The 109,607-nt window shown below is 34.1% G+C and overlaps 1 protein-coding gene across 1 annotated transcript; it reads left to right on the forward strand.

Moving 5' to 3' along the window:
- Positions 1-26,663: 26,663 nt before the first annotated feature.
- Positions 26,664-91,113, forward strand: LOC118190592 (uncharacterized). The gene is made up of 7 exons (XM_035361345.2): positions 26,664-27,048; positions 47,465-47,606; positions 66,701-66,867; positions 74,795-74,832; positions 82,771-82,907; positions 87,298-87,454; positions 90,737-91,113. Exons 2-6 carry the CDS (start codon positions 47,490-47,492, stop codon positions 87,397-87,399), a joined length of 561 nt encoding a protein of 186 aa, XP_035217236.1. The 5' UTR covers positions 26,664-27,048; positions 47,465-47,489; the 3' UTR covers positions 87,400-87,454; positions 90,737-91,113.
- The last annotated feature ends 18,494 nt before the right edge of the window (positions 91,114-109,607 follow it).

Genomic DNA, 109,607 nt, shown 5'->3' on the forward strand with positions numbered 1-109,607 from the left:
TAGGTACAGGAGAACTTTCGTTTTTGAGAACGAGACAATGTAGAGGATATTCGCGAAAATTTTTCTTAAATAAATGAACGTTTTCTGAAAAAAAAAAAAAAAAAAAAAAAAAAAAAACCTTTGAAAATTTAGGAGCTCGTCTAAGATCCTGCCTCCATCGTACGTGATCACAGCGCCTTCAATTCAACACATAATCAACCGTATCACTAAAAACTGCTAGAGCTGAAGCAAACCGCATGTATTCGTTATCGAGTAACGGGCACATGGATTGATTCGAAGTACCGGATCGGTACTCATAATTTCATTTCGTTATTCGCATTTCTCGTGCGAATCTGTTTTTTTAATACGAATGACGCGGTTGCTAACAATACCTGTGCGTTACAATGCGCGCATATTTTTTTATTGATAATTTCGATTTTTTGGGGGTTAATTCATCGGACAACTAAGTAAGAACATATAAGAATTTCAGAAAGCAGCGCCTCCTTTTGCTCTGTATCTGGTGAAGACCATTGGTAAAACAAAATGAGTAGCATGGACAAAATGAGTAGCATGACAAGAAAAGTATAAGTGGCCGTCATCAGTCGATGAATAAGGTGAGTTTCTGGTGGAAGTTTCAAATCATTGAACTGAAGAGTCTAGTATGAGTAAAAAATGTTAATACACAGATCGTATTTTATTCTTGAGTGTCAAGATGTACAAACATCTTTTTACGTCAGACTGATATTTCTGCTTTCTCTGGGAATGGAGAACATCTAAGAGAGTTGATGCAGTTGTTAGGATTAGTGAGAACTGAATAGAAGAAATTTCTGGCAAGCTTTTGAATATAATCTTGAATTGTGTCTACTTTGAGATCACGGTGGATATACGAATTTGGAATGAATCATAACGCGTTGATAATCTAAGTGCTTTGTTTTGAAGAACTTTGATCTGTTGAAGGTGAGTTTTGGCAGCGTGGCCCCAAACATGACTAGCACAGAGTAATGCTGGTCGAAGTATAGATTTATATAAGAGGAGTTTAATTGAAGCTGAAATATGACATTTTCTACCAAGAAGTGAGCGCATAGTTGCGAGCGTGATATTAATTTTTTTCACAGTTTCCCTGAGATGTTTCTGAAAAGTCAGTTTTTTTTTAATCTAGAATGACTCCTAGATATTTTACTTTGTCAACCCAGTCAATTTCTTCATCAAACAGAAGAGGTCTAGGTGATGTGAAATTTATTCGTTCTTTACGAAAAATTATTGCTTTTGATTTTTCAGTATTAACTGCAATCCTCCAAAGAGTGAGCCAGTTTTCTAGATGATTGAGGTAATGTTGAAGAAGGAGCTGGAAAACTGTAACTGTAGAAGCTTGTGTCATAATTGCAGTATCATCAGCGAAAAGAACAATGGTAATTTGTGGGTCATTAGGAATATCGTAAGTGTAAATATTACAGAAATTTGGGGTAGATGGTTGTTACATAAGTACTGATCCTTGGGGCACTCCAGCGAAAATGTTTCTCGTGGTAGAAACAGAACTGACAATTTTCATAGCAAAGATTTTGTCTTGGAGTTAGGAAGCAATAAGTCTAATACAATAATCAGGGAAGTTCAACTTAATAAGTTTGTATATAAGTTCCCGGTGGCTTACCCTATCAAAAGGTTTCGCATTATCAAGGAAAATGGCTCCAGTACGCAGTGGGGTAACTAGAACTCTTGGGCCCCTACGCAAAAAATTTTGCCTCCCCCCAAAAAATACAGCATTAAAAAAAAGGAAAGGAAACAGAAAACTAGAAAAAAAATCTGAAAGATTTTAGATTTTAACGGTCAACCAAAAGGGTTTGTTGAAGTTTTTTTACCCTGAGCACGCAGTCTACCAGTCTGCTGATGTGCTCATTCCTGCTAACCGTAGCTTTCCGCCTTTTTCCCTTTGTGTGTGTGTCTTTTTAGCTTTATTATTATGCATAATTTTCTTTGCACTTACGCCACATATAGTTCAACATCAAAATCACAAAATTTTTAAAAAGCGGAATAGCAGAATATATTTAAAACTCTAGATGCAGTGTTAGCATACATTTTTATAGTCTTTTCAGGTTTTTCCCAGTTCTTTATACCAGTATCCAATTTTCTTAGTAAGATGGCTCACAATTTTCTTTTCTTTTCTTTTCTTTTTTTTTTTTGATAATTAAGTTTTTATAAACTAAATTTATTTATTAAGTATCACGTTCGTCTAACTTACGCACTAACTTGCGCCATATAAAACTCAGTTCAACAGCAAAATCACAATATAGTTTAAAACAGCCTGTTTATGTTCGCTAATTATTTTTTTAAAAAAAACTAGCCGCTCGTTTATTAATTATACGTTTTGAAAATTGAAAACTACAAATAGTATACCATAATTTCTTTTTTATTTTTGCAAACTTCATTCCAAATTAAGTATCAGAATCATGCCTAGTTACTTCTTTGATTTATACTTGAAAAATATATCTATTGATTATTTAATTATAATAACGAAATATATAGAAACAAAATAATACACAAAATAATTACATAAATATAAAATAATACCAGTTTAATAAACATTACTGTACCTTTTTTCAGGCATCTGGGAATTTAATTCTTGTAATTTTATACCTTGTTACATATTTTGTTCCATTCATATATGCCTATATACATATAGATATACTGGAAAGCCCGGAGGTCATACGAAATGACCGCTGTTCTAGATATTATAAATTGTAATTAAAATGTCTGTGCTAATTTAAACTGAATGCAAAGGTGTCTGCTAATTTAAACTGAATTACCCAGGGCAGGCGACGAGGACGCCCCTTTGGTTACTGCCCCACGGGGTTTCCCCCTTCTACTTGCTTAATTGCTTAAAGTAGAGTGCAATGAAGGAAATGTACCACTGGCGGTACATTTCTTAAGAGCCACCGCTAGCTCAATCAATAAAGATGATTTACATAATGAAATGTTAATTCACATGTCAAAGATCTCTTTTTACACAACATTTCTTGTGTAGATCTTGCCATCATTTTTAAGCTCGCCTTGCAGAGGACCATCCATTATTTTTAATTTTACGTCCGTTCTTTCACGAACTCTTGAACCGGCAACGTAAAGTTGACCGTGTTCAAATGCAGGCTCAGCTAAAAAAATGCAAACACGCTTAAGCGTGTGGCCCTGAGACTTATGGATGATCATAGCAATGGTCTTATGGATGATCATAGTTTTACAGGAAATTGTCTACGACTCAATTTAAACGGCAACCCGTGCCGTGGCAACTTCACCCCATTGGCTAGTACAGTTACGCAAGCAACCAATAAACTATTGGCGACAAACAGACACTTAAGCCGCATATATATATATGGGGTGAAGTAACATCATCTTTTCCGAAACGGCTGGCTCCAGGGCTTAGCGAAGTACGCCGTTGGACTCCGTAGGTCCGTGGCACGCCATTTTGACCATTCGCGTCTTTTTGGGACTTTAATTAGCCGAGATATTAATTAAAAACTAATTTTCCCCCTACGTTTTCCCTACATTTTCCACTTTCTTTCTTAGGTTTTTCATATTAGAGGGATTTGGCTACGTGCCAAATTCTTTTTTCTCGAATATCTACGGAAAGGCGCCGAGTTGAAATTCGAGACGCGTATCCTCGGATTCCAAAAAAATCTCCGAATCCATCGATACCGTTCTCATCTTCGTACGACTTTAATCGGCCGAGACATGAATTAAAAACTGCGGAAACGTTAATTTCCGCGCTCATTTTTCCGAGTGGCAACTATAAACTATCGGCGACACAGACTTTAGCCGCTTATATATATAAAGAAGATATAATTTAATGATTCCATGTTAACTAATAAGTATATAACCAAAAATTGCATCAATAATGTATTTCTCTGTATGATTAACTTCATTCTTAAGAATTTTCTACAATCTAGTTTGCGTTATTTTATAAGTCCCGAATCAAAAACAATTAAACATGGCGTTAGAAAAATAACCAAACAGTAGCCACCTTCAACGTATTTGTAATTTGGTGAACAGTATTTAAGCGTGAAAAAAATTGTGACTTTTTCAGTGACGTTTGTATGTATGGACACAATGAAGGACTATTTTTTTGGTACTTTTCCGTTTCGCCGGCGCAAATCTCGCCAAGCAGACTTTATTGGCGACAACATACAGTATACACATAAAAAATATTAAAAAAATGTTAGTTTTAAGAATTCTTTTTTTGAAGGCATAAACATTTTAATATCGCTTAAAATTTTATAAAAAGCCAATAAATAAAGACAATAAATTTGTAAAAAAAACATTAATTTAAGAATTTACTATGCTTTCATGGTTCACCATCCTGATTCGCCGGTTCATATCACGTGATCCCAAGCGATCTCATCTCACGTAAACTACTCTACAAAATTCTAATGCTCTCAGTAATTATCTACATTAATTTCAAGTTAAATCTTAATTTGGAACACAAGTTTATATGCAAGAAATATTTCAATTCGTACGAATAGCTTACTCAGAAATTATGTAAAACTGCAGTGCTTTACTTCGCTAATGCATTCTCATTAGAATTGAATTTAACCCTTGACTTTACCTTTTCTATATTTTCGGCTTCAGGTAAGCACTGTGATTGCATTCTAATTGACTTAATTACCGAAAATGGCCTTAGACATAAAGCTGAACTATCTGATAAAAATTCTATGCAATTATATGCCAGTATTGAAAAAAACAATCAATCTGATAAGAAAAAGCTGCGACTTGTTTTGAAAATGAGGCGTAAAAGGTTACCAGCGAGAATATTCCGTTTGGCATCGGTTGTACCATTATTGGCAACTTTATCGCTTGCGCCGGCAAAACGGAAAAGTAACCTTTTTTTTTTTTTTTTTTCAAAAACGGATTTTTAAATAGACTTATTTGGGATGTCTTCGTGACGTTTACGTACGCATGTATGCATTTGACATAACTCAAAAAACAGTAGTTGTAGAACAAAACGTTATTGAAATCGGCAATGCTAACAAACGCATATATGTATGTATACATGTTATGTACCAGCTTTAGTCGTAGCTTAAATTATCAGACGATAAGTTTAAAAAAAAACAGGATCCATTTATTATTATTCAGGAGAAATAGCAGTTACGAAATCAGATATCCGGAGTAAATAAAAAAGAATTACTAATAACTTTTTGTATGAAGTTTACTGCATCGTGACATTTAAGAAAAAGCTCCCGATATTCCTTTTGCGAGTCCTTTTATAGCCTATGGAAAGGCAGAGCTTCCAATAAATGACGTCAGCCAATCCAGTTCGCTTTAAATATTTCCAGAACATTCTATAACTGTACGTGTAGAAAAGGCGGGAAAACAACTTGACTACGGGGCTGTGAATTTAATTCCACGTACTTTCAAATAAGAGAACGTCTCCATTAAAAATGAAAAGAACATACAGTTAGAATTTTAAGTGTATTCTTGACTATGGAATTTTATTATTACACACATATATATATATATTGTTGCGTGCGTATGGGTTCGTTACGAAATGAATGCACAAGTCCGATGAAAAATAAACAAAAATTTATTATTATCACAAAATGCTTAAATTTCCTTAGATATTCGTACAGTATTACACTATCTCACAGTAGTTATCTCTTAACTACTCAAACGTTCAACAGAACTTAATTCAAAATAGCTAGAGAAAGCTAATCCGCAAATTCGCTACAGTCAACAAGAGCAGTTTTCTAAACAAACTCTTAAACAACAACAAACAAACTAACTAACTGACTACTAAAAAAATTCCAAGTTCCAAGTTACACTTATGCGGAGATTATCAAGCATTCTGCTTGATGTGTTCCGGCTGTCATCAGATGTTTGCTCTTTGGGCGCTAAAAAAATTGAGAGGTTTACCTCCTTTTATAAGATTTTAAATCGCGCGCGAGAATTTTCTGGAACTTTCTCGAAATCAAAAAGAGATATTTATTTATTAAATGTTAAATGCACGTGTTCTTGTATTTTTAATTTTCCGGCTTAGCTTTCCTTTAATATTCGTCACGCGCTGCACTGCACGGGGAATAAAAAAAATTTAATTTATAATTCTCCTAACATTAACTATTTAAATGCCAAATCCGTAACACTATATTTTAAATAAATTATAATTAAATGTAAAGTGTACATCTTTTATATATATAAGCGGCTAAAGTGTGTTTCGCCGATAGTTCATTGGTTGCTTGCGTAAATGTATTAGCCAACGGTTTCTCAAACATTTGATTTTCAAATTCATATATTTCTTTTATTGTTTGCAAAACTAGATATGAAATACAATACAATGTTTCCAATAAATGCATTTCCTTTAAAATTATTAAATCTGTTTTTGTATTCTAAACTGAATTTTCAGCTGATCGCAGATTGAGCGTGTCGGGGTAAACGAACATTTGTTTGCATTGGCAATCATCTGTTTTACATGAAAACTGCGTCTTAACGTAATTTATTTTAAGAATGCCTCCTAGAAAATACAGCACTGAAGAGGAGAGAAAAGGAGCTAAAGCTGCACAAAAACGGCATTTTCGACAAAGAGGAACCACTGAGCAAAGAAAAACAAAGCTTGCTTCAGTCACAGAGCAAATGCGCCTTTCTCGACAAAATGAGTCCCTTGAACAAAGGGAGGAGAGAAATAAATAAAAAAAAAAAAAAAAAAAAAAAAAAAAAAAAAAAAAACGACAGAGTAATGCTGACCGAAACGCAAAAAGGACATATGAATTATTATTATAACAAAGTATGAAATGAAAGTTGAGAAAAGATTTCGAAAAGAGAATTTTAATTTTTTGATTTTTTTTTTTTTTTAAAAACAGACGTCACATTCATTTCCAAAATAATTTAAATCTGCTGTACTGAAATAAAAGTATAATAGAGAATATTCTACGTATGTTTTATTGCATATCAATGATTTACTGTTATTACATGTGTGTGTGCCTGTCTCAAAATAAATATTTCAGTTATGTACAATAAAAAGTATAAGAAAAGAATTAAGATTACATAACAGCTAATTTCGAAAGAAAAATTAGAGTCATAAATCTCTCTTAAGAGCCATTTTTTAAATTGAGATTAAATTACATTAATTCCATTATCTATTAGGAAATAAGGTGTTCGAATCCCGCGAACGGGCTGGCTGCATGGGTGTTTTCGTGGTTTTCCCCATGTGTAACGTGTATACGAGCCAGTTTCCCTTAGAAAGTCCTCCACGAAAGGCATCCCTTCCCTTAGGCAGATAGCCCTAGTGTGCTTTGCCGTAATTAAAATACATACATACATACATACACACCGTTTTGCCGGCGCAAGCGATAAAGTCGCCAATAATGGTACAACCGATGCCAAACGGAATATTCTTGCTGGTAACCTTTACGCCTCATTTTCAAAACAAGTCGCAGCTTTTTCTTATCAGATTGATTGTTTCTTTCAATATTGGCATATCATTACATACAATTTTTATCAGATAGTTCAGTTTTATGTCCAAGGCAATTTTCGGTAATTAAGTCAATTAGGATGCAATCACAGCGCTTACCCGAAGCCGAAAATATAGAAAAGGTAAAGCCAAGAGTTCAATTCATCAATTCTAATGAGAATGCATTAGCGAAGTAAAGCACTGCAGTTTTACGTAATTTCTGAGTAAGCTATTCGTACGAATTGAAATATTACTTGCATTTAAACTTGTGTTCCAAATTAAGATTTAACTTGAAATTAATATAGATAATTACTGAAAGCATTAGATTTTTGTAGAGTAGTTTACGTGAGATGAGATCGCTTGTGGTCACGTGATATGAACCGGCGAATCAGGATGTTGAACCATGAAAGCATAGTAAATTCTTAAATTAATGTCTTTTTACACATTTGTTGTCTTTATTTATTGGCTTTTTATAAAATTTTAAGCGATATTAAAATGTTTATGCCTTCTTTTTTAAAAAGAATTCTTAGAACTAACATTTTTTTAATATTTTTTATGTGTATACTGTATGTGTTCGCCAATAAAGTCTGCTTGGCGAGATTTGCGCCGGCGAAACGGAAAAGTACCATGAACGGCTAAATCCTGCCGTAAACTGAAGAAATGCAACCAGTTCATTACTATATTAAAGGGCCGTTCCACTAGAGGCTTTGGGCATCCTTTTCTATTCGCCAAACGCAATTTTGTGCAAAACTGGTATATGAAAAAGTGTTTGCTAATGTTTCGGTAATTCTTCGTACTTCTTGGGTAGAAGTACTTCATTTTGTTTTGGCTATTATTTTGTGGGACACTGACATGATTAATATTTAATCTACTGCAGGGGCAATAAGTCAAGAATGTACAATATTTATTGTGACTAATTTTAAAAGGACTTAATGGAGCATTTGTTAAATATGCAGATGGTTTATTTCACTAGCAAGTATCTTATTTTATTTTATTACTTTTATTATATTTATTTACTTATTTTGTGTGTGCCTCGATGTGGCACACACAAAATAAGTAAAAATTGTAGGATAATTATGTAATAAAAGGAAGTATAAAACAGGAAAAATCATTAGATTTAAAAAGTACATACCCTATTAGTGGCAGAATGGATAAGATCCCTCAACAGTGCTAATTCGACACAGGTTAGAATCTCAGCGAATGGGCTGACTCTACATACATACTTTTACAGTTTTCTTTATGTGTAAGGTAAATACAATACAATTTCCCTTATAAAGTCCTCCATAAAGCATCCCTTCCCATAGATAGATAATTTTCGTGTACTTTGGCATACTCAGTTAAGCAAACATTTGAAGACATATCCGGAATGCTAATTATAAAGAATATAAAGTTTAACGTATTTGTAAAATCATATACGACAAAACCACGAATCAACAAAATCACTTTTTGGATAGATATAATGTTATTGGTATGGGCTTGATTATCCAAGAAATCGATGTTCTACTGTAGTTCTTACTGGAGGGTGGCGATTGGCCTCCCAAGGACAAATGTCCAGAACCGACTGCTTAGCGGGAGGAGACCTGGCGTTTGATTCGAGGACCGATCTGCCGGTCCTTGACCCGGGGATCGGATGTCCGGAACCGGCAGAAAACCACTGTAGGCGGCGTGAACCGTGCGCGAGAGATCGTCGTAGGCAGTGGCGAAAAGCTGGAGACCCGGCGTTTGATCGATGGGCAGGGACTGTGGGAATGGCTTCAGGTTCGCCTGCTTGCATTTCCCACAGCTCAGCGTCAGCCTCCTTGTGGCCCCGCTGGAAACTATACGGTGCATTGGTCCATGCCTTGGCTCGTATAGGCTAATGACGCTGAGCAACCAATCCCAGGGGATCGACTGGTGGGAATTTCCGCAACCGACCATTTATGGGAGGAGACCCGGGATTCTCCCAGACCACTGGCTGGACTTGTGTCCTGTCAGCTTCGATTTGTTGGGTATATAATCAGACTTCACAGGACTAGAACCATAGGTCCATCCTATGGTAGGTGTGGGCTTGGCAGGGACCGTACTGGTACTGTCGTGTCCGTTGCCTTTGCTGTGGGGACGCTCTCATGTAGATATTAAGTGCTGTGCCGGAGGGGGCGACACCCCGGGCAGCCGTCAGTGTGATGGATTGTGGCGATGAACATCAGAAGTCCCTGCGGTGGGTTGGCGCCCCGCCGGCACAGTCGTCCGAGGGAGGCTGTATAAACATGTAAGGTGCTCAAGAAGCTGCCAGGGAATGTAGCCCGACTTGGTGTTAATCTTAATGTTAATAGTTAATGTAGTTCTTACTAGTTTTAATATGTTAATCAAAAACAAATGCATTTACATTTTTATCACAATACAGAAAAAAATGCAATATTAATTTAAAAATTTATCACCAATACCTTAAGACGGGCATACGAAAATATTCTTCATTTTTTGCTGGAATTATTTACATCATGTAATAGTTTAGATTCATATTTAAAAATTTAAAAGTGAGAGTTATTTCTTTTTGAATTTTAAATTGTATTTATTCTTAAAATCTTTTCTTTTTCCAGGTTTAAAGCTTCAATTAATTTTGAAGCTTCTATTCATTTAGCAAGTGTTAAAAGAACACGAAAACGTAGACGTATAATCTTTGCACTCTTTTTTCCTGTTTAAAAGCAAAGACGAATACAACCTAGGGAACTTAATTAAATTGCAGAAATCACCATAAGTCACGCAAACAGCCCTTAGAGATAAACTACAAGCGGCCGGCCAACTTGACTATGAGGAAGGAAAAAGTAATGGAACAGATAATAACATTTTCGAAACTTACTTATGCTTTCTTTAAAAAATTGTTGTGCGTTACTAGAAATAATGCTTTAATTCGTGTCAGTTAATCTAAACCACATAATATGCGGAAAATCTAAATCATTCAATATGTCCAGGGAAAAAAAAAGAACATAAATTAGAAAAAAAATTAAAAAATTGTAAAGAGCTTGACAATTTCTTTTCTCCCAAAGCATTTTGCTTTTTCAAACAAAGGGAATTCTACCGTGAGCATTTTTATTTTATCACCATTGAATCACCATTTCTTGAACCTCTTCTGGAACCATGCACTTGCTCACTCTCTTCCATTTTTCTATAACACGGAAGTCTCTATCACTTGGCATGTAGGAATGGCCAGAAACAAAAAAATTAAGGTCGATTATTTCGTAATAGCCTTTCAGGACAAGAAATACAATCATTATTAGCACCATGCGATTCTTATTCTGTCCGGCGCAGTTGTCGCACCATATTTCTAAATGTTTTCTAGGAGTGAATCCTGACGTCAGAACTTTGAAAAGACACGGACTTACTTCATTTCCTCCATGTCCGGCCAAAATGGCCTCATGCCACATACACAAGTAACTTGTTGAACTGCTTCCTACATGTATGCAAATGTTGTAATTTGATAACTGCTTTGAATAAAACATGTTACTGTGGGTGAGGGTCGGCGTAAACAGCACTTGCTGCATGTCAATAGCAACTGTAGCAACTGCGCTAGAAGGATACTGACTGTTAAGAAACGAAACAGAGAGCAAACGCAATACTCTGTCAGCTTTAATTTAATGAAGTTCCCTCTGCCCTATTAGCCACAGTTTTGCAGCTCCGGGAGCTGCTTTTATTTGTGCATTGAATTTGTCACATATACGGCAAGTATCGGTTCGTGGCCTCTTGAAACTAAGCTTCGGGAAGTCCTTCTTGAAAACCCTTCGGTAATATCTTTCATCTATTTGAATTACAGAGTATTTTTTTAAATGTTACGTGCATTCGGTGTATACTCAAATCTGAGCTTAAAAATTCCTTTGAAGATTTGTTGTGGCCATAATGGCTTTCCTCACGAGAGAATAAAACGATGTGTTCCTTTATCAAGCCCCTATCATCATCTATATATTCCAGACGACGAGATTTTACATTTTTCCTGCGACCAACCCTGAATACAAGATTTCCTTTTTTTTTAGGACTTCATTTCTCTTCTTGGAAATATCAAAGATGGATCTAAAAGTATTCTTTATCTTTTAGATCCATCTTTCATCTATATATCTTTCATCTATTTGAACTACAGAGTATTTTTTTAAATGTTACGTGCATTCGGTGTATACTCAAATCTGAGCTTAAAAATTCCTTTGAAGATTTGTTGTGGCCATAATGGCTTTCCTCACGAGAGAATAAAACGATGTGTTCCTTTATCAAGCCCCTATCATCATCTATATATTCCAGACGACGAGATTTTACATTTTTCCTGCGACCAACCCTGAATACAAGATTTCCTTTTTTTTTAGGACTTCATTTCTCTTCTTGGAAATATCAAAGATGGATCTAAAAGTATTATTGGAAACCTGAATAGAGCCATTGGCTGATGGAACAGTATATGCCGCCGACGTCTGGTGTCTGCTGTTACTTGCATCAATGTAAGTTCCGTGTCGTCTTCTCCCGATTGCTGTCAAATGCACTCGACTCATCAAATAAGTATTTTGAGCTTCGTGTGTAAGCGAGTGGAACTCGGTGTGCAGCTTGAGGATGTCATTGGACGAGAATCTAATTGATTGACACAAATATTTACACTTGCAGGTCACATGAGACAAGACGAAATTTGAGTAAAAAGGTAGTTTTATTGGATACAAAGTCAAGGTTACTCAGCTTCAATATTATTTCTACAACAATAGATGAACTAACACTTACCTTTTCAGGTAGGACAAAGTCAATTTTCCGTTTTGGCATTTTTCAGTCAATGCAGATTGGAGGAGGGTTGGGGAAGGTTAAAGTTACTTCGCGCGGGTTTGTCAGTTACCTCTTTTTCAATGCGAGACGTTCGGGAGTTACCCCCAACCCCATCTTCCGGCAACGACTGAAGCTAAACGAAGCTCGTTATTCACTTGCCTCTTTTTCGATGCTATTGGCGTTGGAACATAGATTATTTTCAGTGAAAAAATGCAGTTTCGCAAATTTTGGCACGTACCTCATTTTCAATGTCAACGCCTCTATTTTGCTTCGGCGAAGTTCAGTTTAGTTTCTTATATTCTTATCTTGATTTAATGCCTAAGTGGGTTTTTTTTTTTTTCTGAAAGCCCGAGAAAGGGGTCATGTGTGGTCTTAGTTTGAGATAATAAAGGGTGAGTTATATCCTTCTCTGGACTTTTCATTTACATACTTGGGCTCAGCGATGAGTCGCTATTGAGTTCAACAAGGTTTCTACTAAGCTAAGCATAGGCAAAGTAGCTAGAATCATTACATCTCTTATTATGCCTACAAAAATTGTTCGAATAAAGTTTAAAGCTATGAAGGTAAAAAACAGAAATACTGAAATACGCATTTAATATTCTTGTAAGGTAATGATTATAAATACGTTAATTAAATGCAACGTATCCATAATTATGTTACATAATTTTATTATTATTATTATTATTAAAGCATATAATATAATTATTATTTATATTAACATTATTGACTTTGACCTAATATATTCGTCACGTAATTATTACTTGTACATATGGAGGTGCTGTAATAGGCAGAAGAACAGTATAACCATAAAAGTCATAACAAGCCTTCCTTCCTCCACGTATTCTAAGCTGGCTACATCCAATGATGGGTACACTCCAACTGTGCGAAACAAAATTTCTTCCTCCTGTTGCCTACAGGATTATAATTTGACTTTTCGAAGCCAGTTGTAGCCAAGAGGAAAATTATAAAGAAATAGAATTACATATCACAAGAACAAGTAAAGGATATCCAACAAGCAGGCTAATTACTTGAATAACAGTAATAAATGCGAGAGGTAAAAAAGAAAATAAAAGGTATTAGTAAATATATGTATTAGCATTACAAACATCTTTCATTGATTAAAATATTGAAACAAATAGTATTATAATAATATTCTAACTTAAATAATTATAAAGTTATAATTATGTTAGCCAATTATATTTTTTATAAATTTCATCAATAATACTCATGATATCTGAACTAGACTGGAAAATTTAATGTAGTTCATTGGCGTTCAAAACATTATTCCGTAACAAAATGTGTTAAAGTGTGCTAGAAATATGTTTTCTTAATTAAAGTAATCATGTAAATATTTGCAGAACTTAGTAGTTAAATTTAAAAAAAAAAACTTGGCATGAAATCTATAATCTATTATAACAACATTACTATGTATTTGGAACACTGACGTCTAAATTTTAAGTAAATTTAAATTATTATGCTAAGGAGATTTTTCTAAAATTTATCTAGAAGAAAAGAATTAGAAAAACAGTACTGCAAATTAATATAATTAGTCAGGCCTCTCAATAAATAAAAGCTTATTTTTTTAACCAAAAACTAAAAATTGGAATGCAAAAGTTTGTGTAATATACTTGGAAATATCTGAATACATAATTAATTAGAAACGTATAATTAATAACAAGCTAATCAACAGCAACATTAAGCTTAATTACCATTCAATCTAAAACAAACAATCGATCAGGAGCTCCACATAACTGACGTTTTATTGGTATTTTACGTAGATTTGAGTACAAAATAAAAGTTGCAATTGTGAAACAAGTAAATAATGTACTGATAGTCAACAGGAATTAAAATACAATGGTTAAAAATACGACTACTTGTCAAAAGGTGTGCAAATTTGCTATAGCTAGAGAAACTGATATACTCATTGCTAGAGATTATACTGATATACTCATTGATATATTCATAGCTAGAGAAACCAATATACCCATGATACCCATTGCTTCAGCCATTAAATCTGACCTTTAAATTTAGCAATAAACTATTAAACGTAACGACGATTTCGGAAGCTATTTAAGTAAAATAACAGCTGCCTTGAAGTAAAATGACCAACGTCTTTGGATTTAAGGGACAGCTTAAAAAAAAAAAAAGTATTTTGTAGAAATTTTCAGAAAATTCTGTGGAGCAGGCCAATAATCAAAGCTCAGGGATTACACCTAATTTATTACAATATAATTGATTGCAATAAAAATTTGCATTGAAAGAATATTGCCATCTTAGTAACCTGTGCCTTTTCTTTGATTGACGGAACAGATTAGTGTCCCAAACTGCCTTTAACTGTAGCGTGTTTAAACGACAGCTTACATTGGGCGGGGGGGGGGACACAATTTGAGATCCCAAGGATTTATATCTTTTATAATTTAAAATCTTTATGAATTTTATTTGAAAACTTTTTTTTATACTGTCGATATTGTATTTGTTCTAATAACGCAGTGTGCAGTTTTGAATAACAGTTATACTTAATATTTCATGAATAAATTAGACCTTTACACGTTACATACAAAAAAAGAAAAAAAATTGCTGACATTGCCACGAAGTGTACTCTTTACGGTAACTCATGGTTACCCTCTCTACTTCGTCACCACTCCTACTCTCTCACGATCTCCACCTTCACAGATATGTCAAAATCATGTTCTGTTTTGTAGCAGTATTTTCAACTGAGCTAGTAACATAGCGTTTGGCACGATAATTCAGCAATAATTCAATAATGGTATTGGTACATTCAAAATTTTTCTAATTTTATTTATGTATTTTCCACACCTATTCATTAAATTAAGATACTACTGTAAATACTTTATACATTAAAATGAAGACTGGTTTTAACAATTTTCTCTATTTATTTTAATATCACAGATATAAAGTTGTTAGACAACCATATTCGCACTAAATTTTAGTTTGGTAAATTTGGTGCGTCGTGGTCCTCTACGTCTAATGTTATGTTTATTATTCCATCAAATTTAAATTATCATGAGTTTCAATTTGTAAGGATGATTTTTCTTTCCCATCACCATTCATTCTTATCTTTCTCTTCCTTCTATTCAATTTCTTATTCATATTCATCATATACTTAATAGATCTACGGTTTTGGAAGGTGGCTAATGAAATCCGATTAGAGCTCAGTGTGCAAAGCACTGTTAGATAGCACACGACTTAGATAGGACATCACGATAATCATTTAAAAACCCCGAAGATTTGGACATTAAACTCATTAAAAGTTTCATGGTAAAACTAGCCCAAAAATTCTATAAAGGATAATTATTATTGAGAATAATTCAATTTCAGTGTTGAATTATTCAAATCATGTCATAAACGGGCACAGGACTGGAGCAGTTTTAAGAACATAAACCAATTTATTTATCTCACATTTTTATTTATTATAGTCTCTTAATATCTATATTTTATGCAGCAAATTTGTTGCTATCTAGTGTTTGGACTTATAAATTTTTCTTCTTTCGTTGATACTTATAAGTTGCCAGTTTCAGCGCAAACCAGCAACGCGCTATAGCAGGCACCTTAATGAAGTTCCAGTTGGGATATCATCTGCGAGTTACCTTGGGGGTGATTCAGGATGAATTATGTGACATGCAATGTTCATTTTTAGCTGAATTCTTTTTTCTCCGGGGCATTCGTGTGTCGTTAAAGCCTTACTTCTTTTCCCATTCAAATTCTTTGGTCTCATATTACCCAGCTCTGAAGAGCCCGATTGGCCCTGCAATGCCAGCGAAGCAAAATATGGAGGACGATAATTCTTCACCACCTGGATTTGGGTGAGTGGTTCGAGCATCTCCCCGTTACCCCTTTAATGGGGTAGACAAGGCAATTATCGCATTCCTGGTGTAAGTGGTTAGCACATCCAACTAGCAAATGAAAGATTCACTGACTTCCAAAATATCTTTATAGACTCTATGTCGTAAAGCAGGAAATGTTTGGTGATGAAAAGGTATCAGTCTCTGGTTTTCATTGAAGTTAATTCTGGTGTTCAAGCGTTTGCAAACAGGAAGAAAACGAAGAAATGTGCATGGAGAAAAAAATAAGATTGAAATGTTTGGCTGTTATCAGACTAAAACATTTCTGGAGCAGTGACTCAAGAGCAGCTAACAAAGGAGCCAATATAAGATAATAAAGATGAACTAGAATGGATGGCGAGCCTATATAGTATAATAAACTGTCAGGATGGAGGAATGAAACTCTGTTCAAATTAAATTATACTATAGATTTGTGCTAAGTTGTCTTAAAAAATGTCAAAATTGATCTGCCTCCAAAAAGGGGATAAATAACAAATTTTTTACAGAAGAGAAAACGATATCTATGCGATTTTATGATTTTTAATTAAATTATATTTTACGATGCGAATATTTTAAAACTTTGAAGAGTTCACTTCTCACTTTCCTTAACTGTCGGTATCCGTGCATTAATTACAGGTTTATAATGCCAACTCTGGATTATCCATGCATTAGTAAACTCGGTTAATCGGTAGTTCACTAATCTCGCAAAACTGAGATAAATATTGAAGAGGCCTTGTTAGAATTTCCCGCAGATAATTATACTTAGAAGACTTTGTACTGGCTTTGTTTTTAGGTAAGAAAAAGCAATACAAATTTGTTTGCAAAACTACAGAGATTTGCGAAGATAATGAAAATGCAGTCGTGGCCTATAATCGTTGCAACACCGTAAGATATATTTTTCTAAGAGGTAAAAATATCAATAACATGTCTTAAAAACTCTTTAAATATCTTAAGTGCTCAATATATCATTCGTATGATAACAGTCATTATCGGTTTCCATGTCTGGTGGAAGCTAGTTTATGACATCTAGTTAATATTTTCTTGATGACAGTTTTATTTTGCTCATGTTATCTGACAGTATGAGATAGTTATATAGTAGTTTTGATGTTATAGCTATTTGGAAATTTTAATGTGTGGCGGTATTAATAAAATTTCGAATCATTTACTTTTACTAACTATTCTGCTGTTCACAATAAGTAAAGCGTTCAAAAAATAAATGTTTCCCATCAAAATTAAATGTTTATTGTTCCTTCATTGAAAGGCCCACTACTTTTCAGTTTATGAGAACTCAGCATTCAGAGTTCCGCAGGGCTATCAGCGGCAGAGCGGTAAAATCGCAAAACTTGGTAGTTCGACTCGAGTTCACATATTGGCGAACGGGCTGCTGCATGTGATTTTTCGTTGTTTACCCAATGTGTAACGTGAATACAAGGAAATTTCATTTAGCTAATCCTCCATGAAGGCCTTCTCCATAGGCAGAAATACCTCACGGGCTTTGCCGTAACCCAAATAACCCATTCGATTTAATGATTAGTTTTGTGCAGACGTTAGAATCTTCGTAGCATAAAACACTAAAAACATCAGCTACACCCTTGCTTAGATTCGGTCTACGGATCTTCCAGTGCTCGCTGCATATGCTTCCGCTTACACCATGTAAGCATGAATAGGAAAAAGCAACAACTCCTTATATTTTTCCGCACTTAAAGAGCTATTGGAGATGAGATCCAGTCAACCAAATCCAAACAGTTACGAGTTATAATTCCCCACATTTTAATTAGGGATCGAAAGTATAGATTTATAGAGTTTTGGCAGCCGAAAGATGTGAGAAATTAACTATGTTCTCTCCAGGATTCTCACTAAAGATCTTTTAGCTGGTAGTTGGCCATACTATAGGGGGCACCATCTATGAATTACGAGAGAACGCATACAGGAACACGATAATTCCTTACAGTTAAGAAAATGCCATATTATTAATCTTCGTTTGATAATTTCTAGATAATATGCATTTAAAATAATAGTTTATGCGAAAGGAAATGAATTTATTGCAAGATATAACGTTAATTTGAGGCAAGATGTAACACTCACATCTGTCAGGACCCTAAAGAAAGTGAAAGTCTTCTTTATAGCGACCGCAGAACAAAACTCTCCTAAAATAAATTTAAAAAAATTTAGTTGCATTAAAAAAAGGCATTGTCTGATATTATTTTTGGTGGAGCCCCAAATTATGAAATATATTTCTTGAAAACTGTGTTTGCTACAACATTACCCGAAGCACAAAGTAATGGTATTAGTTCACACCACTTAGGGAAAAAAAAAATCACTAACAAATAACTAGTTTTATTTACTTAGCGGACTACTACTAATAAATCTACTCTAAAAATATCATTTGAAAAACTAGATCTTATACTGTTTAAGTAATCTCCTGGACCTAAATTACATTCTGGAACTAAATTAATTCTAAATTACCTAAATTAATTCTAAATTACTCCTGGACTTAAATAACAATTACAGTTCTGGCATATCACACAGCTCTGAACAAACCGGCACGTAATTTGTGGAACTTATGGAAGAATGCAGCTCTCCTGTATTGTTTTCCGGACTACATACACTGAAACTGGACTTCTTGTACAACTCTAGTATCAAAACATTTGGGATGACTGGTCTTAATTCTAAGATTGCTTTCAATGTTTCTCTGTAAAATAAAAATGTCGTCAAATATTTCATAATGCTCGACCCTACCTTTAATTCCTATTTCGTTCACTGCTTAAAGCTCTTCCGGGTCTTCTTTAAAATACCTACGAGTTTGTCCGAATTATGAATCGCCCTTCTATTCCTTAATCAGAGTTTCCATAAAGCCTAAAACTAGATGTTGCATTTTGCTTTACCGCACTTTTCGTCTAACTTTATTGTTGATAAAGTATCTGTTACTTCTGTTTCATAAAGTATCTGCTAGTACATTTTCGACAGAAAAAGTTTAGGTAACTTCATTCGGTAAAGATTCTAAAAGGTCATGAATGTTAGAAGTCCATGCCATCTGAGTTAATTCTTTTTCCATCTTTTACTATCATGTCTACCGATGCAGATGGAGTAATATAAAATTACCATGCTACTCAATTTTTACTTTTACTCTGCAAGGGACAACTGCTGACCCTTAAACTTTTGCAAAGCTTTACAGCATGAAGTTATCTATCCTTGCACTTACCATCTGTCCTTGCACACCCCACCGGGCCCGCAGATCAGAAGGCATTTACTTGACAAAGTTAACGGTATTATATGTAGTCGCGATAATTTTAAAGTTTAAATTTTAGTTTATTTATTTTAATACTTAATTTTTTTAGTTAATTTATTTTAAGTTTTTTTTTTTTTTTTTTTTTTTTTTTTTTTTTTAGTTTAAAAACTTGCAACTTAACTATTACACATATACTCAGGGAGCTTGTATGTAACGTATACCACGGAACGTAAAGATCTTCAGATATTATGTGCTGAAGTAACACACTGAATAACGATTATTGAAAATTCTACAGGAGAAAGAATTAGGGTACTCAAAAGTTGAGGATAAAGACGAATTGTAATTAAGATTACCTAGAACTGAAAGATTTTTTTATGAATACGAAAAGCCTCTAGAAACTCCATTTGGCCAACGGAAGATGTTTTTGAGTAATTTTGCACTCGGAAGATGTATTTGAATAATTTTGGGTACAGAAAAATGGAAAATGTAAGTTTTCTGACCAAAAGTGTTAGTGAGTAGAGGAGTTTTGTGTTTCGTTTTCCCTAACATATGCCTCATCTTGCTTAGAGCGAAATTTTAAGACTCTCTTAATATAAATTAAACAACCAATGTAAATTAAATATTGTACCTATGTAAAACCAATGTAAATCAAACAGTGTGTCAATGTAAATTAAACATTATACCAATGTAAAACCAATGTAAATTAAACAGTGTGTCAATGTAAAAACAATGTAAATTAAATAACATTGGCTGGGAATCCTGTATATATATCTACTAGGATATTATACCTATACCGTATAATATCCTAGTAGATATTATACGGTATAGGTTCTTTAAATATGGAACTGCGAATATTATTGATAGAAGATAGAACGATCCGAAAGTTGAATCTCTGTCAAACGCGTGCAATTTTATAGCTAATCGAGGGAAAGAAACGAATGACGACAGAATTCTTATAACTTTCTAAAAGCGAAGATTGTTCCTTGATGTACTTAGATGAGGGTTTTAATCGCTTGTTCAATATTAGGTTTTCTATAGATGTTTGCCATTCATAAAAATCTTCAGTTTTAGTTTACGATCCCAGTTCCAATCCATCTTTACGCTCAGCTTTTTTAAGAAACTGCAGCTGAAGAGGAAGCATTTCAGCGGCTGAAAAAAAAGGTTTTACATTTTATAAGGTATTTTCTTCATCCTTCCAGCATGTTTCGTGGTGTAAAGATAGCACACTCGGCGCTTATTCGAGAGGTCCATGTTTGAATCCCGGACAGGGTACTGGTCATTTTTCATGTGTTCTGCTTCAAAATAATAACCTAATGACTCTAAATTGGCGCCCGAGCTAAAAAGGGGGGACAATAGTTCTCCACTACCAGGATTTGGCGACTGAGTGCCCTAATACCTAATCACCCTTTAAAAAGGGGGGGGATATATAATATATTTTCTCTCTTCTTCCAGCATATCTTAGCGCTGTAACGATAGCACACTAGGCCAGTATTTGAGAAGTCCAGGTTCGAGTCCCGGTGGCATATTTCACAAGTGTACATTAGCCACTGAGGGAGGGGTTTCGAAAATGGACCAATGAGCTGCTATTGCACTTGTGACGCTAAATCTTCGTGCATGTGAGCGTATATTGTTTACGTTATAATTTGCATTTGTTTCGCAGTTATAAATATATGGCGTAATAGTAGAAAATCTCGTAGTGCTTTCGTTTTCTGAGTTTAATGAATCGCTGACATTTCACTTTCGCGATTGCTATCACGCATTAATATTAGGATTGATGTTCACGGCATATTATGTGGATTAAGAGAATTCAAGTGTATATTTTTTTGAGCTGAGAATGACAGAAAGTGTTACAATGAATGTAGTGTTTTCTTATTTCAGTGCTTGCATTCTTTTGATTTTTAAATTGTAAGATTCAGAACACATATAATCTGATTACATCCATTGTTAACATTAAAAATTATATGTGAATAAATTGAATATACTTGTTGTGAATACGATAAATTCACTCTGTTTGATGAGTATTTCTTGTGTAGACAGTACATTTAAGAGTGAGCATTTATTAAATGTGAAATTTAACGCTCTAAATGTATACGAATGCAAACTAGTAAAGTTAACTTCTGAATAAATTTCGGCATTGGTTATTATTATAGAATTTTTTTCATATAGACTGCAATAAAAAGTGCTGACTTCTATTTACATATATAATTGTTGTAAATACTTTTCTCATACGCATAGTTTTATGTAAAGGTTGCATTTGGGCTCAGATGTTTATCACATATTTCTTTTTTCATCTTATTTATCACTTAAGAAATATTTCATACCGATATTTTTGCGAAGTATCCATCATGTGTTTGTATTTATTTCAACCAGGTAGTGAAATCTTCATAATATCCTATATTTGATATAACTTCACAATGAAAAGTTTCAGGAACAATCGACGATGCTTTAATTATTTTGTACAGAAAATTGCGTGGCAGAATATTTTCAACCATCTTGCTTAAATCTTAAAGCACGCGAAAGGTCATGTGACATGGCAAAAATATTACTGGATGCTCATTGGTCCATTTTAGAAGCCACTCCCTCGGTGGCTGCACAGATGTGCACTTGTGAAATATGCGTCCCGGTGAGAGCATATCTCATTTTTCATGTCTTCTGCCTCAAATAATAATCTAATGACTCTACAATTTAAATCTTCGAAAGAAGTCTTGCAAATTTATAAATATTGCGCAGATTCTTGCTGTCTTAACACCCCCAACGGAAACGTCCGTGGTTCGAATTCCGGCTAAAACACAGCTGTTTTGTGTTTCACAGTTCACAAAACGTAACGGTCTCTATAGTCGAATTCGAACTAAAATTTGGTGAATCCTAAAATCGTTGCAGTTGGATCTGGCAAACTAAACATTTTGCTTCTCCATAATCATCTTTTAAGTATAGCAGAATGTAAACAATTGTAGAGAATGTAAAATATTATCACATTCTGTATGCATATTCTCGTGAATTGGTAAAGTGGTTAGTATATCCAATTAACCAGTGGAAGATCAATGATTCGAATGATTTTTCGCGTTTCCTGATTTAAAAAATCTGATGTGTACACCACATGACTTCCTTGTACAGAATATTAAATTATACGCATTTTTCTTGCATTTCATTTAAACTTATTGGATTGAATTAAATCTACTTCGCCGACAGCGCATAAACCACAATAGAATAAATGCATTCTTTAAAATTCACTCTATTTGTTTACCATAGCGACACTCTGACGCTAGATTGACTTAACAGTATTATATTTCGTTAATATTATAACTCAGAATGCACAAAATTTATATGATTTAAAGAATTATCTAATCGATGCCACATGCTCTATTCACATACTATAATAAAGCTAGAACGATGTATAAAAGAAACTAAGCAAATAAAACAAAAAAGAAACAGTTTTTCACAGACGATTGAGTATTTCTCATTCAATTAATTCAGTTCTCACTTCGCGACAAGGCATAAATACTCAAAATATCTGTATTAAAAATTACGAAGTAAATCTCAAACGCTTATTTCCTCGAAAAAATTCCAGAAAGTATTAAGCATGATTTAATTCGCAATAATAAATGAAGGCGTTATCTTTGTTGTTGCGAAGCTATGTTTCTCTAAATTCGCAACAAATCCAATATCCTGCTGTTTCAAATGTAAACAATCAATGGCCGCCATCAAAAAAAATATTAGGCTTAGCGGCACTTAAACAACTTTAAAACTGTTGATAATTTTAAAAATATATCATACAGATTTACTAAAGGCATAAAAACCTTAACCGGAAGATAAGAACAACATAATTCATTCATTTTTAAAGCAAAAAATGTACAGTTTACAAACATATAAGAGTAAAGAAACTGAGATCACTGAGCCGGGTAACAGATTGGATATATATATATAAATATAGTTACATACGTTTGGTGCGGCCGATTGCAACCAAAATACGAGGTGCACATCTGCATGGTATAGCAGTCTTGTATACAAAATTTCAACGTTCTGAGGCTACTCGTTTTTGAGTTATGCGAGATACGTACGTACTTACGTACGTACATACGTTCGTACAGACGCTACGAAAAATTATCTTCAGAATTCACTTTAAAATAGTTTTATAATTTTTTTGGAGGAAAAGAGTCTTTCATTCTGTCCTTACGTATAGATTTCACGTAAAAACGTCGTTAAATTGCATTCGATAGCGGTCAAAATGGATATTTTCGTTGAAATATGCTGCTTGAAACTTTTCGCGATTACAATACTTTCTTTTTACTTCGTACAAGGAAGTAAAAAATCTAAAAATCTTCAAAATATACTTAAGCTTTAAAAGAGAATCTGGAGGGATAACGAAGGAGAGATGGAAGCCTTTGGCTCTAAAAAGCTGAGCCCAGCATCAGAAACTTTATCAGACATGGAGCATATGAACTCAAAAACTGAGCTGTCGAATATTTACAACTGAACTTGTTTGGAATTACTTCAAATTGTTTCCGACCTTCTTGTTGATCTAGATCAAAGATGGCTATTGCGCGGCTCTCGCAGGAGAGAGTAGCAGGGCTCTTATGCAAATTGAGTATATGGTAATCCGAAACTAAATATATGGTAATGTAAAAATATTGTAATCTGAAACTACTCAATATCCAAAAGAAAGCAATTAATTTATTTCATTTCTCTTTGCAATGTTTTAAGTAGACTTAAACTCATCAATGTTCAAACGTAATTATTTTATTCCATTTCTCGCTATTTAAGAAATTTAATAACATTATTAAAAACTAATAAAAATAAAAATATTGGAATAATCTTTGGAATATGGTAATAGGTAGTTTGGCGACATTTTGGTAAGGTGATAAAGGTTACTATAGGACTTTAGCAGTGTACATGGATAAAGTCAAGAGTGTGCGCAATGCCGTTTTTGTGCAATTCTGGGATGTTTTTTTAAGGGAAAATAGGTCGACGTGTGCATGGATGATACCGCGTATGTGCAATTCTTAAAAACGCGACAAGCAGTAGGCGATTCTACACTTTCTCCCAATTTCGCACCTATCTTCGTCATGATTAAGCACTTTTGTTCCATAAAAGTTCTAGCATAAGCGTAATTCAGCTAGCAAATTGTTGGAAAAAAAATGTTGAGTTAAAAAAAAAAATAAAAAAATAAAAATAAAAAAATAAAAAAATAAAAATAAAAAACATGCTTTTACTTCGTGAAAACAAAATGGCGTCCAAAAAAAAAAAAAAAAAAACTAGCAGGTTGCTGTAGCAGGGTTGGTCGCCAAATGTTCGCCAAGTTACCATAATCCGAAGATTAACCAAATATTGTACTGATTCTATTAAACACTTCTGAAAAGAAAGTTCTTAAATGCTAGATTTGTTTACAGATGTTTTAAAAATATTGTCCATCTTAGCAGTTAGTTGCCACATTGAGGCTTTCCAACTTATCTGAATTCAACATGCGGTTCTTACTGACATAAAGTTTGGCCACCACTGATCTAGATCAGCGGTCGTCAACCCTTAGAACTTCGGACCACTACATATATAATTTTATATTTGGCGAACCACTAATATGATTTAGAAAAAAAAAGGTAATTGCCTTTATGCAATAATAATCAGCTAAACTACACATGTTTCGTTCACATTGAAAAATTACATGAAAAGTACAAAAATCTTACCTTCTTGTACAAAAAGCTCCACATTTCCATATTACTGAAAAGGAACTTCACGAAAAGCAAGAACAAACCAGCAAAGCAATATAAATAAACTGACAGCGTTATGCAACCAATTTTTAATTATTGTAAACACCATAATCATCGCTTACTCAGCAATGGCGGCATCATTGATAAACAGTTAGACAAAACAAAAACGGAAACTTTCAGTGATGCAATTATAAACAAGAATGCAGATGGCTCTCATAAAGATCTATCAAGATGTCTATTGACACGGATAAAACCTTTGTTATTAACGACCACGTAGCATATATTTGTAATTCAAAAGGAAAAAGAATTCCAGTTCGCGCTATTATTAATAACAACAGCATATTCATGGATGCCAACTCTCACTTTTAAATGTCGCTAGTTACACCTGCAAAAGTAGCTAAAAAGTGGCTAAATTCAGAAGGAATTTCGCTAAAAGTAGTAGCTAAAATTTAAAAAAAGTATAATCCATATTCCATAATGGGTTTTGCTACTCGTCATTTTTTAAACTGAACCTTCATAAAAATATAAATAAGGTCCCAATTTTTCTAAGGACCATTAAAAAGTTTTCATGGACCACCGGTTGGCGACCGCTGATCTAGATCATACTTTTACAACGTAGGCGGTATCACCATCGGTGGAAGCTGAGGACATTTCAGAGGAGGTCATTTACTGATCCGAAGGGTAGTAAGGGGACATTGGGTAGGAAGTTTGCAACAAGAACGTACACCGAAAATTTGGCTACTTCAAAACTTCTTAACAGACATTTAAACCTTCATGAATTAGACAGATATTAGTTACGCATGTTTATAAGAAGCATACTAAATTATGCTACTTCATACAAATTGAGCCAAGCTGCAGGTAGCTTCATCTTTCTGTTCCATAAGAACGGAACTTTCAATGGAAATTCTACAAGCATGACCATAAATCCATATTAACCCATTATACCCGACTAAACACGCCTTTTTCAATACACATCAATGCACGTATTCTGATAGGAATCTATGCATGCTTTTTCAGATTCTTGATTATAAGGTAGCGTAATCACTTATCTTTTAATTTAAGGCTTATGTGAAAGATTTAACATCTTAATTTCTTTCTCAAATTTATCTTAAATATAAAAAGCTATTTATTTATTAGAAAGACCACAGACCTCTGCTATAAATGCTTTAAGAAGTCTTTGATTGTTTCTATTTTATTTTCGTATTGCCGGATGAGCTTTAATTGATAATTTATTGCAACGCAAGTGCAATAAATGCCTAAAATCTTTTTCCAGTCAGTGCTTACAGATTATGTTTATAGGATACCTAATATATCATTATTGCAAGAGTAGAAAAGCTGCAGAACAAACTCGAAAGAGGCAGTGAACAAAGAAGTCCCCGAAAAGGGATATTGAGGGGGGGGGAAAAGAGGAATAGTATGAGTTTAGGTTAAGCTTTGATTTCTCGCGACTCAAAAATGAAATTTACAAGTGAAATTTAGCACACGAATTTAGAATTTATATTTCATGCTTTCGAAAACGAATGTGCCATTGACTTTCGATTTAGGCTACAAAGAGAATGGTCAAACATTATTATGTACAAGGACTTTCTTCTACTATTGGAATGTGAACCATGTACCCTCTGAAGAGTCAGTATATCTCTATTGTTTTATCTCGCATAATTGCATTTGTAAATCTAATCGCTCAGAGGAATGGTGCGAACTGATACCAATCGAGGAAATTTGTATCTTCGGGCGAGCTGATAAAACACTTTAGCAGCAGTGAGAGTACGGAGTGGTTGCTCGAAGTAGAAAATACGTGCTAATCAGTGTCACGTTCCTTCAGAGCGTTGTTTTATTTGATTGAAAACATATTTAAGCTTGTGAAATAAAATAGGAGAAATGAACGATTCCAGCCGGTAAATTTTTGATGATGTAGATGCCTTCAGATATATTGTTCTTCAAATTTTATTCTAAAAACAATATTAAGCCAAATCTTGTTTCCATGATGTGTTAAATGAACTTCAAACATAGTTAGCCTCCTCGTAGTTAGTTAAGAAATCTTTTCAGAAAGTTATGTATATTTCTGCTCGACCAAAATGATACGTATTACTTGCAAATATTTTAAAGGTAAGCATTTTTTTTTTCTTGCTTTTGAATTTAACTTACAAACTGCTGTAATCATCTACTTCATACTTTATTAGAAAAACAAATGTGTTCTTGATTATGTACAGTAAGACCCCGCTTAACGCGGGGGATACGTTCCATCGAAGTAGAGCGTAATGCGAAACAGCGCTAAGCGAGGCTATCTTAACATGTAAATAATGGGGTTAGAGGAAGACGGATAAAAAATGGTTAGGCATTAAATTTAATAATGTTTTTTTTTTCATAAAAATAAAATCAAACATTTATTTCTTACAAAAATAAAAACAATATAAACGCATATACTTTTAAAAACAAATAAAATTTTCAGTCAGATCATTCAGTCTATTCTGGGTTTCCAATTTTCTGCCTTTTTGTCAAGAAGGCATTATGATAGATTGGCTTAATGGCATATTGCGTTCAATTTCGTCGTCAATCCATATAGAAAGTCGTTTTCCCATTTCCTCTATAATGTTATTTCTAGAACGGGTAATTCTAGTTGCAGAGCTTGACGTAGTTGCAGTTGCCGATGACAGTATTTTTTCTTTATTCTTAAGAATTGTCCTTATTGTTGAAGTTGCCAAAATCAATGCAGCACTAATTTGAGATTGACGTTCACCAGAATCTAATCTTCTAATCACTTGCATTTGAGTTTCCGCAGTGAAATGCTTTTTCTGGTTGCTTTCTTTTCTTGTGTTTTACTCGTATTATCACCCATGATAAAAACTAAAGATCATAATATTTGTCACTGTATTATTAATCGTTATAGTATTATATATCAAATTTACAATAATGTCAACAAATGTTGTTTCAAATGATAAAAAGCAAGAAACACAACTACACTGTTTCGGATATGTTATTTGGAAACCTAGCGCTGCGCACAATTTCGGAGAATCCCCGGGTTGAAATAAAAGAGCGCTAAACCGAAACAGCGCTAAACGAAACAGCGTTAAGCGGGGTCTTACTGTAGGCGGAAGTAAATAATTGAATTTTAAGTTTCGAGAGATTTATGCATTTTGGATGTACTCAACAGATCTCTTCAGACCACTTCTAAAGATTAAGGGAAATATATTGCACAGGTTATAAGATTTTTGGATATACCTTGAAAGGCTTTTCGACGAGAAGAGTTGTGGCTTGGGAAAAGTATACAAGGCACACGTACATTTGCATGTCTTACACACATTTCGGAAGCTCATAACTACATTCGATTGCCATGAGTGGAACAGGCTGCCTTGCGTGATATCTTTTGCAATTTTCTCTGCAATGTAAATACAAGCTTCTGCAAGTGCTCCACAAAAGTCTTTATAACTGATAAGTTCTCTAGTTTTTCCCAGCAATAAATTACTTTGAGATTATTCCTTTGAGAATTTTCTTCTTTTTCCCCCTTAAGTATTTCTATTCTGGATGTTATCTGAGTGTTTTCCATGATTAGACTGACAATCACTGCAAGCAAAGAATAAATCAAATCACTTTGCATTCGAAAGATTGGAGAAAGATTGTTTGATCTAAAAGGTAACATTTTTTTATATTTCTGTTCTACATTCGAATTATCCATCACTAAAATTTCTATTCAGAAATGGCAATAAATACGGATGCACTGCTTAGAAACGAGATAGAAATACGAATATAAACTGATCAATTTTTTCCCTTCACGCAGTTTGTTCACATTTCTAGCTCGCATTGTCATTTGATAATTATTAAATATATTTGTCTCGTCCATTTCCTGTTTATAAATATGTCAAGAGGCACAAAAGTAGTTACTTACATCATATTTAAAGGTACATGACTTAAAAAGTGGTGAAGGATAAAATTTAGAATAAAGGAAACAAAGATTTCAAAAATACATGACAAAAGTAGGTAAATTTTCCGAATTTTATTCTCAGTTCAGATTATTGAGTTCTCTTTATTTTATTACTTTTTAAGCCCAAAAGGGACTCGAATGGGATATTAGTCTCGAAACGGAATTCCAGGAAATTAACAGTGGTTTTTACGCGCGGTTGCTTTCTTTATCTTGATGCAGTTTCACTGTTTGTTGACACTGTGGGTAAACAGAATGTATTTCATATTTGGAAACTGGACATAAAATATGTTCCTGATAATATATGGAGTTTAACTTAACAATTTTCGCCACTATCTTTAATTTTTATTTGTCATTGTATCAAAAACTAGCAACAATCATAAATTCCATTCAAAAACTTTCTTTATATTTTTTGAACCATGTTCTCAGTTTTTTTTTTTTTTTTACTTCTCTTTGGTGATAATGAATAGATCTCTTTTATTCCGGTCATTTAAATACCTAGGATTCATCTAAACTAAACTAAACTCAGTGGCGCAATAGCCCTAGTGGGCAAGCATCCCTAGTGGGCCAAGGCCAGCAGTGCCCCGAAATCTGCTTTCTTGACCGGGGGCCCCGGGGTGCGTAAGCATATGCTCTGAACAAGTGGTCAGCTTGGGTCGCAAGACGCCCAGTGTTTAGTTCCCAAGCGAACTTGGTACTCATTTTATTCACCCGAAGGATGGAAATCAAGGGATGAAAGCCTGAGTCGACCTTGCCCAGCCCGGGGATCGAACCCCGGACCTGTGGTGCGATGCACTAGCCACTGCGCCACCGGGCCTCAGGATTCATCTATTGTAACATTATTCCCCCCTTTTTATGCGAATAGTTGTTTCTAATAGAGAATTCTGCAGCGCATTCTGCTTTCGGCGATATGTTGTGGAGAAAGACTGCACATTACGTTTTTTCGCCTTTTTAAGATTCAAGTTAGAATTAATCACTTTGTTTACTGTTGACACTGATCATTTTAATGATTATGCAACTGTCCTTTGACGGCTAAAGAGGTTATCACATCGCAACGATTCCTTCTAGATGGGACTTTCTGAGAAACGAGGTTCTGGTAACACTGGTTTAAACGGGAGGATTCCCAGGAAAAAAAAGCTCCGCTGGAAGCGAAGTCCAGCCTAGTTACGGAAACAATGTACCACCTACGCGGGATTTTTTGAAACCTCGACGAAAATGTTTCAGCTGAAGCTGTGTCCCGAATATAGATCATCAACTAATCAGACGAAAGTTCTGCTTCTGAAAGATCACGTGATCCAATCTGAGCGAAAACCGATTGCTGTTTGGCGCTCAAGTCTTTGTAGTAAGTAAAAATGGTAACCCAGCTGTGTGGGTTTCGTGGAAATGTGCGGGTTCTGAGAATTGTCTCTTTGGAAGAAGTAGAAGTTAAAAGGAAGAATTAATATGAAAATGATGTGCTAATTAAACCAAACCTCGCAAGTCTTAGTCAAAGATCTTGGAAGATAGGATGAATTTGTCTAAATTGTATCTTACTTGTGTTACTATATTTGTATTAGCCTTGTGTACTCTTTCCAAGCTACAACTGTTCGAGTAAACTTTCAGTTCAATTAAATTTCTTCATTTTACAAGGACACTATACAAACACAAACTTTATTATCTTACACAAGATTTGAATCTGGGTTCATTAGCATGCTACGCAGATTTCTTTTAACTACCATATCGTCCGAAGTGGTATTTGCTTACTTTGTTTTACTTGTAGTAACATAAAACATTTCTCTGTTGTTCTGGAGTACTTTAACATCTTTCATAATTTTTTTTGAATTCACTGAATTTTGTAATGCTTTGTTGTTATGTTGTAAAATTCTTCGCCGTTTTACAGTTCACGTGGTTTCTTCCACAGATTTGTTTTCTTTCTCTGTTAAATTACATTTCTAGCATCTATCTCTTACTATATCTGTTTATCTAAATATGCTTCTAAAATTTCATTGCACTTTCTGTATTATTATACAGGATCATTTATTGTTTTTTTTTTATATTTTTCGACGAAAGTTAAATTTCATTTTTATATGTTTAGTTGATTATTATCTCGTGAGTCTTTCACCAGATTTAGAGGGGTTCTAAGTAAACGTTAAGCAAACATTGCTAACGTTTTATTCTGAATCATCAAGTTAACTAAAGTTATTCTAACCAAAATAATACGTTTGAAACAATAGGAAGCAAGAATGGCCTATTTTTATATTCGGCCTTTCAGATTTCGGAAGACTGATTCGTATAAAATGTAGGAAAGTATTCGAAACTGTTTTTAAAGTTTTGCTTCCTATCTTAATTAAAAATAATATTTAGTGCTGTCAAAATAATAAAACTAAAGTTTTACTGTTATCAAAATTCAATTATAAAAAAGAATGTCAGTTTTAAAAGTTCTGGGGCTTGTATCTGCATTTCTATTTTGATAAAAAGTTAGAACAAGAAAACTAAATAAATGAATAAATTTAAATTTAAAAAAATCTGAAAAGTTTCAGATTTTACACTACGTCCAAAAGGACCTTTTTTTTTAACGTTTTATGTGTTACCTTTATTTATTAAATATCATATTCTTCGCACTTAAACCACATAAAATTCAATTCAACAGCAATATCACAAAAAACAGTAAAACAGCATCTTTAGAATTTCCGATACAGAGTCTCGCGCGCTGAGATAAGAATGATTTTCTCCGTACCGTGTTGCTATTGCTCGCTTTGAAATCGTTGAGTTTGTTATAAAACATTTACAAAATTTGAAACAGATAATAAAACAAAATCAAAATTCGGGCTTCCGAGTGCTCATCTTCGGTTGGAGGACTACGTTATTCAAAACTTGATGTCTCTAGTACCGTTGTTCTTCCACAATGTAAGAAACATTCATGCAAATTCTTCATTATTTAGTTTCTTTAAATATAATTCAGAGTGATAATATTTGCTGGCAACAGTTTGAAAAGTGAACCAACGTAGAAAGTGAGATGACGCAAAATACCGTTTGGAGACTAATATCCCTTTGGGTCTAACACCTCTTTGGGCTAAAAAGGTTAGAATTAAGAAAGTAATAATTTAAAGAGACTTGAAATATATAAGTTTTCACGAAACTTTGTCAAAACTCTAACATTTCATTTTTTACACAATTGATATGTTCAAAAGAAGCAGAATTAGAAATTTTACAATTCACCAAGTATAATGTGTTAAAAACATGTTTTGATTCATGATACTCCTGGTAGGAGGAGGCATTTATCGTAAAATTTTGCTATAAAATTGGCTTTTTAAAGAATTTAAAGCTGCATTCAGCAGTTTAATTTTATATTATGAATCAAATTCTTATTCATCATTGCTTGATAATAATTTATATTTATATCGCACATAATTTCATCAAAAAAAATTTAAAAATCTTCAATAGATAAAAATCTGTTTTTACAGTTACATTTAAGAGTAGCTACTAATAGCATTCCAAGCCTATAAAAATATAATTTTAAAATCTAAATTAAACTTAAAATAGAAGATATTTAATGTAATAACACTTTTGGATCTAACTAATTATGAATAATTAATTAAACCCAGTTTTAATTATGAATTAGAGGTACCCCGACCTTCATCTATAAATTGCTATTTGATTAAATTTCTGTACATTTATCTGATGAAAGAAATGTGATAACCTAATATCGAGTTGACAGGCCTATTGACATCTTTTCAGTAATACTTACATCTTTATTGATAATAAATGGGTTCACTGACATGGAAACAGGCATGTTTGTTTTGGAAACAGGAAACGTATTTGATATAAAAACAAATTTTCAAAACTTTATTTCAAATAGTCCTATTTCTTGCATTAACTTATATTAAATTACCCAAATTTAAATTAAAATTTCTTGTTATAAATTATTCTTCCATCTTCAAACACGATAAATATAAGTTTATCAGAAAAAATACTAGGTGAAAGAAAAAAAAAAAAAAATTCGACTTTGGGGAAAGAAACGACTTAAAAAATTAGAAAAAAATTCTGAAAGCTTTCAGATTGTACATTACGGCCAAAGGAAAATTTTTTAACGTTTTGTGTGCTACCTTTATTTATTAAATATCATGTACTTCGCACTTAAACTACAAAATTCAATTCAACAGCAATATCGCAAAATAATTTTAAAATGAGCATACCTTAAGAATTTCCGATACACAGTCTGGCGGCGCAGGATATAACTTTTTCCCCGTACAGTGTTGCCATTGCTCGCTTTGAAATCGTTTAATTTGTTAATAAAAAATTCGTTAATGTTACAAAATATGAAATCGATAATAAAACAAATTCCAAATTTGGGCTTCCAGATGCCCATATTCGGTGGAGGATTACGTTATTCAAAATTTGGTGGCTCTAGGTAGAGACAAGCATACATACATTTATGCAGATTCTTCATTATTTAATTTCTTTAAATATAACACAGGGCGATAATATCTGGTGGCAGCAATTTGAGTGAAACCGACATTTAAAGTTTTAGACGCAAAATGCGACAACGAAATAAATAGCCCTTCTGGGCTAACGCCCTTTGGGCTAAAAGTTTTTATCTTTTCGTTTTATTTTAATTTATTTGCAATATTTCATCCTCAATAAAATATATATTGGGACTTCTGTTTCTTACTCTATGTTTTCCAACCTCCAAGAAACCTTTTGAAAAGAATATATAAATAAGAAAAAATTAAGTCACTGTAATTAATTAATTAATTAATTTTTTAAAACATCGTTATATACGATCGTTTAATGCACTAATGTTTCTGTTGTTTCAGCGTTAGATCTGAGTGCCACTCTGCTGGCTGTCTTGCCAAATAGATTTGAGATAAGGTGTGAGTCCAGGAAAAGTTTTAAGTGTATCGTATCTTTGCAGCATGGGGCCATTTAAAACATAGTGTAGAACCGAAAGTCCTTTTGAAAAACTGGAAGCAGGGATAAGGGGTAGAAGATACTCGGATCCATCTCTTGAGGTATTCCTTATTAAAACTGAGATGGAAATTCCTCTTTCTCGAAGATGTAATGCGATCGCTCTCTAAGTTGTACCCTAGGGAAATGCTCTCACTTATGAGACAGCTAGATAACCAATAATATTAGAAGTTCCAAATGTTAAGCCATTTGGAAAAATGATAGTTCGAAGTAAGCTCTGTGGGATCTCTGAGTTTGAGTAAACTTACCGAACGCTTATTCAGTTAGTCCACTTTTCGCAATTCGAACACGTATCAAACAACCTCTGTTCAACCTTTTATCCACTCTCCACTTGTGGGTTCAATTTTCAAATAAGGTTATTCTAAAGTTGGGACGGCATGTTTAATAAATTTTATTTTTATGTAGATTTTGTTTATATTCGATTTCTAGTGACAATTCATTATCGCAGAGCCATTTAATATTTATTTATAATTAGATGGTATGCAACCATTTAAAGCTTCATAAAATTGTATCTTGAATGAAGACTTTGTAGATGCATTAGGTATTTTTTTAGAAGCACGCAAGATGAAAAATTAGCAACGCCTTCGCCGGGAATCGAACCACGGACCTCTCAATTACGCGTGCAGACCACCACACTACGAAGGCATGCGAAGAAGGCGGGAGAAGTACCTTATAACTTAATTTCATTTTTAATTACAAAGAGAAGAAACTACTTAATTTTTTTTTCTTTTTCGAATATTAAAAAATAATGAAAAGGAAAAGATAAAGAAAAAATAAATTAGCATTGAGTAAGCCTTACTAAAAGTTTAACATTGAATGCAATAATTTATTCTAGAAAATTATAAATAAATTCAATAATAAAACGAGTATGGATTTGCAGGGTTATTATTTAAAGTAAGCAGTTATTATGATTTAGATCTTTACCGTAACTTCTCCTTTCCGCTTTCCTCAACAGAATGCAAACGAATTTAGCTAGTAATTAAACTATTGGTTTTAAATGATTTTAAGACAGAGCGTGTTTCTGGACTGCGCATGCGTGCTACGTTTGGTTTATGCCAGCTTTGGTGATTGTGATTATTTGGCTTGAGTTACATCGTTGTCGACACCTTTATTTTGACGTTCTGGTTAAAATTACTGAGCGAGCTTCGATTATATTTAAATTGTATAGTCTTTGACTACTAGTTCACGTCGGAACTTGAAGTTGACTGTTCTTTTTAGCCGCATCACTAAGACCTGTGGTTGATTTTGTTAGCATAAAAAAGTGCACGTATGTTGTAAATTCTGTTTAAGTAAAAAAATTGTTTAAAACTTTCCACTACTTTGTAGTTATTTCAGGCGTACAGGTAGTTTCCTTCACATCTGTTAGGGGTTTCTGAACTCATTATCATTTCCAGTTCAAGTAAAACTTTACAAATTGTTGTAAATATTGCACGGAATTTTTACTTACATATAAAACAAATTATGAAGTTTAACGTAATTAATAGCACAAATATGAAAAAAATTTAAACTTTCCTATAGATTCGTTGGAATTCAGTATAGCCTTATCAAAACGTTATAGTACTTGATCATTGCTAGACAAGGTCAGCACCTATTGTTAAAATGTTTTATGTTTTTAAAGCAGACTAATACGTTTTTCTGACACTGTGGGAAAAACCTCAAGAACTGATTTCTTCTCGTTAGGAAAGAAACTGAATGTTCAGTTTTATTCATAAACATTTATTTTAAACTTGATTATAAATTCGATAAACATTTTAATGACATTAATTTGATTTTACCCCTTGAATTCAATAGCAGAAGTTTATAATCTATAAAATGTTTTAGGTTCCTTTTTATAATTTCATCCAGAAAAAAAGTCTGATTCAAAATGTAAAAGCTTATGTTTTACGCAGCATATAATAAACTAAAACCATAAAAATAAAGTATGAAATCAGATGAAATATAATAATGTTAAATGAAGAAATATTAATTTGTGCATCAGTAATCCTATTGCATTTAAAAAAAAATTAAGGTGAATGTGTCCTTTAAAGTTTTGCATCAGAGCCTCCACTTTTGCAAATCAGACACTACTTATTTATTCTGTTAAACTTCATTTATTTACTTTTAAATTTCACAAGTTCTAGGAATAACGTTTTAGTTACTATGTCATAAAAGAAAACTGTATGTTTTACTTGAATTTTAGATTGTTAAGCTTAGCTTCATTTTTATGCTTGAATTCGCCAATTTTGATAAAAATAGCTTGACTATATTTATATTTGGAAAGTCTGAGAATAATTATTCTCTCAATATTTCATTTGGGATAGATCTTAAATAATTCCTAATCTGGATACGCGCTCTGATATTAGTATTGAACCAAGTTTGACTCATGTTGAGCTTCGAACTGTTAACGAAAATGGCACTAGATATTAGTCATTGTACGGAATGATAACTGTTAGAAATTTACATTTCCAGCTTCCCAAGACATTGGAAAATTAGGCCAGGAAGCTTTATTATTTAAGAAGGAACGAGGGTAAATAAAGTGCTTCCTGTTATTTGTACATTTGACGTTATTCTGCCTTTCTTGTTAATTCTAGGTTTCTTTCAATTCTTTTTCAGTGGTTTCGTGCCCTCGATTTTAGCACTGTGTTCAGTATTTATCAATCAACATTAGTAGATTGTTCTGATGCTAAAGACGTACTCATACCAAATGTTTTTTTTAAAGATGAACCGGTGTCAGCGATGTCATCGATGTTGCCTCAAATCTTTTGTCTGCAAACAAGAAATATGACAGAATTAAGAACTGACGATTGTTTTATATGTTGAAGACAATAAGCAACTTCTCCTTACTGAGATTAGGTGAAGATACTAAGAATTTGGTTATCTAAAATTATAGCTGCTCTATTTTTATTTCTCTTATCTTCTAATAACTTACAAACAGTTTGGAGCAGTTTTTATCGCGAAAATTTTGATATTGCTTTTGGAATATCGATAGATTCAATCTTCTTGTTCCCAGAGATCGATTACTGGAATTTGTTTCTGCTTCCTTTAGTTTCCACTTATTGAAGATCGACTGTATATATATGGTTATTACGAAAGTTTTCCGCCGAAAAGAGTTCTTTAAAAAAAAAAAAAAAAAAAAAAAAAAAAAAAAAAAAAAAAACATGAACGAAGTAACTTTAGTGCGGGGGTAGTAATCACCACTCAAATCTATGATTTTCTGACAACGTTTTGGTAGTTTTTCAAAGCCTTCGTCCCAGAAACTTGGTGGCTGTGAGTCCAAAAACAAATCAATCTTATTTCGGACTTCCTGTGCAGAATGGAAGTAATGCAGAATGGAAGTGCAGAATGGAAGTCCTGTGCAGTAAGATGTAGCTACAAGTGTGATAAAAGGTAGAAGTCCGAAGGAGCGATGTCGGGGCTATATGGTGGGTTAGGCAAAAGATCTCATTCTGGTTCGTACAGAGCCTAGGCCAGTGAATGTAGACACATGTGTTCTTGCATTATCTTGAAGGAAAATTACCTTTATGCTCTGGAACTCATTTCGACGTTTTTTTTTTTTTTTTAAATTTGATAGCAGCGTCAACACAGACTAGCATCTCGCTGTACATCTTACTATCGAGGATTTTACCTTTTTACAGATACTTTTTGTGGATAATACCACGGCAATCCCACCAGATACAAAGCATGATCATTTTGTTAGTAAAATTGCGTTTTGCAATGCTGCCGGCAGCAGACCAACCATCTTTTCGGCCTGTATTGTTAAAGCAAATCCACTTTTCTTCACAAATGGCGATCCGTCCAGAATTACTTGCGTTGATAGTCGAGAAGATTAGTGCAGGCCGGAACACATCTGTCCTTATCTGTTTAATCAGCTAATGCATAACCCTGCGATTGAACTTGTACGTTAAGTTTATGCGATGCTTAGCGCGACTAATGGACATGGCACTGACGTCTAACTCCTTAGCAAGCTCTCGAGTGGTCACATACTGATCTGCTTCCACAAGTTCTTGCAGGCGGGCCTCATCATCATAAGTAGGACGGTCAGAGCGCTCTGCTTCTCTACAGTCATAGTCCTTGTTTTTGGACTTTTGGTACCAAACCTTCACAGTGTCATATGATACAATATTAGTGCTCAAAGCAATACACATGATTTGGTGACATTCTGTAGCTGAAGTTTTGCAGCAGAACTGGAAGTAAATGATAGTTCTAATCTGGTAGTGTGATTGTTCAATTTCATACATCCTGTACTTAACGATAACGATATTTTTTACAAATTTCACAACACAGTGTTCTAAAACAAATATCTTTTTATCAAATGCTAAAAATCATTTGACAAAATATAATTAAACACTCCAACGCGAACTGTTTGCCCACCCAATATTTGTGCTGGCGAGAAACTTCCATTAAAACCCAGTACCTCGTTGATTTGAAGAATTTGATGATTCAACAGTTTGATTAATTTGATTTTGTTATGTGCTTGTAAAAGTCCTCACTGTCTATGCATTAAAATTATCATTTTTAGAACCTTCGATAGGAAATGAATTATCTTTGGTAATAATTGAACCAACAATCAATGTTCTCATTACTACCTGTTGATGGTCTTAATCTGTAATGATTATCCGAACGAATACAATAACTGAATAATAATAATAAGGTTTTTTTTCCTTCTCATACGACAAAATGCGGTAATTTAATCCTTAAAGATTTTTTTTTCTCTTTCATTAACTTGTAAAGTTTGTTTTACTTTAGTACTAAACATTCGATCACTTTTTATTTTTCCTTGCATTTTTTTGTTTCTTCAAGGTTTTGTAGTTTATATATTAATGACGTGGAAAATTTAGACAACAGCAGAACAGACTTAAGATATTATTCCTTGAAAGTTGAATCAGTGATATTTTTTATTTACTACTTCATTTCGATTTAAGCGTTGAGCTTCTGTTGCGATATTTGATTCAACCCAAGTCAACATTGCTCTTGTATAAAATCTTCAGTAGGTAACTAAGATTTGTATCTAATTATGCAACTATGGAGGCCCTAATTGAGAGTCAAATTACTCCGCATGAGGCGGGAGACACGGTTCATCCAAAGGATGCCCCATGTCTGTAATATTCAAACCCTAGTCTGATGCACTTGCCAAACTGTTATCTAACTGGGGAGGCAAATTTATCGACAGACCTCTCAGAACTTGAAGGTATTCGAACCGATGTAAACTGGTGACTGGGCCGTTACACTGTCCACTTGGACAGGTGTTAAGCAAGAACTCAGCTCGTGTGTATTATAGTCCCAAATCCGAGAATTTTCGAGTAGAGATCTCAGCCACTTTACTGGGTAAGTTCTGAATTTTTCTTCATTTAGCAGGCAAATGACAACTAATTCGTTTGCTTATCGCCGTAAGTTCTGTTCTGCTAGACTTCGTGGCAAGTAATGTGTTTTTCACATTTTATTTTGTTTTGAGATTGTGTATAATTTTTGCAGTTGCTTTAGCTTTCCAAAAGTTTCTTCAGTCTATAACACAAAATTATTGTTCAGACGTAATAAAAGATTACTGAGTTATATTTTGTTTTCAAATGAGACGTTAAATTCTTTACACCCTGGACAAAGATGCATTATTTAGGCTATTTATATAGCTATCATCAGTGTCATTTAAATTATATTATCATGTATCTCAACTCCATAATTGGATTGAGGTACTTGGCATAAAAACTGGTTTATTGCATTTATTATCTATATGTGAGGTGTAATGATTATTATTGATTAATATGATAATTATTCGCTTTGGGAAAGGAGAGCACCTCAGTGTAAACAACTTCGATACTTTAGTAATGAATAAATATTAAAGAACTGAAGCACTCAAAGAAAAATTTGTCTGAAAAGACTTAAGAATCGTTTCGTAAATATACTAACAGAAAACATAGGAAAAACTGTAAAAGTGTGCTTTACGTTAATTTTATTAAGTCACGTTTAATAGTCGATTTTTAGCTCAAGGTCAACGTTATCATGCAGCACAATGGAATTTAGCTTCTTCTACAGGAAAATGTGCAAATTTTTGTTCTCTTCTTTTATTTTTCTCTTCTTTCAGAGCAGAAAGAAGTTAATTGAGTTCATTAAAAACATAATTATTTTGCATATAAGTACACTAACTCAGCTTTCGTTCTCTTCTTTAATTTTTCTTCTTTCTGAGTAGAGAGGAGTTTAAGGGTAAGACTGAATTCTAATTTCAAGGATTAGACGGATAGCTGGGTGAAACTTTCGCGTGTGAAAGGGAAAATGGAACGTGTCTTTGAGAAGGTATTTTAGGTATTGTCAGAAATGGCGTGCTACAGCCTGTAAAGACCCGAAAGTAGCCAAAAATGTCATGTCAAGAACCTGGAAATGGTTTAAAGACATTGGTAATCTTTCAATGACTGACACTCGTGATGGGGATTGACTTGGTTCAAGCTGAGGTCAAATATTTGTTACAAGAAGCTTTCAGGACCGTTATGCTGCAACGACTGCTAAACAAAATAAACAACTGATGCCAGTCCAGATTTCAAGAAAGTTTGTACTACTACTTCAAACACAAACACTAAAACTACAGGAACTAAACTACAGGAAGTCCGCTATCCAAATATACCATGAGTGACAGGCTGCATAAAAGAGGGTTGTATGCAATGAAACCTATGATTTGTGCCTCACTAACTCGGGCTACAAAATGTGCCAGAGTAGTAATTCTATAACTGGTGAACAGATGTTGAGATTTTCTTTTATTTTTCATCAATACGTTTGGCAACTTGAGCTCACGCGTCGATGAAAGAAGCAATTTTCTAAACATTATGAATATCAAACAGTAAGTAATGTTTAATTGGTTTCTATTTAACTGAAGAAACTCTTTTTTCAAGGTTTTCATGTTACTCTTGAATCTTATTCTTGAGTCTTACATTCTTCTAACATTTTCTTGTGCTTCAGTTCAACTAAATACAATTTAAAGGGCATGAGAAATTTCCGCTGCTATTGGACTTTAGACATTTTCCATATCACCACCTGTTTCATATTAATTTATTTTTTAGTTTCTCTACAAATTTGATTTGAACAGCTACAGGCATTTTATAGGAAATAAATAATAACAAAAAGACCATTAAACACTTGTAATTTGGCTTAGATTCATTCTCCGTGCAGTCTGTACTGGAGTTTTCATCATTTTCTTCGTATGTAAAGTGAGGAATCAGCTTTCCCTGGAAAGCTCTTCACGAAGATGCATCGCCCATCAGAATACAGTGTAATGTACTTTTCGCGAAAACCAAACAATCCACACCACTTGTTAAGATCGGCTTTATCCCAATGAGAGAATTTTATAATTTCTTGAATTAATTCTACCAGGCCACGGGCCTGTTTATGAACTTATATCATAGTCACTTGAGTCTTTTTTTGGTGCCGATGATTTATTAGATAAATCTTTTTTCGATTTCATTGTTACATTAACCGGTTCCTTTCATTCTTTTGTAAGGATAATTAAGGTTATTCTTTCTTTCACTGGATAGCGGATCATATGGAAAATGGAGGTTCTTCTGCATCTTCGATCTTCTGATAACAGATCTTTGAGATAAAATACATTCTTCTATACTTTAAATCTTCCTCTGGGATAGCTGATCACTCAAATAAACGAGGTGTTATTATATTACTTTTGCTTGGAAAACAGACTATTCGAATAATCGAGATTCTGCTATATTTACATTCGTTTATTCTCGAAGGCTTTTCTTTCTTATTCAACGAATGGGCAAATCTGCTTGGGATAATTTCAAGATCATCTGCCTGTAGAACTGCATACAATATATGCATTACGTGGAAGATTTTTTTCTTATTCTCCCATGCACATAGATTTTGCATGTACTTCTACTGGTATGTGATTTTATAAGCTATAATAATTTCTAGCGCGTAAGTTTGGAACACATTTGTATTCTGAATTTTTGTATTCGAATTTGGTCAACATTTTACAGTCGAGAATCTGATTTTCGATGAAATCTTTTCTTAACAGATATGTCTTATAAAGTACGTTTCTCTGAAAATTTCGAATTTAAAATTTCTGAAGTTTTTCCACTTTGAAAAGCTACAAAAACTTTTAAAGAATCTTAGTCCTTTAAAGGGTCGTTCAATATTTTACTAAATTTATAAAATTATACTGTAAAATATTTTGTTAAAATTAAACACTCTCTGGGGCATATTAATGAGAACTGTGTTAATTAACTAATTCTCACTTGATATTCAAACAGAAACATTTCGCAAGTATTAATTATTTTATGTATTTCTTTCTTAAAATCTTTTAATCCACTCTTCAAGTTTTCTTCAAGTTCTTCAAGTTGAATGTAAATGATGAGAAATATTAAAACTTCATTTTGAACATTAAATACATGTAATTAATGGGAAAAGCCAAAAACGATAATTTTATTTTCATGAAGCATACATAAGTTTTCTGTATTATCTTTCCACCATAAAAGTATAAACTAGTCTTTCGAATGCTTGAACTTACACAGAAACTTCGATTCACGAATGTAATTCATTCCAGAAGACATTCATTAACCGAAATGTCGATAAACAGAAAACATTATCCGAAATGATAATGAACAGTCGGAATTAATGTAAGATGGAATAATCCGTTCTCAGACCACAGATGATTGTTTATTTACTGATTACTAGGTTAATTATTTCTTCTGGTTTTGTGATATGAACTTAAAATTCATAATTTAAACCACTATGGAAAAAATTAAATCTAAAATAAAAATCGTAAACACACTACTAAACACATAAAATATACAAAAACTTAATCTAATTTTACTGTACCCGTACGAAAGAAAGTTAACAGCAGAAGTGGAGTTTCACAAAAAGAGAAAAATACACAATAGCTCCGTAAACGTTTGTATGATTTGTATTTGTTCAATGTAATTTGCATGTTTTAAAATACTTTTAAAATGAAACGTGTGCCTGTCATTGAAAAATTGTTTATGATGTGGTTTATAATTGCATTAACAGGGAGATATCATTCCATGAACTTTGCACTATTCTTAAATAAGTTTTTCAATCATATTTTCTTTCCCTTCCTCTTCTTTTGAAGATATTTCCTATACAGTCACATTTTGGTACTGCTTCTGAACTATGGAGTTATTTCATGTAGAGCTCACTTGTGACTTCTAATAACTCCTTTATGGCTTCGTTGTTAACTTAAGGTACTGTCTAGAGACAAGTTATCATACGTAGCAAAGCTTCAGTTTCAAAACACAAAATATCCACCTGCACCACACTCCTTCAAGATGGCTTTGTAAATAACTTGCTGAGAGTGTTTCCACCATTGAGGATCAAATAGTGGAGAATATTCAAATCATGTTTTCTGTCTATTTTTCACTCTTAGGGAATCTGTGCCAGAGTTTAACTCAGGAAACCTTTGAAAATCATTTCTTGCGACTTGCGTTTTCATACTAGAGATACCTTCGTCATCCAAGACACGTGTTGCTCAGAAACTTTGAGAGCAAACCAATTTGTTCGTAATCAAAGGTATTCGTGAGTCAAGATTCCACTGTGTTTGCAAGCAACAGGCTTTTAAAATATTTTAATAATCTAATTATTGAAGTAGGTTGCTACAGACAAACATAAAATATTTTAATTACAGAAGAGTTTAGCGTGTTTGTTTATTTTTATTTTAAAATAGTGAAGACGGAAGCGAGAAACTAATTGTCATTCTTTAGACAGTTTCAATCACAGCATGAAAGACACTGTAGTTTCAGAGTGAAGTGATAAGAATAGATACCGATCAACAAACAACAAAAATAATAACTGATAAGACAGAAAGACTTATGACAACGTTTTCATTGTTTCTTGGCTAAATTCTATTTTAGCATAGTATCACTTCACTTGTGTACGAGACTTTTTTAACGACAGTGCTTACTGATTTCATCTCAAACACCATGAACAAAAAAGTAGCTTTGGCCTTTTAACTGAAAGATTATAAAGCACAGCTTTAACAATTTTTAAATGGAATTTGTTTGAAAGAAAAATTTTGTTTTAGGTATACATTTTAACAACACTTATTGAATTTAACGTCAATAAGACGATTTCAACAGCGAAAAGCATGGAAATTTTCCTTTTGAATAATTTGACTATTTTCCAAGGAGATTCATTACATAGCTAAAATATATTTTATTTATAGAACTGCACATTATTTTGGATACATTAAAGTAAAAATTTAAATTCTATTCTCGATAATATTTTTTCTGAAAGAAATCTTGAAACAATAGATTTTAAATACATCATCACACATAGATACGCATTAAAATTTTCTTTGTTTAAGCACTATACATTTCCATTGACATTTACATATACATTCATAAATTCTAATAAATCTATTTATATTCTAATATGTACAACATACAAATTTGAAAAAAACTTTTCAATGTAAAATAATTCGAAAGATTAAAAAATATAGCATATTTTAAAGCAACATAAATGATTCAATAATTAAACTCTTCTTGAAGATGAATTTAAATAAATTCAAAGAAGTTCGAAGAATAACGTCAGAAAATAAAAAAAAATTCTGGTTTGTTTTGGTGATTAAAATTTTGCAGTTGCTCTCATTAATTTTTGAACAGTTTTTTTCTGTTTTATTTGCAAATATAATTTATTAAATTTTAACAAAATGACTTCTTTCATATATACTATATTTCTACAATATTTCTTTCATATATACTATGGATTATCTTTTTTTAAAACCTGACTGTTTTGGAAAAAAATTCAGAAAATTTTTGGTAAAAATATAATTTACTCAAAAACTTCTGAAAATGAACTCACATAAGTATTCGGAAATTTTGATTAAACGATTTATATTTACTTAAAAAATGAAAATAACAGGACATTCGGTATTTCGCTAATTTAACTCAAATTAACTTTTCCTTAGATTTGGCATGAATTCAACTAATTTTTTCGTGTAAAAATTTTTCTATTTGCTCTATTGCTACGTAAGAATTACTTTAGTTTTAGAATAGTTTTCAAAGAAGTACTATTTTTCTGTATTTTTTATCCAACTCGCTTTATTCATGTTCTGTACGATGAACATTCTTGACTACATAACAATTCTAACTTTCAAAACTTGGTTAGATTAATTAATTTATTTACATAGCTCTCATAGTAGGGATTTAATACCGAATAAAATTTTTTTCAAAAATTTAAAATAAGAATAAAAAATTTCAATTCCCCTTTTCCTTTTCTTTTTTTTATTTAAAATTCTTTATTTTTCTCTTCATAAATTTCTGCTTTAAGGGACATTTTCAGTTGTCAAAAGAGATGATTGGTTTACAGCTTTTCTGATCCACATTAATTTCAGTATTTGTTTTCATACATACAATTTCAAACAAAGATAAGGTAACTTAAATATTAATTAATATTAAATTCTACTGCTGCAATCTATTGAAATGTTATAATGCAAGATGCATGAGCAAAATCAGAATAATATTAATTAATCAGCTGAGATATGTTTGTATTTATAACATGATATACGCTGTACTTTAAAAATCAAGTAATATATATGGAAATATTATGGTTTGAAGAAAATAAAAGCCCAGCTGATCCACATAGAAACTAAAGACAACCAAAAACAAAAACAATAATAGTAAACTCGCAATGTGAAAACTTCAGATTACAATTTAACATTTTAAAAAGTCTCTCTAAAATACCATAAAATGGCAAAAATACTTCGTAGTTTTATGTTGCAGCCGCTCAGAAAAATGGGAAAGGGGTTAATGACTCTGACTGCAAAATTGAAGGGCCGGGTTTCGAATCCTGGAGAAGGCATGGATGTGATTTGGTCGTCCGTTCATAGAAGGAAACTGTGGCCCACCTATTAGGTGCCTTCATAATAAAAAGACTAACGCTTCTAGCCTTATTAGTGTGGCTAACGCCTGTAAAGGGCTAGAGCCTATAAATGGTTATAAATGGCTATAACGCCTATGAACGGCTAGGGAAAAAACGTTCGACGAAGCATTTCTGATATTTTCTTACTTTTCTTTAACAAACCTTTTATTAAGCTTTAAACTTAACAATTTGCACAGTTGGAGCTTACAAAGCAATCTCCGCTACTTGCTGGACTTTAACAAACATAAAATGTAAAGTTTAAGGTAATTAGCATCGGAAATTCACAAAGCTAAATCCCGCCAAACTTTGGGTTTATGTGGCCTAAGAAAGGGGCCTTAAAGAGCTACTTTGAAAAATTAAGACTCTGAAAGCACATGATTTTGAAGAGTTATTAGGTGAAATTTTCGAGAATTGTTAAGAAAAGGAGGTAAAGAAGGAAAGATAACATCCTTAACTTTCAATTTCTGTTCTTTATACATATTGTTTGCTAATTAGCATCATATTGGGAGCTGAAAAAATCAGAACTAACGTTATAGATAAAATAATAAGATATTTTGTTAACTATCATAAACCCTGCAGTCATCATCGCTAGAGTTTAACTATTCGAAAACAAAAGTCTTAATGTCCTTGGTAGAGAATTTCTCAATTCTTAAAAAAATTGAGCCTAGGCTTTCACATTAAATTAAAGTAGATATCGCAGTTTACAATATGGGACAGGAATTATGGTTTACAAGCATTTTCTACCTCTAAATTTAATCTTTACTCTCAGTTCCTCTTCCTGGAAACATGCAGTGGCACGTTTGATCATTGCTACGTAAACATAAGTCTTAAAAAATTTACATCAATCATTGTTTCAATTATTTGCTTGAGTGCCATTTAAATCTGTTCTGCTCTACAGCATTAGATGAGCAAGCAAGTGTCTATCTTATATCAAAACAACTTCTACCTCCTATCACAACTCCTACACGGTTAGTTTACTAGACCCACCAGACGCAAACGACACCCATTTTTCTATATAACCATCCCAAACATATTAATAATAAATAATATGTTTTCATTGTTCGACAGAAATATTTAAATTTCTATGGTCACTCATTTCAAAGTTTATTAAATGAGCTTTAACTATTTTATCAGGGCTTCAAATGTCTAGTAATTTCAATTTCTTTGTCGAGTATGAGCTTAAAATGGGATTCAAACCCAAGAAGAATGTCCATGCTTAAATATTTTAGTATTTTAAGTATTTGTTGATTTTCTGTAACCCAACAAAACACTGCATGCGGCTCATTTTATGATTAAACCCGGTTTTCTGATATTCAGAGGGTATTACTTGGCAACTTCATTCAAAACGATACAAAACAAGTTGTTATTCCTTACAGCTTGTCTCTGCCTCGATATAAGTTTTTATTATAAAAAAATAGTGACTAAAAGCTGTGACATTCTGCCACTTACAGTATTCCATTTTGCAGATTCCAAAATATGCTCTATACTCTGCGTGTGGTCGCCATTCTCGGGATCGAAGTCGATATCAAAATTAAAATAAAGTCATCCCACACTCTCAGTTACTCTCAAAAAAGTGAGAAAATATTAACAACAAAAGAAAAAGAAAAAAAATCTCATTCCTATAGAAGAATTAGGTAATCTTTCAGAATTTTCAGAATTAGGTAAACCTTGTCAATCGCCTGAGATAATTGGAGTTACTGATGGCATTTTTTGGCAATGTATTGGCTGGTACCATGTAACCAATAAGCACCTAATTTGAAAATACAAATTTTTGCTGTTTCGTATTTTCGAAAAATTTAATTTGTGTTGCAGGTGGGACATCCTAAGCCGCAACAGCATGGCGGAACGGCATGTGACAATTCCACTAATGATGAAGAATGATGAAGATATACAGTTTGTTGAAGATGATAATGACACTATTTCCGAAAATGAGCCATCCTCGGGAGCCGTACGCGTAAGAGATATTGTTTTACTACACAAATTTAATAAATGGTATGCATATAGTGTTATGTATTAAGGATTCGTCCATCCATATCTCTGTAAATAACATGACTAAAAGAGAAAAATTAAACATATTAGTATTTCAGTTTAGCTCATAACAATATTTACATGCAATGAAATTAGCAGAAAGGAGCTACAGAACAGATAAAATTGACTTATAGATAATTATCCTTATCGCCAGTTACATAATCATTCAGAGAGCGAAGCCTATACAAATACTGCTCAATAATCTCAGTAACATAACAGTCAAGGGATAATAACTCAGATTCTTAATTATCAATTGACTAATGGCTTTGTACAGTCCCCTGTTTACAAAACTACCCAAAGGCAGGGAGATCTACCGTATTTACGCGAATCTAATGCGCATCGTTTTTGGCCAAATGTAGTATTCAAAATTGGGGTGCGCATTAGATTCGATGGCGCATTAGATTCGAGTGCAAAATTCGCCGATGACCGTGAATTGACCCCGACAGGAAGAATTAAGCGTGCTGCATCGCACATTGTTGCACTGAGTTTCTGCTGCCTGGAAAAGCATCGAAGCACCAAAGATTGTGAAATCTTTCAAGAAATGCTGCATTTCAAATTCATTGAATGGCAGTGAAGATGACGAGCTCTAGAACGCCGAGGATGACGATGATGATGATGAGGAAAGAAGAAATGAATCTGCGTCTGACGAAAAGAGCTGCGAGGATTCCAGTGATGAAAACAGTGAATAAAGACGTTTACTATTAATCACTAATTGTAGAAACTGTTAGCTAGATAGAAATGTTACGATTTATTTCATGTTCATATTTTACGATAGGTACCGTATATACGGTAGTGGTAATTAACAGTGATTGTTTCACATAACAATTGCCCACTAATAGGTTAATTCTATGTTCTACTACTTTATGTATAAATCCATTGTTGTATAAAATATGGTATCTAAATTTAAATAAAATTATCATACCATTAATTGATAGTTTATATACAAATCCATTGTTGTATAAAATAAGATTCAATAAATTCCTCATATCATTGATGCGCATTACATTCGCCGACAAACAATGTTTTTATTATTTAAAGTTTTAAAATGGGGATGCGCATTAGATTCGCATAAATACGGTACTTAAAATTCTAAAAACCTTTTTTACGAGTAAGTTCTCAGAAAACATGTATTCTAGAAACTTTCTATACATCACAAATTAGGAAAAAAATTGTCAGTTATCTCCAGATTGGTCAGAACATTTATTGTTCAGGTCCTATAGGGATCTTTAAGTATATCTCCCATAATTCTTAAGATATTTTTTCAATTCCAGTGCCGATCGTATCAGAATTAAAATCTATACAATGTGCTACACGAATTAACTTGTACAAATACGAGTTACTGTTAATAAAAAATATTATAAAATACATAATAATTATTAAATAAATAAATAAATAAATAAATAAAAATGCATAAAAAAGTGCGATCGCGAGAAGAGTACATATTTATATAAATTAAAATAAGCATTGTCACATTTTCTCATATCTTTTAGACATCTCACAGAAAATAAAGCAAATCATAAATAAATAACAAATAAAATGATACTAAAAATAAGAATTGTATGTTAAACACGCAATCCACAAATAAGTACAAATAATATATATAATATAGTTTTCACTTAATGACGTTGGTTCGTGAAACGGAATGGACAAAAGTTTACTTAAACGCAAGTTACAGTAAGATTACTCTACAGTAAGATTTCTCAAACGAAATGTATTCGTTTTTAGATTTGAGGTGTTTTTTAAGAAATGTGAATTTTTAAAAATCTTCGCTTACAACAAAACACATTTGCAGCATAGGTAAGGAAATTCTGCATTTATATTAGAATATTCGCATCTGCTTTCTAGAAACTATAATTTAAAACAAAATGCAAAGATTCAAAGCAACCGTCTTTCCACTTTTCTATTTCGTCTTAGTTACGTTGTATGCCGGAATATCATGATCCGGCATAACAATCATAAGATGATCCGGCTCTTTGAGGTGGTGTCAAAGTAACGCCTGGCTATAGCAGTTCTGTAGGCATCTGGTTGGTCCACTTTAATCTTAAACTTCTTTCCTGCATCACGTGAGGTGATCTTATCATCTGATTGCCTCTAGGAAAACATTTTGCAGCTTTTACATTTACATTTCATGATAATCAAATTAAATTAAAACTACATACAGTGTTTAAAAATTTTCAAAGTCCTACTTAGCAATTGGGCATTTTACTTTCCACAAATTATGTGGGAATGTTATATGGGCAGCGAAAGGTTTGAGAAAGCGATCTTCGTGCAGTAACTCATACACTGTTAACCAGAGAACAGGGACTCCATTACCTAGCTGACATGATGTCTGCCTTACACGGATTAAAGCCCCTGCCTCCAGAAACTATTTATTACGACTAAGCAGAATAAGTTTACAGTGGCATACAAGGCCTTCAAGAACACAAGAACATAAGTAACATAGTCATAATAGACCCTAAAGAAAGCATGTTACAAGTAGTACCTATAAGCATTCAAACAATTTCAAAACTGAGTCCAACTAATTTAAATAAAAACTATGGTACAAACAAAATATAATACATTCATCACTGTATTATACACAATTAATATCAATTAGATTCACAATTTCAAGAAGAACCAGTCAATTTAGGTAAAAAAAAAAATGCATAAAGATAAACTAAGACAATAATAAACTGTCAAATAAAATTTTTTCATATGAATTCAGAATTAAGAACCAATAACTTTGATAACTGAACAATATTATCATAAAATACACTGAACCTGAGATATTATTACAATACAAAACATAAATTTGGTTTAAAAACAAAACCACTGCAAGTAATATAAAAACTCTACATCAGGTTTGCTGGCAACGCGATAGAAATACAGTACAAGAATAATGCCAACATAAAGATATGAAAAATTTCCAATTCCAAAAACCACATTCATTCAAAAATAAGTCAAAGAAAATTATTATAAAATACTGCCTTAAATGCACATTTTACAATAGAGAACTCAAGTAAAACCAATCAAATTCACAAAAACAGGTCAACTATTCAATTCAGAAAAGTGCAAAAAGGTATACAAATAATTATTCTAGATTAGGTTTGCTGGCATCGCTAAGACAAATGCAATACTAGAAAAATGCCGACATAAAATTTTACAGAATTTCAAAATCAAATACAAAATGCATTCAAGATTAAAGTAAAGAATAATATAAAATAACTATCATGAATGCAAATTTTTATAATAGAATGCACAATTAATGCCTATCAAGTTCACCAAAGTGAATCAATTCAATTACAAAAGAACGCATTAAAATATGCAAAATAATAAAATTGTCACAAAAATTTTCTGTTAAATTTAATTAACAATTACAAAACTGAACAAAATAATCATGATATAAGGAAAGTCCCAAAGAAATTTACATCTCACAGTCTAGGTCGATCATTTGCTTTCTTTAGGTAATCATCAATGTAGTTCAGTTTGAGGTGGCTGTGCAGTTGATCATCACGCACATAATAATTTGCGTTCGTTATAGTTCTAGAAACTTTGACTGAACAATTTGCAGTTTCGGAATATCACTGTCCGTTACTGCAATCCAGGCAGGGGATGCGTAGGTCAAAATTGGCCTTTTTAATGGTAGAAGTATATATATTAGTCTTTTCTTCCGTAGCTGTAACCTGGAGTGCTTGCCTATGATGGGGAGCATTAAATTCATCACACAAAGCGCCTTATTTCTTATATAGTTTATATGCTCTTTCCACGTAAGTTTGTCATTGAGTATGACGCCGAGATATTTCACTTGGCTCACAATTGGAACAGATTCGCCGAAAGCTGCAGATTTCTCTTGGTTGCAGAAAAAAAGTTTTTCCTGCGAATTAGGAGATGGGATTTTTGCACGTTAATTGCTACTTGCAACACCAGTTTTCAGTTTTCTGGGTCTGTTCTTGTAGTTTTTTAATTGCATGGTTTATGTTTGCTGACTTAACAGCCAAGGCTGTATCGTCAGCGTAATATGCGAGCATTAATTATTGGCAGTAGGTCTTGGGAAAGTCAGCAACATAGAGAAGTAGAGGATAGGGCTGACCGCGCTTCCCTGTGGAACACCAGCGATGATAAGGGTTATATACGAAATGGCATTGCCATCGGAGACTTAGAACGTATGATCTGTCAAGAACGAGCAAAAGTGCAGCGGCAAACAAGCGGCAAACAGCTGCGACAGCAACGGCAAAAGTGCAGGGCTTTACGACGTCGCCTTCGCACCAACATTAACGAAACCACCAAGAATGCAATACTAGCAACCTTTAGGGAAGAAAGAGCGCATTATAAAAATAATATCCTTTAAGCCAAAATAACCAGCTGGCGTAAGTTCTGCACAGAAAATAACAACCCATATGGAATTCTACACAAGCTTGCCACCAACAAGGTCTTTAAGCCGGATCAACTCTATGCCCAAATTGCCAACCAACCCATTACCACCAACATAGCAGAATCCACGGCAACCACAACCTTAAACACAGTCTTCCCAGCAGACGATCCGGACGATGACACGCCAGAGCAAAGGCACACAAGGGGAAACACCACTATCCCAGAGACTTCAGACGACGAACCATTTGAAATGGAAGAGATCAAGCAAATCTTTCGACAGCTTCCAGTCAAGTCTGTTATCTGCATTGGTTAAGATCTACGAAAAACTGCTAGTCAACAGGCTGAAGCACCATCTATACCGACAAAACTTTCTTAGCCCACATCAATATGGATTCAGGACAGGCACATCTACCATCCATGCTCTAGAACACATTCGAAAACATATAAATGACAACAGAATCAACAATCTACATACTGCATTTATCTCTTTAGATCTTCAAAGTGCCCTTGATACTCTCTGGTGGCCTGCAATAAAGCAGGCCCTCAGGGAGGCAAAGTGTCCAAGGAACCTTTTTAATATCTTCACTGACTATCTCCACTCTAGAAGTCTAATTATAGTCAATAATAACGGTGTCGTCACTAAACAGCAGGAAAGAGGGTGCCCACAGGGCTCATGTGCCGGGTCTCTACTGTGGATAATCACGTTTAATTCCTTATTACAAATCAAATGGCCTACCCATACCAGAGTGATAGCATATGCAGATAATGCGGCATTGCTAGTCTCTGGCCGCACAAGAGAAGAACTCGAACGAAATGGTACGAAACCTGTTCCATATTTTCAGATAAATGCAGTAGACTTAAATTGATCATTTCCGCACAGAAGTCAACGGCAGTAGTCATCCCACGACCGAGAACTAATCCAACGCGACGGCCGTGTATAAAATTGATGGGACGAAATCTAAAGATCTCAAAAACCATAAAGTATCTCGGACTTACATGGGATCAGGGTCTCACATGGCTGCCCCACCTTCAAGACATCAGAGTCAAGACAGCAAATATAGCTAAGAAAGCCAGACAATTCCAGGGAAGCAACTGGGGGCAAAACCCTCACATCCAGAAAATGCTATATCTAACGGTAGCGGAGAGAATTGTTCTTTACGCATCGGCTATATGGGCGCAACCAATAAGCAGTCGCAAGATCAAACTCTTGACAACAATACAACGGCCAATTGCTCTAAACATAAGTAGGGCATATAGGACAACGGCATCAAGTGCAATAACGGTCCTTGCGGGACTAACACCCCTGCACATAAAGGCCAGCATAGAAGCTGCATATGAGCGCCTAATTAGGCTAAAACAAGATGCCAACTTTGCTGGCACCGCCTTCCATGCAACATAGTATGAATTACCAGGGAGTGTGCAGTATATGCACCCGGCACACAAAAGTAAAGGCATCCATGTCGTGACAGCACAACACCCAACGCCTCTCAGAGAAACTCCACATGTGAACTCACGATTCTACACCGATGGATCAAAGCATGACAATGGAGTGGGATGCGCCTTCGTTCACTTCAAAAATGACCGAGTGGAAAGCAAATGGAAAGGCCATCTCGCTACCCACAACAGCATTTTCCAGGCAGAAGCTGTGGCAATAGCAGCTGCAAATCAGTATGCTCAGGATATCAATCTAGCAGCAACCGAAATTCACACAGACAGCATGTCAGTGCTACAGGCAATCATGAATCACCACTATACCTCACCCACAATTATAGCAATCCAACAGCTCCTGCGTAACAATATGCAAACACACATCAAACTAATCTGGGTGAAAGGACATGATGGCATAGAGGGTAACGAGATGGCAGACCAGTTAGCAAACGAGGCGGCACTCAACAACGACGCGCAAGAGGTGACAACTCCAATCCCGACTTCGTATTTAAAGCGAACGCTAAGAGAACTAAGCAAAGAACATTGGCAACAGGAGTGGGATAACTGTGATACAGGAAGAAGGACACATGGATTCTACCCAATAGTAGACAACGAACGTCTCCAGGCCATTGCACCTTTGACATACTATATCACGGGGCACGGCCCATTTCCATCCTATTTTCAAAGACATGCAATTTCGATGACAGATATATGCGTCTGCGGGGCAACTGGCTCCCCCGACCACTACATATTTGAATGCAGCCTGACATCCAACTTACACCTACCACTCCCAGCCACAAATATAGAATCATATAAACGATTCATCATTAAGCACCCACCAGCGGTCAAAAAGATCTGCCAAATAATTAGGCAGGTCAACGACCTAGGGCAAGATATCTGCCAACCAAACTAGCGTCAATTAAGGCGTCTCATAAAGCAACCACAGTCAGCTTTCACTACCAAATCATCAACAGAATTCTGACAGTCTCTTATACTGACAATCAGCTGAATGCAACTTACAATATGTTTAAATTATGTGCTGCGCTTATAACATAACTGCACTGTAACATAACTGCAGACATAGCTGCTTACTGCGTACAGTACTCACTTACGGCGTATAGAGCAAACTATTGACTATGAACAGACTGCTACCTGCATTGTGTCTCTGTAGTAGTTACAACGACTGAAATATCTATAGAAGTATTTCCTGGAATAACCACAGTTATTACAACAACTGCAAGTTATATATCAGTGTATAAGGTACTGTGCGCAGAGTAATTGGAACGCTCTGACAAATCGTGTACAGAACTTATCAACAGTGTACAGAGCTCAACACTGACTAATCACAGGTTACTACTTGCATGTCCATGCTAGTCCATGCTTAACTGAACAGTGTAAAACAAATGTGTATCCGACTTTGCATTGTGTAACCATTCTGTAAGCATTGTGTATACAACAAGCATCATGTATCTATTACAATACTAATATGCACTGTGTATTCTACAACATAGTGTTTCTCCTACAGTCATTGCCAGTACTATTATATGCCAGTATTACACAAACGCGTTATACAAACTATCTGCAATAAATATGCACCTCATTCTGCACTGAATTTGTCAAATTCTGCACAGTATCTGCTGTATATAAAGCATATAATTACTATGCAACTATCTACATTGCGTGTGCATTACCTGCAATAACTTACAACCTGTTGTGTATCTGACTTTGCACTGTGCATTTGTTCTGTGAGCAATGTGTATATAAAAAGTACTGTGTACCTACTTTAATCCAATAAACACTGTGCATCTAATATAATATAAAATAAGCTCAGCGCATTCTATAACATAGTGTCTCCACTACAGTTATTGCCTGCACATCATATCTGTATTATATCTGCACTGTATCTGACATATGCATAATGTATAATTCATCTATATCTATCAATATTGTATCTGCATTACCTGTATAATCTCATAGCTTCGCATAGGAATATATAGCTTGGCAACATAGCATGCATGGTGCTGCGTACTATAATTGTGTGTATACAATAGTATAGATTTTTTTTAATGTGTAAGTATAATTGTGTTTATATAATTGTGCACAATTGTGTTATATACCGTAGTATAGTGTTTTATTCTGCGTTTTAATACGTTAGTATAATTGTGTTTGCATAATTGTACACCATAACTGTGTTGTATATAGTAGTATAGTGTCTTATTTCGTTTGTACAATTGTGCGCAGTATAAATTCTAATATCTAATGCTTTACAAGCATAGTGTATCTGTTTTTACATTGTGTATCAATTCTGTAAGCATTATGTATATAAAAAGCGCTGCATATCTATTCAAATTAAATAAGTATTGTGTACCTGATATAATGTATTGCATAATGTATTCTCCAGAGTAAAGTTTCATCTGTAATTACTATATCATCTAATAACAAAATTTAATATTCTACAGTGTGCCTGCATGCTTTATGTATGTTTATTTGCGCATTTTGCATGTGATATGTGATCTAAATGTGTCTAAATGGTCTAAATGTGTCTTTAGTGTAAGTGTATACTATATATTAGCTTAAATATGTTTCATTATAACTATGTGTTTTACTTGTATAAGTGTGTGCAATCTAGTATCTAATTTCTATTTTTATATAATGTGCTTACATGTTTTATATGTGTTATATATGTGCTTTTATATGTGTTTTACAAGTGTTTTGTATGTATCTTTATATGTGCAATTGTATGTACTTGTATGTGTATGTATATGCTGTAATTAGTGTCTAACAGTGTCTAAAAACCAAGATGTAACAAATCATCAGCTTATCGATCAAAACTAATGTATTCCTAAGACGCCTCTGTATGGCCATGTACAATTACGTAAAATTCTTCAATAAACTCCCAAGGTGGCCTCATGAGGCTCCTGGGAGTTGCTGCCACTAGATAGGGGAGGGCGCGGGACATATGCCTGTTTACCTCTGTTAAACATCAGGCGTCCCCGTCCTCCGTCACCTGTCACCTGTCAAGAACGAGTGAAGTATGATAATTAATTCTCTGTCGAAATGAAAATCAATTAACTTGCACATGAGTCTCTCATGTCAGACGTGGTCCAAGGCTTACACTTCATCTGGCATGGAAAATGTTGTTTGTCTGGCTTGGGAGATGTTGTTCGTGTGGCCTGGGAGATGTGACCATGTCTGGCATGGGAGACGGGGTCACATCTAACATGAGGAGTGCAATTTGAAGTTTAGAGTGCAGGGTGGCCCTGCGAACTCAGTGATTCTGATTAACAGCTTAGCTGTGGAGAGATGAGGTCCAAATCCGAAATGCTCATGGGGAAGCAGGTGAAAGTAGGATTTCATTCTGCGTAGAATCACCCTTTCAAAGATTTCCCCAAAACTTATATCCCTCGGGGTTGCAATGATCTTTTCCAGGCTTGGGGATCATGATAATTTTGGCTCTTTTCCAGTTTTGGGGGGAAATAGGAATTGAAAAGGCACGCATTTAGGATTGAAGGGAATCTTGGGATCATGTTAGTAGGAAGGTTCCGTATGACAGTATTTGATGTTCAATCTATTACAGGGGCTTTTCGTAATTTGAGACCTTTTACTAAGTACTTGATTTCCGACAGGGAAGCTATATTTCGTTTTCCCAAGCAATAATAGAAATAAAACTCTGAAATATTTCTTTTATGCTGAGGAATTCTTCGTTATTAATATCATTGTCATAATACTTTAATAGTTAACATTCAAATTTTTATTTAAAAATTTCAGTGGACTAAGGAAGGCATAGCAAAAATATGAAGCTGCTGACATCTTGTTATAATTTCTTTGAATACTTTGTGTGGTAGAATGCCTTTTCTCTCCTAATTCAATTTCCTGCGACAATTCAACATCTTATGATGCTTTACTTCACCACTTACCGGAGGGATAAGAAAGACTGTTGAATACTGATAGTTTGACTTGGGATCCTATGGGTAATGTGAATATGAGTCAGTGGTACTTTCGTAATGTAAATGTGACCCAGTTCCCAGTTTCATTCCTTCATAAAGAACTTTAATTTTCCGCGAAAGCATCCCTTTCTTCAGGCAGATAACTGTAGGGAACTTTGCTCTAATAAATCATAATCCTTCTTTTTTCTTTGAGATTCATATGACTAACTCCTGTAAAATCATGTGTCACATAAAAAAGGCCAATCCCAGAAACGTACCAGCAGGAGCAGTCTGCGCTCTCCGCCTCCCTCTCGCTGCGCTCCTACACAAAGACATCCCTTACCTTAGAAGATAATCCTGGAGTGCTTTTCTGTAATACATTAAACAACAAGCCGAAGACACAGTAAACCCACCCTAAATCTTCGATCCCTTTCGCAAATAAAATAATACTTTTTTTTTCATACTTTCCATAACAAAACTCTGAATTTTATCGCTGCATACGGTCTGTTTACATAAAAGCGCAAGACACAGACTTATTACAGCTATTATTATCAGGGTAAAAATGTGTCTACATCAAATTTTTTACCCTGATAATAATAGCTGTAACCTATTATATGTAGCACATAATTCTAAGCTGTCCGATGTCTTAGGATTGTGCTTCTGTTCTAAATTAATATCTACAGTGAACTCCCTGTTATCAGAGGTAAGACAAGGGCGGATGTGTACGGTTATCTTATAATCACATTTAAACACAAAGCATTTAAAAATACACAGAAAAGAGGAATTACCCATATTTTGATTAATAGAAAAATACTATTAACAGTTTATCTGTATTTTGAGCAGTTTAGTATGGAGAATAATTTCATCTGCTTAAGTAAATTAAATCAATAACCAAAACAAAAGACACACACTGTAAATAAGGCAAAAATATTATTAGATATGAAGTAATTAAGTTATAAAAGATTATGTTATCATCTGCTGCTATTATGGTTATTACTACAGCTACCTCATGCATTTTTTTGCTGTCTTTTTAAATTTTACTTAGAGCAATGATTTTCAATTTGTTTTGCCCATGTACCCCTTTCACCATTGCTAGAAGATCATCCCCCTCTCTCTGCCAAAATTTAAAAAATACATAGATACATTTATTTAGATTTCTTTAATGTGTTTTATTAATTAAACGTACGTTTTATGAAAGTACAGAAAATGTTAATAAATTCCAAAACTTGAATAAAAGCAGCTTTTTATATTCATAAACTAAACACTAAAAATATCAATAAAATGCTGAATGCATCTTTCCTAAAATTATGAAATCTCCCTGGTTGAGAATCCCTGGCTTAGAGTGTGTTGTTTTCTACACCGACAGTTTGTGAATGGTAACTTTTCTACCATTCCATAACAGACAAACTTGACGTTTCCTTCTTGACAGGGCATATCTAATCTGCGTTCAGATTCATCCGCCTCTTGTTAGTCGATAGTTGATAGATATTGCAAAGCCAGATACTATGATGTTTATTTATGACCAATCTTGGCAATATAAATATCCAGTTGGAACCTGTTGATACAATACGCACGCATTTAGTAGAAGATGAAAGATTAGATATAATGAATCAATTTCAAAATCTTTCCAATGGCAGTCGATTTGGATCTACAGTTAAAATAATAATGCAGTAATAGGCAACAGAACAATACAAGCTCAAAATACATTAGTTTATATTTCGAACTGCAATTATATAATATTAAAACACAATTTTATATAATTTATTTAACATTTGTTTCAGTGAAGATGTAGAGACATTAGGTATTTTTTGAAAGCAGGAGAATTGAAAAATTAGCAACCGCCTTCGCCGGGAATCAAACCACGGACCTCTGGAATACCGGCCCAGTGTGCATAGCCACTACACCACGAAGGCACGTTAGGAAAGTTATTTATATACTCCCCTTTTTAAAGGGCGACTGGGGTTTTCAGGGGACCTAATCGCCAAATCCTAGGTGTGGAGAAACCTGATCCAATCGGGCGCCACTGTGGAGACATTAGGTATTTTTGGAAAAACCGGAGAGATGGAAAATTAGCAACGCCTTCGCCGAGAATCGAACCACGGACCTCTGGAATACCGGCCCAATGTGCAGAACCACTACACCACGAATGCACGATAGAAAAGTGGGAGAAATACCTTATAAAGATTGCCCATAAAACAAAGAGTGAATTTTCTTTCTGGGTTTCCTTACTTGAAAACACAAAAAATCTGTCTATTGTGATGTTGCAATTTTGGATTGTTGTTTTAATTTATGCATATGAATAAAATATGGCCACTGACTAAGTGATGACCGATTTACTGAACTTTGTTTCATGTAGGTATAATTACAACTGCTTTATAGCATGGCACTAGGTAATATTGTTTCAATGTTATCACTCTTTAATAAATTTATCATTCAATAAAATTATGTAGAAAAGTTTTCTGACATTTGTCTGTTCTTTTCAAATAAATTCCTCAACTCTTTCGTATGGAGAGTGTTTGAGTGGCTCTTGTGGACCTAAATCACTGAAAGATATGAAATTCATGTGCTCGGTCCCATCACAGGTCGCAGCCTGCAAGCTATCACTAGGTGTGTAGCTTGTTCAGTAATGTCTCCACTTGACATTGCAAGAGTCAACTGCCAGTGTCACAGTATTTTAGAGACATGCGCTATGTTTGTCATCATGGCTTCTCGAATTCAGGGGGCCGAAGAACCAACCACCTTTCAGCTCGTCTAGTAATATCATCTTTGACTATAACAAATCAGACGAAGTAAAACACATCGAAAAATATAAAGAGTGTGACTAATTTAGTTTACGAACTCTTCCCGAGAGAGCAAGATCACACAGCGTTCTAAAATTATCGACTAGAGAGACACTTGTTGCTAGCAAAATGGCTCCCTTAACGATGGCAATAGTTTTATTTATAAATATTTTGTTCCTATGCATTCCGTATTAATTTAACGGCCGCTATTGTATTAATAGATTTCCTCAGAGATTTATAATAAGCGTGTTTAAGTTCCATATGCAGAAGTAATATGCAACCAATACAACCAGCACCAGTTACCACACGGAGTCACTCCATACCAGACATAACACTATATGCGCATATTACAGCGACAATAGAGTAAAAGTAAATGTGAAGGAAAGGAAGAAACACTCATTGGTAAGCTGTGTGTATACGCTTATTCTTCATCCAGATGCGTAATGTATGGAGTTAGAAACGCTTTTTATTAATTGCAATAATGATTCTATTTATAAAAGTCACCATTTCGGCAAAATATATTATGGGAATTGGATGCTTTATAAATTATATCTATTACAGCTATTATTAAAAAATAAAATAGAAGTACAGTTAATTAATAACAAGCAAGTATATTGCATTTAAATTACTTATTTGGCTAAGAAGTGAGTTTGAAAGTATTGGCTAAATAGTGAATTTGAAAGATAAATTAAATATTTTTTTAAAAATGTCGAATGGTAAAACTATGAGAACTGTTAATTTAATTGTACCAGGAACAAGCAGTGTAAAATTTAAAATTAGGCAAAAGAGCAACCTTAAGTTTCTGAATATTTTGAATAAAACTTAATTTTGTGGACGATTTGACGTATGTTCCATTTCTCCACGAAAAAATTATTTTTACAAATGTGGTTGCTTCATGCATTTTATACACAAGTTTATTTGGCTCAAAGTTAGGTTTACTATAGTAAAGAAGGGAACTGCATTTATCGCATATCATTTCAAAAAAGAAAACATGAAATTCCCAGAGGTGAACAGGAGAAGGCAAATACGGGTTTTTGGAGTTTGCTGGTACAATAACATTTTGACGTATTTAAAAGTGAAGTGCAAATCTCCACGGGCATAGAGTTTGAGTGGAAAGCTAAACTCTGAGTGAGTATAAATGGTCACTGAAGGAAACTTAAAAACAAGATCCTAAATAAAGAAAACAAAATTCTATCTTTGCAAATGAAAAATAATAAATAAAGTGTGAGTCTGGAAAAAAGGTCAAGTGTCATTACGAGGTCAATACAGTCATTTGACAAAGTGATGTACAGAGGTTGTTCACACATTTTTTAGACGATGTATATTGTATTCGCAAAACTAAATTACATAAAATTCTTGTGTTTTAGATGTTCTATTTGACATCCCTTATTCTGAACTATCTTTCGACACCGCAATTTCCAGGATAATAATGCCTTTCGAAGTGGCAGAAGAGGTATTCTATCCCATTCCTCACGAACAGCTTTCCAGAGTCCTGTTAGGGTTTTGGGACAACGTTTGGATAATGCAGGTTTTAAAAGTCTGAAAGCACAAAAATCCATAGGTGACACATAGGGAGATTTAGTAGGGATATCAGTGAAGGGTTATGGCCTTGATACCAGTTTTTTGTTCTATTTCTTTTAGGAAATTTACAGTGGATTTTGATGTGTGACTGCTAGCTTTGTCCTGATGGAGTCTCACAGATTGATGGCACTGTGGATAAAGCGATGGTATTTTATTCAGAAAAATTGGCGATAAAATATATTCCTGATAGTATTTGGAGTTAATCTTGACATTTTTTTGCACTCTCTTTATTTTTAACTTGCCGTTCTAATAAAAACCAGCAACAATCATGAATATTTTAGAAAAACTTTCTTTCGATTCTTTGAACCATGTACTTAAATTTTTTTCTCCCCTTTTATGATAATAAATGGCTCTTTTTTTTTACAATCATTTAAATACACCCATGCTTCATCTATTGTGACAATTGTTTTCCATTTTTCTTTGGATAAGTGTTTCTCATATTGTAGAATTCTGTAGCGTGTCCTGCGTTGAGAGATATGCTTTGGAAGGAGACGATGCAAATTGCGTTTTTTCGCTTTCTTAAGATTTAAATCAACGTTTATCATTTTGTTTACAGTGAACACCGACCATTTTAATGATTTTGCAACTGTCCTTTGACTAGGGGGATTTTCTTTTAACATTAAGCAACATACCTTTGCGATAGTTGAAGATGTCCGTTTTTTCCTTGGATACTTGTTTGGAATTTTTGTCCCCCTTGAGGCTCCAATTTGACGTTTTTTTCCTTTCTTGTTGATGATATTACCTATCGACGCTTTAGATATCACAAAACTACGACTCTCACATCGTTTTTGGATAACGGAGTATGCATATTTCTCTTCGGAAAGAGCGTAAATGTAGTCTTCGAACCACTGCTTTGTTAAATTCGCCATTTTGAATAAAAACAAAACTTTCGAGCCGCAGACGATAATTTTGACTTTTAAAAACATAGTACAATTGCAATTACATCTTTTGCAGCAAACGATTTTTTATTACCGCTTACCAAAATCGTCTAAAAAATGTGCGAACAGCCTCTGTATAACTGGTATCTGAATAACTTGTATCTTTACAATACAGTCAGTTGTAAAATCATAATTAGTAATTGCTACGATTTCGGGTCAGAAGGTGTGGTGTGGTGTATTTAATTATGGCAAAGCACACTAGGGCTATCTGCCTAAGGGGAGGGATGCCTTTCGTGGAGGACTTTCTAAGGGAAACTGGCTCGTATACACGTTACACATGGGGAAAACCACGAAAACGCCCATGCAGCCAGCCCGTTCGCGGGATTCGAACCTCGGACCGAACTACCAGTGTTCAGCGTGTTTACCGCTCGGCCGCTGGTGGGCTTCAGCTCAGAAGGAGATGGCTATACTGCCAAAGACGTGAGGCGAATACATCAAAATATAATTATGCATGCGTGATATGCCGATGTCCCGGTGAATAACAGAATTTCTTGGAAACCAAGCACCGTTTTCTATGGCAGAGCTTCTTAAACGTTTTCAGTTGCAACCCCTTTTCATCACTGATATTTTTTTCGTGGCCACAGGACCTCATAATATTTACAAAAATTTTGTGGGACCCAATAAGCATTGCACAAATTCGACACACGCGTGAGTGAAACTGTCAAACACATAGTGCAATGTGAAAATTTTAAATAACTAACAGATGAAATGACAGAGTCATGTGAAAAGCAAGTAAAATGAACGTTTATACTATAAAAAGAATGCGTCGAAACGTTTTCAATTTTTCTTTGTCTGTATTGTCTTTATCTATTTTCAGATACATTGTGTAAAAATATTTGGTAATTGTAAAATTATTATAATAAGTTAAAGGAATATCAAAATTTTTGGCGAATCCCTGCTGCAGGTCCGCGACCCGCGACTCTGGTCTATGGTGTGTAAGAATTTTTTGCAAAAGTTTTGGGGGCAAGCTCCTAAGCCAGAATGGCGTAAATGAGAATAGGCCGGATGAGAGTTACATAAAGATTCCGCTAGACACGTAGGCGCAGTTTGAATTTTTCTTCCGAAATGACAGTAAATAACCGTAAAAGCTGCACTGGGTGTATTGACGGTATAAATTACTTAGTCCTTAAACGTAAGCTATTCTTCAGATATAACACACGCATAATGACTGAACTGCTGTAAGAGCTATTCTATGAATGGCAATTTTGGCTCAATCAATCGATTTTTATAATATTTTCTGAATATAAGACCATTACATTTGTTTTGCATTTAACTTGATTTTCCCGACCGAACACCAGAGACAAATAATGTTAGCTAAACGTTATAAATTTAGCATGACATTCTGAAGATTCAGAATTTGGAAGGTGTCCACCGATAACATCGTGGCAAAAACATCGCGGACGAAAACGTCGCGGAGAAAACAACGCAAGGCGAAAACGTCGTGCTACAAAACATCGTCGGAGAAAACATCGCAAAGAGAAAACATCGCAGTTCTAAAACATCGTGGTACAAAACATCGTCGTCGAAAATAAAGCGGTTCAAAAACTTCGCAGTTTAAAAACATCGTCGTCGAAAATAAAGCGGTTCAAAAACTTCGCAGTTTAAAAACATCGTCGTCGAAAATATCGTGGTAAAAAATAAAGTATCTACAAATCATCGCATGACGATAACATGGCAGTTATGCTTTTTTTTCAGGTTTTAATAATTGTAAATGGATATTCCCATAATGATTTATGAGCGCAAGATGTAAAGAAGGATAATTTTTACTTTCACATTTTTTTATTAACTAATAAATTTTTGATGAAAAAGTAAGAAGGAAACTTAAGCATAGAAAACTAAATGCTACTTATAGATTATACTTTTCATGAAAAATTACCAGTAAAAACTTTATAAAAAATGATTTATTAATGGCCTTTGTTAGTTAGCTATGTCGGTTTAAAATTCTATTAAGTGCTATAAGTTGCATTAATTTTCTATGCTTAAGTTTCCTTTTTATTTTCTCAGCAAAAATGTATTTATTAATAAAAAATATGAAAGTACAAATTATCCTTCTTTCCATCTTGTGCTCACAAATCATTACGGAATATCCATGTATAGTTATCAAAGCCCGAAAAAAGCATGTTTGCGATGTTATCGTCATGCGATAATTTGTAGATACTTTATTTTTTACCACGATATTTTCGACGACGATGTTTTTAAACTGCGAAGTTTTTGAACCGCTTTATTTTCGACGACGATGTTTTGTACCACGATGTTTTAGAACTGCGATGTTTTCTCTTTGCGATGTTTTGTAGCACGACGTTTTCGCCTTGCGTTGTTTTCTCCACGACGTTTTCGTCTGCGATGTTTTTGCCGCGATGTTTTCGGCTGTAACCATTTGGAAAGCACTACAGTGGAACCTGCTAAGAACTTTACACCTAAATGGCTCCGGAAATTTTGTTAGTATATATATGCCGAGGATTTAATACGAAGCCTTGGCGCAACTACAGCCTTAATGGCATCTTTAGTTGAAAGAGCATTGCCGGTACGAACTTGAAATGTCCGATATTTTAAATTACTGTAGATCGTCTTTGTAAAGTTTGGAGGTAAATGAACTTTTGTGTGCTTGTAAATGAGAACTTGATGTCAAACGCGGCCAAATGACTTCTCAATCAGAAAAGCATGCTGCAGCTGACCCGTTTTTGTAAAATTAGGCTGTGATAAAAACAGAAAGATTTAAAATTTAATTACATATACCGTACTCTTTGCAAAAACCAAAAAGATTTTTAATAATAACCCGACGTGTTCCATTAGTCTGTAGCATATATGTATAAAAAGAAACACCTTTATCGAGAAAGAAGCTTTGGATTTTACGATAGTCGTTTATGTCAAACGCTGGTAGTTTTAATTCACCACCTGTGATTTTTGGCTTAATCAATCGATTTTTATAACATCTTTTAAAGCTTTTCAGTCATAAGGCTTAAAGCATAAAAATCACGAAGTCTGTTCCCACTGTATTGCCGGGTTTAAGCTGTAGCCTTTCAGGAGAGATAAAATTGCGCATGTAAATGATCAGCTGAACGAAACCGTCGACAGAATTTTAGTTTGGGCTTGCTTCGCTGTGATTGGTCGGTTTTTATGCCAAGTTGGCATAAAGCCAAAACGTTAGAATATTTAGGAAAAAAAAAATGAGTTTTTGTGACGTAACAAGGCCTGGCTGAATAGTAAAGAAGCTCATCTTATACCTCTCCTTACCGAAACTGAACTGAGTCCATGATTCAACTTATTGCTACCTAATAGAAATTGGCCGGTACCACAGTTCCGTACTTCAGTCAATTTCTATTGCTTCTAATGCCTCTCTTCTATTACAGCAACCACATCAGCATCCCAAACCTCACAACACAACCACGGCCAATACATGTACTCCGCCTTCCATTTAAAAATTAAATACAGTTTCACTTTCCTTTTCAACACAGCGCAAATGCAGAGGGAATACAGTTTCGCAGAAATTCAAAATCTACGTTAATCTAAGGTTGCTTTTATGCCTAATTTTAACTGATAAGCCAGGCTGCGTAGCTGATAAATGAATGCTGTTATGCCTTGTAAAATGACAAATTTAATCTCGATACTTTGGCGAACCTCATTCAGATGATAAATATTACATAGCATAATGTAACTTAATTGTATTGAAAAAGCCCACCAACGGCCGAGCTGTAAAAGCCGCTGAACACTGGCAGTTCGGTCCGGGGTTCGAGTCCCGGTGAACGGGCTGGCTGCATGGGCGTTTTCGTGGTTTTTGCCATCTGCAAAGTGCATACGAGCCAATTTCCCTTAAAAAGACGTCCAAGGGGCATCCCTCCCAGTACCTAAGGGCGGAGCATATAATAACTAAAAAATTGTATCGAAAAAGTGGAAAACGTTTTGTCTCTAACGTCAAAATATATCACATGTATTCTAGAAAAAATACAGAAAAATTAGAGAATTCCAGAAATTAAAAAATAGTACTATTTGTTCAAATGCATTTCTAATTTATTGTAGGTTACGTCTGAGAATTACAAACCTGCTTCTGAAAATTTGTATACTGAAATACCGCCACAGGAGACACGAGTCAGTTTCCTGCAGATACCGAAAAGAAAACCAGTATCTAGATCTCCATCAACAGAATCTTCAGATGTGACTTTACCTGTGCTGGAAAGAAGTTCCAGGTATTAATGAAGTTTATATTATTTTATTTTATTATTCATTTTCTTTCTTAAGTCGAATCAAGACTAAGGAATGTCGAAGCAGCATTGTAAAAGCGACAATAGAGTTGTCAACTATTCACACTCCTATTATCGTTCTTAAACAGAAGTGAAAAACTTGAACCTAATTTACTATTATTCACAGAAAGAGATAATGAAAGATGGAATCAAATTCTATTTTATTGTGGCAATATTAAACACGATGTTCGGAACAGTTAATTCAGTGGCAATAAAAAAAAGAGAAAGGAAAAACTGATATTATAATTGGTGTCCGCCTATAACATCGCGGCAAAAACATCGCAGACGAAAACGTCGCGGAGAAAACAACGCAAGGCGAAAACGTCGTGCTACAAAACATCGTGGGCGAAAACATCGCAAAGAGACAACATCGCAGTTCTAAAACATCGCGGTACAAAATATCGCCGTCGAAAATAAAGCGGTTCAAAAACTTCGCAGTTTAAAAACATCGTCGTCGAAAATATCGTGGTAAAAAATAAAGTATCTACAAATCATCGCATGACGATAACATCGCAGACATACTTTTTTCAGGTTTTAATAATTGTAAATGGATATTCCCATAATGATTTGTTAGCGCAAGATGTAAAGAAGGATAATTTTTACTTTCACATTTTTTTATTAACTAATAAATTTTTGATGAAAAAGTAAGAAGGAAACTTAAGCATAGAAAATTAAATGCAACTTATAGATTATAGTTTTCATGAAAAATTACCAGTAAAAACTTTATAAAACACGATTTATTAATGGCCTTTGTTAGTTAACTATGTCGGTTTAAAATTCTATTAAGTGCTATAAGTTGCATTAATTTTCTATGCTTAAATTTCCTTTTTCTCAGCAAAACATTTATTGATTAATAAAAAATATGAAAGTAAAAATTATCCTTCTTTCCATCTTACGCTCACAAATCATTAGGGGAATATCCATTTACAATTATTAAAACCTGAAAAAAGTATGTCTGCGATGTTATCGTCATGCGATGATTTGTAGATACTTTATTTTTTACCACGATATTTTCGACGACGATGTTTTTAAACTGCGAAGTTTTTGAACCGCTTTATTTTCGACGTCGATGTTTTGTACCACGATGTTTTAGAACTGCGATGTTTTCTCTTTGCGATGTTTTCTCCCACGATGTTTTGTAGCACGACGTTTTCTCCTTGCGTTGTTTTCTCCGCGACGTTTTCGTCTGCGATGTTTTTGCCGCGATGTTTTCGGCTGTAACCATTATAATTATAGTGCTAATACTGCATCATATGTACTAATATAATAATCAAATTATAATTACATTACGTAACTCATATATTATTGAACTATTATTAACAATTTATCCACATTTTTCAGTAGTTTAATCTATAGAATAAGTATATTTGGTTAAGTAAATTAAATCAGTATTTAAAGTCTTTTATCTCTCTCTCAGTTTAGTTCTGTTATTATTTACATTTCTTTTCCACTTCACAATGTACCTGCAATTTCGTTTGTGAATGCTACTCTTGTACTCCGCCAAGAAGCATTGTAAAACAGAATATTTATTGCTTTACACTGATTTATTTTTAAGACTAAGAAATTTAGTTTTCAATGATCATTTAACAATACATATATATTTCCGATTATGTAAATTTATTTTATAGGCAAAACCAGTTTTCAAATATTCGAACATCATATGCTACCACTGCATAAAAACAGTTCTCAAATACTGTGATATCATCTGCTGGTATCTATCTTTTTTACTTTTTCTCGTAGACAATTTTATATTACGCTGATGGTCTGCTACAGCAATTTTTCTTTCGTACTGGAAAAAAAAAATTTTTTTTAGCCATGGCTCGGTTAAACTAACTCATTTAATTCACCCTCCCGGTTAATCCAGAGTTGACGGTATGCAAATTTTCGCAGTTTCATTTCAAGGACATTATGTCAGATAGTGATTAAAAATTAAACGTTAATAATATGTTAAGCTAAACTTTGAAATGCACTAAAAGCTTGGCTCACGAACTTACTCCATTCCTAAAAATAGCTTGTCACCCGAAATATTCGTAAGCTAAAACAATGTTTTCCTTAGGAATTGTTGTAAAATTGATCAATTCCTTCCCGTAGTCCGAATGATTGCTTAGAAAAGAGTACTTTGCACTTAAAAGTTCGCAATACAAAACCAATGTAATTTATTAAATCTAATACTTATATATTGTATTTGACTATAAAAGGAATTCATTTTCACTAGGCGGGCGGGGCTTCGCTAAGTTTCTGACATATATCACATTAACATATACACAATATTAAAACACATGAAAAATCTGAAAACATATAAAGATATAAAAAAAAGCAAAAAAAAAAATCTGAAATTTTTCAGATTTTAAATTACGTCCAAAGGGGCGTTTTTTTAACGTTTTGAGTGTTACCTTTATTTATTAAATATCATGTTCTTTGCACTTAAACCATAAAATTCAGTTCAAGAGCAATATCGCAAAATAATGTTAAATTAAGCATATCTTTAGAATTTAAATTAAGCATATCTTTAGAATTTCCGATATACACAGTCTCGCGAGCTGGAGATAAAAGTATTTTTTTTTCTATATAACGTTGCCATTTCTCGCTTTTAAAGCATTGAGTTTGTAAATCAAAAATTCGTTAAAGTTTTACAAAATATAAAATCTATAATAAAACAAATTCCAAATTTGGGATTTCAGATGCCCATATTCGCAGTAGGATTTCTTCATTCAAAATTCGATGGCTCTATGTACCATTGTTTTATCACAATGCGAGAAATAGAAAATCATTTATGCAGATTTTTCATTATTTAATTTCTTCAAATATAATGCAGGACTCTAACATTTTGTGGCAACAGTTTGAAAAGTGAACCGACGTTTATGAGTCCGACGCAAAATGCCAAAACGAAAGCAATAGTCCTTCGGGACTGAAATCCCTTTGGACTAAAAATTTGCTTTAATTCGTATTAGAAAAAGGAAAACTTTATCGTATCTGTACGAAATAAATTTGATGGCAAAGGATGCAAAATGATGCTGTTGTAAAGGAATTCTTTTCCGAAAACTTATAAGGTAGGTGCTACCCATGGCAGATATTTTTAGTCTTTTTCTTGATACCGTTATCCTCGAAAATTTCTTGTTTTATTCTCATTCAAAATTTGTCCAGTGTTATTTATTTCTGCCTCCGTGTTAAAATGTTCCTGAAATAAGACATAGCATTTTCGTCGGAAATATTTATACCATGGCTCAATACTGGTTTGTCGGATTCTTACTATCGATAAAGTTCTATAAAAATTTGCACTTCAACCTATTTTGCACACATTTAAAGGTTCAAATAACTAAAAACATTTTCCTTTTATACCTCTTCTCAAGATATTTTCTCCTCAATGAGATTTTTCTCTGTGTCAGAACACTCAAACTCTCTTCCTATAACACAACCTGGTCACCATTTCTTGCAAACCTAATTCATGCTCCTTTAACTGCCAGGTACTTTTTATGTGATTTAAACAGTAGAGAATATTAAAAGTCTGCTTTTAGAAACCTCTGAATGTTAATTCTGTGTCATAAATTATTCGCAAACATTTTTGAAAGGTACTTTGTTGTAGAGATCCATGAGTTGTATTAGGGAAGTCGTTTTAGGTTTAGGCAGGGACTTCACTTATGAAATCTAACTCACCTGCAGAGCTGGGAAGGTGATTAGGTGCATTATCTGTCACAAGAAGTCATTTCAATTGCAATTTCTTCATAGCTTCTGTAAAACCTTCATGAATCCAAACTGCTTAGTTACCTAGGCCTTACACTTAGCCCACCACATAACGCTCAATGTAGTTTTAATCATATTATTTTTGAAACACCCTTGGGTTCTCTGAATGGTACAGAAGTAACGGTTTTGCCTAACGGCTGCTTTTGCTTTTTCATACAGAAAAAAAAATTCGGACTATCCTTCATTGAGTTGTATCTAGGTAAGGCTACCTCCTCTTAAATGATGCACGTTCTCTTTGCCATTTTTCCAGAATAAAGCGGTTTCGTCATGGTTGAATACTTACTCAATCCCTCAACTTTTACACAGACACTAAAATCCTATATAAATACTTCATCAGCTTTTTGCTTCACTCTTGCAACTCTTTTTTGCCTAAGTAAGCCATTTCTTCTCTTAAACTTCTCAAACTACCCTCTGCTAGTTTTGAAAGCATGAGTATTAGCAACAGTATCCGTTGTACATTTTACCAGGTCATCATGCTATCGCCTTGCTGATCATAGCAGATGCTTTTCTTCACCCGATTTTTGGCATCAGTACAAACATACAGGAAAAACGAAGACATTGAGACACAAAAATTGTTCGTCGAGCTAATGCCCTTTCTGCCGATTTAGTAATGAGGGAAGTTTTCTAATCTTTAAATTATGCTGGGCAAAATTTCTACGTGATGCAACAACTGTGGATCAAATTTAGAGACGAAGTTAGTTATAAAACTAGAAAATGACTCAGCAGATTTAGAAAGGAACACCTAGATCAGGGATTTCTAACATTTTTCTGACATCGACTCCCTCACATTTTTCTCTGTGATATACTCGTACAATATGCAACATAATTAATATATGAATAATTGCCCATAAACAACTTAAAGACAGCAATTACTTAAAACTTAAGAAGCAACTTACTTAAACTTAACAGCAACTTAAAGAATATGAGCAGAAGATTTGAAGAAAATCTTTCATTAGATTTGTTTAATTATTTTTAATTTTACAGATACAAAGAGGTTTTCCAAAAAATGTACAGATTCTAAAGGCCCAAAATTTCGATTTTAATTAATGTGATGAATGAGCTTGACGATTTGATATATTTTGTTTAAATAATTGGCATAAAACTGCTTAATTTAATTTTTGAGCCACCTCTTTCAAAAATATTCAATATTTTACTTGTTACCCATTCCAGTTTTGCGTTCTTCCTTTTTATTTACTGTGTTTTGTTGAGCTTTACATTTTATATTGCACTTATTGCATAAAAACTTATATGTTTAAAAAATATTACTGATTTTTAAAATATGTTAAATAATTTTAGCGTATTTTCCCATTATTTATTGATTCCATTTATTTATTTTATACGATTTCTGCCTTACTATAAGATGCGACTTTAACTCAATAACAATAAATTATCATATTTTGCCCATCAGTTGTCAGTATATATTTAGCTATAGACTCCCAGTTGATCCTTTGGCCAATTTTGGCCCCTTTTCAAATTTCATCCACACCGTTAAAGCCCACTGATCTAAGTAAACATCGCAAGGTGTATTTAATTATGGCAAAGCACACTAGGGCTATCTGTCTAAGGGGAGGGATGCCTTCGTGGATGACTTTAAGGGAAACTGGCTCGTATACACGTTACACATAGGGAAAACCACGAAAACACCCAAAACATCGCAAGGAATAGATAGACACATCTGACTGCATTTAGAACGACCGGACTGCTACGTTGCCTTCAAACGCTCACTCGGTGGTCTTCATTGTTAAGACACTGAAGCGAGCACTGAAAAACATAACTGAATCATTCGTCATCTCACACACAATCCATATGTGGCAGCGTACTACCTGTGTACTGAAAGAACTAGATGCAAATAATTAATTTCTTGTCATTTGCTGTGACTGGCTTAATATCCGAGCAATCCTTTATAAAGACCGCAGATAAATGCTAAACCATGTCACGAGTGTTTCAGTAGTGAGACGTCAGAGCTAGCTAAGCGTCAGAGATCTTGTCTTTTGAAGTCATTCATTCGAAGATTTTTTTTCCAGACCTCCGAACAATTGTGAATTGATGACAAACGATAAAGGGAACAACATGTGTGTGGGGGCGAGCAAATGCTTGAGGGAATAAATAATTCTACAAAGAAGGGTGAGTTGTTCAAAGCAGGCGTGCACAAGAAGTTCATCTAGTGTTTCGAGGAAAGGGAGACATAATTTGAGGTAAAAATGCACTTCCTACTCGAATGCATTTGAAGAATTAGGAGTCGGGTGTTTTCTCAGGCGCACACCCGTAAATTTCGGTCTTATTTTTTGTATTAAAAGTGCGCGTTATATGCCTGAATAAATGGTAAATGAAATCGGTACTTATACGATCAGACAATTCTTTTCCACTGTCGTATGGCCCAATCACTATGTGAACTCCTATATTCAACAGAGTTCTATTACATGTCTATTCAGATGCATCTACCCTGTGATCTGAATATATGTGGATTGGGTTATAACGATATACATGGTCTTTGATAAATTAGCTTAAATTAGAGTACCATTTCCAAATATACACAAATACAGTCGAAAAACATGAGGCATCTGGATCCTCCGCAGCTGTCAAATAAAAATCCAGTCTTGTTATGTGTCTTCTATATTATTCGGAAGAGGCACCCTTGTAGTATAGCGGTAGTCATAATGTTCTCTTCTGTTAGTGTAAATCAATTTATTATTTTTGTCGGATTAAAGATATTCGAATTTTCTTAAACGCTCTTCGCTATAAATTAAAGGCCAAACACATTACCATGAAGTCGTTTCAGGCACATTCATGTTGGTGAGACAGCTATTGCAATGTCTATTTTCATCAAACTTCATTCACCTTGTAGAGTTCTCCACTTTGTAAATGCTAAGTTATTGTTGAACGTGAAGAATCTGAAGAACTGCTAAGCGAATAATCGCTTGAGTTCGTGTGACAAGAAACAATAAGATTTAACAGAACTCCGTCTTGAAGTGTACAATATAAGCCGACACTTGGGCTTGAGCTTAAGAGGCTAAGGAGTAAACTAAAACTAATCTAAACTAAGAGATATAGCCGAAACTATCAAGGTTCTAACCGAATTGGCCCCTTAACGCTAATTGATTGCGAGGTTATCAAGGGCCTGAGTACGGCCCGAGAGTAATAACAGCTTTGAGAGAGAGTAGCACAAAGTAGTTGCCCAGAGTGTTATCTCCAGGCTTTGGCAACGATTCCAAGATGATGGTAATGTGAGTAGACGTTACAGTACAGGTCGCCCCAGAGTTACAACGCCGAATGAGGACCGGTATTTGGCAGTTACTGCCAAAAGAAACAGACGGAGCACAGACTCAGACCTGTCTCGTCAGCTCTCTTCAGCCACTGGTCCACAATTTCAAAGGCGAACGCGCGGCTAATCAGAAACTCTGATTCTCTCTAACTCAGCAAGTAGAACTTCGCGGTTAAATACCGCTCTTCCTCATTATGTATTCAGACGAGATTCCAAAACTACGTTCTGGCCGGAAGTAGTAGGTTGAAGTTAAGAACTGACAGGAAAGGAACTTTAACTCAAAATTTAACTGTTAATAAAATTAACATAATCCTTACAAACCTAAAATGGAAATTTAAGTATGGAATGGAAATTTAAGTAACATCAGGGAAGTGGTTAGAGAACTGCAGTAGAAATCAGTGGAATTATCCTGCAGTACGTTTCTGCTTTCAGCAACAGTTGGATGACATGGAACACTATAGTAAAGCGTCTAGAATGATTACCTCTTTTACAAATTTGTGGTAAGTTATTTAGTCACTCATATATATATATAGAGAGAGAGAGAGAGAGAGATTTTATTTAATGGACAAAAACAAGTATGTAGTTTGTTTATTAGAAGAGGAAATGGAACGCTATTTATTCTTCTGATTTAAAAAAAAAATTCGTTTAGAAGAATTTGGAAAGAAGTTTGTAATGCAATGTTCATTACTTTCTGTGTTATCTAATTCCTTTTTGTGTAATTTGTCATCATGTACTGTGTAGAAGAGAAGGTAAAATCGGCGCTGAAGTCCTGTATGCATATATAATTTACCATATTATGTAATGCAATATTATCATATGTTTTCGCAAATATTTTGATTGAAGTATTTTTATTTATTTATTTATTTTCAGTACACGCAGAAAGTATCATGATTATGAAAAGTTGTCGGGTAAGTACGAACGTTTATGGAAGTTTCTTCTTAATCAACCATCTGCAAATACTTTTTTCTCTTGAATATATTTAAATTTTCTTCATACTTACATCGTCGATCAGACTTTAAATTACGTCCAAAGAAGCACTTTTTTAACATTTTGCATGTTACCTTTATTTATTAAATATAATTTTCTTCGCACTTAAACCATAAAATTCAGTTCAACAGCAATATCGCAAAATAATTTTAAAATGAGCCTATCTTTAGAATTTCCGATACACAGTCTCGCGTCCTGGAGATGGAAAAAAAAAAAATCTGTAAAACGTTGCCATTGCTCGCTTTGAAATCTTTGAGTTTGTTAATCAAAAATTCGTTAAAGTTTTACAAAATATGAAATCGATAATAAAACAAATTCCAAATTTCAAATTTGGGCTTCCAGATGCCCATATCAGCAGGAGGATTACGTTATTCAAAATTGGGTGGCTCTAGGCACCGTTGTTTTATCAGAATGCGAGAAACATACATACATTTATACAGATTCTTGATTATATGATTTCTTTAAATATAATATAGGGCGATAATATTTGGTGGCAAAAACTTAAAAATTGAAACAACGCTTGTAGTGAATCAACGCAAAGTCCCAAAACGAAATGAATATACCTTCTGGGCAAATTGCACCTTTGAACTAAACAAAGAAAAAAATATTCATTATCAGAAATGCTAGAACTTTAAATATCCGTGAGAATTTAACAAAATGCATAAATTGTTATTATTAGTTATATACATATATATAAATGATCTATGAACAAAATGGAATTATACTAAGAACAACTGATAAAATAATTTTCATAGTTAAATCTACTTAACAATTAAACTACACCCTACTTTCTTATACTTCAAATGAATTCCCATCCGTGACTCCTAGGCCCAAGAACTAATAAATTAAAAAATACTCACCAAACCAGATTGGCACACCAATGGACGATTCAGAACACAAACAAGTTTCTGGTAAGTTGCCACAGGCATCTTTCTAAACTACAAATGCACTCAGAATTTAAACTCGACCTAATTTCTAATCAAGTGGCGCCTGATGGAAGAAGAGATAGAAGTTATAAGAAGGAATTTATGTAAAAAGAACCGGTTAACTAAAACAAAAGCTAATCGACTAAAAATAACTCATAATTTCACATTTAACATTACTCAAATCTTAAAGCACAGGGTACGTACTCGTAATTAAAGATGTCAATTTCTTTATCCACTGTCAAAATTTCTGTATCATATTGCTCCTATAAAGGGTGGTAATTGTGTATTTATCCTGCCATTTTTTATTTGGTCATTGTAACCATTAAAATGAGGTGATTAACCTGATTTTAAAATTTCTCGCAGTAATGCGCTATTGAATAAAACATTTTAATTAGTTTAGCTTCATCAATGATAAACTAAAATATGTATGCTTTGCAAAATCTATGTTTTAATTAATGTTTCATAAAAATGTCCATATTCCAGTAGTCCATAGTTCAGTAAAACTGCTTGAAGTAAATACTTTTAATTGTATTAGTAATAAATCAGCATATTTAGAATTTATTAAACATAACTTTTTGTTAATAATTTGGAATTATCTGCCAACAAATATTTTGTTATTGCGCTTAAAACTGGTGATCTGTTTTTCTTTCATCACTGTAAACATTCTATTCGTAATAATAATAATAGGTAAAAGTAGAGTCTAGGCCAGCACCTTTGTAGTACCATAGTGTATTTAGACATAAATATGGGGTATGTTTAGAGCCATAATTTCAGAATTTTGTTTCAGGAAAAATGCTCTAACGCATTATACACGAGGAATGATCTATCTTAGCAGGTCAACATGCCCATGGCTCTAAACAGGAACATTTTCCCTTCTTCAAATCAAATCAATTAAATGGCTTAGGCGGCATTTAGAAGCCTGCTGCTGCTTTGACCATCACTTTTGAAAAAATGCCTTAAGGCGTTGGCGGGTAATTAATGAGAGAAGGTGATTTACACCGCGCCGACAAAAGCGAAGCTAGTCCTGTACATAAAGTACAAAGTTGCAGATTGAAGAATATTGGGAAAGCATCTGGAGTATCCTCATTGGCCACTCGAGCTGTGAAATTTCTTCGCGAATTAGAAGAGTCTTGGTTCGTAGGAGCCAGTCACGTGGGTGGTCACACACCTAAGCATTGAGCCCGAGGGATACCGCTTGAAAATGGAGTCCAGAAAAATCCTAAATTTGAAGTCGCTGGCATTACATGACAAGAACGAGCTTAATCTTTACTGTCTGCGAATTGCATCAATGATAGGATAGCTTGAAAACCGGCCATAAACTTCTCCGCGGTACTTCTAGCTGCTTTTATCTTCTCTATGTTCTTAATCACTGTGTCTATGAATTTCTTTATCTTTTCGTCTTGTAGCCAGTTAATGGCTGCTGATATCTCGTCAGGTGGAGGTTGTAGTTTCTTCTGAGCTCTGCTTCTATATGAGGGCTTTCGCTCTGTCGGGTGGGTTCTATCTTCGCTTATGGTTAGCTGAGAGAATTCATGTATGGTAGGAATCTTCTGCATTTGGAGAGTTTTCGGCTTTTGATGTGGGGATTTTCGCTCGAATCTTTTCTTTTACTCCGAACATCGACGGTAGAAACCGACATGTGGTTCTTGGTAAAAGATACAAGTCGGTTTCTCTTCTTTCTTTAGAGTACATAGTTTACTTCGACGGTGTTGCCCACACTTGCAACATCTCTCAGGATTGGTGGAAAGTTGTTGGGAGTACCCAAACTCTTGGCACCTGTAACATTGGAGTGGACGCTTCCTCGGCTTGAACTTTTCAGCTTTTACTTTGACGATGAACATATTATTCAAATGATGGATACAATATCCAGAAGTATTTCTCCAGATCTATAATGAAAATCGGTAACTTCTCAAAGTTGTGCTGTCTACCTCTCTTGATTTGCTTCATTTTAATGACCAGGTATTGCCTTTTCTCAAGATCATTCTTAATTGCTTCTTTTGAAACTGTATCAGGCAAATTTTTTATAACCACTCTGAGGGGTTTTTTGCTCAATAGTTGAAAAGAGTGGTAGGGTATGTGTTTCTCATTGAGTAACTTCGTTGCATTCCTGTAGTCATCTATACTCTTGACATTGATGTAAATTGAATTAAATTTCAGTTCCAATTTAAATTATTTCCCGCAGGCCTTTAGTAGCAGTTCGTGAACTGCCAACCAATCAATCATCTTCTGTTGTAACACAATGGATGGAGGCGTTTCTTCTTCAGCCGTGACTCCTCCTTCGTTTTCCGTTTTCCGTTTTCCGCCGTTTCCAGAACCTTAAATCTGTTTTCTTTAGAAATCCCCATGGGTTCTTTTGCTTTGTCTTAGCAGTTTTCTTAGGGGGAATCCATTTTTCTCCTTCAGAATTCACTTCGCTTTTTTGTTCTTTCTCGCTTTTACTCCATTTGGTAATCAATTCGTCTGCTTCATATGCAGGTAGTCCATTATCTTTCAGGTGTTGTAATCTGTCTAATTCTTTGATCATTACGTGAACTCCATGCTTTCGAGCAATATTTAAGATGTGCGAGTTAATATTTTCAATAATTCTTGGCTCTTTATGGGTGATAGACTTTCTTCACGGGTTCTTTGTCGTTTCCGAGTCAGAGGCAATCCTAGCTTTCTTAGACTTCTTTTTCTTCTTTTCAGTCTCCTTAAACAAGAAATCCCTATTTCTTAACAGATAAGTACTGTTCGTTTGTAGAGAGCTTGCCGATTCTCGTTCACTGTACTCGTCGTCTTCATCAGAGGAATAGCGTGGTATCCTAAACAAGGACATTTTACCCGAAGGTAACTAATCAATTAACACGAAAAATCACTGTCCGCCTACGGGGCTGGGACAGTTAGGTCACAATGTGAGAGTAAACTGCAATACGTCATACACGTTCGTCGTCACCGCTCAGAATCGTGAGGATGTTTTCCCTCTTCTCAGAAAACCACCTTATATATCTCCTTGTGTTTACTTGTGCTGAACTCCCGGGGGGAGATTCTTTCACTCATACATAACAAAGTGTCCATCTTCTGACCCTGATGAAATGACTTCTTTTATCCCTTTGTCCACTGGAGTGATCTTCGAGGCTGCAACCGGAATCATTAACAAAAGCACAGGATTTCACCGCTGCTAGGAAAACTATTGCACTCTGAAATCACTCATCCTAGCCAAAGAACCTTTATGCCACCTTATCACAGCACATTAACCTCAGTCGAATCTGGAAAAAGACAGCAAATTTTAAGAAAAATCTTGAACTGGAAAGTGTTGATTAAAACCTCTAACAGCAGTTTTACGAAATTGAGAATGCAACTAAAAAACTGTTGTTGAAAAAATAAAATGAACAGAAATAGAATAGTTTCTGTAAGACATGAAACTTCATCGAGAACGTAGCATAAAAATATTGTACAAAAATTTAAAATGAATTTTAGAATTATGTAACTAATTTAATTTAGCATTAATTTTTAATTATTGTTTTAGGATTAATTTTTGAATTAGTTTTCAGCTATTATTTTACTTGAAACGTTTGAAACTGATATCACGATTTGCAATATACAAATTGACGTGTATTAAACTCAGCCTCTTAGTAAACTAAAATATATTTGGAACAAAAGCGAATTTGTTTGTAATAAGCAGCAGGTATGTTACATATCAAATTATGCCTGTAAAAGTCATTTTTATGTTATAATTTAATGTATTATAATGACCAAAGTAAATTTCATTATTTTGATGGGAAAAAGTGAAAAATATAAAAATTATTTAAATTGTGCAATGGCTATCATTAAAAACAGTTATTTTATGAGCTATTATGAATGTATGAATTTCATTTAAAAAACAGCATTGATATACTAATAAGGGGTGAAATAATAAAGCTAACAAATAATAAAATGCAGAAAATGTACCCTAGATCAGTGCTTTCTAAACGTCAAACAATCTCGTCCCAGTTTTTTGAACAATAAATTCATTGTGACTACCCCAGCGGCTCGGTAACGAGTCAGTATTCGCAATACGAAATAGAACCAAATATCAAGTGGTAAACTGTTGGGGGCTGCTCGAGCCCATTGTTAAATTTCTATCTAATTTGAAAACTCCTTGTTTTTTATTTAAAAAAACTCATGTCTTTCGTGCTATAATCTTATTTCGACAAGTATTAGTTTTTATAATAAAGCATAAAACAAAAATAAATTATTTTGTGTATTTTGTTAAGATGGCTTTTAGAGGAGACCTGAGTCACAAACTTCAGTGTAAAGAAAGCTAAAATGAGTAAGAAGACTATCATTATTAGTAAAGTTCAACCCGAACAGACTTATTATAGAACCTCGTGTAAAAACGTTTTTGAAAAAACTGAGCATATCCTTAAAATTTTCTAAAACAACAGCTGAGTTGCAGGAAATGATGTATGGCAGTTTCTATCGTAAGTTCTGTCGCATAACTAAGTTTACTCGTTATTTTTAAATAAAAGAAAATTCTTTGATATTTTGTTGTTATATTTTTCGTGCTTTTTTTTTCCAATTTATTATTTGCATTTTCTGTTTCTGCAAGAGCAAATCCTTTAACTAGAATCTATTTTGTTATATATACAGGGTTCCATAGTTAAACTTGGAATTTGCGAGCAGTCTGTAGCAAAACCTACACAGCGGAATTGCATGAAAATTGGGTAATGGCAGAACGAAATGATAGGAATTCTATCGAGGAAATAAAAAACAATGAGTTTCAAAAACCACCCCTAGGTGGCATATCATAGCTTTATTGAGAACATACAAATGATCTACAAAAGTTTACAAAAACATGCTCGATATGATGTCCACCATTGTTTGTTATCATCTGGAAGTGTAAAATAACATGTTCGACTGTTGAAAACAGCATGAACTGGCGAATGTTACGCTCATGGCGTTCTATGCTTTCTCTAAAGTCGGATAGAGAAGTCATGGGATCACGGTAGACCATGGCTTTGAAGTATCCCCACAGGCAAAAGTCGCAGGACCATAGGAGGCCGAGCTATAGGAAATTGCCGGCTGAAGATTCTGTGGCCAAGGACATCTCAGCAGAGCACTTGTTTTACACAACGGGCGATGTGTGGAGGAGCACCAGCCTGCATAAACACTGTGGTTATATCACATTGCCTTGCCTGGAGAGCCGGAATAACGGATTGCTCTAATAATGAAGCGTACCGTTGACTGGTGGCGGTGCATGTCACAGGCGCTGCAATGCTGTGCTGTTCGAAAAAAAAACGCACCCACAGTGAAGGTTGCAGTAAGGCCGCACCAAACCGTTATATGCGAAGAGTGTGATGGAATTTGTAGGAATTGATGTGGGCTTGTAGTAGCCCAAATAGACCATTGTGCGTGTATGGGCCTCGTCGGTCCACAAAATGTTCCATGGCCATTCATCCTGGAGCTCAACTCACGCAAGAAACCGCAACGCAAAAGTTTGTCGACTATCCAAATCAACTTGTAAGAGCTGCTGCACTAGTGACAGTTTATAGGGATATTAGCGTAAGACCTTTTGAAGAATCTTATGAACCGTGGAACGACGTTGGTCAAAAGATGCTGCAATACGTCAAACACTAGTACTACCGATGGTTTGCGATCTGTTTTCCTCCACTTGCGTCGCTACAGCATCCACTACCTATGCTGCAACACACTTTCGCCCCCTTCCTGGCTGAATCCCCAATGTTGCCGTTGCTTCAAATTTCCTAATCATGTTTGTTAGTCTTTGACTAGTGAGTGGACTTTTTCGTAACCGCTTCCCAAAGACAGAAATTTACGCAATGCTTCGGTAGCAGAGTCTCCATTTTGGTAAACAATTTCATCAGTAAAGCACATTCCTGGAATGTCAACGTCATCTTTCTTACTTGGAAACGAGTATGACTGCGGTTCTCCTCTCACATCTTCATAGAATTGCTGTGCGCGCACAGGACTACTATGGTTACGACATTTGCATATGCCAATAGTTTCATTGCACAATGCCATCTAGAGGTGGTTTTTGAAACACATTGTTTTTTCCCTCGACAAAATTCCCATCATTTCATTCTGCCATTACGCAATTTTCATGCAATTCTGCTGCATAGTTTTTGCTACAGACTGCTCGCAAATTTCAAGTTTAATTATGGACACCTTGTATATATATAAAAGAGCGAAGCCTTTTAAAATTTTCATAGCTCATCACTGCAAATATATAGGCAGCGTAGACCGAAGGCACTTTCCTATTATTTGTCCATGCGACACTTGCTTTCCATGCCTCATCTGGCTAGTCTTCAAAGTCATTTACCACCTGGAACAACGATGTAGCAATGGCGCAGCAAGTGCCAATCTTTCTAAGAGATGTTATCATCTCTTAGAAACAATAGCAGCAAAGATATCTAATTTAAAATATTTTATCAATAATTATAAATTAATGTGTGTAATTTTATAACAAAACAACAACCAAAAAAAAAAAAAAAAAACTTTCATGACTCATTCGAAAATTGTCTTCTGCTGAAATAATACTTTACTAATCTACGCTGAAATATTTTATATATAGGGTGACTGAATCTGTCTTTAAAAATTTATATCGCCCATAAGCGGCTGAGCGATCAGTCGCTGAACACTGGCAATTCGGTCTGAGGCTCGAATCCCGCGATCGAGCTGGCTGCATGGGCGTTTTTGTGGCTTTCCCCATGTGTAAACTGTATACATGCCAATTTCCCTTAGAATGCCCTCCACGAAGACATCCCTTTCCCTAGGCAGATAGCCCTCGAGGCTTTTCGGAATTACACAAACCGAATTAGAAATTTATATCTGAAAGCAGAACTGTATTATAAATATTGTCTATATAGCTTCAGAAATTAAGATATACATTTTAATAATTTCAAAAACCGTTTATATAGTTTCATAAATATAGTTTTCCATAATTTTGTTCTTTTCTAGTCACTTCAAGTGAATCGAAAAGAAGTGCCGTAGAGCGAATCACAGAAGGATCTTTCTTCAGACGAAGAAATGATGCGACTTACGACTCTCGAAGATCTGAAAGCAAAGTAGATGACGAAGAACACATTTTAGAAACAGTAAGCTGAATTTAAATGTAGAATTAGACATATACATTTAAACAAATTTGTGATACTCCTACAGAAAGGTTTGACTAACTTGCATTTACTTCACTTTGTTCTATCTCATAAAGCTTATTTAAAATACTAAAATACTTAAATACTAAGCTACTAAAATACGTTTTCTATTATTGCAAATTTACATTGACAGAGGCCATAGAGAAATCTATACTTACCCCATTTATTTCGGAATGAATAGTTTTAGACTGCACATATTAAATACTATATTTAAAGCAGAATACGCTCAATCGAATAAAATGGATTGAAACATCCACCTACCGAAAACATAGCAAGGTTTATCAACTCTTCCAAATTTATTACACATGCTTAAGCGTGAACTCAACTCACATGCTTGGCTCATAGCCTATGGTATGTAGACTTGGATGCGATCTTCGCAATGAGACTTTAAAAAAGTCATGACTTGAAGTGACGAAGGTATATCTCGAAATAAGACTTTTGCAATCGCTCAGATATTCCTATGTCTAAGCCTGCTCACTAGACAGCTTCATAAATGTGCTTTATCTGAGCGATTAAGCACAGAACTTGCAGTATGGAATTTGCAAATCATTTCAAAGCTTCTGATTGCATGTTACGCATTCGAGCAGTACTGTAAGGTATTAACAATTAAAGAAGAGTGCAATGGCAATAATCAGTCGTTAACCTTTTAAATGAATTCACATAATCTGTATAGAACCTCGCCAACTAACGTTCAAATTGGCAACATTACAAAGACTCTCTTTTGCTCCCTCTTAAATCAGCTTCAACGGTCAGTTATTTGTAGATTCTCTACTATTTTTTTCGTGTATTCCGAGACTCACCAATGGCCTAGCGGTAAAATCGCTGAACACTGGTAGTTCCGACCTGGATTCGAATCCAAGCGAACGGGCGCTTGCATGGGCGTTTTCGTGTATTTACCCATGTTTAATGTGTATACGGGCCAGTTTCCCTTAGAAAGTCCTTTACGAAGGCATCTCTCCTATGAGGCAGAAGCCGTAGCATGCTTTGCCATAATGAACGAAACGAAACCATGTATTATGGTATGTTCTGTTATGTATTAATTTCACTCACATATATCACATGCATGCATATAAATTTTCTTTAAAAAAATTTAAGTTTAATGTGGATAAGTTTCTCATTAGGAGGAGAAAAGTGTGGGAGAGGATAAGTAAATTAATTATGCAAGGGATAAAAGTGATAATTTTAAACAATAAACTTAATAAGTTTCAAAATAGCCGTAGACTATTGAAATAAAATGTAGGAAATCTTCAGAACTTTTCTCTATCTTTCTATGTATATCCACACTAAAACACGATATCCTAACTAATTTTAAGTGACTTCCTATCATTGGGATGACAGACAATTTATGGAACAATATTTTATCTTTATCACTGTCTATAAGTATAATTGAGTGTGCAGTGCTTACGTTCTATGCCCAGAGCCCACTCTCCACCAATCATTCCATGGAGAAGTAAGAGTAACATAAACAAAATATTAAGAGTAACGTAATATAAATAAGAGAAATAAGAATAACATAAATAAGACTTTCATGAAGTCATCCATGGAGAAATAAGAGTAAATAAGAAAAACGTGAGTCAGGCGGAGTGTTTTGAACTTGAAGAATGATTAAGTACCGCATCTTAAATTTAAGATGTTGCAGGAGAAAAACAAAACACAGAAATATTGGAAGTAGCTAATATTCTACTTCACTTTCAAACACATTCCTATGTAAGTTTAGTTTTCGGTATAATCATGTATAAAAGACAAAAGACATGAGAGATTTTTTAAGTTTAGAGGGAATTAAGTTTATGCTTGTTTTCATTTCTATAAAGAAATGGATTTTTATAGAAGAATCATAATAATTAAAAAGTCCAGATTTCTCATTAATAATTTTAATCTTTTATTTTAAGCCGGCACATCCTGCATAAAATAAACACTTGAAAATTTTTTTTGTTACTTTTACAAGATTGATACTGACTGAAATCATTTTAATTATTTTTTCAGTGGTTATTACGATAATGTACCGTATGGTGTAGTACGATATTGTTCACGTTTATTTTTAACAATATTGCCACCAATTTATTACAGTTTTCAGCAACACAGCTACCGAATCTCGCAACACGCCTGTTGAAAACCACTGCCACAGGGGCTTTTAAGCAAAACATGTACAGTATTTTCGTTCTTTTCACTTCCAGCTGACAATATCATCTTCGCCTCCAGCAGACGAACGAAACAGCTTTGTACTCTAAATTGGTAGGTTTTGTTCGTTCAGATATTCAAGTGACTGTGAAGGTTCTGTCTTTGGAAATGCTTCTGCCATTCCAAAACTGGAACAGGAAGATGATGAACAAGACAAATGTAACCTGGCATTTCGGCAAATGTGGTAAATTGAACAAACGTGGTTTTCAGCACTCATAACAGACATATCCTCAAATATGGCAGAAATCGTCTGGTGCAGGAATTTTCAACCGGTGGTACGCAAGAGAAAAATAAGTCGTACGCAAAAAAGAAGCAAAGTATTTTTAACTATTAAATTCAAAAATTAAAACCCCACCATCCTGATTGAGTTTTTTCTCTAACATTGGTAAATTTATACGATGAGCTTTGTTCAAGAGTGGTGGTGGTAGTAGTACTTTGTAGTGATGGTACTAAAAGGTGTTTAATTTTTGTTTAGATGATACGCGTTAATCAAAAGGTTGAGAACCGCTGGTCTAGTGACATGTTTGTACCAAAATAACGCATTCTAAAATCGTTTTCGATCTGATGAGATGTAACCGTTAATTTCCGCATTTTAGTACATTTCTGAATATCTTTGAGTAGTAATTAGATGATTATGGTATGAACTTGTAGCTGCTCATTTTCTTCTGTCTCTCTTATATGCAGATTTAGATGCTACGTTTTTAAGGATTTTTATGTTTATTAACCCACTATCTTATTATTTTATCGTTACAGTCACTTCTACTTTCATCGGCTACCACCGGATGCAAATTAGTTAAGGGATATGAGAACAGGGTTTTTCAAGTTAAGGAAGAACTTTAACAGCTATTTCTGATCTTTTTCCTTACTATTTACGCCTAGCTCCTACCAGTATCAACTTTAGCCTTTGACGTATTTATTCGGTCCTAGCTATATCGACTTCGGCTAGACATGTTCTCTCACATGATTAGAGGGTCTAAGCCAAAACTTACAGTAGAGGTTTTCGCTTGAATTGCCTACTTTAAATTAGTTAGTTGTATGTTAGCTTAAATTCCGCAAATAGTAGTGACTTATTTTGTATTGCACATGCTATGTAGTTTCTTAAATTATATTTACGCCCAGCTCCTACCAGTATTAACTTCAGCCTTTGACGTGTTTATTCGGTCCTAGCTCTATCGACTTCGGCTAGACATGTTCTCTCACATGATTAGAGGGTCTAAGCCAAAACTTACAGTAGAGGTTTTCGCGTGAATTGCCTACAATTCCGCAAATAGTAGTGACTTATTTTGTATTACACAAGGCTATGTAGTTTCTTAAATTTTAATGAAAGTCTTTACTGTAAACCTTCTTCCGAGTTCACAATTACTTTCAAATGACGTTTAAGCCATGCACTGGACATGAAGTATACACCGGTTCGGGATACACTCTTCGTTTTTCTGTACAACATTTGATATAATAATTTTTATTCTGCTGAGTAAAACTAGTTCCCTTGATGTAGAGCTAAGTACATAGTTTAAGACTTTTCTGAAATAAAAGAGAATCATACACACTTTTCTTTGGACCATTTGTATAAAACCACAGTATTTTGTTCTCAATTTGTATAATTATCGAATTAACAGGTTATAGTCATTTGACTGCGTGGAGATTATAATTTCTTAAATAAAGGTGCACTTCAAAGAATACATTTACATATGAATTCAGATACTATTAATAGCAAACGCCCTGAAAGAGAAGTTCTTAACAGTCGTAGACAGAAATTTAGAAGTTAAATATAATTCAATAAAATATAAATATAACGTTCAGTAAGGTCAATTTTCATTGAAAGCAATATATTTTTCTCAGACTGAATTGAAGAATGAGAAAAGCAGGCCTCCTGGTCTAAGTTTCCAGTTCTCTTTCACTTAACTTAGGACTCTCACTCGAAACGTACTTAACTTAAACTCACTAAAATTTCTCACTTAATTTCTCATAAATAAATGGTGGTCTGGAGAGAAGGAATATTGCAATCTAAGTATATAATAATTAGTATTATTTCTAGTATTATAGATGCTGTTACTTCTATATTTTAAAATTTAGCTTTAAAACAAGTTCAGCAAATGCTTTTATTTCCATTTATGTTGTTATCTTTCATCTTGAAACTATGTTTACTTCTTTGTAGTTACGTCAAGTCGTCAGAAAATGCACAAATGTGGATCCTGTAAAAAGGCCAGTCTCAGGTGATGTCTTAGATATGTTGTCTTCAACACTTGAAAAACCATGATCTCAAAGCTATCTTTAGTGGAATTTTATAAATAAAGAAACCACGTTAGTACGAGGTAAGCTTTTCAATCAAAGTCTTGAAACTTTTCAAATGTTAAAAGTGTTTGCAAATGTGTTATATATTTATAATTACACTAGAAAGCCCGGCGGTCATACGAAGTAACCGCTGTTCTAGGTATTATAAATTGTAATTAAAATGATTTGTGCAAAGGTGTCTGCTAATTTAAACTGAATTACCCAGAGCAGGCGGCGAGGACGCCCCTTTGCTTACTGCCCCATGGGGTTTCCCCCTTCTATTTGCTTAATTGCTTAAAGTAGAGTACAATGAAGGAAACCACTGGCGGTACATTTCTTAAAAGCCCACCGCTACCTCAATCAATAAAGGTGATTTAAATAATGAAATGTTAATTCACATGTCAAAGATCTCTTTGTACACAACATTTCTTGTGTAGATCTTTCCATCATTTTTAAGCTCGCCTTGCAGAGGACTATCCATAATTTTTAATATTACGTCCGTTCTTTCACGAACTCTTGAACAGGCAACATAAAGATGACCGTGTTCAAATGCAGGCTCAGGTAAAAAGATGCCAACACGCTTAAGCGTTTGGCCCCGAGACTTATGGATGGTCATAGCAAAGGCAAGTTAAGGAAATTGTCTACGTCTCAACTGAAACGGCAACCCTGTGCCGTGTCAACTTAACCCCATTGGGTAGTACAGTCACGCAAGTAACCAATAAACTATCGGCGACAAACAGACACTTAAGCCGCATATATATATATGGGGTGAAGTAACATCATCTCCTCTGAAACGGCTAGCTCTCCGGCTTAGCGAAGCACACCTTTGGATTCGGCAGGTCCGTGGCACGCCACTTTGACCATTCGCGTCTTCTTGGGACTTTAATTAGCCGAGATATTAATTAAAAACTAATTTTCCCCTACGTTTCCCCTACATTTTCTACTTTCTTTCTTGGGTTTTCCCTATTAGAGGGATTTGGCTACGTGCCAAATTCTTTTTTTCTCGAATATCTACGGAACGGCGCCGAGTTGAAATTTGAGACGCGTATCCTCGGTTTCCAAAAAATTCTCCGAATCTATCCATACCGTTCTCATTTTCGTACGACTTTAATCGGCCAAGATATTAATTAAAAACTGCGGAAACGTTAATTTCCGCCCTCATTTTTCCGAGTGGCAACAATAAACTATCGGCGACACACATTTTAGCCGCTTATATAATATAAAGTTATAACAAATACATGTTCGGACATCTGCGACAAATAACAGATACATATTCCTACAAGTGCGAACATTTTTAATCTGCCAATTAAAAATGTGAATCTATTAAATATTAGCACAGCATATATTTAATAGTTTTAAGAACATTTTGATAAATATAATTTTAAGAAAATTTTCAATTTTTTCATATTCTTATGCTTGAGCCACCAATGTTTTCATAACATTTATGCATTGATGAACTTGTATCTGATTAGATATCTTTCGGCGGTATACGTATATCTGTTGGTTTGTGTCTATTAACACGTGCTTGATTTTTTTTTTTAAATAATGCTTTGGATATATAGTAAGTATATGAGATTTTATTATTATATCTGTTAACTCTATGTGTCCACAACTTTTTAAAGGAAAAAATTCTTAGATAAAATTTCGCCAAAATATTTGTTTTAGTTTTCCTTTCCGACTTATTTTGCAGGCATGATCTTTGGTAATTCGTACATCTAGCAGATAATTTTAAGATTAAATTTAATTACTTGTTCAGCAACATAGCTATGAAGCTGAATTACTGAAATCGCTTCTGACAAAATAAAATCTATGCCAATTATTATAGGTTTTCTTACAGTCAGTTTTACTTGGCGTGTTATTATTTCAACTTCAGTCATTGTTGCTTCCGAAGTCTCAAACCTTAGTAACTTTCAAAGCCTCGCTGACTCGACTCCAGAGCTTGCGTGCTAATAAATACAAAAACTATACACTAAAATGCAAATCGATACATGTGTGGATGTGTCAGGAAAAAAAACAATCTTAACAGACTGCTACAATCTCTCTTAACTGTAAATTCGCTCACAGTTTAAACCCAACCTAATTAGTATTCAGGTGATGGCCGATGGAGGAAAGAGAACACACAGAAAAAGATTATCTAAAAAATAACATATTATCTAAAATAACGTCTCTTCGCATTTGGAAACTGTTGTTTTACAGTTTGCAGATCCATCATGTATATTCAGGTTTCAGATCTATTCACAGGTAGTATAAATTGCGTGATTTATATTTTGGGGGCCTGGAAAGTGTAGTTCTATGTTGCCCTTTTCAGGGCGAATCGAAGATTTCTGGTTTTCGACTGTGCTCTGACTTCTAACCTATTGAATAAACTGGATGCTTAACTTGATTCCATTATTAAGGATTCACGAGTTTAAGTAGATTCTCTGGAATGCATATGTATCATTTATGATTTAAATTAACCAGTTATTTATATTTTCAGACTTTACTCTAACTTTTCCCTTCCATTTCCTCACCAGGAGTGTAAATCAGTGAGAGAGATTATTTAAGCTGAGGTTTTGGATTGTAAGACAGAGCGTATTCTGCCTCTCGAGGCCACGTTAATTTAGTTCTGACATAAGTTCATAATAACTCGACTTTGCTTTATTTGCTGCCGATATTTAAACTGACATTCCAGTTAGAGTTTTGAGCCAACTTCGACTTAAATACAATTTAATTGAAGTCTTTTACTACTAGCCTATATTTTAATTTAAATTTGACTGTCATTTAATTTACATCGCCGCAAATGATGGTCAGTCCCGTTAGCGCAAGATGTGCACTTATGTTAAAGGTTTGTGTTTAAATAAAAAGGTTATTTTAAAACCTCTCTAAAACTTTATAATTAATTTCAGACACAGCGATAATTCTCTTTACGCCGTTAGGACTTTGAAATTAGTTTATACTCCCAAGGCAAGTCAAACTGTGAACATATTTAAATGTTTAATCTTAAAAGCTCTATTTTAGAGCGAGATTCTCATGCGCTCCACTAAAAAATCATTGAAAGAATATAGAACGATAAGCCTGCGTTCCAGTGCAGAACACTTTAATGCGTATTCATATAGAATGACGTTATCATACGCACAAAAGAGATTTTTAATCAATTGTGTTAAATAAACCGCCATTTAAGTCAGCAGCTTATACTTTCAGTCATATTGCAACATGTCAAGGTGAAATCTAGAAAATTGAAGATGATGTAATTAAGCATTAAACTTAATTCCCTACCTTTCAATAAAATGAGTTTCTTTCATATACAATAGAAATTTTGTTAATCATCTCTTAAATTTTAATAGGTTGATCTGGAAAAACATTTTTCTATGAACTAAGGAGAAGAACAAGAATTTGAACATAACAGCGAATTCTGATGAACGTCGAAAGGAAAAGCTCCTTACGTGTGTTTGCTGTTGCAAACAGAACGAATTCGAAGAACAATGTCAAATATTTTTTAAAGCGTTTGCTGTCCAAGTCTCTTGTACATATGAACCATAAAAATATTTTATTTTTTAATCTATGGATCCCAGTGAACTTTGCTTGGTCATAAACTCAGGTATATATTACGTATTAGTCTGCTGAAAAGTTTTTATTTGCAGACGAAGCAAATTAAAAGAACTGTTATGTGTTTGAAAGTACTTTTGATGTGATTTTATTAAAATAACTGCAATTAAAATAGTTACATCTGATTTATTTCTGCATGAAATTTAAATAACACATACAAAATGTATTGCAGTAACTCAGTCGTTCTCAACCTTTTTTTGCTCCATGCACACCTTTCACCATTGCTAGAGATAAATCTCCCCGCTCCTTTCCAAAACTCGGAAAAAACATACACATTTATTTAAATTTAGATTATTTCTTAATGAACTTTTTAAATTAAACGAGAAAAATATAGAAAATGTTAACTAATACCAAAACTCGAATAAAAGTTGTTTTTATATTCATAAACTAAAATTAAGTACTTAACAGGTAAATAAAAGGCTGGCCGCATCCCCCTGAAACTATGAAATTTTTCCCTAGGGGGGTATTCTCCCTGGTTAGGAATTCCTGGTATAACTAATACATTGGAATAAATGAACGAAAACTGTTAACTGTAAAATAAAGTTTCAGCTTTTGGAAACTGTATGCTAAAACAAGCCAGCCGGAATCTTTGGCAGTAAAATTAATGGAACCTCAGGCTGTATGCTAGAAACAGAGCTTTCAACTATTGCTAGAAACAGAGATGGGATTGAAGTGTAATACAAACATAAATACACATAATTTTTTTATATTTTCTCTATAAAATGGTTTTCTAAACTATTGAAATAGACATCGTTTCATACCATTACTTTTTTTTAAAAAAAAAAAAAAGGTGTAGTTCCCGCTTCAGTGTTACTTACTTGTCCGAACTTGAAGCGAAGCTGTCAGATAAGGTTTTCATTATATGATAGTAATCAGTTTTTAATGCTGATACGACATCTTGCCAATTACTTAGTATTAGGTAATTGCTTTACTGCTAAATTATTTTCACGCTTTTTCAGCTTTCTGTACAAAATTTACCAACGATAACGGGATGAAGGGGAGGAAACAAACCTTTGCTCAAGCATAAAATACTGAGCAGAGGCTCTACAACTTTCTGCAGCAGAATTACCGACTAATCTAAAGTAATGCGTGCCCGCCAGCGACCAAGGGGTAAAGTCGCTGAACACTGGTATTTCGCTCCGGGTTTCGAATCCCGGTGAACGGCTGACTGCACGGGCATTTTCGTGGTTTTCCTGGTGGATGCATGGAATTCCCCGTGCAATGTTTAAAGACACTTCATAATTTTTCTAAAGTTTATTAAAAATCTGAGTTTTTACTTTAGCTTATTATCAACTTAACTATATGTTTTAATTTGACACTTTTTTCCTCTCTCTCTCTGTAAACAGAAATACTCAAAAAAAAAAAAAAAAAAAAAAAAAAAAAATTCTGTTTAACTTGCAATAATGTTTTAATTTTTTGGCTTTCAATTTTTTTTCTTCTGTATTTCTCTCTTCCTTAATTTCTTTTGATTTCAGAAAAAGAGTTAAATTTTAGAGTTGATAATTAGATAAAAAAAAAAAAAAAAAAAAACCATTTTGGCACTATATTTCTAGGATATTTGGCTACTTGAATATTTTCTTTATGACGAAATCTTTCATTTTGAATAAGAAGCTTTTGTAAAATCAACACAATCTTTTATTGCAATCATAGTTTTCAAATAAGAGATAAGTTTCATAATCTGCAATATTGAGCGAATAGTTATGGGCGCAAAAATCAGTGGAGACAAGAAGTGACTCTAGAAATTAAATTATAGAAAACTTATATTTATTTATAAAAAACGTGCATTCTCTTTCACCGTTATTTGTCCACTAAAAACTACAATTTTATGGAATATTTAAACTATAAATATAAAAGAACTCTCTTATACTGCAAAGCTTCAATTTAAATAATTGTATTAAGTAAAAATGTAGTATAATTTGTTTCATTAGCTGATTAAGGTGAATCACTTATTTTAAATATTTCTGCATTTCAAACGCATTTTTCTGCTCTCTCAACAGTTAAAGTTTAAATTTAATACAATTTTACACAGTTTATTATGCAAAGACATAACAAATTTGCATGAATTAATAATCCCAGTTCATAAAACTTTCGATGTTACCAAAGCTGAATGATGGGAAAAATCTACAGTATTCACTTCTGAAAATTTACGCTGTACTATAACCTTCATAGCAATGCTTACGTACTATTAGTAGCACCTACGGCAAGCTGAAGGAAACTCAGCTGTTTAGATGACAAATTTCATGAGCTCTATGTTTTAATTAACACATACTAAGAGTAAACATTTATTGTATGCTGACGTGAATGATAACACTAGTAATTAAAAAAATCTCAAAGCTTTCAAATTTTATCTTACACTCAAAAGGGCTTCTTTTTTTCCATGTACACATACATACACTTTTCGAGAACATTTGGGCTAATATCCCTTGGTCCAAAAATATTTAAAAACAGCATATCTTTAGAATTTCCGATAGACAGTCTCGAGCGCTGGAGATAAAAATAATTTATTTCGTTCAGTGTTCCCATTACTCGCATTGAAAAGTTGAGTTTGTAAATCAAAAATTCGTTAAAGTTTTACAAAATATGAAATAGACAATTAAACAAATTCCAAATTCGGGCTTCTAGGTGCTCACATTCAGGTTGAGGGCTAGATTATTCGAAATTTGATGGATCTGGGTACCTTTTTTTTTTTTTTTTTTACTATGCGTGAAGCGTGAAACATACATACAGTCATGCAGATTCTCCAATCAGACAGATCATTGTTTAACTTCTTTAAGTATAATACAGGACGATAATATTTGATGGCAACAATTTGAAAAGTGAAAAGGACACTTTAGTGAACAGACGCAATATGCCGTTTCGAGACTAAGAAGACCTTCTGGGCTAACGTCCCTTTAAACTAATTAAAATACAATAATTAAAGCGAAATTTAAAAGTAATTATTAAAAACGCATTAAGAACAAAATGATTAACTTCAAGAAAAATACTAGAGAAGGATGAACTTTGTAGAAGCTCGAGGAATATTCTTTCCTATGCAGAAATTTCTGAAAATGTAGAAAGAAATCAGAAGCCTTTTTTTAACTTGCGCGTTTTTAATTACACTGCTGGCCATTAAAATTGCAACAACAGGAAGGAATGATCTGATGAACGTCAAAATCAGATGAAAGAAAGAACTTTGAATATGCAGATGATCGGAAGCAGTGCATAAAAGAAAAGTCGTGTAGTGGATTTCTCATTCCGAAGGTGCTTTGTAAGTTTAGAGTTTGCTCAGAATATCGTGTTATGCCTCTAATAAGAAGAGGAAATGCTTACCAGCAAGTTTCTAAATTTGATAGAGGCAGGATCATTGCCTAACGAAAGTGTAGATTGTCGTCCTTGATACCGCCGGTCGCAGGTTGACATTTAACCACTCTCATGCGAATATGGAATCAAGGGTCATACTGAGGCATGCAGGATCTCAACGCCCTCCCATGACTAACGCCAGAGAGGGCAGACATATTGTGAGATCTGCCCTGAAAATCCGTACGACCACATCATGGATCATTAGTCAGGAAATGGGCATGTTTACAGCACGCCCAGTATTAGCTCGTAAGGTACGTCGACGTTTGCAGCAGTGTGGACTATCAGCCAGAGTGACCATTACTTCGTCTTCCCTTGACAATGCAGCATAGAGAGAGACGATGACTCTACGCGTTAAACGACAAAGCTGGGTACAGGAGTGGCACACTGTCGCCTTTTTAAACGAATACCGTTCTACGTGCAGTATTCTGATGGCCGTATACGTGTCTGGAGTGTCCGAGGAGACCGCACGTCTCCTGCTTGCATTCGATATCGGCGTAGGGACCATGCACCTCGCGGGATGATTTGGGCAGCCGTTGGGTACACAACACGCACATCTCTACTTCAGATCGACGGTAATTTGAACACAGATGGGTATGTTTGTGACATCTTACGTCCAGTAGCTGTGCCCTATCTTCGAGGCCTCCAAGCGCCATGTTCCAACAAGATAATGCAAGACCATAAATTGCACGTCGTGTTCTCACCTTTCTCGATACACAGGGTATTCGATTGTTGCCCTGGCCTGCACGGTCTCCAGATCTGTCACCCATTGAAAACATCTGATCATGGGTTGCTGAGAGACTGTCCAGCCACACTTCTCCAGCTAATACGTTTGATGAAGTGTGGCATAGACTTGAAGCGGCATAGAATGAGTTGCCCATTTCTGTCATCCAAGCCCAGTTTGACTTCATGCCTAATGAGGTAAGGACCGTTTTAGCTGCCGGGTGGTAGCTGTTTTTACTAATTTTGCACCCCCTGTAAACCTCCAAAATGCTTACAAATTTAATGATTTTGTCTTCATGCCATACTGTTTACGAGCAATAAATATCTTTTTTGTATTTGCTTTCCTTCATGGCGTTGCAATTTCAATGGCCAGCAGTGTATTTTAATATAATTTTACAGAGCAAAGATGAGGATTCGAAAAATATGCTTTAAAGTATAGATGAGGTAACATGAGATACACGCATTCTTGCTATTTTAGTCGTTTAATATAAATCCTTTTAATATAAGTTAATATAAGTTCCAGATACTCGAAATAAGATATCCAAAGTTCTAGTTACGTGGCTTATTTATTATTTCTATGTTATTCGAAGTTAATTATGTCTTTTATATGATTTAAATAACATGAAGATGTTACATTTTACAATGCATACTTTTAAAATGTTCCCAATTGAAACTACGTGCATCTGAACAACACAGATCCATATCGTTTTGGGGCGAGTCAGTAATCGGGCGCAATTACTACATAAATAAGGATTTGAAATATAATAAAAAAAACAATCATGAGATCACTTTCAGATATTAAAATCTGATAGCATGGCTCTGATTCTGGGCAGGTGAACTTTCTTTAAAGTACTCATTTGGTTTTCTTTATTAACCTCAGAAGTTGCTTCAAACTATAAGTGCCAAAAAAGCATTAATACTTATTTTAGTACTGATTTTATTATTTTATTACTGAACGTGAATTAAAGAAACATTTCTTAGTATACTTTTAATTGGAGAGAAATAGATTATATGGTTTCTTTAATATAAAAAGTAGTTTTATTTACTTTTAGCATAGTAAATGTAAAAATACGTTTATGTCTTTCATTTTAGAATCTAGGGAATTAAAACTTATTTTCATTTATTTATTTTAGTTCAAATAGAAATTGTCTGTATTAATGAAAATAAAGGTAATTTCACTACTAAATTTTCTCTTGGGAAAAAAGACATATTATTGTATTACGGGTGGAAAATTATTTCCTATTTCAAGTACATAAATTTACAACGTTCATTAAAATAAAAAATAACCAAAATATAAAATTCCTTCTATTACATTAAAAGAAATATTTGTTTGACCTACAGTAAAAGGCGACGCAATTATCCGGAGTTCACAAATATACTTCAATTGACTCTTCAGCAAGGCTTTCTGCTATAAACAAATTTCTGGTAGAAATTTTTTTACATGTTTGAATGCGGCAAAGAACATGAGGTCTGTCTCAATAAAAGGACTCCATGAAGTCATATTTTCCCTCAAAATCAGTTTTTCTTCTGCTGCATGGTGAAAAAGACTTCATTTTAATGAATCAATGTTTTACAGTATGCAAATTTCCAAGATTACACATTCAAATTTTGAAATTCCTCTGTGAAAGTCTCCTTTCTTAATTTTCCTTAACTTTTTAAATACGATTTTAGAAAGTAATTATCTTTTCATAGTCAATTTCTACAAATGATACATCAAAGCAAAACTAGATGTGATTAGGTTAGTTAATTAAATTAGACGTAATTAGAAGGTTAGATATAATTTTGAAATTTCTAATAACAAAATAAAGTATCTTGTTTTTGAATTGAAATGCAGTTATATATATATATATATATATATATATAATGTTGTATGATTTTAAATTCACTTACTTCGAAATCAAGTTATTCTAATACTTGCGCAATAGCTGCAAAGTAAGATAATAATAATTTATTTACTAAAGAAATATTGATTATATTATCTCCTAATATTAATTTTAGTAGAAGTATCTAAAATGAGTGAACACATAGGTAGTAAGTGGAATTATGAAAATTGTTTTAAAGTAACTTGAATGTAAATTGTTAAAAATGTTTTACAGTGACTTGAATTAAATCATGAATAACAAAATTTCAATTGAAAAATAAATTAAATTAAAAGCAAGTAATCATTGCCATTGATCGGAAATTAGTTGACTTTTCAAGGGGAAAAAGCCAACTCCCTGCCGATATTGGCATCAGAAAAGAATCGCGAAAAAAAGAAGGGGCACCCAATTGTAAACTTTTGCCGCACAAATATTACAGTTAAAAATACAAACTTATACAAGAAAATCAATATTGAATGCTTTTTCTCAAAAGCAGTGTCGGTTCAAGACATATTTCATCGAGTCTAACCATCAGCGGAACTCCAGTAAATCAGTCTTTAATATGTCAAAATGTAAAATTTGAAGTGTTGCTTTAAGTTAATTTTTTTAAAATCCATTCAGTTTTAGCTTATGTAAGTTTTATTGTGTGTAACTAGATATGTAAAGGACTATAAAAACATATTCAAGCAATTCACTTGAAGGTATGTTTCCTGGAAATAAAAATATACTTATTGGATTCATTCTAACGTTATAGAATAGATAATGATACCTCATTGTTAGGCATTTTCGATAGCCTTGAAATATCATAACTGGTAACACATCTTACTAAATTCAGTTCTTGCTAAATCATGTTCAGCATCATTTTACAGCTGCAGTTTTACAGCTACATTAGATTTTAGTAGGACTATTAAAGTAGGCGCTAAACAGTTAGTTATTCAGTATTATTTTCTTTACATTTCAACAAAACAATGAACTTCATTTCTAAGAATGCATGCCGAACAACGAAAATTCCAAATATCAACAGCCTTAGGAGTGGCCGATGCCACCATTGGAAAAATATTTGTACCTCCCAGATGGTATGACGGTATAGTGGTTAGGGGAGCCTGACTATGATACCGAAGGGCCCGGGTTCGAATCCCAGAGAAGGCATTGATGTAAAATGTGTGTCCCTTCATAGGAGGCAAAGGTGGTTCACCTATTAGGTGCCTCCATAATAAAGAGACCACCACATATGGCCTTAACAGTGGCCGATGCCGGCATAGGCAAGCGCCCGCCATTGAAAAAAAAAAAAAAAGAAAAAAAAAAAAAAAAGAAAACCATGATGTCAGTTAATAGTGATTTAATCTTCATAGATATGCATATTCACTAGTCTTGAAATATCAGAGTTGGTATCTTAAATATATTCTATTCTTATTAAATAACGTTTGCATCATTTAAATATAGCTTCACAACTAAATTACGGGGTCTAATCTGGACACTGTTCGAGATCGATGGCGGAAAACCAGTCGGGATTCCTTTTTTACTCGACGGGAGAGCGAATCTGACCCCTTCAAATTCCGTCGGCGGAAAATGAAATGGGAATTCCGAGTGGAAGGGACGTTTATTGCATAGCTCAGAGGAAGTGGCTAGTTTTCTTGTCAAAAGTACTGTTTGGCATGTGCTTATCGCTGAGAATGGCGGTAGAAAAAAAAAAATTACCAACCAGTTTGAGTAAATGGCGAAATTTTTCGAAAAACTGAGCTGCTGTTAAGCGGTGAACTGGATAGCGCATTTAGTAAAGAGCATAGAAAAAAGAAATGGGAAGAATTAATGGATATTTTAAACGCAAAAAGAAATGGCCTTTCCAAAACTTCAGGTATGTGAAGAAACGTAAGCATAATTTTACGAGTCATTTTTTGTCAAAGCGAAATTTTCTAAAATGTTACATGTTTGTAAACTATTTGTTAACAGGAATTTTACGATTAAAATATTTATGTCTTAAAAGGTGATGTCATAAATCAAATCATTGAAATATAGCATCGCGTACGAATGTTTAATATTCCAATTGAACTTGAATAAAAAAATTTTAATTTTTAGCAACTCTTGATTATATCAATAATTTTATTTATCCATGACTCATATCTATCACGTAACTACAGATATACTATGTATCGTACATATCAATAAGCAGAAAACTTTGGAATGATGCATTAAAAAACGATTTACTAGTGAGTAAAAATATAACAAATTTTTAACAAAAGTAATAGAAAGAAAAATAAAAAGAATTGTGTAACTATAGGTTAAATCACAAAACATATCTTGCATATACCATCTACAGCGCCGATGATACCAGGAAATCCAAATTTTGGGTTGAATCGTAATTTGATTTTGTTTTGTTGAAAACTCCTTACTGTAAATTTTATCCATTTGGTGAAACTAAGAGAACAAATAGCACCTGTAACTTCTCAAATATACCAACTGACGTATTTCTGTCTCAACCCAATATATTTGTCATTGCCAACATATCTCTAGTAAATTCAAGAAGCATAAAAGTTTAAGGCACACAAAACCTGTTTTAAATAAATAAATAACCATATACACAGATATATATATCTTAAACTGTATTACAAGTATATTAGTATATGCAGTGAAAGAAATTGTAGTACATATTCCTATTTTTATCATTTTTAAATCGATCCCATCAACGGCCTTGCGGTTAAATCGCTGAACACTGGTAGTTCGGTCCGAGGTTCAATCCCGCGAACGGCTGGATGCATGAGCATCATTACCAATATATCTGTCATTCCCAACATATCTCTGGTAACTTTTAAAAGCATAAAAATTTAAGACATACAAAACCTGTTTTAAATAAATAAATAACTATACAACTATATTATAAATATATTAACATATGTAGTGAAAGATATTCCAGTACATATTCCTATTTATACCTTTTTAAAACGACCCCACTAGCGGCCGAGCGGTAAAATTGCTGAACACTGGTAGTTCGGTCTAAGATTCGAATCCAGTGAACGGGCTGGCTCCATGGGCTCATTAGCAATATATCTATCATTACTAACATATATCTAGTAATTTCCAGAAGCAACAAAATTTAAGGCACACAAAACCTGTTTTAAATAAATAACTATATATAACGGGTGGCCATAATTAAACTGACAGTGCTCACAGCGTTCTGTAGCGCTATCTATTTGCGAGAATAACACCACATTTTGTAGGAAGATTAAACAAGACGGAGGACGAAGGATTCCGCGAAAAAAATAGTTCCAAAAGTCACCGCTAGGGGAATATTTGGCGCTGTGTAATAGAAAATAGAGTGTAAAAAATGCAAATCAATACGGAAATTACCTTTATTTTGCATTCAAATGAGGTTCAATGTGGCTGCCGTTGTTGTGGACCACATATTGCATTCTGTGCACAGTATGCACAACAGCAGAAAGTAACATGTCTGCAGGAATCTCCCGTACAGTCCTTGATATGTTATCCTTCAATGTAGCCAGGTCCTCGCCCACTCCTCGATAGACCATGGACTTAAGGTAACCCCATAGCCAGAAGTCGCATGGGTTAAGATCAGGTGACCGAGGTGGCCATGCAGTTGGAAAGTAGCGGCTAATGACTCTTTCTGTTGTGAATTTCTGTCGTAGCATCTGTTGCACCCGTACAGCAACGTGTGGAAGGGCTCCATCTTGCATGAAAATGATTTCCCCCAGGCATTGTCTTTGTTGAAGTGCCGGAATGACAAAGCTGTTCAACATGTGGCGATATTTCTCTCCGGTAACAGAACAGGTTTCCGGTCCTGTCGGGGTAAAGTTCTCATAGAAGAATGGACCTACGATAAATTCCGCTGTGAACCCACACCAAACAGTTGCCTTTGGTGAATGTAAGGGAATTGCTGTGACTGCATGTGGTGATTTGTCATTACAAATTCGGCAGCTCTGGGTATTCACAGTTCCATTCAGGTAAAAGTGGGCCTCGTCTCCCCATAAGATTTTCCACGGCCAAGCATCATCCACCTCCATTCTGGCAAGAAAGGTGAGAGCAAAAGTCAATCGCTTATCATGGTCGGGGTACAGTAACTCCTGCACACGGCTGATCTTGTACGGATAGAAGTTGATAATCTTTCGTAAGATTTTCCATACCGTACTGTAAGGCATATCCAAATTCCATAAAGCATATCCATAATAAAAGGTAATTTTATTCCGTATTAATTTGCATTTGTTAACACTCTATTTTCTATCACACAGCGCCAAATATTCCCCTAACGGTGACTTTTGGAACTAATTTTTTTTTCGCTGAATCCTTCGTTCCCCGTCTTGTTTAATCTTCCTACAAAATGTGGCGTCATTCTCGCAAATAGATCGCGCTACAGAACACTGTGAGCACTGTCAGTTTAATTATGGCTACCCGGTATATATATATAACTGTGTTATAGATACATTAACATATGCAGTGAAAGAAACTGCAGTGCATATTCTTATTTATACCCTTTTTTAATCGACCCCACTAGCGTCCGAGCGGTAAAATCGCTGAACACTGGTAGCTCGGTCCGAGGTTTGAATCCCGCGAACGGGCTGGCTGCATGGACGTTTTCGTTGTTTTCCCCATGTGTAACGTCTATATGATCTAGTTTCTTTTAGAAAGGCAACACTCCCCTTAAGCAGAGAGTCCTCGAGGCTTTGCCGTAATCACATAAAATCAAACACTTTTTAAATCTGAATAAAAATACACAAAACTGCTGTAATATCTAAAAGAAGATCACATAAGAAAATCTGATAATTAATTATAAATCATGAATTAACATATTTACAAGATTTTAATTTAACTGAAAATTATACAGAAATTTAACTTGAGTTATACAGGAGATCCTAAAAACAGACAGACAAAGTAGACAGATGCCTTGTGTTGCCCCCGCTGTCTTTCTGCACAGATGGGCGAAAAATCAGACTTAGGTGCGAAGAAAAGATATATACTCGTAGAAAGCGGGGCAATTTCGTATTTCAGAGGAGAGTAAAAAGGAACTTCGTATATTTTATACGAGATCGAAAGGGCAGGAAGAAAAGATGGGAAAAAATAAAATTAAAAGTAAATGGCCCAAAAGTAATAGGAAAAAATATATATTAATAATTTTTAAAAAAATCTGATGTGTACACCACATGACTTCCTTGTACGGAATATTAAATTATACGCATTTTTTCTTGCATTTTATTTAAACTTATTAGACTGAATTAAACCTACTACTTCGCCGACAGCGCATAAACCATAATAGAATAAATGCATTCTTTAAAATTCACTTTGTTTACCATAGCGACACTCTGGTGCTAGGTTTACTTAACAGTACTATATTTCATTCATATTATAACTCAGAATGCACAAAATGTATATCATTTAAAGAATTATCTAATCGTTGCCACATGTTCTATTCAAATACTATAATAAAGCTAGAACTACAGTGTCTCAAAAAAGTGATGGGACAATTGTGCTTTACAAAAGGAAACTGCAATAAAATAAATTCAAAAAACAAGTAAAATTTTCTGTGGGTGTGTTTCATAATTAAATTTAGTAACAATTATTACATAACACACATTTTCTCAAAATATTAAAATATTAATTTAATAAAAATACAATTGTTTAGAACGGAGCAGAAAATGGCTCACTTAAGTGATGGGACACTACGTACTATGCAACAAAAATCGTCTGAAGTAAGCAATAAAAATATCTTTTGGGGTATTTATTTTTACTCAAAAGCAATTGCCAATAATATATAAAATCGTCTGCAGTATTTCTCTCCAGTTTGTTTTGGAATTTTTGTGATTTTTAGCTCTGTGCAGCCATGAATGCTAAACGAAAAAAAACTTTGCCTGGAATTCGAAAATTAGTTATTAATTTGCATATTGAAAGTGGAAAATCTATTAGAGAAACTGCTGAAACAGTTAAAATGAGTCATTCAACAGTTTTCAAGATCATTAAACAATATAAAAAGAATCATATGTTTCAGGATAAAAGAAGACCTGGCCGACCATCAAAGCTATCCAATGGAATAAAGCGAATCATCTTTCGAAATATTAAAAAAAAATCCAAGAATGAGTGCTCCTAAAGTTGCTGTTGATTTACAAGCATTATATGGAGTAATTGCTAATTCTGAGACTATTAGAAGAGTAATTCGATCTACTGGATATCACGGTAGAGCAGCCAGGAAAAAATTCTTTGTAAGTGAAAAGAATAGAAAACTCAGACTGGCTTTCGCAAAATCCAACATAAATAAGAATTCTGATAACTGGAATGAACTTATATTTGCTGATGAGAGTAAATTTAATATATTTGGTTCTGACGGTAGAATCTTGGTGTGGAGAAAACCCAGGGAAGAATTTCGCAAACAGAACTTGGTGCAACAGTAAAGAATGGTGGAGGAGGAGTTATGGTATGGGGGTGTATGTCGTCCGCTGGAGTTGGTAATCTTGTTTTTATTGACATTATAATGGATCAGTACAAGTATATTGACATTTTAAATCAAAATTTGAAATCTTCAGCACGAAAATTGAACCTTCATAACGATTTTAAATTCTACCAGGACAAAGATCCCAAGCACAATGCTTTGAAGGTTATACTCTGGCTGATGTATAACTGTCCTGAAATAATACCCCCCCCCCAATCTCCACAATTAAATCCCATAGAGAATATTTGGCAAGAATTGGAATCAAGAATTCGCAAACACACCATTTCTTCAAAACAACAATTAAAATCGGTGCTTCAAGAGGAATGGGGTAAAATCACTCCAGAAATCGCAAAAAAATTAGTCGAATCCATCCCAAGAAGATTAAATCATGTTTTAAAAGTAAAAAGAAATCCAACAAAATATTAAAACCTTTTAAAAAGTAAAATTTTTGGATAAATATTTGATGGAAAAGTAAGTGTCCCATCACTTAAGTGAGCCATTTTCTGCTCCGTTCTATACAATTGTATTTTTATTAAATTAGTATTTTAATATTCTGAGAAAATGTATGTTATGTAATAATTGTTACTAAATTTAAGTATGAAACACACCCACAAAAAATTTTACATTTTTTTAAAATTTATTTTATTGCAGTTTCCTTTTGTAAAGCACAAGTGTCCCATCACATTTTGAGACACTGTATGTATAAAAGAAATTAAGCAAATGAAACAAAAAAAGAAACAGTTTTTCACAAACGATTAAGTATTTCTTATTTAATTAATTCAGTTCTTACTTCGCGAGAAGGCAAAAATACATAAAAACTCAAAATATTTACAGTGTCTCACAAAAGTGATGCGACACTTCTGTTTTACAAAAGGAAACTGCAATAAAATAAATTTAAAAAACATGTAAAATTTTTTGTGTGTGTGTTTCATAATTAAATTTAGTAACAATTATTACATAACACACATTTTCTCAAAATATTAAAATATTAATTTAATAAAAATACAATTGTTTAGAATGGAGCAGAAAATGGCTCACTTAAGTGATGGGACACAACGTACTATGCAACAAAAATCGTCTGAAGTAAGGAATAAAAATATCTTTTGGGGTATTTATTTTTACTCAAAAGCAATTGCCAGTAATTTATAAAATCGTCTGCAGTATTTCTCTCCAGTTTGTTTTGGAATTTTTGTGTTTTTTAGCTCTGTGCAGCCATGAATGCTAAACGAAAAGAAACTTTGCCTGGAATTCGAAAATTAGTTATTAATTTGCATATTGAACGTGGAAAATCTATTAGAGAAACTGCTGAAACAGTTAACTTGAGTCATTTAACAGTTTTCAAGATCATTAAACTATATAAAAAGAATCATATGTTTCAGGATAAAAGAAGACCTGGCCGACCATCAAAGCTATCCAATGGAATAAAGCGAATCATCTTTCGAAATATTAAAAAAAATCCAAGAATGAGTGCTCCTAAAGTTGCTGTTGATTTACAAGCATTATATGGAGTAATTGTTAATTCTTATTCTTAGTAGAAGAATAATTCGATCTACTGGATATCACGGTAGAGCAGCCAGGAAAAAATTCTTTGTAAGTGAAAAGAACAGAAAACTCAGACTGGCTTTCGCAAAATCCAACATAAATAAGAATTCTGATAACTGGAATGAACTTATATTTGCTGATGAGAGTAAATTTAATATATTTGGTTCTGACGGTAGAATCTTGGTGTGGAGAAAACCCAGGGAAGAATTTCGCAAACAGAACTTGGTGCAACAGTAAAGAATGGTGGAGGAGGAGTTATGGTATGGGGGTGTATGTCGTCCGCTGGAGTTGGTAATCTTGTTTTTATTGACATTATAATGGATCAGTACAAGTATATTGACATTTTAAATCAAAATTTGAAATCTTCAGCACGAAAATTGAACCTTCATAACGATTTTAAATTCTACCAGGACAATGACCTCAAGCACAGTGCTTTGAACGTTAGACTCTGGCTGCTGTATAACTGTCCTGAAATAATAAAAACACCCCCACAATCTCCACAATTAAATCCCATAGAGAGTATTTGGCAAGAATTGGAATCAAAAATTCGCAAACACACCATTTCTTCATATCAACAATTAAAATCAGTGCTTCAAGAAGAATGGAGTAAAATCATTCCAGAAATCACAAAAAAATTAGTCGAATCCATCCCAAGAAGATTAACTCATGTTTTAAAAATAAAAGGAAATCCAACAAAATATTAAAACCTTTTAAAAAGTAAAATTTTTGGAAATATTTGATGGAAAAGTAAGTGTCCCATCACTTAAGTGAGCCATTTTCTGCTCCGTTCTAAACAATTGTATTTTTATTAAATTAATATTTTAATATTTTGAGAAAATATATTTTATGTAACGATTTTTACTAAATTTAAGTATGAAACACACCCACAAAAAATTTTACATGTTTTTTAAATTTATTTTATTGCAGTTTCCTTTTGTAAAGCACAAGTGTCCCATCACTTTTGTGAGACACTGTATATTAAAAATTACGAAGTAAATCGCAAACGCTTATTTCCTCGAAAAAATTCCAGAAAGAATTAAGCATGATTTAATTAGCAATAATAAATGAATGCGTTATCTTTGTTGTTGCGAAGCTGTTTCTCTAGATTGGCAACAAATCCACTAGTGTCCTGTTTCAAATGTAAACATCAATGTCCGCCATTAAAAACAGGCTTAGCGACAATTAAACAACTTTAAAATTGCTGATAATTCTAAACATATTGCACACAGATTTACTAAAGGCATAAAATCCTTAACCAGAAGATAAAAACAATATAATTCAATCATTTTTAAAGAAACAAATCTGATGTGTACACCGCATGACTTCCTTGTACGGAATATTAAATTATACGCATTTTTTCTTGCATTTTATTTAACTTATTAGATTGAATTAAACCTACTTCGCCGACAGCGCATAAACCACAATAGAATAAATGCATTCTTTAAAATTCACTTTGTTTACCATGGCGACACTCTGGCACTAGGTTTACTTAACAGTATTATATTTCGTTCATATTATAACTCAGAATGCACAAAATTTATATCATTTAAAGAATTATCTAATTGTTGCCACATGTTCTATTCAAATACTATAACAAAGCTAGAACGATGTATTATCAGGTTCAATGTTCTTTCTTACCTTCTTCGGGAACATACAAGGACCTGACTCGGAACAGAGAGCTTACTAAATCTATGTTCACTAATTGTGGTAAGTAGACAGGATACGCTTATACGCTTATAATTCTGGCCGGAAGTAGAAAATAAGAAGTGATAGTAAAGATTTAAAATAAAAATAAACGTTAGTAAAACTTAAGATCCTTACATACTTCCCGCCAGAGTTAATTAGTTTGAAACTGAGGTCTAAAACGACCTTGTTGAAAACTTTTAGCTCTAGAATCTAACGCGAGGCCAATCTTTTACAAATATTTTTCGCTAGAAACTAGAAATTTAAAAGAAAGAAATTTTTTTTTACAATAGCAGCTCCCAGGATATACAACAATTTTTTTCATCTGTACTGCATCTAAACAGGAACTTTTATTCAATTCTGGTTCCTTCCAGAGATCTGGAAGGAAAACTAGTTTAATGAAATGTTACACAATGAAATGGCAAGTAACATATACAATTATACTTCTCTTAACATTCTTATTCCATTCATGACTATTTTAATTATCTCTCCCCGTGCTCTCTGACATGTGTTGTAAAAGAACACCAAACACGAATGTGTTTTTGTCTACGTGTTCCACACTTCCTCCTACAATCAAAACACTAACGTGTTCAACATAACAAGACCTCTTAACACACCCTAATTTCAACTCTAAACCCTGAGGTATTATTCTGAAAGTGTCTAACTCTAAAGTGTAGCGTCAGAGAGCCTAACTACATCATTCAACCTTTAACACGTATTCGCCATGCTTTAGTCTTTTTACAGTCACACGAATAAAAAAAATTTTAACATTCACTTTTACCATATCACGGTATTTCTTAACATTTAAAATAACAGTTCACATTGTATATAAGAACATATCAACATACCGTTAATTTTACACATTTGAAAGCATACATTAGTAGTACATTGTTAACTTCTATTCTTTTCAAAGCAAGTGCCAATTCTTTCTACGTTGAAATACTACATTTCAAAAAGTCTTTCAGACTAAAACTTCTCTCTTGCTAGAATGTTTTAAATAAAATTTATACAATAACTTTTTTTCAATATTTAAGTCTTTACACAACGCTATTATACATCAACTTTAGTTTTACGCGCGAGTAATTTAAAAACATAATACGAAAATCGGTAACAACTCATTTCTCGCCCTTTTGGCGATAAAGGTAGACCTCGCATGAGGTAAAACTTCTTGAAATCTGCCACTTGCAGTAAGAATGAAAGATTAACTTAAGTTTGCAAAGTAACATAAAATTTTACTTATCTTTGTGATATTCGGACATCCTTTTCTGGGCCCAGTCTTTAAAGGTACTGCAGATAGTAGTTTGATTTATCCTCCTTCTTGTACGGGCTCGCCCTTCAGTGCTTTCCTCTGGAAGCTTCCTTTTTTCACCAGTTCGGCCACCCTTGAATACCTTCTTTTTCTCCTCTGCTTGTGGTCTTGGCCGTTTGATGGCAGCTGGTCTTGGCGGAACCGGGAAACTTCTGTCGTGTTCCTGCTTGGACCTCGTTGTTGGCCGTTCAAATTTTCCTTGTAACTTTTCCTCCGCTGCTGATGGCCCTTCCGCAGTTCGGCTACATTTACTGCGGAGACTCCTGTCGGATGAGTCGATCTTCCGTTTTAGAGCCGGGTTATAGTTGCCGTCATTTCTCCTGGTTCTCTTCACATACGTCGTCCTTCTCCCTTCTTCATTCTGGGAGTGTTCGTGAACTCTCTTTTCTGGACGGTGGAACGGCTTCTTTTCCTTGCTACCTTCAATTTTTCCGCGGGGCAATTTTCTTTTCACTTGCTCCTGCCTCTTATTGGCTTTCCCTTGTACTTGTCGTTTTTCCACCTCTGGAGCTTGTGCCTGCGGTGTCTGCCGTGCCGGATCCTGCAAAAGATCTGAAAATATTTGCATTTTATTACGATCGAAGTAGGGCTTGATTTGATCAATGTTTGCGGAACAGGTTTCACCATTTCTGGCTTTTAACACTACTACAGCGTGAGTTATTTTTTCTATACCATATGGTCCTTCAAATCGTGGAAAAAATTTGGCAGTTTTATCTTCTGGTGCTGAAGAAAGTGAATGCTTAATTTTTAAAACTTCATCCCCTACTTTTTAAGTTACTCCCCGTCGTTTGAAATCATAATAGAGCTTCTGTTTTCTTTGTGCTACTTCCGTATTCTTTTTTGCTTCTTTTATTAGTTTTTCTATATCACCCATTTTAAATTCTGGGGCTCTTTGTTGCACATAAAATAATTTATCTAACGGTGTTATAATCTTTCTGTCTAGAAATAACTCAGCAGGAATTTTGCCCGTTGTATCATGTTTTGCGGTCCTAAGGGCGAAAGCAAATTCATTGACATAGTTATCCCAGCTTTTATGAAAATTTTTAACATAACTACGGATAATTTTCCGTATATTTCTATTGACCCGTTCCGCTATAATTGATTGCGGCCGATACGGGACCATTTTTAAATGACGTATGCCCAGTTTTGTGCACATGTCTTCAAATATATTACTTACAAATTGAGGACCATTATCCGATATAACTTTTAGGGGCGCCCCGTATTTTAAAATATATTTATTTATAATAGAATCAGTAACTAATTTCGCGGAGGCTCGTTTTAAGGGAACAATTTCTGTCCATTTACTAAAATGATCAACCATAACAAGGAGATAGCGACTTTTATTTAACTGACTTTTTGGGAAAGGGCCCAATAAATCAATGCCAATTATTTCATTTGGAAATTCGGATTTAATACTATTTAGAAACCCGGCCGGGCGGAAATTAATATAATTAACTGCTTGACATGTTGGGCAGGACTGGACATACGCCCTTGTTAACTTTTGCAGTTCAGGAAAGTAGACTGCCTCGCGTACGCGTTGGATAGTTTTTCGAATACCAGCATGAGAAGCTAAAGGGCTGTCATGGAGCTCCTGCAGGATATTTAATCTAAGACTAGCTGGGATAACAGGTCGAAATTCGTTGTTGGAATTCGTAGTTTTTGTATAAAATAATAGACCATCTATTAGTTCGTAATGGGCCGCCCTATTTCTTATCGCCACAATATCT

The sequence above is a fragment of the Stegodyphus dumicola genome, chromosome 5 (genome assembly GCF_044657685.1).
Source record: "Stegodyphus dumicola isolate Sdum_Otavi_A_Nest chromosome 5, ASM4465768v1".
NCBI lineage: Eukaryota > Metazoa > Arthropoda > Arachnida > Araneae > Eresidae > Stegodyphus > Stegodyphus dumicola.

Excerpts from the sequence above, each read along its gene's own strand:
- LOC118190592 (XM_035361345.2), top strand. The coding sequence starts at position 47,490 with ATGGCGGAACGGCATGTGACAATTCCACTAATGATGAAGAATGATGAA. Across the intron at positions 74,833-82,770 it reads TGATTATGAAAAGTTGTCGG|TCACTTCAAGTGAATCGAAA; the intron begins GTAAGTACGAAC and ends GTTCTTTTCTAG. Across the intron at positions 82,908-87,297 it reads AAGAACACATTTTAGAAACA|TTACGTCAAGTCGTCAGAAA; the intron begins GTAAGCTGAATT and ends ACTTCTTTGTAG.